At 39.7% G+C, this 144179-nt stretch overlaps 1 protein-coding gene and 1 long non-coding RNA gene across 2 annotated transcripts in view; one reads left to right on the top strand and one right to left on the bottom strand.

Moving 5' to 3' along the window:
- Nucleotides 1-5719: 5719 nt before the first annotated feature.
- On the top strand, nt 5720-74250 carry LOC124864724. The gene is made up of 4 exons (XR_007037350.1): nt 5720-6083; nt 56397-56672; nt 70021-70090; nt 73422-74250. It is a non-coding gene; the product is annotated as an uncharacterized LOC124864724 (long non-coding RNA).
- A 67798-nt stretch (nt 74251-142048) lies between these two features.
- Nucleotides 142049-144179, bottom strand: part of LOC124865005 (transcription factor Sox-9-like) — a 3656-nt gene continuing 1525 nt past the window's right edge. Inside the window, exon 3 of the mRNA XM_047359990.1 lies at nt 142049-144143. Within this exon, the coding sequence (XP_047215946.1) occupies nt 143386-144143 (758 nt within the window). The 3' untranslated portion in view covers nt 142049-143385. The remainder of the gene's footprint in view (nt 144144-144179) is intronic.

Below are 144179 nucleotides of genomic sequence, written 5' to 3' on the forward strand. Positions count from 1 at the left end.
GGTTAAATAACTTGTTGCTAGCTGAAACATAACCATCCATGCAATAATTATCCAATGGGAGGCTCTTAGCATTTGCTTTGTTCAATCCAGGTAGCAGCTTTTGTTTTGAACAGGCTGGAGGATAGAATAATAGTGAAGACATTTTGCAATCCATTGGCGTCCTTAGTCAACTTTTATCTGGTATTTTATGTTTTACAAGATGTGATTGTAGTGTATTATAAATCAACAAAAATGGACAATATATAATTGGGTAATTTTTTAACTCTATTAGATTTTTGTTATTGGACTAGTTTGAATAAACTTTATGTATCACAGGCATGGCACTGGTGCAGTGGTAGAGTGCGTGGCCCACATATAGAGAGGCTTCGGCTCTCGATGCAGCTGAACCAGTGCCTTCTAGTCCAGACAATGGCAACCTGTGCTGTATGTCTTCGCCTGTCTTTAACCCATTCCTTTCTGCATTCTTTCAAGAAAAATCACAAAATAAAGGCTACAAGTGCCACAAAACAAATTTCTTATGTAAGCAGACCTGTTCACCTGATCTTGTTTTGTAAAATGTGCTGAGATGACCTTTGCTGTGTTTCAAAGTAAAAAAAAAGTGAGTCATATATTAATGTCAAACATAAAATCTATTTATATAGTACATTTTAAAAATAAACAATGTTTGCCAAAAGCTTTGAAGCTTTTCAGTAAAGCTAAAACAAATTATTAATACAAAGACAAATATAAAGAGGCTGCACGGTGGTAGCACTGTTGCCTTGCAGCAAGAAGGTCCTTGGTTCTATTCCCAGCCGGGGGTCTTTCTGCATGGAGTTTGCATGTTCTCCCTGTGCATGCGTGGGTTCTCACCAGGTACTCTGGCTTCCTCCCACAGTCCAAAAACATGCCTGTTAGGTTAATTGGTCACTCTAAATTGCCCTTAGGTGTATGAACGAGTGTGTGTATGGTTGTATTTGTGTTGCCCTGCGATGGACTGGTGACCTGTCCAGGGTGTACCCTGCCTCTCGCCCATAGACTGCTGGAGATAGGCACCAGCTACCCCATGACCCACAATGGAATAAGCAGTAGAAAATGACTGACTGACTGACAAATATAAAGACAAAGAAGTGCAGCAATTAAATTAATTTAAACCTAAAATAAACACATGTACAGAAAAATCAAAAACACACACAACAAAATTAAACTATCTGCTAAAATATCATGTTATGGTGGAATCACATAGGTATAAAGATAAGTATCTAGCAGAGATTTAAATGTCTCTGTAGTTTAAGCAGCACATTCATAAATTGGTCCTATGATTTTTGTGCAGCTACTTCAAAGAGACAATTGCCTTTTTATTTTGGTCTGGGTCTTGGAACATCAAAGAGAAACTGTCTGATTGATCATAGTAATTACAGGGGAGTGAATGTGAGGAGATTCATGTTCAGAAAGTTGTCAAGTAATACACCCAGATTTCTATCAACAGAACAGCCGCAGGGATCAAGACACACAGAAGACACAGAAGAATTTGGGGTTTCCAAACCAAATGACTTCCTTTATTTTCTCTGAAACACAGAAAGTCAACTTCTTCTAAAGTTTTATGTAACCATCAAAGTTCAATTATGGTTCTAGCAAAGTTTTTGAAGCAAAGATTTAATGGCAGATAGACTAGGACGTTATCTGCAAAACAATTAAAGGGGCAGCGTGTACAAAAATGAATAGCAACAGCTTCAAAATAGACACCTGAGTAATCCCACACACGAGAAATGCTTTAGTTGAGAGATTGTCTCTAAACTCTACTGAAAACTCAAATTTAAGCTTAAAGTTTAAAACAGCGACTTCAATGCCAACATCATTTTTAAGTCACAGCAGCATTATATTATTTTCAATTCTAAATATTGTTTAATGGTAATTGAAAAATGTTTGGAACAAAGAATCTCATTGTACCAAAATCTTTTTGGTTGATGTGGATCTAAAAGTAGTTGGAAGGACCTTATATTGTTAATTACATGATTTGATTCAAAGGTTTGCTCTTCTCCAGTTCTGACTCTGTGAGTTGCTGAAAGGAATCCAGCCTGATTAGTGTCATAGCACAGGAGGATTAGCTATTTATCCTATGCGCTTATGAAGAAAAGAAGTGCATAGGACATTTGTTATGCAAAACAGTCTCAGGAGTCATTTTGACCCATTTTCACATTAGAAATCCTTAACCACGTTACCTGGAGACCCTGCCTTGACCCATGTTTAGCTTCATTTAACATGTTTCCAAATTGTGGTTTGCAAGTTGGTTTAACAATGAAAAGTGTTATAGGATGGTGCAAAAAATATGAGTAAATATGTTTGGAAAAATAAAACTTTTTTTTGTTGTTCCATACGTGCTTTCTGTGCAACCATATCCTTCCAGTCCATAATACAACTCATCTCACACTAAAAGACGGCCCAAGTCCTTGTAGAACCCACATTAATACATCCTTCAGTGCCTTCTGGTCTCATAGACCTTTGTTGTCTATCTTGCCACTGAAGCTTGGCCACTCAGAGCCACATAAGGAAACATTTGTTCTCACTTTGTTTGAATGGAGCCTTGTGTTGGAGTTAGTCAAAGAGATACAAGGGAATAGGACATCCAAACAGTCCAACACAAGAGCTCAGCTCTGAAGCCCCTCTCTGTCTAGTAATGAATGTGCTTCAGTCTTAACTGCTCTCAAAGCTCACACTGAAGATATGAATGACTTGATTGTCCTCTGTGTTTTGTATATGTAAACCCAAGGCGTTCATAGAGGCTGTGTCTTCCAATTATTTTATCAGGCTACACAAGATTTTAATGTGTAGAGAATTTTACACTTGCATCTCTGTGGAAAAAACAAAATAAACATTAATGCTTCTTAAAATTATCCTGAGGCACCCGATGCTCTTTGTGCCTAATTTTCCCAGGATTTTCACGTGCATTCCTCCCATCTGTCGGAGCAGATGGGTGGAAACTTCAGAATGGTTTTTTACTCTCTGGAGATGATTAGCCCTGTCACACCAATCTGGAAAACATTTGAGTGCTGATTACTACATACCTACAACTGGACACACACACACATTTGCTGGCTCTTATGTCCATGCATTGGTATGATTACAGACATATGCATCATGTGTACAACAGCGAAGTTTCATTCTTTATTTAATCTGGCTGTTTTGTGAAGCTGAGCATAAAGGTAAAGAAAGCTTCTGGCTGTGTTATTTGCATTCACTGCATAGTTTTGGTTTAAAGACTGCTACCAGTTAATTACCCTCATAACACATCTGCCTCTGCTAATCCGTAATTCAGTCTTAATTCATCAATAATGGACATGGTGAAAACTTGTGTGAGAGAGACAAGGTCAACACAGTGAACCAGACAAAAATGCATAATTCTCTTTTTCTTTTCCGTCTTTTCTTTCTTTAAAGGAAAAGAAAACCTTTCACATGGCAGCGGTGGCTCAGGAATGTGACACAGGAATGCTGTTGAGTTACTATAAAGGGGGTTTGATCACTGAAAACAATGTCTTTGTGTTTTCATCTCCAGCGCTGGTCACGCAATGCCGTGTATGCAAACCTCAGCAATTTTTCAACTCTGCACACAAAAAGGCAATCAAGTACCTCCAATTGACAGAATCGCGTGCAATTCAGGTACTCCTGAACACAGCTGGAGCGCATCCAAAGGAGCTTGGGAAAAGCTGGAATGGAGCTTCATCTGGTGCTGCACAGATGGAATGTATGAGCATGTGAAATTATGTGTATTATAACTTTAGTTATGTCAAGGGAAGAAAAGGGTTCTAAAAATTTTGTTTTTGTCTACTGACTGTGATTAGCTCAGTTGCTTTTGTTTTCATTACAGTGCATTGCAAAAGTGTAAATATGTACCTGTTGTACTTGTTGACATTTTCTCACATTATAACTGCAGACTTCAGTGTTTTTCATGGGAGTTTGCATGATAAACCATCGCAGTAGTGCATATTTTTCAATATAAGGAAAACAACTAAACCTCGAAATGGGAACCAATTGCTTTTAAAAAGTTACCTAATTAGTGAATTAAGTCTACATGTTTGTGATTTAAGATGGGTACAATTATATCATAGAAGTGTTAGGTTATAAAAATTATTTCAAGCAATATTTAAACACCTTATAGAGCACTGTTTAAATAATTAGAACAAGTATAGTAACACTACAAACCCACCAACACATCTGCCTAAACTGAGAGGTAGAACAAGGAGAAGCAGCCAGGAGGCACATGGTTTCTCTGGAAGAGCTGCAGAAATCCACAGCTAAGTTAGGAGAATCTGTCAACAGATTATCCATTAGTTCTGCAGTTTAAATGTCCAGACTGCATTGAAAAGGTGGGGGGAGTAAAAAGCTTCTGTTGTAAGAAAGAAGTCCTTTTTGCCGGGGACACAGCAAATTGTTATTTGTAAAACAACTTGAAGACCATCAATAATTTTTATTCCCCATGAAATCCATGGCTTTTTATAGTGCTATATTTGATAGACCTTGTAAAATAAACACATACATCAAAATAATTGGTGGTAAAAGGGAAAATGTGTAATAATTCTAGAATGAATAGTTACTTTTGCTAATTTTAGCATTTCATAACCAACCTGCATGGTTTAATCTTATGAATAACATGTAACAAATGTACTCTTTTCTGTCCAGAACATTATTGTTACACCATTTAATGTATGACAAATGCAAACAATTGCAAATAAAAGTTTTTTTTTTTTTTTTTTACTTCAGAGCACAGAAAGCAGATATAAAGCTCTATTTCACTGCCCCAAGCTGTATTGCAGGCAGTCAGTTAATATGTTATAACTATTCTTTCATTCTGTGCTCCACTCCTTAAAATCTAGGTGTCTTTTTTTTGTTTTCTCTCCTTTTCAAGTTTAAAGGAAGTTATGATCCCAGATATACGAGCAAGCCTGGAGGTGGTTAGGACATGAAAGTGAGGTAAGAGAGACAAGAGATTCATTCATGGGAAGGTGATTCAAGGCATCTCTGTATCTCTGTGCAGCGACAGATGATCATTATTACTCACAAACACTGCTCACACGCAACCTGGAATCAGTCCAAAAGATGATAAGTGAATACAGTCACAATTTAATAGTTTGGATTTCTGACCTAATACATTTCTGTCTGTTACAGGACAGCAACATAAACCTTTAAATTAGTCTTAGTAAAAATTTAACAGGATACATATTTTTTTGAATAAAACTTACATTTTTAAGCTTGCAAGTCACTGTTTTTATTACCAGAACAGGTTTTTTATCTCAAGAAGAAATAGATTTTCATAATTTTTATAATTTAAACAAAAATGGAACCATTTTGCCAATGCAATATAGACTTCAAATGTTATATTTTTTGTCCTCTAATTTGCAGATGTTTTTGATTTGACGTTATTCCTTCGTGTTAGAAACCGCTTAGTTAACTCCATTTACCATAATGCCATTCGTGCCTACGTCAGCTGACAGAAGCATGAGTCGCACTGCTCTCTTCAAACTATGGCTCATTGAGGCTGCGGCTCTTCACGGGGGAGTATCGTAACAGCGGAGCAGCAGCGGAGATCATCACTGCACTGAACCTTAAGGAGGATCCAGCATCTTTGAATTCAGATCGGAAATAACCTCCTGGATCTATTTTGGTTATGGATTCATATGACGGATTTAAGGGGTTAACAACTAAGTTGCGTTTCAGCGCTGACATGAGTGGAAAAAGTTATAATTTCTGCCTTCATCGGTTCGCAACAGCTGATGGATTAAAACAAAGTAAAACTATGGATCGTTTTGACTGGAATAGAGGAATTATTCTCCTCAGGATGAGTTGGATCTCTTCCTGTCTTGATCTTGGTGTTGAACAAGTCGGATCACGGACACTCGATTGTCTTGGGAGACACGGATGGTCCAGAGTGGTCAATAAGAAGATGTTTAAGTCTATCTTACTTTTTTGGATACCTGTAACTTATCCACTTGTGGATTTGGACGTGTCACAAGGAAATATACATTTAAAAATACCCTGGAATATAACTGAAAGCTGTGCTTAGTGGATATCCGGTGATTATTATGGTCAGTCAGATTCTCCTGAACAAGCAGGTATGTGGGGAAAAGTAGACTTCTTGCTTTAGCATAATAATTGTTTTATATGAAAGTGTTCTTTTTTTTTTTTTTTAAGCTTATTTAGTGGATAATGCTTCAGCTTCTCCCCTGGATCTCTATTTGGAATAATCTATTATTTCCAGAGTCTGTTTTGGTTAAAGGTTCCATCGTTATCTCCCTAACACACCCTTTTGGCCAATTGTGTCTCTGCCAAATTGCAGCTTAAAGATAAATTCTAATATGGGACTCTGAGGGTTTGTTTCTGCTGCATAAAAATGTCAAATCTTGACATAAAAACTTGTCATAGCTACAAATCAAACCTTGATAAAACAAACTGTTTGAATTCAACCAATACAATTGGCATAGAAACTGCATACACCTTATTTGGGTAGAGTGTAAATAATGCAGTCATACAGCTGAGAGGCATGTTAAAAAATGTGTTAAAATCCAACCAATTATTAATTTTAATGATAATATTGGTCATTGGTTTTCCCTCCTATGAAAAAAAAAAAAATTGGGTTTATGATTAAGACACAAGATGTTTTTGAAATAGTTCTATCAAGGTTTGTGTAAACCCTTTCCTTGACAACCACAGATGAGATTTGTTGACTTTACTTTAGCATTAGCACTTTCACTAAGCCTGTTACAGCTGGATACAAACTTTTTAAATTGATCAATGTGATACGTAAAACATTTCTGTGACAACCACAGTTAAGATGTGCTGTTTATTAGCAATGACTGCCTTGCTAGCAAGTTTAATAAACTAGCTAATGCAGGATGCAAACTTAAACTCCTGCTCCAACATAGAAAGTCTCCCAACCACAAGTCTAATCACTGTTCTTAGCAGTTAATACGTTATTCATTCATCATTTAAACAATATTATCACATCAGCCATACTGTACTCTGCTGGACATGTGAAAATAACTAAAGGCTAACATTTTTCTAAAATCCTAATCAAAATGTTTTGGTATGATTTGTTAACCAAAACAAACCAAGTAATTTTGTTAGAATTTTAAGTATTATTCAATATCTCTCTTACTTACTAATATGCATGGTTGAATAACATTTTAGATGGCTAATATTTAACAACTTACAAAATTCATTTTTAAAGTGTATGTATTGTTCAGGTTCACCTGAAAGTAGAGCATCGTGGCTTATAGGTGCAGATATCTAATCAAAACCTTCTCCAGTTAATTTATATAACAGCTTGGCTCGTTCAGTGTCACTGCAAACCCATTATTTAAAAGTCAGACCTTTACATAGTGTAGCCATGCACCTGTTTAACATCTCAGCACTGACTTGTTAGGTTGTTAAAGATCACTTACAACAAAAAATAAATGTATGCACAGTTTGGGTCCTTGTAAGCCTTCACCTCTTCCACAGTGACTCCATTCAGGTGACAGTAACCTGGTTGTGTCTGAATTGTCCTGTCCTGTGACGTGCCTCTCATTATCGCTGGCTCTGATTGCCTGACGATGCGTGTGCTTTCACTTCTCACACACTTCATCTGCAATAAAAAAAATCCCCCTATTAGCAAAACTTTAAATATCTAGCCCTACTGTACGTATGCATAGAGAGTGAAGGAACTTATCATCCCCCCTTTCACCCCCTGTATTAAAAATCTTTTTCAAACAAGACCCCCTTTCTCCGCTGAAGAGGGATCCTCTGTCTAATGCCAAGTGACTCTCATGGCCAGCATTGACGGTGGGACACTCGCTGCACAAAGGAGGCTGAAGTGTCAAATAAACTCGGCCAGAGCCCCCCGACACACAATAATTCCTTTATCTGGCACCCAGGGAGGCAGACAAAAACGGACTTTGTGTCAGTGAGCAGGCCTTGACTAAACACGTGAGTTTTTTTTGTTTTTTGTTTTTACTCCTCACAACTCTAGTCCCCTCTTCCTCCTCCTCCTTTTGTCATTTAAACAGCAGAGCGGGAGCATGTCTGTTGGTGTGACCCCAACTTGCTCATCATCTGTACATGTAAGGCTCATACCCTGAAAAATGGACATCAGTTGTTTGGAAAAAACATAATTTGTAGACTTATCTTTATGTTTTATTTTATACTTGTGTTTTCTCTTTGCTCTGTGAGTGCTGGCTGGACTGTCATATGATACACTTGCGGTGAACCGCAGCAGAGAAATATACACACCAGAGTTGGACCTAACAGCCCTGGTTCTATTTTGCTAACCAGTTTAGTGGAAATATCTCATTAACTGCACTTCTTGATGAATTAAGGCTAAACTGCTGTCTCATATTTCAATAGAATGGGCTAATTTTGCAGTTTTGCAAGTTTTCCTATGATCTTCCTTTCCTGATTTGAACCATTTCACTTTACTGAAAAATGGTCCCTAACTGATCACCCTACCCCCAAATGTTTATAGAGGCTTGTTCAGGTATTTGAAGTTGAAACTTTGTAGTAAACTTGGTCAATTTAGAGTGGGCCCAGTGATGCACGTGTGTGTTAGCATACCCCCCCTCCCTCCCCGGGGCTGCTAATAGAGGCTTAAAGAGAGAAAAACAGCCCCCCTTGCATAGTACTTTAGGCAAATCGATAGAGTTGGTTTGGTAGTGTGTTAATGGTGTGTTTATGAGCTTAAGTTGAGTAGTGATTGATCATGTCTGGTTTCCTGACTTTGATCGAGCCCGTTGGTGCAACAACCGTACCTGGGCTTTGATTTAATGAATATTGTTTAACCCTTATTAAGCAAGATTGGCTCATTTTTGCATAAAGATTTTGTAAGTATTACGTCATGTCATGTAGAAAATCCGTATTGCAGGAAAAATCACTAGTGTCGGATAGAAGGTTATAAACCTTGTAAATTACATGTTGTGTATCTTTTCCTATAGAGTGCTATTTAAACTCAGCTCAAGTGTGTTTAGAATAGGCTCTAAAGTTCGTCTAAACAGGAGAACTGTCATTTATTAGTCGTGCTGGAACAATGGGGAGCTTGTCTCAGGGGTGGTGGTGGTGGGGGCTTAGGTTGGGGGTCGGTGGAGCCAGGGAAGGGTGGCCTGAGATTGGGCAGCAGGCTCTGACCAAGAACAAGCCCCTGTCTGATGGAGAGAACTGCTGACCCTTCCTGAGTAAAATGGCACCTTTGTTTGGAGGTGTATGTGTTTGTGCCTATTTGTTTATGTGCGTGTGAAAGGAGAAGTTGAAGGGGTTTTCAAAAAGCTTGGAGTGAGTTTTATTCCCTTTGTGCTCCATTTAGGATTTCTCCTTCCCTTTACTTTTGAGATGGGTTCTTACATTGTTTGCATATCTTAAAAGCAGGCATTCTCTTCCTTATGCATGGACTATGTTTAGACAGATAATGCACCATGTTCTGAAGCTCAGCTTTCAGCTGTTTTATTTTGCATCACATACCTCAGTTGGGATGTCAAGATTCCTCTCATAAAGCGCTTCATCACAGAGATGCCACACACAGCTTCATCCTCCTCTGATGCAATGACATCAGACCAGACTTTAGACTAATTAGTTATTTTTAGTTTTTCTCTGGATCTTTACCACAGTTGTGCCAACATGGTTCTTTGTGTCTCTTTCTACAGGCCCACAACAATTTTCCCCTCTGTAATGATACTCATTAGTGAGGGATGCTTTTATTCCTTCACTGAATGAGGGTAGAGAAAGGGGAGGAGAGTGGATGCTGATGAGTAACAGCTGCAGATTTAAGATTTTGTGCTGGAAAATTGCAATCAGATAGGTTAAGTTTGTGTATATTCGGATTGGGGGGATTTATACTGGTTTGGGAACCATCCGGAATGCTTGTAGCTTCACTAAGAGTGGTTTAGAGGGCCTTCTAAGACTAATGAGCCAAAGTAACATTCACATTTTTTTTCTAAAGTGTCCCTATTCACTTCTGTCATTTATGTTCTGGAGGCATACATGAGTGCAGAACAGCCTTATGCATCCCTCATACCTTGCCCTTGACCCCGCCAAGCACAAGTGTACAAACTGTAGAGCAAACAAGCAAAGACACACAGCTCAGCACAGGGGCATCTCTGTCTGCACAGATGGGTAAAAAGCACTCCATTCAGTCAGGCTCAGATTAGCGGCACTCTACTCACCACACCACCTCACTATAAGGACGCTATGGGTGTCCAAATAGGAGGGATGCATTCAGGCATTGGAAATGTTCTTGACTAACCTTGCACGAGAGAGAAAAAAAGACCAGGTGGAATTATCTAGATATTCAAAAAGCTTTAAATTCCAGACTTTTTTCAAATCATGTTTTTGCCTTGTATTTTTGTTTTGGAGGGAAAATTTATCCTTTTGTGTTCCTCACTCTAACTGTCATATTACAGCGAACCTTCGACCACAAATGACCTTTTCTCCACTGGGTGTGTCTCACAATGGCAACCTCACTGCATTTCACTGACCCATTCCTTCATAAGTTACCCATCCTCATCTGGTCCACACTGTCAGATATCTTCTCAAGTTTAGTGCGGGAGGATAAAATAAACATCTTTGTCTTATAAAAAGGCCAGGACATGACCTTTGTGACCTCCTTGGGAAACAGCAGACTGTGGACCTTCTGTAAAGTATTACCTTATATTCAAAATTTCCAGTCATATTATGATATGGAAGCAATCTACAGCTTTTTTCAATTTAAATACTGTGGAAATAAGACTAGTTTCTGAGATTATTTAGTCAGCTTTTAGATTATAAGACATATCTAAATTAAAGGCTTTAATTAGTGTATTTTTGGGAACTGACTTTTGTAGACGTATTTCTTAAGCTCTGCTGCCCCCTTGTGGACATTGCAGCAGCTTACACTAAAGAGAAAGAGGCCACTTCTCTGCAGTGCTCAATTTGGCCACTTCAATACCTAAGGCGGTAGTAAGTGTGGAAGAACACAATGTAAAAAATATTTTTTAACAATGGAAATGTGATGGTTAAAAGTTCTTGATTTTTATGTTATTAGTCATCAAAACTGTACTTTTAATAAGAAAAAATAGAACAAATAAAGTCAAGCACATTAACGTTTTTAATGACATACAGTCACATTTAATAAATTAGAACATTGAAACGTTCATTGAAAAGTTCATTTATTTCTGTAACTCAAGTGAAACACATAATATATACATAATTATTTCCACACAGACTGACGTTTTCAAGGCTTAATGTCTGTTAATTATGATGATTTTCTGCTTACCGCGAATGAAAACATAACATTTAAGTTTAGAATATTACATGAGACCAATAAAAAACATTTTATGTACAGATATGTGGGCTTAATGAAAAGTATGTTTAATACCTGCTTAAAGTTTATTTTCAAAAGGTACTTTTAATCTCACATACGACCTTCATCAGAATGGATATTACAATTTATTGAATATGACTGTACTTTAAATCCATACTTCAACATTTACACTAGTATTATTAATAATCACAATTTATTTGTAAACATAAAGATGACTATTAACATTATTTTTCACATGTCAAATTAAACAGATTCATTTTACGTGTTTAAATATGAACCTCCTTACTCCAAAACATGTTCCTGAAAGAGCATTTATCAGATCACCTAAATCTTAACAGTGGAACAAAGTTTCAAGTAATTAGGAGTAAAGTTAACATGCAAATACTTAGGTAAAGTTTCCAAATTCAATCTTAAGAGTCCATCATTTTGCTTCTCAGCAAACGTGACACAACAGAAAACTAAATGTTATCAATTGGCAAACATGATTAGTGGACTCCCAATTAAATAGGAAATATAAAATACTTAACTTACACTAACCTCCAAGAAAGTGTTTTTGAGAGTGAACTTAAGTCGACACATCTTTTAGACCAGAGATCCCTTTATGCACTGTTGTATGTAGTTGCAGGGATTATTCTTTGTTGAATATCATTTTATTTAGAGGTCCACTAGAGGTCAGAATTTGGTCATTTTTCTAAGAACATTTTTTTCAAGTACAACTGAGGAAAACATTGTTTTACTAAAAGAGAATACTGCATAAACCGTGAAAGGCACAATTGCATTTAAACTGCTGTTATTTATGATTTTGGTTTGCATTTTGAAGCAGAAGTTCATTCAGTTTAGTTGCTTGGCAATGTTTTAATCATTAATAGATATAAAAGGGAAAATGCTCATAATAATAAACAAGTGTGCTTCATTTCATCTTGTAAATGTGGCTGATTTAGCCTCATTTACCCCAAGTATCCCTTGTGTCTAAAATCCAGCAACTGAAATTATTCAATAAAAATACTTTTTCAACCTGTGTTTTAAAAGTAGTGTTTATTATTGCACCTAATTTCTAAATACGCCAGTACAGCTCATATCAGGTTATATAAAATTGGGCTTTGAATCTCTATGTAAAGGCCTTTACAAGAACGCGTATACAGTCTTACTTATTTTAAGATCTAAACAGAGTTATAATAACCAATTTGAGTTGCTGATCTTCAAACCTTATAGTTGTTTAGCAATTAGCTGCTTGCTTGTTGCATCTAGATACAAATTTCTCATTAGATGTAATTATTAGTTTTACTTTCATGATGCATTAATTTGTATTTGTTCACGCATTTAAACTTCTATTCTATTAGTATCAAAAAAACAGCTGATTAATTGCGTCGTATCAATGTCTTTTCCTCCATGTTTGACCGCATGTGAAACAGTTTAATCAATGTTTAAAAGTTTACTTTCACTACATTTAGGAAATGTCTGAACTGAATTGTGCATGATCAAAACTTAGCATTTGTTACCAATAGATGGCAATGTGGTTACATCTAAAAGGGCTTCCCTGTTTGAGGATAAACCTGCTTTACTTGCTACAGTAACCCTGTGATCTATGGAGTAATGGATGTAGATTGGCATTATTATCTTCTTATTGCCCCTCATTCCGGCTCATCTCCCTTTGAAGATCAAAGTGTTAAAGTGCCTCTGTGTGCACCGACACTGATAAAACCAGAGAACCTTCAATAAAGCCAACTGTTCACTCTGTACATCTCGCTGTCTTGACCCCTTTTCTGGCCTTGCAAGTGGTAACGTTGCTAAAACAACAGTCCAGACTTTAACTTTTTATGATAGCTGGACAATGTAAGTGAGAGTAAACTAAGCAAAACTTTAAAAAAATGTTCATAACCAACAGCACCACAAAAACAGTTTACAACAACCATCAACCAGTCTTGGGTGTTGAAATATTGCGGTGTTGTTAAACTAGCTTTGGTCCACCTCTGGGAAATTCAGTATGAATGAAGGTAACAGAGATACAGGTGACTTGGTTAAAGAGCAGGTGTGGCAGCCTGTGATTGGGTGGCTGCACAAAGCCAGATCAGGTGATATGTCTCAGTTCCCACACTGGCAGTCTATAAATGTGTTAGTCCTGTTTTGGATACAAGCAAAGGTCAACAGAGTTCTTTCTTATTTGTAATTAGTATCAACTCATTTTAAACCAAAAAAGTGTTGTTTTTTTTTGTATCAGATCTCTTGAACCCCTGTTGAAATATAATAAAGTCATGTTCCATAAATCAGAATATCTGTTCCGATGAGGCTTGTTTGTCGGATTACTTTTAAAAAAAATAGAAACCTTTAAGCAGGTATTAAACATATTTTTCCATTAATCTCACTTTTTTATTGGTCCAATGTACTTTTGTAATCTTAAATGTTGTGTTTTATTTTTTTATGTTTTTACAGATGAAAATTGTCATAATTAACAGAAAAAAGGCTGGACAGCATCATTCTGTGTGCAATTAATCAATATAATATATTTCACTTAGTGATTCAAATGACTAAAACAAATGAGCTTTTAAAAATATTCAAATTTATTGAATGTGACTGTTTCTTCTTGATCGAGCCCTTGTAAATGTTGATCCCTTCCTTTTAGGAGTTGTGCTGTTTATTTAACTGGGCCCAGTTCTTGTTTTCCTCTACTCCCTGTACAATGTTGATTTGTTACCTTTAAACAAATCAAAATTGAGAATATTTTATTCTTCATGTTTCTGCCAGTGGGAGGTTAAGAGGGAATAGGCTCTGATTTGGGGCAAGTTATTTTGTAACCAGTGTTTTAACTAATGCTGAGTTCATGTATGTACTTTGCATTTCCAAGAAACTAGGTGTGCTATCACCTTGTGTAGCATAGGTGGGTTCTGGTTTATGTTTTTTTTTTTCAAGAAAAAAGAAATAAAAAAGTCCTCTCTACAGTTTACCTGAAAACCCACTAAACCAACGTCTTGGGTTAAGGTGTTTCTTTGTATACTAAGTGGAGTAACATATAAGCACACTGGAAAAGTGCTGAAAACATAATTTGACATTTATGAAACCTTTCTTTTTTTGTGAAAACTCTGTTTTTTGTTTTTTCTTTTTGGTATAAAGAGAACCTTAAATGAGACAACCATGTAAGCAATAATCTGTTACGGGTCAAACCCAAACTACATTATTTTACAGTGATAACAGATTTTTTTAAAGCATATATTTGATTTATGAACCCAATTTCGCATATTATGCATTGAGAACAGAAGGAGGAATTTGCCCAGGCATTCATGTAAGAATTGCCACTATTTTCTTCAAACCCATGCTGTCCATGGCTATCCATGGCCTGTTTTGCTAAAGCGAAGGTGGAATTCCAACACGTTTCTTATCAGAGCCACTGTTATCTGCCTCTGGTCTAATTATTCATTTATTTCCTATTTAGCAATAGTGAAACTTAAGAATTTGCACAGTTTACTTATATGTTAATATGTTTGCTGTCTCCACAATTCCTCTTCTCTTAATTAACCATCACTAAAATCCTTCATCAGCTTTTGATAACAGCTACTGCAGATTAGGGGAGCTGACAACCTGACCAGGCCTGTCCTTAGCAGACAGGTGGGTACTGTCACAGCTCCAAGAGGAGCTCTATGTATTTTCCCCCCGGAGCTGTTTGCTGTAGACAGTCTGTGGAGGCAGCTTTTAAGATGTAGCTGTATTAGAGATACAGAGGAGGAAGTCTGCAATGTATTTTTACTTTCATGTCTGTCTAGTCATTGGCTCGGTTAGACCTCGCTTTGCGTTAATCATTGATGCTGGACTTTGCTGTAACTCTCAACTTTGTAGGTGGGCAAAGCTTCAGGAAAACATTTGTTCATTAGCTGTATGTTTTATAATTTGTACCTCAGAATGGTGGCTCTTGCATTATCCACATTTTGCGGCTGTGCAATAAAGCGTCACACGGTGAGCCTTTCTCCCCGAGCATTTATTATCGCTCTGTGTCTTTTCTCCCTGCAGTTGATGTTAACGGGGTGTTGTTAGCTGCAGCCACTCTTTTACAGGCTTTTCCTACAGAATGTAGTGCACTTTTTCATCTTTCCACCGGGGTCGCCTTCACTTTAAAAGAGGCAATTAGAAACTAGGAGCCACCTCTGCACAATGAAAATCTATGTCTTTTCCATCTGCTGCTTTCCTCAAGCCTTAATGGCTCTCAGTCAGCAGCAGGGCTAAACGCGGTTTACGTGTGTAGGTGCATTAGCAGCTGTAGAAAGGGAGTCTGGGGCTGATCTGTCGTGTTGTTTTAGTGGACACATGTTTAGTCATAAAAGAGCAAGTTTAACAATAGTGCATGCATGGAGAGTCAGGCGGGCATGTGTTGTGTGTGTGTTCTTCCAGTGGTTTAGAAAGGCAGCTTTCCTTCAATGTAAACTATGCAGGCTTAGCCTCTTGCAGACATCTGTCTCACTTTTTCTCTCACACAAGCAAGTGTATACCGGCTGCAAATTCAAATCTAAACCCAGCATCGACAATGTGTACATTAAAGCAGGATTGATGCCACTTTGCATTTTCATGAATATTGAATGGAGAAATAAGATTTTTAAATCAGTCTACTACTGAAAAGTTGGACTCTAATCAAGGTGGCTTTGACCAGGCTGAAGTCACTCAGGTGAGACTTGACTTTTCCAGCCCTCCCAGAACTATGGCGCCATGCAGCTGACTAACCAGGCCCTGAGCTCTGGAAGGCCGGGTCTGGTTGAAACCAGGGAGGAGAGCCAGAAGGTGGATTGTACTGAAAATATTTTTGGAAAATGTGAGTTAGGTGGTCGGGGACCTGGTGGCCACAGATGGCAAGTTTTCCTCAAGCCAGCTGCCAGCTTATCAACTTTAATGATGTGAGAGCGATGGCCAGTCCTTCTGCCCCCTGAGTTTCTGTGTCCTTTATGTCCGCCAAGGCAATAGGAATGGTAGCGGTGCACCAATAAAGCTTCACATGGTACTGATTGAAAGGTATTAAATGTCTTCTCTTGTCTTTTTCACAGCAAATGAGATTGTTTTTTTTTTAAGACCTTTCTTTAGACAAACTTCTTTTCTGATCAGCATTTTGAAAAAAATTAAACCATTATAATTAATAAAATCTGTGGTTTATGGCAAAATTGAGTGCCGCTCATGCATCGAGCCAATCGAGAATATGTGGAAAGACAAATAAATGGCTGTTCACATATGCTCTCCATCCAGTCTGACCCAGTTTTATGCTATTTTGAAAGCATATGTGCAAAGGTCATAGGGACCATACCACAAAAGACCTGCAGGTGTAATTGCAGCATAATGTCGTTCCACAAAGTATTGACTCAGGGGGGTTGAATGCAAATGCACACCACATCTTTTTATTTATATTTTGTCAATTATGTTTTCATCTTTCATTAGTTATTCATTGCTCTGTGACTGTCCCAACACCCAGAGGCACACACATGTTAGTCCCAGTCAGGTGGGAATAGGCAACTACAGTTTTCCCATTGGTCACAAGAGAACCAACTCTGGCAGTTTAGAAATATCTCCATTTGCAACAAAACATGGGAAATCATGATGTGGAAACTAAAGGATTCTTAATGAGGTACCACTGCTTCAAAACTGCGCTTGGCAAACTGAAGGAAAACATGATATTTCTGCTCAGAACCGTGAGAATGACATACCAACCTACGTCTGTTTCCAAACCAGTTTTCATTTCCACATATTCCTCCTTTACTGAGATCCTTTAGCAGGGTCAGCACTCTGGTATCAACAGACATTAAAAAAGCAGCATGGTCCTAATTAGCCGAAGCTAGTTGGAGATTTGCCGCAACTGTGTAATGTTTCTATTTCAGTGAGCGCATGCTGTGTCAGGCCACCGTGCTAATCACCTAACCCTACTTTTATTGCCCTGTGCAATGTTGCAATGATGCTGAGGGGAGGCAAACACAGAGATTTCATTCTGAGGTCGAAGAATAATGGTCACACTGCCATTTAGAGGCTACTTACTATTTTCTCTCTACGTCCAATAGAGTAGTCCATCATTGGGCTCATATTTATTTCTCTAATCAGGTTTATTTTAGTAACTTTGGTTTTACTGTTGAACTGCCAGTGATTACAATAATGAAAAGGGTTTGCTCATTTTGCAAAGAACTGCCTACACCTATGCTGTACAGTGAGGCAATCATGTTATGACCCAGGTCATAAAGAATCAACAAGAACCATAAAAAACACCTTATGATGTCTGGTTTTCTGTAGCCAGGCTATTAAGCTGTAAAGCCATATTGTAAAAGCCTTCAGTGGACTGATACAGTTAAGGAGAGTGCAGCAAAGATGAAAAGAAAAATTGCTTTGCCATACTTTCATAATCCTCATCTGGGCTTGGTTTTTTACCAGTAAGTACACAGGAAGATTCTTTGAATTCCCCGGGCTCACACCCTCTCTCTACTTTTTCCGCCAGTGCTTCTGGCTGCATGGACGCTTATTTGTAGCACATTTAACGTCACCGAGACTTAAATTAGTTTTTCAAATATATGGCTCGTTAGTTTTGCCATTGCAGTTTGAAAACACTTTATAGTTTGTACGTTAGACTAAATCTGTTGATAAGGAAGAACAGTATGCAGGAATGTGTACTTTTAACCTCACATAGAGTCTGACTAGTTTTTAGCTCCTGTGTAGGTGGGCTACATCGCATGGTATGACAACACCAGTGGTTTGGACGAACTGTTCCTCTGTCCTTTTCCTTTTGTATTTCATCTCTTCTATCTATCTTTCTATAATTGTGACCCAGACCCAGACATGTTCATAAATGAACAGGGTTTTCCCTCCTCAACCAGACCCATGCCATGTTTATGTTTAGGCCTGTGCTAGGAAAGGGGGCCATCTGGACCACTGAGTCTGCCGCACCACCTTCTGCTTGAGTTCAGGTGGAATCAAGATGTGCAGTTAGGGTTTGCTTAATAAACTGACATGGGCTCAAGAAACACAATGTTAGATCTGGGAGATGTTTTTTCAAACCTTTTATTAGGGGTTAAATAATCCTTGACCTATGATCCACATATTTTATTGTTTTATGGCATCAACATGTATTGAAAAAGAGAAGAAAAGGCCCAGATGATTTTGTGCTTTTAAAGCAAGAGAAGATACAGGACTAAAAGTATTTACAACTATTAAACATCTTCACAGTTTGTCACATTATGAGCACAAACTTCACTGTATTTTGTTGAGATTTTAAGTGGTAAAATAACAGAAAGGAGTGACCGTTCAGAAGTAGGGGGAAAATAATATAACGGTTTTAATATTTGTTTATATCTTGCATTCATATTCAGCCCTTATGTGCCAGTAGAACTTCTTGAAGCTGCACGTTTTTCAGGGTATGTCTCCACAGCCTTGCCCATTTGTCTTTGCAAATGGGCAAGGCTGTCAGATAGAATCAAGGAGCTTTGTGAACATTAATTTTCAAGTTCTGCCACAGATTAGGATTTAGTTCTAGACTTTGACTGGGCCATTCTAACATATTATGCTTTGGTCTAAACTGTTACATTGTAGCACTGGCTGTATGCTTAAGGTTGTTGTCCTGCCGGAAGATAAACTTCCACTTTAGTCTCAGGTTTTTGTCTTCTGTTTTCTTCTTCCAGAATTGACCTTTATTTAGGTACAGCCATCTTCTTATCAACTTTGACTGTCCATCCATCTATTTTCTATACTCGCTTTGTCCGTACAGGGTCGTTGGGGAACTGGTGCCTGTCTCCAGCAGGCTATGGGTGAGAGGCTGGGTACACCCTGGACAGGTTGCTAGTCCATTGCAAGGCAACACAGAGACACACAGGCCAAACAACCACGCATACACCCATTCACACCTAAAGGCAATTGAGAGAGACCAATTAACCTAACAGTCATGTTTTTGGACATGACTGTTAGGTTTCCCCCACGCATACACAGGGAGAACATGCAACTCCATGCAGGAAGACCCAGGAGTCGAACCCAGGACCTTCTTGCTGCACGGCAATAGTTCTACCAACTGCTCCACCGTGTAGCCCCTAGGTTCCCTATCCCCTCTGATGAAAAACATTTTGATTGCATGGTGCTGCAACCACCATGTCAGATTTTAATTGATAAAGCCATTGCAAACAATATATTATTTTTCTTCGAGTACATAATTATGTGCTACTTGGTCTATCACATATAAGCACAGTAAAATAAAAATTTTCTGGTTGCAAAGTAACAAAACATGAAAAACTTCAAAATGTATGAATACTTTTGGAAGCCACAGCATATACAGGGGTTGGACAATGAAACTGAAACACCTGTCATTTTAGTGTGGGAGGTTTCATGGCTAAATTGGACCAGCCTGGTAGCCAGTCTTCATTGATTGCACATTGCACCAGTAAGAACAGAGTGTGAAGGTTCAATTAGCAGGGTAAGAGCACAGTTTTGCTCCAAATATTGAAATGCACACAACATTATGGGTGACATACCAGAGTTCAAAAGAGGACAAATTGTTGCTGCACGTCTTGCTGGCGCATCTGTGACCAAGACAGCAAGTCTTTGTGATGTATCAAGAGCCACGGTATCCAGGGTAATGTCAGCATACCACCAAGAAGGATGAACCACATCCAACAGGATTAACTGTGGACGCAAGAGGAAGCTGTCTGAAAGGGATGTTCGGGTGCTAACCCGGATTGTATCCAAAAAACATAAAACCACAGCTGCCCAAATCACGGCAGAATTAAATGTCCACCTCAACTCTCCTGTTTCCACCAGAACTGTCCATCGGGAGCTCCACAGGGTCAATATACACGGCCGAGCTGCTATAGCCAAACCCTTGGTCACTCATGCCAATGTCAAACGTCGGTTTCAATGGTGCAAGGAGCGCAAATCTTGGGCTGTGGACAATGTGAAACATGTATTGTTCTCTGATGAGTCCACCTTTACTGTTTTCCCCACATCCGGGAGAGTTACGGTGTGGAGAAGCCCCAAAGAAGCGTACCACCCAGACTGTTGCATACCCAGAGTGAAGCATGGCGGTGGATCAGTGATGGTTTGGGCTGCCATATCATGGCATTCCCTTGGCCCAATACTTGTGCTAGATGGGCGTGTCACTGCCAAGGACTACCGAACCATTCTTGAGGACCATGTGCATCCAATGGTTCAAACATTGTATCCTGAAGGCGGTGCTGTGTATCAAGATGACAATGCACCAATACACACAGCAAGACTGGTGAAAGATTGGTTTGATGAACATGAAAGTGAAGTTGAACATCTCCCATGGCCTGCACAGTCACCAGATCTAAATATTATTGAGCCACTTTGGGGTGTTTTGGAGGAGCGAGTCAGAAAACGTTTTCCTCCACCAGTATCACATAGTGACCTGGCCACTATCCTGCAAGAAGAATGGCTTAAAATCCCTCTGACCACTGAGCAGGACTTGTATATGTCATTCCCAAGATGAATTGATGCTGTATTGGCTGCAAAAGGAGGCCCTACACCATACTAATACATTATTGTGGTCTAAAACCAGGTGTTTCAGTTTCATTGTCCAACCCCTGTACATATCTGTATAGTATAGTTAAATATTTAAATGCATGTCACATTATCCTCCATTTTATTGAGATGCACAATGTGCCCAAACATGTTTTGTTTCCATAATTACACCAGAGCACAAATTGTTCTTTCAGTGGCAGCTTAATTGTCTAGTTCCTGCAAGCTGTTAGAGAAAGTGAGTGAGATTTGTCAAGACAGACAGTAGAGCAGATTTCTGGTTTATTTACATTAGTTGTATGTGGTCTCCTGGTCTTCGTTTCATTGGCTCCAGGAGCTGGGCTATTAAAACTAATGAACACTTATTACCCTGAGCTGGATCCTGGGCTCTTACTAAACATCCCTTCTCTAGCTGTTTGTTTTACTTGTACCTGATTATTCAAACGGAGCGGTAAAACATGTGGCCGAGCCTTTAGCCCCTGGTCTTAACAAGTAGTCCCGTATATAGTCTGATCTATGATATGTGATTGGACTGTCGGGGATTTTTATGTGCGCAAACACAGGTGGGCTTCTCTTTCTCTCTCATGACCATCTAAGTGTGCAAGTTTGTGCTTTGCCATTGTTTGAAAACAGAATGGTGTGTCTAAAATGTTATGACCTTTGTCTTGTGAGGAATGACAGGCTTTGCTGGTGCCCTCTGATCCAAACATCTGCTTCCCAAATGTGTGCTGCGCATAGAACCTATAATTTATCAAGTATCTTGGTTTAAATTTGCATTTAAATTAGATACCAATTTAAGACCATTTTAAGTTTGCTTTCGGAGGTATAACTAACAGATTTCTGCTATTAGCATTCATTACTTTTATTAGGGGGTGATTCTTTTATAATTACACAAATTAATATTAACGTTTTCGGATTATCTTTAGTATCTTAAATTAGCAATTAGCATGATTGGCTGGCACAGTTACTAGTAATATGTGGTTATTCTCTAAAAAATGCAAACTTTCCTTAATTAAGAAGTTTCCAAAAGGCCTAACACCCCCCCCCCCCCCCCCCCCCCCGCCCCCACCCCCCAACTTTGGCAATTTATATCAGCAATAAGCATTACCTTGTGTAATCTAGATAATGTCAATTGTTCCCTTAACTTTAAGATTTCCAAAAGGCTATAAACATGTACAAATCCAGCATGTCCCATAACAAAGGTTTAAACCTCAAATGATAAAATTGAGTAGAGCTGCATAATTCAGTAATTATTACAGTAAAAATGTCTGCAAAATCTTAATTGCAAGAGACTGCTCAGATGCAGTATTTAGTAAGACAATACATTTCAAGTGTCAAGCCTGCATGCTCTGCTCATCGTTCATATTATCGGAAAGTTTAATGGACTCTAACTGCCCTTAATCCTTACACCCGATGTATATTTTTGGTAGCTGGGATACTAAAACACAAGGAGAGTTGTAAGGACATCCTGTAATGGTACAGAAAGAAAGGTTTCTTGATAACATGGGGTAGTTGTAAACAATACAGTTTTTACCATTTTCATCCAAGTATTGCAGTAAAATCCTTTTTTTTAAACTGTGCAGCCTTGAAAAATAAATTTAGCTGTTAAAGTTTTAGTCTTTCCGCTGCTTATCCAAATAGGCTTTAAGTCAATTTGTTACAAGGACAAATTTGAGAATGCTATTTTTGTGAGTGACGTTAAATCTGCACCTCTGAGCATAAAACATACCAGCCTTTTTTTAAAGAAACCTTATAAGGTAGAATTAAAAGGTAAGACATCCTGTGCTGATCCGTCTGGGTTAGAGCAACAGTTCCAACTCTCTTGTATTACATTTCACTTTACATGATATCATTGTAAAAATCTGTAATTAAATCCAAAGCACGAGGCACCACGCCTATAAATCTAGCACCATTATAATGGTCTGTGCTGGCTTGATATCTGGACTCCACCTATGTCAGTGCTGCAGCTGGCACCCACTGACTGTGTCCGTGTATGTACCCAGGCTTTAGACTATATCTGTCCCTGTTGTGATGAGTCACCTCTACAGCTTTGGCTCCAAAGAGTTTAGGGGATCTCATAACAGTATGAAACCTTTTATAACCTTGTTTTTTTGGTTGTTTTTTTTACAGAAAATCACAGGCCTTGACAGCAGTTTAGCAAATAATGAAAGGAAAAGATTAGGAACACTGTGATGTCGGGAAAACATATTTAACCATTAAAACAGACTCTGGATAGCTGTGTAACTTAAAGAAACATAGCAAGAAAATGTAGGCTATGCATTGGGAGAATTAAAGACAGACGGGTCTAAAGAAAGAGTTTTAGGTCTCTAGAATGTGTTAATGTAGCTACTGGTGGAGGAAATCCTGAATCCTCACTGTAGGGGCCTTCCGCTGTTCTCTTTAGCAGTGAGAGTGCCTCTGAAGTACCTGATAGCGCACCTTTTTCTTGGATCCCTCACAAAGTCTTCCCTCCTCTTTCCGAGAACATCTACAGATGTATTTTTTTTTTAACCAGAGGATAAATGACAGGGGTAATCCTTTGGTGTCCTGCAACCCCCAGCTAACCATTTACTTCCTCTTTATGTTTTGCTATCCTCCTCTTCCTATACCTCCTCCTCTCATCAGATAATCCATTCTCACATAGAGCAGTCAATTAAGGGAGCTTAGCTGATAGAAAACGAGACCATTTCAGATGCGAAGAATGTGTGAAAGGGTCGTGAAAAAAGGAGTGGGTTGTGACTGGCCCTCCAAGTGCAGAAAGGAGGGAAATGGAGCTTTTTTATGGGATTCGTTTCCTAAAGGACATTCTTTGTCACTGCTGAGGGTCAGACACCGTCCTTCAAACAGTGAATTAAAAATCTCACATCCCTAGCTCCTTTTTTGTTACACAAGTGGCTTAGATGAGGGATTGTAGACAAAACTATTAGATAATTCTGTTACTGTAACTTTGCCATGCACTGACCTTAACATTCCTGAGCTTTATTGTGGATGTAGAAAAAAGGCAACATGCTGCACAGCACTTGCAAAAGTACATGCAAAGTTCCTGATCTGCTTACAAAGATCAGACATAAATAACCAGAATAACGACTCTGAAAAACGATCTGGTACAAAAACCTTTAGAATTACAGTTTTAAAGCTTAAGCCAATACCGGTACTTTTTTATTTATTTCAGGCACATGAGTTTCACATGACTCATGTTTAGAGTAATCGAGGACCTTTACTTTATTATTTGGTAACTTTGAGGAATACTTTCACAGTGGCTTGAGAGAGTAGGTACTCCAAGCTTTGGTCATTTCAGTAAGCGCTGGTCAATCCATCATCTGAAAAAACAGAAAGAGTAAGGCAAAGCAAACCTAAAAGACATTTTAGGTTTGCAAACTGACCGGCCATGGAAGGATAGCATTTACCAGAGAAGCAGCCTAATAACCTATGGTAAATCTGGATAAGCTACAGAGACGCATAGCTAAGTTGGGAGAATCAGGACATCTATAAGCTGTGCTTACGTTAGCCTGGACGAAGAAGCTGGTCAGAGCTTATGGGAGGACAGACAAATTTTAAATATTGAGAAACTCTAAAAGAAAACCTATTAGAAGTTGCAAAACATTTGAGATAGAGCTGGATGCTACTACATACACTGCCAGAGTAGACTGACATAAAGTGATCAATTGCTATTGCCTAGCAAATCTTGCAGCAATCACCCAACAGGTAAAATTGATGTTTAGACTTGTTCCATCTAATCTGACTAAGCTAGAGGTATTTTGCAAAGAAGAGTGGGGAAATATCTCTTTTATGAACCATGTATAGTTTTCTTTCCAGTTCAAAATTCTGCACTACTTGTACAGCATTAAATGCCAGTGTATTGTATTAAAGTCTGTAATTGTAACGTGACAAAATGTCAACAAGTGTAGGGATACTTTTATAAAATACTGCACTTGTGTAGATTTTTCTGAATTCTATAGTTTTCCGTGCTTTGGATTGTACTAAAATAGCCCTAACATTTGTCTTTTCTTTCTTGCTCTTAGTAATTTATACTTTGCAAAACCATTTTCAGCTGTCCACATATGTCTAATCTATTTTAAGCTGAATTTGTAGCAGGCCATTTCTGTTGCAGACTTTGAAAACCAGCTGGGGTGAAAGATGTGCATTATGTGTACAAAACATAAAGGAGATGTGATTTGGGACAGACTCCACACTGTGCCACTAGGATAGGAGAGACGAGGTGAAGGAGAGGGAAGGGTGGGGGGTAATTGCCACATTAAGGAGAAGGAATTCAAAATAAATTTAATCTCCCAATCCCTTTTGCCCTCCCCCTAAGAGTTTTACAGTGTGCATGCTCTGTCTTGCTATGGGACACAAGCAGAGAACAGAGAGGGAGAAACCAAGATGTTGAAGGAGTTGAGGTCCTGGCAGCCAACTGGCTCCACTAGGATGAACTTTTGTAGGAAGGTTCATGCTGACAGGAGCAACTTAATGTGCAAAATCTTAGAAGGTTTTAGAATGGTGTTTGTTCTGTGTATATATGTTCACACCCATCCAAAAGGAGATTTAACTGTGCTCTTCTCACCCAGTACCTTTACCTTAATGCAACTCGTTTGGCCAAATACAATCATTGGTATCTGACAAATTAGGGGGTTGGAGGTAAAATGTGTTGATTTTGACATTACATACAATGACTCAATGGCTTCTGAGGCACAAATTCTTCTTGGCCATTTTTCTACCCACAATAGTCTGTGGCAATTGCCCGAAATGAGAGATTGTCTAGCTTGCGAAAAGCAGAGGCCATGTCCAACCTCTGTCCCTGTGCTTTTTCAGGCAGCCAGTCAGGAGAACATATGGTATGCTCTACTTTTATATTAAATCATTCCTTCTTCTTTGACTGCACTGTTAACTTATTTCATGCTGAGGCAAAAATTCAGTTCAGGCCCCTCCTGGCTCAGACACAGCAAGCATAAACATTGGAACTAAGGCTTTCATAACACACGCAGCTCTGCATCTATTGTCAGTGTTAAACAGGAATTTATTTCCTGCAGACTGTGAAGATTTTCCCTGTAGTTGTTTATTTTATTACTCTGGTTTTAACATTAATGTGCATAGGGTTGTGTGCATTATTCCATAGTGGGTCGCAGGGGAGCTGGTGCCTATCTCCAGCAGTCTATGGGCGAGAGGCAGGGTACACCCTGGACAGGTCGCCAGTCCATTGCAGGGCAACACACAAACAACCATGCACACACTCATTCATACACCTAAGGGCAATTTAGAGTTACCAATTAACCTAACAGGCATGTCTTTGGACTGTGGGAGGAAGCCGGAGTACCTGGTGAGAACCCACGCATGCACAGGGAGAACATGCAAACTCCATGCAGAAAGACCCCCGGCCGGGAATCAAGCCCAGGACCTAGTGCAAAGAAAAGATCTTGAGATTTTCTAACCTTAGAGCAAGACAATAATAACTAAGCAAACTGTTTGTCTTTCTTCTCACTCCTTCACCATCATGTTTTAACAATGGCTAGAACTGTTCATACCTCTGCACATGATCATTTGGTTGCAATGGTCCTCGCAAGCTGAAATTGTTAATAATTAGTTCAAATTAGGATCACAGATGTATCCAGTTATGCTCTTCCCTGTGATTTTAATTGCATTGGGTACAAAATTTCCAGTATGAAGGTATATCAAGATTCAGAGATGCTCACAAGTATTTTTTCCAAGTACAAGTCAAGTCTCAAGTCTTTAAGGGGCAAGTCCAAGACAAATATGCTGCCTCTAGTGATGTATAGAATTACAGTAGGTCATCAGTTCCTATCACCACAATTAAAACTAATTTGACACATAAGTATTTAACATAGTCTATTTATTTATGGAATTAATTTCAACATGTAAAAACTGTTAACAGCTGTAATTTGTATTGAATATTACTAAGATGTAAAATGTACCCAGTAAAAATACAAATATCCATTTATGTTAAAAGGGAAATAATAGAAATTTAAATCTTGAAGAACCATAACAAAGTCTCTTTGTAATGACAATAACTTAACAGCAAGAGAATAAGATGGTGGAATTAATTTTGTTTTGAAAAGACTTGAAGCCTCTTATTCAAGAGTTCAGTTTAAGAGACATCAGTGTGGTCATTATTATAAAGGTACCTTTCCTGTCAATTAAATTAATTTGAGATGACAGAGGAAGTTTATGTGAAACAGAGAAACCCGGGAATACCCCCTTCCCCATCTGTTGCTTTCCACTGCCAAACTCCCTTCTATGAAGTGTCTACTTTGTAGAAGTGCATGAAGGGGTTCGAGTGCGCAAGATACAGGCGTGCAAAATTGGAGAATTTAGACAGTAGGGGTTAAGTCATCGACTTGCACCTCTGCGTCATCACTGCAACATCAAAAAAGGCGGGACCCATTGCTGTTTTTGCAGTCTTACTGCTAAAAAATATTTTAAAACTGCAACAAGCTATTTTTTGAGGAGAAGAAAGTGCAGGAGCTGAAGGAGGCTGATACACCAGACTCTTGCCGCAACGCCAGTGTTTGTTCGAAAAGTAATTTCAATGTTATGGGCTACTGACTGCAGGGACACCCGGAATCATCCTGAAGCCGGGTGGCTTCTTTCAATGTTGAGACTGGAAAACCAGCAAAAAAAATTCTACATTGTCGGCTTGATGTATAAATGTAGGCAATTCTTATTCTGATTTGATGGTTGATTACATTTATGGTTATGATTGGGTTTTGCTCAAAACGTCACATGCAGCATTGAATTGTGGGTAATATACTTCGGTGAAGTGCACTTAGCCGAAGTGTGGATCGAGGGTGCAAAGGGGGCAGGTCAAAAGACCACTAGAAAATTAGGACACACTACGCAGTCGAACCCATCAATAGAAACGCACAATTGAGGGACACAGGGTGGAAGGGAAGTACAAGTACGGGGACTGGGCTCTATAATAAGTAAATTTTTCCAATTCCTTAATTAATTTGCATCTATAAGTAAGTTTTTCCATTACAAATATCTCTCCCACAACACTTGTGATGGCTTTTTTTACGCGCTGATAATACCTAAATAAGGTATTCATTCTCTTTTTGTATTTTGTCGTATGGAAGATTTTCCAAATAAATTATTTTTCTCAAACTAATCCACATTTTATCCCAATATCCTTTTATTTTTTTGATACGTCTCTTCTTCAGGTTTTTGTTCCTTCAGTTCTTATTGCAATTTTTTTGTTGTGTATAGAAAGGCTTTTTTTTTCCTGCCATCAGACCTTTGTATAGAGTTCTGCATTTTTTCCCCTTGTAAAGTAGCTCAATATTTTTACTTGCTGTGTCAGTTTTTAGTTCCCTTTCATAATAATCCCTCACTTGTAAATTATGATACTGCTCATGACTTTCCAATCCAAATTTTCCCCCAGGTTTTTGAAACTCTACAGCTTACCCTTCTTGACCATCTTACACATTGCTTTGATATTGTAGTTTTGGTTATTAAATCCAATTGATTTCAGAATTTAGCCAATATTGTTGTGTGTGCTATTAAGTTCCTTAATTCTATGTCCTCCATATCTATTTCTAGACTTTTTAATTTTGAAACATGTTCATCTTTACAGCGGTATATCAGAGGTCAGCTTTGTGCAGCAGAGAAATGTCCCCCCACCCTGCTGCCACAATACGATTGACAGCCTGATTGCACAGGATTGTCTCTGCCGCTTCCTCACCATCTCATTAGAAAAACACCCGCCTGGATTTTAGGGCGCTGACAGGCTGATTCTGTGTGATGTGTTTTGCCTCGCTTACTGACATGCTGTTCCACCGGCTGCCAGGGCAAACACTGCGCCCTGTGTTGATGGGGACGGCAGGCGAAAGGATCACATTTCCAGCAGAAGCAGGAAGTGAGAATTGGAGGGTTCCTGCTACCAGGCCCCCTTCTTTCCTTCAAGTCCTACATGGAGCCAAACTGAAACCATGTGTGCTCTTACCCCATGGATCTGTGAGCACAGCCGGCCTGGCTGCCTGGTTGACTGGTTGGCAAGGGTTGTGGACTTCCTAACAACATGTGATTTCAGGAAATACCCCCCTCTGGCCATTGTTAGTTGAATCCCCCATTCTTGTGTAACTCTTCTGGGGTCTCTTTGGGTAAGTGGAAAGTGATTCCTCTCTGTGTCAGGACTCTTGAGATGCATGCTTCCTCCCTTCTTGAGCTTTCAGTCAGGGTTAGGCACACGATGGATGTGATTGAGGAAGTACAGTAGTGTGTCCCTAAGGTCACAGGTCATTTCCCGCTGCCATGGGTTAACTAGGAGCAGATTAAGAGAAATGTCTTATACTCACAATGACAAGAAAGGAGCTTGTTTATGTATAGCTAAATACATCATTGAAGAAGATCACTTTCATTGTAAAATGCAATCATTTAATACTGGACTTTTGTATTGCTGAAAAGATGTTTTATCTTTTCAGTCATCATCTAATGCACGTTTCTGCTGATTTGCATTCTTTTTTGCTTGACTGAACCTTTCTCTAATTAAAACTGTGCATAATGCCATCCGTGACAATACCTTAGTCAGTTGAGACATGCTCAGGCTTGGGAATATCCCTGGGATAAGGTATTTATGTTGATGAAAAGTGAGGGTGTATGAGGTTTATGATTCTGTAAAGTACCCGTCTTTTATTTCAATCCTTCTAATGCAAAATGGCTGTTTACAGAAAACACTCACTGATGAAGGGATAATCTTTGAAAATATGTCTTTCTTTGGCTCAGCCATTGTGCCTTAAAGAGTTTTGATTTTCAGAAAAAATGCCTATTAACTCTTTTATATTAACTTCAGAGAGTTTCAAAAGTTAAACAAAATGCTGGGATGGCAAGCTGGTTCTTCAGCTTTGGGCCTTGCTCTTTCGTTTTTTCCCCCTTTCTATCTCATGTGAAAGTCAGTTCTGAATACCCCCCATCCCCAGTCCAGCAACACATTTTATCCCAATGAGACATCCTTTGTGGGGACACCTGTGGGCTGCTATTTCTTTTGACGGGGGTGCTTGAGGGATGGGGACATGGCAGCAGTACAGACTTTTAATCAAGACGCGTTGACTAATCACCCAAGGATTAGCTTCTTAGACAAGGCCTCTTTCATTCTGATACTTCGTACAGTGTAAAACCTCATGAGGCCGGGGGGTGGAAGGATGAGGGAGTGCAGATGGCATACTGTATCAGGGTGTGCTTTGCTTGATCATGCCTGAACCCTCTACATGTACACACATCACCCATATACATCCTGAGACTGGGTCCACTTCTCGAACTAGAAGATAGCTCTGCATATTTATCGCAGTAGTCACATATTGTGATTGTGCAATCACTGATGTTTATGACTCCAGCTATAGCCATAAGAAATCTAGAACAGGATTTTGCTTTTGAGCAACCAAATCTTCATGCCATCTCTTGTACTTTTGTGCATCTGTGTGCTGGCACCCTCTGACAAAGATTGAGTTTAGCATCCCATGAATTGTTTGTTTAAGTGTTTTTGTGAGCAGGCTGTGGACCTGTATATTGTTGCATGTAAATGAAGCAAGGAGACACTGTTAGGGCTCTGTGGCAAAATTCAGACCTGATGTTTCCCAGGCCCCACTTGTGTGTATTTTAGTGTCTGATGAGGTAATTCATAACATGCAGTACACACACTTGGCCATGAGCAGCACAGGGCAGGCCCAAAGGTAATGGTGAAAGAGAAAAGTAAACCTTGTGTTGCTCAAGACCAGGTGTAGGGTGATTGCTGCAACATTTGCAAAGCAAAGTAGTAATTGATCACTTTTTATCAGCATAATCAGAAGCAGAGCTTTTAGTTGCCAAATTGGGGGAGAAACATGCAAATAAGATGTTTAATTAATATGTCCATTTTCTCTTGAGCAGTGTTTGACGAACCAATCTATGGCACAGCCTAGAGGCAAATATGGTTAGTTCAGAGGTTTAAGACTTTTGAGCCCCAAAAACAAGCATAAATATACAGGGGTTGGACAATGAAACTGAAACACCTGTCATTTTAGTGTGGGAGGTTTCATGGCTAAATTGGACCAGCCTGGTAGCCAGTCTTCATTGATTGCACATTGCACCAGTAAGAGCAGAGTGTGAAGGTTCAATTAGCAGGGTAAGAGCACAGTTTTGCTCCAAATATTGAAATGCACACAACATTATGGGTGACATACCAGAGTTCAAAAGAGGACAAATTGTTGGTGCACGTCTTGCTGGCGCATCTGTGACCAAGACAGCAAGTCTTTGTGATGTATCAAGAGCCACAGTATCTAGGATAATGTCAGCATACCACCAAGAAGGATGAACCACAGCCAACAGGATTAACTGTGGACGCAAGAGGAAGCTGTCTGAAAGGGATGTTCGGATGCTAACCCGGATTGTATCCAAAAAACATAAAACCACGGCTGCCCAAATCATGGCAGAATAAAATGTGCACCTCAACTCTCCTGTTTCCACCAGAACTGTCCGTCAGGAGCTCCACAGGGTCAATATACACGGCCGGGCTGCTATAGCCAAACCTTTGGTCACTCATGCCAATGCCAAACGTCGGTTTCAATAGTGCAAGGAGCACAAATCTTGGGCTGTGGACAATGGGAAACATGAATTGTTCTCTGATGAGTCCACCTGTACTGTTTTCCCCACATCCGGGAGAGTTACGGTGTGGAGAAGCCCCAAAGAAGCGTACCACCCAGACTGTTGCATGCCCAGAGTGAAGCATACCGAACCATTCTTGAGGACCATGTGCATCCAATGGTTCAAACATTGTGTCCTGAAGGCGGTGCCATGTATCAGGATGACAATGCACCGATACACACAGCAAGACTGATGAAAGATTGGTTTAATGAACATGAAAGTGAAGTTGAACATCTCCCATGGCCTGCACAGTCACAAGATCTAAATATTATTGAGCCACTTTGGAGTGTTTTGGAGGAGCGAGTCAGGAAACGTTTTTCTCCACCAGTATCACGTAGTGACCTGGTCACTATCCTGCAAGAACAATGGCTTAAAATCCATCTGACCACTGTGCAGGACTTGTATATGTCATTCCCAAGACGAATTGATGCTGTATTGGCCGCAAAAGGAGGCCCTACACCATACTAATAAATTATTGTGGTCTAAAACCAGGTGTTTCAGTTTCATTGTCCAACCCCTGTAGGTCTTAACTAAAATAATGTCTGCTCTCCAAAAGCTTTCAGCTCTGAACACTTAAGCATTTGACATTGGTTAACTTCTGTGATGACATTTTATTACATCAAGCTTGTGCCTAAACAGATGAAGTTCAAGGTCTTTTGATACACTTGGATTGTGCTAACCAACATTCTTTGCAGGTTTTTTAGCTTTAAATCATTTTGCAAACGTATGTAGTGATATACACCTCTTAACTTTGACCTTTCATCTCAGACTGTTTGCTTTTCTACTCATTTTAATTGGCCAGTTGGATTTCAACTTGAATTGATTTGGCCAAAATGACCCACTTGGTTTTGACAGTTACTTAAAGTAATAAGCTAGTCTCTCAAACTAATGGATATTAATCCACCCTTCCAAACTATTCTTGTACTCTTCTGCTTATATAAAAACCATCATAAATGAAGCTATTAATTCATTGGTAAATTAAGACTTTACCTTGTCAACTCATGGTAGTTGCACCAAAATAAATTTTTGGTGCAGTTGTCTATTTTTGAAAAAAGATCTGCAAGACTCTTTTGTTCTTGTTTCTCACATAATGGACCAGTGTTCAAGCCTTAATAACTTATTTCAAGCATCACCTTATTACGTTAACAATCCGACTTTTATATGAGCTTAAGTTTGGACTCTGCAGGACTTATGAACTCCTGCACCAAAAGAGAAACCCCTACTGCTGATACTTCATAATGGGGACCTCCTGTCTAGTAAGGCAGTGGTTTGTCATAAAATACAGAATCCCTACCCCTTCTTTTAAGCTTAACTGTTAACTCATTAGTTATCCCATGTAATCTACTTTTAGCGTCATCTAAGATTTTTTTTCACTCAAATGGTAAGCCTCTAAGCTTGTCAGTTTCTGGTTTCAAACTCCTATCAGAATTACCTGCTACACACTTTATCTCTGAATAAAGCTCGCCAAAAGAGCAAGCAGAGGTCTAAGACAACTCTTGTAACATGACAAAAGGACGAATTAAGGCAAACACTGCCAGGATTTGTGTCATTTTCAAAACGTCTGTAGTGGCAGCACGTCTTCGAGGTCTTCTTTTGTGTTTATTTGATTAACCATGACTGAAGGTTATGTTTGATCTGGGTTTCTTTTAACCAGTGGGCTGTCAGGAGATTTCTAATGGTGTCTGATTTGTCACAGTGGAACCTCTTTGTAAATGTGTGTCAGGTGAGTGGGAGTAGAGTGTGTATTGTCAGTAATGTTTAGTTAGTAGTTTTAACAATGTACACTGTCAAGTATCCCTGGTTCGAACAAATATGGATGTAGAAACATACAAAAGGAATTACACTTTTGTCCAACTTCTATAATCGTAATCTGCTACTTGAGACTTCATTGGAAAGCTTCTTTGCCTTTCTGAAATATTCCACTCATTTGAGAATAGATTGCATTTTTCTGTGTTCTCGATCGTAATAATGATGCTGCTGTTTGTCTCTCCATGGGAGCAGCTTGGAAGTAACTGCCAACCTTGCTTTGGAGGTGGTGTTTTGCTTCATTCATCCTGTGTGGAAATGATAATAAAGAAAATAAAGTAAACATCTCTAAAGCAATTGCTTGAAATTGTTTGAGTGACAGAATGGTGAGACATAATTTACAGGGAATGGGAGGTGCAAGAAAGAAGCTTGGCTACAGATCTTTAACAGTGTGTGTGTCTGTTTATATACATGTGTGTTTTAAGAGGCTGTAGTTATAAAGCACAGTGCTGGGAACTAAGTGTTTAGCCCTCCAGGTGTGTGTGCTGGTGGTTGTCGGGGCTTGTGAGGCCTGTTGCGGAGGCGGCTACGTGACAGCCGTAATGATAGGTTGTGGCAGGTGAAGGCATGAGTGTGTTGCTGAGGGCAAGTGTATACTTGGCTTTAGCTGACATAGACATTCACACACATATACACACTACAGAATGAAAACGGTCAACAATGTGCTGTGTATCGGTCTCATATCCCACACAGTACAAGCAATTAGATGCCCGACATCAAGACAAGTGAGCACTTGCCAAGTTCTACAAGTCAGGGTCACATAATCACAAAATAAATATGCTGAGATAAGTTGACAGAAGGGTCAAATGGAGGTTGAACTGTAATTTGGTAGAAAGAACATCAGGTGCCTCTTCTCTACCACAGCCTGATCATTGAACTAGATAGTTCGCATCTTCAAGCTCTTCTGGGAGCATGTGAACCAAACTAAAATATAATTCAGTCAGAGGGTTATTATTCTACTTTTGAATGAGAATGGTTCAATCATAGTGATGTGCAACAAGTTGGAAGAAGGGCCTCCTATCTCAAAAGCCTGGTGATGAAGACAATTTTTGTTTCCTTTCATTTTGGTTGTCATCTTTGAGATCATCAGGAATTAAAGTTGCTGAAAGGCCATAAAAAGTTATGCCTAGAAGTAACTTTGGTATCTTTTTTAAACTTACTTTGATTTTCATCTTCTCTAGTATGAATCTGAAAAAAATCAGTTGATTATTTCAGGTATTGTATTGTAACACTAATTTATTTTCTCTTATTCACAGTACTGTAAACAAGCTGCAAGAATGATAGAAATAATGCAAATTGTAAAATGTGTCTTGCTACCTGATTACCAAAGTATAATACCTTACAATAATTTTATTTACCTACAAAGAGGTAAATATAAAGAGGTCAGTTTAAAGGGTCTGGATCAATTGATGTATTTACCAATGGTAATTGCAATGGTTTCATATTTTACTTTTGAATGTCACTATAATTAGGTGTTTTTGATAAGTTATTGAGTCATGGTCATAAAAATTCTCTTCTCTTGTATATCTTACATCTTGCAATTATTTTCTTATATACCACTAAATAAAAACAATTACTGTGAATTGTCAAAGAAATGTGAAATATCCCTCTGGAAGATAAGACCCATTGTTGGCATGAATGATAAAGCCTATATAGGTTGCCTATGTGTTGTACCTGAACAGTTTCTGCTTTGTCATCAGCATCTCAAACAGTAACACAAACTCAGATCTGTTTATTTCTAAATGAGCTCTTTGGGTTTTTTGGACAAGAGCTATAGCTGGAGGTCATTAAAGTGAATATTTACTTTTTTTCTGGTAGTTATCTATGATAGTAATATTCCCTCCTGACAAAGATGTTCATTGTTGTGGCTTGCAACAAGGCCTTGCGTCTCAGGGAAGCAGATGCGGCTGTGGCTCTTCGCCCCCGAAACAAAAAAGCTTTAAGGAGGACCTTTTTTGTTACCGGCAAATTCCGCCATTGTCTTACCACTTTTGCCGCATCCGTTTGCCCTGTTCTGCATTTGTCTGTTCTGTGATACCACAAAATGTGAAAAGAAGTATGGAAGGAAAGAAGAGCAAGAGGAAGAGAGACAACAGGCAAGTTATTGTCTTGCCTCACACATAACGGCCTTAGAACTGCTTATGTCTGCACGTCTGATCCGAAAATTTGATTTGCGGTTTTTAAGGCATTTGAACTGGAAGTGCTTAATGTCAAGATGACTCTTAAACATGTCAGCTACCTTCTAAAAGCGAGACGCATTAAGATAATGACACATACAACAGATGATTTTCAGATAGTCCTCTTGAAAATCTTTGCAACAATCCACATACTGCACCCAAGGGAAAATTAATAAAAATCATACCCGTTGACAGATCAACAGTGGGAAACCAGTCATTCAGTTTAGAAGCTTTTGTCCACAAAGATCAGGAACTATTATCAGGTTCTTGGGGGATTATTTGCATAATAGACTTTCTATTTGAATATGACTCAAATGGTCTGAGATCAAAGGCATCAAGAGCATATTTCCTGCTGTCTTAGTGATTATGGCTCGTTCAAAGAAATCCAACTGTTGACAGCAGCTGTTCTTCTCAGAAGCTTTGACTTTGTCTAATGGAAGCTGCTGCTTAGTCCGTTCCATAGCAGTGCTTTGGCTTACACCCCACCCCCTATGAACAGTGGTAAAAAGTGCTTTATGCTTAAGACAACACTGTTAAGGCCTGGAGAGATCCCAAAGATACTTTATTTCATTTTTGACGTGTTTCTCCTCAATGCATATCTTTTCCCATGCCACACACAACAGTGATGAGAGGCAGTATCAGTAGATATATTTGAGCTTTTCTTTCTTTTTCTTTTTTTTCTCTCTCTCTTTTTCTTTTTGGCAGAAGAACAATGCTTTAGTTTAGACAGTGCATTCCTGATTGTTGACACACTGTGGCATGGAGAGGGATTAGTGAGAGCTTTGGCTTTCTGATTCTTATGCCTTGGCTCATGAGCAACACCTGGACGTATCTATGACGACGGACATCACAATGAACTGAATCTTCACCACCAACCGGTTTGACAGAGAGTCTCTTGCCCAGCATGTGCAAGGAGGGTCACTTAAGAGAGTCGAATTGGAAAATATTTGCTTGACAGTTGATGCAAAGGCAATTTTATTTGTTTTTCCCAACATAAATAGTTTTATGGGCTGTAGATGTTGATTTAAAGTTTTTGTAGTAGGAGCCATTCGTGTTGTGTCAAAACTGATTATCTGTGTTTGTTGAGTCCATATGTGGTCTGAGTGTGATGGTTTGATAGCTAAAACTGAGGCATTGTTGTTCAATAACATTTAGACTGCTGAGGGTCTTGCTGTGAGCTGCTCTTCAGTCTTATCAGGGGAAGCCCATAAGGCCCATATCCAGAATCCAGGAGGACACTTTCTTTGACATCACAGCCTTTAAAGTCTGCGCTGGTGCTGGTTCTCAGGGATCTGCAGCCTGTTTATGCAAACATTCATCGCCTGTAATATTTTAGGTTTAAAGTAGTCTCCTCCTTGAACCGCCACCTTAACGTGGTGGAGGGGTTTGAGTGCTCAAATGATCCTAGAGGCTATGTTGTCTGGGGCCTAAATGCCCCTGGTAGGGTCTCCCATGGCAAACAGGCTCTAGGTGATGGGTCAGACAAAGAGCGGTTCAAGAATCCCTCATGAGGACGAAAATATTGAGGCACGTGACGTCGCCCGGTACGGCGGAGCTGGGGTCCCACCCTGGAGCCAGGCCTGGGGTCGGGACTTGCCGGACAGCGCCTAGTGGCCGGGCTGCTCCTCGCGGGACCCGGCCGGGCCAAGACCAAACAAGAGACGCGAGGCCATCCTCCAGTGGGCCCACCACCTGCAGGGGGAACCGTGAGGGACCGGTGCAAAGAGGATTGGGTGGCGGACGAAGGTGGAGACCTCAGCAGCCCAATCCCCGGATGCTTAGGCTGGCTCTAGGGACGTGGAATGTCACCTCGCTGGGGGGGAAGGGGCCTGAGCTTGTGCGGGGGTCGAGAGATATTGACTAGAAATAGTTGGGCTCGCCTCCACGCACAGCGTGGGCTCTGGAACCCATCTCCTTGAGAGGGGTTGGACTCTCTTCTACTCTGGAGTGGCCCACGGGGAGAGGCGGCGGGCTGGTGTGGGTTTGCTTGTTGCCCCCCAGCTCAGCCGTCTTGTGTTGGGGTTTACCCCAGTGGATGAGAGGGTTGTATCCCTGCGCCTTCGGGTTGGGGATAGGTCTCTGACTGTCGTTTCGGCATATGGGCCGAGCGGTAGTGCGGAGTACCCGGCCTTCTTGGTGTCCCTGTCGGGGGTGCTGGATAGTGCCGCTCCCGGGGACTCCATTATTCTGCTGGGGGACTTCAACGCCCACGTGGGAAATGACAGTGACACCTGGAGAGGCATGATCGGGAGGAATGGCCTCCCCGATCTGAATCCGAGTGGTGTTTTGTTATTGGACTTCTGTGCTAGTCACGGATTGTCCATAATGAACACCATGTTCAAACATAAGGGTGTCCATCATTGCACTTGGCACCAGGACACCCTAGGCAGGAGGTCGATGATCGACTTTGTTGTCGTATCATCAGACCTTCGGCTGCATGTTTTGGACACTCGGGTGAAGAGAGGGGCTGAGCTGTCCACTGATCACCACCTGGTGGTGAGTTGGATCCGCTGGAGGAGGAGAAAGCCGGACAGACTTGGCAGGTCCAAGCGCATAGTGAGGGTCTGCTGGGAACGCCTGGCGGAGCCCTCGGCCAGGGATGTATTCAACTCCCACCTCCGGGAGAGCTTTGACCAGATCCCGGGGGATGTTGGAGAGTCCGAGTGGACCATGTTCTCTGCATCTATTGTCGATGCTGCTGCCCGTAGCTGCGGCTGTAAGGTCTGCGGTGCCTGTCGCAGCGGCAATCCCAGAACCCGGTGGTGGACACTGGCAGTAAGGGATGCTGTCAAGCTGAAGAAGGAGTCCTGTTGGCTGTGGTTGGCTTGTGGGACTCCTGAGGCGGCTGACGGGTACCATGAGACCAAGCGTGCTGCGGCCCGGGCTGTGGCAGAGGCAAAAACTCGGGCCTGGGAGGAGTTCGGTGAGGCCATGGAGAAGGACTACCGGTTGGCCTCGAAGCGATTCTGGCAAACCGTCCGGCACCTCAGGAGGGGGAAGCAGTGCTTCGCCAACACTGTTTATAGTGGGGGTGGGAGGCTGCTGACCTCGACTGAGGACATTATCGGGCGGTGGAAGGAGTACTTCGAGGATCTCCTCAATCCTGCCATCACGCATTCCGTGGTGGAAACAGAGGCTGAGGACTCGGGGTTGGACTCTTTCATCATCCAGGCTGAAGTCACCGAGTTGGTTAAAAAGCTCCACGGTGGCAAGGCTTCGGGGGTGGATGAGATCCGCCCTGAGTACCTCAAATCTCTGGATGTTGTTGGGCTGTCATGGTTGAAACGCCTCTTCAACATTGCGTGGCGGTCGGGGACAGTGCCTCTGGACTGGCAGACTGGGGTGGTGGTCCCCCTTCATAAGTCCGACCGATAGTCGAACCTCGGCTTCAGGAGGAGCAGTGTGGTTTTCGTCCCGGCCGTGGAACACTAGACCAGCTCCATACCCTCTACAGGGTGCTCAAGGGTTCATGGGAGTTTGCCCAACTGGTTCACATGTGTTTTGTGGACCTGGAGAAGGCATTCGACTGTGTCCTTCGTGATGCCCTGTGGGGGGTGCTCCAGGAGTATGGAATCGGGGACCTTTTATTAGGGGCCATCCGGTCCCTGTACGAGCGGAGCAGGAGTTTGGTCTGCATTGCCGGCACTAAGTCGGACCTGTTCCCGGTGCATGTTGGACTCCGGCAGGGCTGCCCTTTGTCACCGGTCCTGTTCATAACTTTTATGGACAGGATTTCTAGACGCAGCCAAGGGCCGTAGGGGTCTGGTTTGGGGACCAGTGGATTTCGTCTCTTCTTTTTGCAGGTGACGTGGTCCTGCTGGCCCCCTCTAGCCAAGACCTATAGCATGCGCTGTGGCGGTTCACAGCCGAGTGTGAAGCGGCTGGGATGAAGATCACATCGAGAGGAGCCAGTTGAGGTGGCTCGGGCATCTATACCGGATGCCTCCTTCCTCGGGAGGTGTTCCAGGCACGTCCCACCGGGAGGAGGCCCAGGGGACGGCCCAGGACACGCTGGAGGGACTATGTCTCTCGGCTGGCCTGGGAACGCCTTGGGCTCCCCCCGGAGGAGCTGGAGGAGGTGTCTGGGGAGAGGGACGTCTGGGCGTCTCTGCTGAGTCTGCTGCCACCGCAACCCGGTCCCGGATAAGCGGAAGACGACGAATACGAGTACGAGTCGTCTTTTCATTTTCAGTTCCTTCTGACTAGAAGTAAAGTTAAAGTTTTTGGAGATGCCCAGCCTAATTCCACACTTGAATCTGATACAGCATTTTGGGAGAAAGCTATAGATTAGGGCGACAGCAAGGAGGCTTGCCAGTCACAAAGACTAAGAGCTCATCACCAAAGATAAGTTGTCAAAGTATCAGTGGAGACAATCATATTAGCAGTACCATTAGGTGTGGGAACAATAACAGAAGAATTGGATAAACTGCAGTTTGCTCTTGCCTCCACGGAGTGGGGGTGGGGGTGGGGGGGGGTGTTATTTGTTGGGGGGAAACCGTTTTAATTTGGTAAGTTGGATGTAGAACCATCAACATACCTTATGCTGTTGAACAAAGCTGACCTAAAGCTTCCATTCAATTCACCCTTCTTCCTCCACCTTCACTGTAGTTGACTGAGAAACCATGATCATCCCAAACAGCACACGTTAATGATATTTGGGGTTCCATAGGCTCTTTTTGGTTTTGTTATCAATTACTTTTGGTTGTGGTACCTTCTAAACAATATGTACTGAAATAAAGAGTTTTGCACTTTAGTTTTCCGCAGAAATGTTCTGCCACGGCACAAGTTTAAAACAAAGCTGCATTTCTTTGTTACATATGTATGCAAAACCAATGGCCTATACTAAACATTTTTGGCATGTCTACATGTACCTTCATGCTTCTTTTGTTTACTAATTCCATATTTCACTTAAGCTGTAATTTAAAATATCTGGTGTCCTAAAGAATTAGATATGACAGTTCATTATTGTACTTTGACATAATATCACAGTTTACACAGAAGAGGACAGCATATGAATATAAGCCTACCTGTTTATACCTAGTTTTCTTTCAGTTTGCTTTGAATTCTGTACTATGTGTTCTTAATGTGCATGGTGAGGGATGTGTTTTGCCCATTTGACTACCATTTTGTTCATAGAGAGGGGATGTTTCATGGCAAGCCAGACAGAGGACAAGTATGCGAAATGGGGAAAACCCATCAATTTAAAACCTGTCTGAGTCACTCAATGTTTCCCTCTTGCTCGCTGTTCACTCACAAGGTATTTATTGTGAAATAATGATTTCTACTGATGTTTGTATTGAAAATGTTCTCAGGTGTTGCAACCTCATTTGTTCTCATGAGTAGAGGCATTCCAGTGAAAATTGTTTCTTCGGAGTTTCTCACTTGTTAATAAAAATAATTATTTGAAAGCAAGTCTAATCCAGTGAAACCTCTAGATACAAAATTAACTAATTTCAATGGGCATTTTGTATCTGGAAAATTTGTATTTGGAAACATGTTTCCTCCCTGAAAATAATACAAATTTAATAATTCAATCCAACCCACATCCCTGGCAGAACATGCACAGAAGTCAAAATTTCACTCATGTTGAGCATAATAGAAAAATTAATCCTACAAGCGTTGTACAGTGAAAGAATAATGAATCAATAAAAAGGCAATGAACCGAGTCACCTTCTGATAGATTGGCAACCTGCCTAGTGTGGACACTGCCTCACATCCAGTGTTGAAAACAACACAGGAGAGGGAGAGCACCTGAAGCAACAACATATGGAGCATAAGGGCTACTGGCAAAATACCTTCAGGATGCGAGAGACATAAAGTGGTCTGGCTTGATCTGCTAAAGATATCCTACACATTCACGTTTGAAAGAAAATTTGTAATTGAGGTAGTCATGTGCTATTGTTTTCGGAAAAATTCTGATTTTGATGAGTTAGAGGTCCTACTGTATAGAAAGGCCACTGTTGGATAAAATAATTTACAGGTCCTTCTCAAAATATTAGCATATTGGGATAAAGTTCATTATTTTCCATAATGTCATGATGAAAATTTAATATTCATATATTTTAGATTCATTGCACACTAACTGAAATATTTCAGGTCTTTTATTGTCTTAATACGGATGATTGTGGCATACAGCTCATGAAAACCCAAAATTCCTATCTCACAAAATTAGCATATCATTAAAAGGGTCTCTAAACGAGCTATGAACCTAATCATCTGAATCAACGAGTTAACTCTAAACACCTGCAAAAGATTCCTGAGGCCTTTAAAACTCCCAGCCTGGTTCATCACTCAAAACCCAATCATGGGTAAGACTGCCGACCTGACTGCTGTCCAGAAGGCAGCTATTGACACCCTCAAGCAAGAGGGTAAGACACAGAAAGAAATTTCTGAACGAATAGGCTGTTCCCAGAGTGCTGTATCAAGGCACCTCAGTGGGAAGTCTGTGGGAAGGACAAAGTGTGGCAGAAAACGCTGCACAACAAGAAGAGGTGACCGGACCCTGAGGAAGATTGTGAAGAAGGGCCGATTCCAGACCTTGGGGGACATGCGGAAGCAGTGGACTGAGTCTGGAGTAGAAACATCCAGAGCCACCGTGCACAGGCGTGTGCAGGAAATGGGCTACAGGTGCCGCATTCCCCAGGTCAAGCCACCTTTGAACCAGAAACAGCGGCAGAAGCGCCTGACCTGGGCTACAGAGAAGCAGCAGACTGTTGCTCAGTGGTCCAAAGTATTTTTTTCGGATGAAAGCAAATTCTGCATGTCATTCGGAAATCAAGGTGCCTGAGTCTGGAGGAAGACTGGGGAGAAGGAAATGCCAAAATGCCAGAAGTCCAGTGTCAAGTACCCACAGTCAGTGATGGTCTGGGGTGCCGTGTCAGCTGCTGGTGTTGGTCCACTGTGTTTTATCAAGGGCAGGGTCAATGCAGCTAGCTATCAGGAGATTTTGGATCACTTCATGCTTCCATCTGCTGAAAAGCTTTATGGAGATGAAGATTTCATTTTTCAGCACGACCTGGCACCTGCTCACAGTGCCAAAACCACTGGTAAATGGTTTACTGACCATGGTATCACTGTGCTCAATTGGCCTGCCAACTCTCCTGACCTGAACCCCACAGAGAATCTGTGGGATATTGTGAAGAGAACGTTGAGAGACTCAAGACCCAACACTCTGGATGAGCTAAAGGCCGCTATCGAAGCATCCTGGGCCTCCATAAGACCTCAGCAGTGCCACAGGCTGATTGCCTCCATGCCACGCCGCATTGAAGCAGTCATTTCTGCAAAAGGATTCCCGGCCAAGTATTGAGTGCATAACTGTACATGATTATTTGAAGGTTGACGTTTTTTGTATTATAAACACTTTTCTTTTATTGGTCGGATGAAATATGCTAATTTTGTGAGATAGGAATTTTGGGTTTTCATGAGCTGTATGCCAAAATCATCCGTATTAAGACAATAAAAGACCTGAAATATTTCAGTTAGTGTGCAATGAATCTAAAATATATGAATATTACATTTTCATCATGACATTATGGAAAATAATGAACTTTATCACAATATGCTAATATTTTGAGAAGGACCTGTATTTGTTACTCTATGGAAATAAATTTAAGCTCAATTCAAATCAGGACGCTTAGGGCACAACTATTTTGATGTTCTCTCCAAACCTTTTAAATATAGCTTTAATATCAATGAATTAAAATTGTTAAACAGGGTTAGACTAAGAGGAGTGAAACTTATCTGTGTTAAATACAACAGTTTCTGATCTATTCACAGCGAACGTGCAGAATGCAAACCCAGAAATGTCAGTGGGAGCACAAGTGACAGCAGGTAGGTGTGGGCAGCTGCCAAATTTGGCTCATCATTTGCGAAAAACCAAACTTAAATGAACTGTTCTTCCTGATAGCAGACATATCAGACAGACATGTTTACAATTGGAAGTGCAGGAGGAATGGAATTTAGTGAAACCGGACCTTTAACCAGACCAAGAGTGCACTGCAGTTGGCTTGTTTGGCATGGACTCTTTGTTTACACAGTCAGGCACTCACACCTGTTCGATTACTATTGATGAACAGGAACCACAGGGCTTGTACTGGTTTTACTCTCAAATTAGATAATGCTTGGAATTTTGTAGCACTAGCAAAAAGTTTGTTGTTTGCCTTTAGTTTATTTAATTATTTGCAGAACTACATGACATACTTTCATTGTTTATTTTATCAGGCAGACATCCTGAATATTTGACAGTTGAGGATCAACAAGAAAATCATTTGTGTTCGGCAAGTCATTCCAAAGACCTATTTTTCAGTCTAATTAATGTTTTTGCCTTCTCATGCTGATGAGGAAGTATTTTTGGGACAGCTCATCCCAATGTAGGTGCTGAGGTGTTTGCTTTGGAAACAAACAAAATTCCCCTGTCCATAATGAAGTGTAGCAGGCATTAACTGTGGCCCTATGGAGGGTGTCGTGCAGCGTGGGAAGTTTGATGAACTTCCTCACCCCACGCACCACCACGGGGCATTGCCCATTGTTACGTGATAAAGGAATGCTCCTCATCTTTTGTTTCAACATCCACTGCACTCTTTTAGTTGAGAGTAGTTTTGCATACTATAGAGTGATCACTAGCTTGGCATCTTGCCTCCCCATTCTCCTCTTGAGTTATTCTCAAACAGGATTTGTGGGAAGCTCTCTCCTGCATCTTTTAAATCACTTCAAGCGTCACTGAAGGCTTTTTTTTTCACTCAAAGCAGGCTCTAATCTAATGGCATCATTTGGACCGTCTCACATCCAGAGAATCAACCCTTCTTTTTTCTGTGCTTTAGGTTTTTTTGAGCAGGGGAAAACAAAAGGCTGGCACAGTGAAGCGCATCTCGGCTTGCGAGCTGAATAGAGGGGCCCCTTTCATGGCTGTTTATGAGCTTCCTTCTTCAAAAACACACATACAAATCACATCCAGTTCTCCCAGTAGCTCCATCTGAAACGAGGATGATTGCACCAAGGGAAGGGGAACAGGCCTAAATTTGATGGTGCCACTCTTCATTTCTTTGTCCCAGTTGGCGTTTGTTTCCATCAACCAAACTGTATTGACATGTCAGCCTGTTTTCATATTCTAACTAACTTACATGACAACAAGCTTGGCCTTATGCCAGGCCTGGTGTAAGATGTTTACTTTTACTGACTGTCTGCCTAGGAGCTGTAGTAACGAAAGACACAATTTGCAGGGCGATGAGTCAGTCTGCTGACAACATGTCAGATGATGAGTCCCTAAATCTGCAACTAATGACTACTAACAATATAGCAATTTATATTTGTTTCTTGATTAATCCAAATCACCATTTTTCAAAGAAATCGGCACCTCTAATTAACACTCATATGTGTTAATGAGCCTCCCTCCTTCAGTTTATCTGCAACCTCCCTTCCAACAGCTGCTCCACATCTCATTTCGTTAGCTCTTCTTGTTCATTGGTCATTTCTCCACCCTGCCTCTGTATTGATACTGTGTTTTTCACTGCTCGCCACTGGATCCTCCTGTTTACTACCTGCTCTACGTCCGTTACCTCAACGACACTGTTTACCTGCCTACTCCATGCCAGTTGTTCCATGTACTGCATCTACTTGTAAGTTCCCAGTTCATTATTAAACGTTTCTACTCACCATGTGGCTCCTACGCCCTTGTCTGCAGATTGGTCCAGCAAAGAAATAGCATTACATGACAAAACCACAAAAACTATTTATGTGAGAATTGTGGAAACAGTCTTGGAGCAATTCAGTCATTTGCCAATTATTTTCCTCCACTTCCTAGCCACACATTGCCTTTGTTTCCCTTTCTAAGTCCATTCTCTGTCTGTAAGCAAACCATTTACTACCTGTTACTTGAACAGTGGCATGTAACATAATTTTTCTTCACAGATAAGTATTTTGAAGAATTATGAGATTGTGAAAGTTCTTAAATCCAACCTATAATTTAATGCAGTTGTATATTATTTTCTCAAGACTATTTCCATTAAATTTGATCCTTGTTGGCTTTTAGGAAATGTAAGAAATTATGACCTTTGATTCTCCTATCCTGTAAATATTCTTTATTGCGGTCATGTAATCATATTTCCCTTCCGTACACCATGAGTAGGTTACAGAAAATTACTTGCTTATCAAACAGGGATGAAAACATGCCTTGGTGGGTACCAATTGATATATAATCTGCATTAAATGTTATCCGTGTAAAAGTCTGGTACCAAAACCACAGGTACAAAACAATTAGGTGCCAAAATGAGAGCAAATATTAAGTAAAACTAGGAACTCCATAGTTTTCAGAAATAAAAATCCTGCTGATTTGGATTTCAAGGTAACAGGTTGCTATCATGCTAAATAAGGGGCACATATACAATTGCGCTGCACCAATTTAACAAGCTTAACAAGTTTTAATTTTTATCTTGAAAGTTCTGGGTTGTTCTAAAGCGTATCCTGCAACATATGATAACCCTTCGAACGTAAAGTTTTAGGGTTTCACATGTTGTCTTTTTTCTTTTTTTTTTGACTTTTTCTTTTATTTGCATTTTACAAGCATTATGTTTTTTGAAAAAAATCGAGAACCCATTTTTAACGGCTTAAAATTATTGGCATTTGCATTGCAATTAGATTTTACTAAGATACTCTTCTATACTGCTACTCTATATCATCATTATTTTAGCTCCAGTAACATCAAAGAGAATCTGTATAATTAAAGTTCCTAATTTGACTGTAAAAAGAACAATATTGGATGTGAACTTCTCTCTGTTGATTGTTAGATACAGACAGAGAACTGACCTTCTCTTGACAAATGACAAGTCACCTAAACTTGAAGGAGCTCTTCCCCTCAACCATTTTTTCCCCATTCTTTGTCACATCTTGTTGAACAGGTACAAGGTTTGACAGACAGGAGGAATGTGAACTGAGAGATTTGTTTTGTAATACTGGACCATTCTTTGTGTGTTCTTGAGCAAACAAAACAGCGCTGCGTCCTGTTTTTTATGGGTTTAACACGTCACTGTTCAAACTCAAATAGGCCAGTCCCCAAGTGTACATTTAGGTGAGCAAACATTCCTCTAATACTTTACCAATCTAACCTTCTACTAACTTAAAATACATAAATAGACAAACATGCACACACCTTTATACAGCTCTATCTGAAAGGGTGGGAGAAATCTTAATTCAGAATTGGCTTTGCTTTGCACTGTTAATGTTAATGGAATTTCTGCTTTATACCAACACACGTTCTGAACCAGTTTTAACAGCCCCATAGCATTCAGCATGGTCTTTTTAAATCATTGTAATGAATGTGTTTTTATTGTCTTCATGTGCCGCAAAAGCAATGTATTCTTAGTGCACCACAGCTCTTATAAACATTAGGGGTTGGTGCTGCATGTCATGTTTGAGTAACACATGAGTGCTGTGTTTTGGCTCCATACTTCATTAAAAGTGCAGCCTTTGTATGTATGGCTCAAATGCTCAGAAAAGCTGGTGGGAAATCGTTGGGAAAACTTGAAACCCAAATAAAATGATGGATTATCAAGTGCTCCTCTAATTCCTCCAAAATGCAATGAAATTGTGCAATGCCTATTTTTTTATTTAAATGGCACATAAAATATAGAGGAAACATATAGCCTCCCCACTTACATGCCAAATTCGGCACATCTCGGGCTGATTTATTTTATGTGAAGAAGTTAGATGTGCATGTCTCTGGGCTTGAACAATGCTGTCGAACTCCCTGCCATGTTATTTTATTCAAACATAAAATATAAAAAAAAAACACCTACTGCTTATATACATCCTGCTGTAATCCTGTCTTCACTGTCCATTTTTTCCATCTTATGCCTCTAATATACAAGGCATTCCTTTGTGGTTGTGTTATGTGATTTGGGGCACACAGCTAAAGAAACCGAGTTGGGAGAGAAAGCAAAGAAATTTAGGGGTAAACACCTTGTCATGCTGGGCTTGGTGCACGGCGCGCGCTCGTATTTTTGAGCCCAGTTTCAGCAGCAGCGGGTAGCTGGCTTATCATCAGCCTCTTCAGCTGCTTTTCTTTTTTCTATCACGCGTGGCCTGCCTTAATCTCTCCCGTGTACTGTAAACCGCACCTAATAACCCTGTGCGCGATTAAAGCAAACATCTTAATAACAGCCTGCCTCATTATCAGCTTGCATTGGGAAAACGAGTGGCTAAGCCTGAGCTTTGCAATGTGGGCTCCCGGAGAGGCCAGAGAACAAGATAACTTGCTTATTTGCTTACCTTTCATTGAGAAAATCCAGAAATATAACCTTGTTTGATTGATGTTTTGTTTTTCAGAATGCAGAAAATTATTTGCAATGCATCTTCTCATGGGACCTAACTGTTTTCAGGGTATAAAGAGACAGAACACAAAAGCAACGGTGAGCTACAGAACTGAAAGTGGCATGTCACTCTAGAGGGTGCTGTTTACTGAAAAAACGTCTTCTTATCACTGCAGCAGCACTCCACAGTATAAATGTATTCATATCTATTTTAAAGTCTTAAATAAGTCAGTTCCAGAAAGACTTATCAAAGAAAAAATATGCTCCACTTTGCTCATGAATTGTGTTGTGCAAAACATTTTTGACACGCTATTAGCTGTTGTAATCCTACTGTTTTCTGCTTGTGTGTGTGTCCACAGTCACACATGGGCACAAAGATGTTTACACAGGTTTTACACAGTTAACAAGAGCAGATGATGAGCTGTCATTCAGACCTCCGCTGGCACAATGTTCACAGAGAAGAATGCATCCGCGGAGATGGTTACACCTGTGCCGTCTGTGATCTCCTGCGCCGGATTGCAGGGTGTAATCCCTAACATCACTTGTGTTTATGCTTGTGTTTTAGTTACAGGCCTGACTCTTGCGTGCTTTTGTGCTTATCTGGGACCTTTGTTACAATTAGTCCTTGCTTTGACTTCAGGGGCAACCTCCTATTCCTGCTGCACAAGGGCTTACAGACGTCATATCTCTAGATCTTTTACACATTTTGTTTTTTAAATTGCAACCACAATTTGTTCTGAGGGAGATGCGTGATAGACCAACCCAAAATGGTACATAATTGTAAAGAAGAAAAGGATAAATGGCTGGTTATCCTTTTTTTATAAAAAATCTGAAAAGTGTGGGCCATGCTAAAATAAATATACTTTTAGCTAAACCATTCTGTTGTATTTGTGGCTGTATGTTTTGGGTCTTCTATCTTCCCATCAACTCTAACCAGCTTCCCTGTCCCTTGCCGAAAAAAGGCCTCACGTCAGCATAATGCTGCCACCACCTTGTTTCAGCATGTGGAAGGTCTGTCTAGGGCAATGTATGGTAATAGTTTTCCTCCTCACTTAATATTTTGCATGTAGGTCAGTTTTAGTCTCATCTCACAAGGCCATCTTCGGCATATGTTTGCTGTTACATGGCCTGTTTAAATCTGATGATTTTCTTTCAAGTTTTGCTTTCATCATGCACCCCTTTTATAAAGGATTTTTGAAGATCCTAATTACTGCCACATTGACAGATTCTCTTTCCTGAACTGCAGCGTCACCACTGTTAACATGGCACCCCTTTTATAAAGGATTTTTGAAGATCCTAATTACTGCCACATTGACAGATTCTCTTTCCTGAACTGCAGCGTCACCACTGTTAACATGGCCTATTGGCTACAACTCTGATCAATGCTCCAATGAGCAGTGACATGTGCAATGTTCAGAACTTTAGTTAATGTTTTAGAAACTAACCCTGATTTCAACTTCTTCACAACTTTATCCATGACCTGTCTTGTGGTCATGGATAACAATAAAGACTTGTGGTCTGGGTCTGAGGCCTTTACACAATAATACTAAGATTCAGTTGCACACAGCTAGAGTATCCTTAATGATTGAATGATGTTTTGAAGGGAGTTCATTACAGTGGATTGTATGCAGGAGTATCAGAGTAAATGGGGGAAGAATACAAGTGCACACAACACTTCAAGTTTTTATTTGTAAATGAAATTAAAAACCATGTATCACTTTCCTTCCATTTCACATTTATACACTACTTTGTATTGGCCTATCACAAAAAAAAAACAAATGCATAAAAGTTTGTAACTTGACAAAATGTGAAAAGGTTAAAAAAGTATGAATGGTAAGGTTCTGTAACATGGATGAATAAACATGACTCCCATGGTCAAACAGCTTATCCTCTAACTAATTCCATGTTTTTGTTACGTAAATAAAAAATTCACTTCTAAATTTAGAAAACAAGAAAAACAACTTTTTAAATGCACTGGACTTCCACAACAGGATCATTTACAGGAACCCTTATTTTAGAACTGTTTCCTTATGTACTGACTATTTGAGGAGGTCTTTCTTTGTTGTTTTTTTATATGGTTAGAATTTCGTCATGAGTGACGATAGCTCCACTGTTGAGCTCATTAATAGGGAGGAGAAACTTTCGAAGCCAGATTGAGCTCATTTTTTGTTTAGTAAATATGCTAAATTTAGAGTTTAACTACTGCCAAAAGTTTTTCCAAACTTACTGAACGACACACCTTTCAATAAATGACTCTTCACATTTGCTATTTTTATCATAATCCCGCTTTCCCTAATTTTTTTCCGTTCTTCTCTCTCGTCTTCTGACAGACCCACAGTACTTGTTTTTTTTTTTTTTTCTCAAAATGCATTGGGTGGATTATAACTGAGTGTAGCCTCATTTAAACTAAAGGAAGGGCATGCTTCAGCTCTCAACTCTGACGTGAGTGGAATTGAAAAACCAGTAAAAGGGCCTCACTGCTTACACACCCTTGGAATGGCACTGTACTGTTGTAATGGTGGCATTTTAACCCTTCAGGCTTAGCCAGGCAATTAGATAACAGGATTTAAGTTGCCACTCTTATGAGTAAACCCAGCTGTGACGGTGCATAAAGCTACAAAAAGAAAACCTCTGCTGACCGAGAACGATTACAACACTACGTAAAGCCTGGCCCAGTACGAGAAGAATATTTAAGCCTTATGTGTTGTTTTTTTTTGTTCAAGATGATGTGATCCATCCGTCTCTCATCTGGTTTTTCTCTCACCGATTTGTCAAGGACGGCACTACACACTGCTGTTCAGTGGTCAGTGTTTTGGAAATGGATCCCGCAGGCTTTGAATCCATTTTTTCATTTGTACCCGATATTATCCAATTTCACCCAGGGATCAATAAAGTCTTTCTAACTTTGACTGTTACAGGCCTTAACTCTTTTTCACCTAAAGTAACCTAGCTCAGTAAAGTGAAGATGTAAAAGGTATGGCAATGGAATATACCTGCAAAGTGGGAGAACAAAATACTAGTATTCTCTTACTTGTTTCTAAAAACACTGCTATCATAGCAGAGTATCATAAGGCTTTGACTATAATAGTTTCCTAAGCTATAGAAATGTGTCATATTGCAGTTAGTTTGTAGAAAGTGAAAAAATCTCAGATTGGTGGAACACTAATAACGAATATGAAAACTGAAAATGTTCATTCTTTAAGGTGTTACTAAGCCAAGTTACCATGGCAAAGTCTGCCAACATATTCAATTGTGAGTCTATCAGGATAATTGCCAAACAACTACAAGATCTAAAAGACTTTAGCACTCTGATGTACACACAGGTTTCGTTCTTACTCTTCTTAATGATCAGTGGGTGCTGCCTTCCAAAGCACTCACAAGAGGCCCAGTCCTTGTGCAGCAGTCTTTCCCAGCTGCAGTTAGAGCAATAGATGCTCACCCACTCCTCATCAAGACTCCAAAAGACTTGTGGCTGATCCCCTTGACTCAGCAGATGTAAATGTTACATTTTCCTCCTCTAAAAATAGTTCACTATCAATGCACTAAAATAAATCACAACATTTTTATTGTCTCTTTCAGGTCTATTTAGATTGATTATAAATACAGTTTATTTTTTCACATTTTACTATAACTTGTTGTAGGGAAGGTAAAGTAAAGAACCAAATCACACTCAAATAAACAAAAAGAAAACAATACTTTAGAAAAATAAAACAAAACAAATAACTTGTCTATTTTGAGTCACTTTTGCATGTCCTGGATCTGGATAAAAGTCCAGGGTTGGATTTGAATAAAACTGAATTTATGGACAGTATAGACCAAACGTTTGGACACACCTTCTCATTCAAAGAGTTGTCTTTATTTTCATGACTTATGAATATTGTAGCTTCACACTGAAGGCATCAAAACTATGAATTAACACATGTAGAATTATATACTGAACAAAAAAGTGTGAAACAACTGAAAATATGTTTTATATTCTAGGTTCTTCAAAGTAGCCACCTTTTGCTTTGATTACTGCTCTGAACACTCTTGGTATTCTGTTGATGAGCTTCAAGAGGTAGTCACCTGAAATGGTTTTCACTTCACAGGTGTTTAATCTCAGGTTTAATAAGTGGGATTTCAAGCCTTATAAATGGGGTTGGGACCATCAGTTGTGTTGTGCAGGAGGTGGATACAGTACACAGCTGATAGTCCTACTGAATAGACTGTTAGAATTTGTATTATGGCAAGACAAAAGCAGCTAAGTAAAGAAAAATGAGTGGCCATCATTACTTTAAGAAATGAAGGTCAGTCAGTCTGAACAATTGGGAAAACTTTGAAAGTGTCCCCAATTGCAGTCGCAAAAACCATCAAGCGCTACAAAGAAACTGGCTCACATGAGGACCACCCCAGGAAAGGAAGACCAAGAGTAACCTCTGCTGCGGACGATAAGTTAATCTGAGTCGCCAGCCTCAGAAATCGCAGGTTAACAGCAGCTCAGATTAGGGAACAGGTCAATGCCACACAGAGTTCTAGCAGCAGACACATCTCTAGAACAACTGTTAAGAGGAGACTGTGTGAATCAGGCCTTCATGGTAAAATAGCTGCTAGGAAACCACTGCTGAGCACAGACAAGCAGAATAGATTTGTTTGGGCTAAAGAACACAAGGAATGGACATTAGACCAGTGGAAATCTGTGCTTTGGTCTGATGAGTCCAAGTTTGAGATCTTTGGTTCCAACCATCGTGTCTTTCTGCGGCGCAGAAGAGGTGAACGGATGGACTCTACATGCCTGGTTCCCACCGTGAAGCATGGAGGAGGAGGTGTGATGGTGTGGGGGTGCTTTGCTGGTCACACTGTTGGGGATTTATTCAAAATTGAAGGCATACTGAACCAGCATGGCTACCACAGCATCTTGCAGCGGCATGATATTCCATCCGGTTTGCGTTTAGTTGGACCATCATTTATTTTTCAACAGGACAATGACCCCAAACACACTTCCAGGCTGTGTAAGGGCTATTTGACCAAGAAGGAGAGTGATGGGGTGCTGCGCCAGATGACCTGGCCTCCACAGTCACCGGACCTGAACCCAATCGAGATGGTTTGGGGTGAGCTGAACTGCAGAGTGAAGGCACAAGAGCCAACAAGTGGTAAGTATCTCTGGGAACTCCTTCAAGACTGTTGGAAAACCATTTCAGGTGACGACCTCTTGAAGCTCATCAACAGAATACCAAGAGTGTGTGGAGCAGTAATCAAAGCAAAAGGTGGATACTTTGAAGAACCTAGAATATAAGACATATTTTCAGTTGTTTCACACTTTTTTGTTCAGTATATAATTCCACATGTGTTAATTCATAGTTTTGATGCCTTCAGTGTGAAGCTACAATATTCATAGTTATGAAAATAAAGAAAACTTTGAATGAGAAGGTGTGTCCAAACTTGTGGTCTGTACTGTAAATTAGCTCATGATGTCATTCAGACAACCTACTACTATGTTCCTTGCTGAGAAGAATATCACACTGTCTTCAATGGTTCAAAAGTTTACTCGGAATTACGAGTCACATCTGATCTAGCAGATTGCCTTAGTTAACAGACATTTTTCAGCTGAAAAAACATGTAATAAATGTAGCAATGGTGTCTTTTTAAGGTATAGATGATTTTTTTCCAGTAGTGTAACATTGGATGCCACAGGTACAAGCAATATTTTGTTTGTGTTATTTTAAATAGCTAAAATAAGCTAAAACAGGGAGCCTGCGTATTACTAACTGTTCCTTTCACCACTCTGAGATTGATATCTTTATCTTTCTACTAGATATAAGGGAATAATTTCTCATAATAACTTAACAGAACTTCAGTTAAAAAAAATCTGAACAATCCCTTTATAGGCGATGTGTTCCCCTTAGTAGCTCATCCTGATGGCCAAAATGTTCCGTGCCAGAAATTTATACTGTTACTGTGAGTCGGGCCTGTTAAACTTTTACTTCCCCATTGGCACAACTGGTAGCCAAATGTTCTTACCTATTTAACTCAACAAGAGGACCTGGAACAGGATTTATTGGTTGATGTTTGCTGCGGTACACTTTAAAGATTGTCGTTATCCTCAAAATGGGATCTTTACACAAACCCTGCCATTACTCTACTTTCCAAGGCTTTAGCCATCCGAACTGTTTGGTTACTGTACTCCAGCCTGCTTCTGATTATTCTGTTTGCTTAGCTACTCTCCCACCACCTATAATGCCCCCTCTCCCTCTGTCCGTCCCTCCCTGGTGTCCCTTTCCCCTGCTTACACCAAACAGTGGGAGCCTGTCACTGTGTCACCCACAGGACGATGCCCGTCTCTCAGCCCCTTGGGGCCCATTTGCCTCTGTAGCACTCCGTGTTTGCCCAATCATTCGAGATCCGGATTCAGGGATGAATTGTTAACTACTGCAGGTCAGTCATTGCCTCCCTCCCTCCCGTCCACATCCCACTCCCCATTTTTTTTTTTTTTTTTTGCTTTCTCAAACTGCTGTTTACTCATCTAGAAACCAAGCAGGTTTTTTTTTCCTTGATGCCAAAAATGCCAAACACTGATGATGCAACCCCCTCTTAATACAGGGGGATATCAGCTTTTAATGTCTTCAAAGTTTTGAGAAGGCTAAATTTTTTTCAATGTCAGATTTGCACATAGTTTTCATTGTTTACTGTAAATAAAAATAAAATTTTTCTACTATAAAATACTCCAATTGAAATGTATGTAATCATAGTTACATAAACCTATTGACTAGCCTAAAAGTATGCATGTGTTAGTGTGTGTGTCTTATTTGCTCAGGGCAGGTGAGTGTTTGTCTACCTGTCTCCATTTATGAGATTAGTGTTTGCTCAAGGAATGCACCACGTCCGATTTGTCATTGACTGTTATTGTTCGGCTCATCCGACTGGTGCCTCGAGGTTCAGTTGCGTTGTGCCCCGGCAAGTAGGAAATATTTGCTTTTCTTAGTTTTTCCTCTTTGGCTTAGCATATTTGCACATGGTCTTTACAGGAAATGTGACTTATGGAGAAGTATGTCTTTCAAACTGGCTGTAAACTAGAACATCTGTATTAAGACAAAAATGTTTGGTCAACTTGATCAAGTTGAGTGTCAGTAACTGTAAGAAAAATGTTTCCCTTCACTTTCTATCTGCATGAAAAATTTGTGTTCAGACCTTTGTTAGCTAAGACAGAAAAGTTTAGAAAGTAATAACTCTTGAATAGAGATTAACAAATAATGTTTTTGCAGACTTCTGATCTCCATTTTTTTTAATTATTTGACCCACAGATACAAATTATAACTGATTTCAACTTCTCTTTAAGAACATACTTTTAGCGCTAGATTATTGATTTTTATTGCATTAAGTTTAAGATTATTCATATGCCAGACATTTTACAGGTAAAGTAATTGTTTATTTTACCAACATATTTCTGCTAACTGGAAGTAATCTTTAACATTTGGATCTGAGCGAATCTGTGGACTGAGTTAAAGATTAGGTTGATGGTAAAGAGCCCTTCCAATCTTAAAAAAATGGAGCTTGCCAACAAAGATAAATCGTTAAAATACCAATAAATGCTGTAATGCAAATAAATATTTTTCCACTGATTTCTGAGAAGGGTATACCTAGTTTTGATCATTACATCTTTTAATCAAATAGAAAAGAAAACATAAAAAATATTCAAAATTGATACTGCTTCTATGTGTTACTTTAGGTATTTATGTATTATCTTTTGATAGATACCTTTCTCATTTCGTATCTGGAACAAACGTCTTTGTTGAATGAAAAAAAACATTTAACATTTAAATGAAAATCTCCCAATAGTATGAAAAACCTTGGGCTGTAGAAGCAGCAAAGGTGACATTGTACCACTTTTAGAGTGCAGTATCTGTAAAACAGGATTTTACAGAAAACTGATGCAAACTGTAAACACTACTTTTGCAGAAATAACGTTCTAGAAAAGTTAATTTTGTAGAAACAGGTAAAACCAGATGAGTAAACTTCACATGTAAGGTATGAGGAAGCTTCAGCAGATGTATTGCTCCTACTCTGAGCAGCTCAGATCGATTATGCACAGCATTTAAAGCTTTTTAGACTCAATCTACAAGTTTTTTTTGCATCTTAAACATTGCATTGATGTTGTTTTTCTATGTTAGTGGTGTTTAGCATTTTTATGACTATTAAAGTGAAGAAAAACGTGTGGGTTATGTGTGTCTCCCTGTTTATCGGTGTGTGTTTGTCGTCTTGTACCACCATCTGGGTGGTCCTCACGGCTGGTTTGATCATAATAACCCAGTCCCATAAATTAGTGTCCGGACTCTAGCCAGGAGCTGATTCTATGTGCCTCACTGGAGCGAGGGACTCAAGGCTTTAAGCTAAGACCCCCGGCTGCTGCCCTGCCCCGGCATGGCCACACGTCAGCTCTCCACACCACCTTTAAAATAACTTGTCATGCATGATAGCCTTTGGGAAAAGACCTCATTCATGTTTTTACCAGCTACAACATAAATGTATGAGTACTTTTTAAAACATAATTTATAGTTTTAATTTATATTTTTGTTTACAATTTTAAAAGGTTTTTTTTATTTCACAGAAATGTTTGCTTATGATAAAATGTGTTTCCCCTGACCGTTGGCTAACCTAAAATGGCTTTGATAGCCTTCTATAACACTACTCTCAGAACAAATGTTTCCACCTGATCTAAAGATTAAAGTCATATTTTTGTCTTTGTAGGTCCTCTGCCTCTCACTGAGCTTGAAGAGCAAGGATGAAGGCCTGTCGGAGCTGTCTGGCTTGCATACATCACTCTCCGCTGTGCTTTTATCTAGCCAGACTGGCCCGTGCTCCATCCAGACCCGGCTCCCGGCAAGTGCACTGTCCTGAGACCTGTGGCATTAATAAAGATAATGCTGTTTGGAATAATAACCACCAATTTGGCTCAATAGAGGAAATAGAGAGCACATACAAGTGTCATGGAATACAAAAGAAACCAAGATGAAAGGCTGAAAGGTGAGTTTGTGCACCTCTTCTGCTCTTAGGTGGGAACCTATATCAACATGTACACATGCGAGCAGTACTGAGTGGGTTCGTATGCCAATTTTTAGCCTTAGAATCATGACACAGACATGCAATTTGTTCTTTTGTCTGCAGAGATCACAGAGGGAGGCAAGTAACTCGTCATTCTTTTTATTTTTTCTCATTTCCCCCCTTCTTTGCTTTCTCTTTATTTGCAATTGTGAATGTAATTTAGTTTGTTGAGCAGGTGGTCTTTTTATATATATCTGACTGTGCTTTTGGTTCCCACCTCTGGCGTGTGGGGCTTTCAGTTGGAGTCAGTCATGTAGGCCAGGATTATAGGGGTGAAAGAGGAGGAGGAAGTACAGTCAGAGTCTAGGTAGTGGCAACCTCAGCGCCCTGCAGTCAGAACCATGCAGTTCTGCTTGAAAGAGTTATTTTTTTGCTTAAGCTCTCACACACACACCAGATGGCTTTTGTGCCAGTTGGGGAATTGCTTTGGGACAGAAGAGTCCTTCAGACTTTGTAAGTCGCTGGGCACAGCACGTAAAATGCTGGAGGCAGATAGACAAAGCAAGATGTTATATTTTCATCACCTTTTCCACACTGAATCTAAACATAAATCTGAAACAAAGTAACTGGATTAGATCAAAGGGCTGATTTTAATCGCCCCTACATTTACAAACTGTTGTTCAGATATTAGAGCTCCTGAACATTCAGCCTGTTTGAGTCAAAACACTTCCTGGGATGTAATATATAAGACAAAGCAAGTGTGTCTGCATTACCAGTGGAAGCTGTTTTTACAATAAAAAAACTACAACCTGCTTTCACTTCTTTGTCTTTGACCCATGGTTTTATAACACAGATCAGTTAACCAATCCTGTTACTCTTTGAGGAAATTATGGTTCCTTACATTATCAGTCTAGCATTCTTCTGCAGTAACACCATACTGACGCACAAACAAGCAATCAATACTTTGTCAATAAACAAAACAAGTTTACTGTTTCATGTTGTCTTAAATAAGAACTGTGGGTTCTTGTATTGGTTTGCATAGAAGGAAAATTTGCCTCACAGCAAGAGGGTCCTGGAGTCGAATCAAAGGGCTCTTATGTCAATCTTGCTTGCTCTCTCCATTAATTTGTAGGTTCTCTTAGGGTACTCCAGCATCCTTCTACTGTTCTAAAGCTACAATGTTAGAAAATTGGACACCAAATTGTCCTTAGGATTAGTGTGTGCATACATGATTGTTTGTCCAGTGTGATGGACTGGTAACTTGTCCTGGGTGTACCTTAAGTCTGACCGTTGGAGCCCTACAAACCTGCAAGGATTAGACAGGTGTACAAAACAGATGAATAGAATATTATGAACAATTAAAACTTCCTGTCAATTTGCCAACTGAAAAAACTTGACCTGTGTCTAAAATGTGTTATAACGATTCTGAGAATTCAAAGTTACAACAGTCTGACTTTTCCTGGTCAACACCGATCTTAGGCTTTCTTTGAGGTCTTACCCTCCCATTCCCATTTTCTTTTAAGGCACTATAACAAAGACAAGCCCTTTTTGGTATCTTATTTAATTGTTGAAACATAACAAACTTTAACAACTTTGTTTTTATTCAGCAAGACAAATGTAATATTAATTGACAATGAAAGGGAAAAGATGCTGCGGGTTTCTTGTTTGAGGGAGCAGTTTCGAATCCAACAGAAAATAAAATAATAAGTTTATTTATGTATCAAAGCATGTCCATACCCTGAAAAACAAATTGCATCACAGAATGCTCATAAAAGTGCAGAATTCAGATGTTATGCCTTTAGTAATCAAAAAATTAAATCTAATTGTTTAGTGTTTACCTTCCAGAAAATTGACTGAGTGATTGGTGCATTAGTATATAAATTGATCATGTATTTACAAAGAATTTAAAACCTATTGATAGTGTTAAAGTTCTTGTAATTTGGGTGCACTCCTTTTTTGGAACAAACAGATTTTCACTATTTCAACTTTCTTTGTTTGTTTACTTCCTTGGTTTTGCTTTCTGTAACGGTCAATTAGTTCAGCCCAAGTGTTGCCTGAAAAATTACAGTACTTTCCTCACTAAAACATGTTGAAGGCCAAATCAAATCATCAGCCCATAGAAAAAGACCTAATAGAAAGCTGTGTCACTGTGAAAAATAGAGTGGTATGAACATAGCCAGAATATCTGGCTGTGGTGTTTGAGGTCTGATCTGTAAACCCAACTAGGAGGAGTGATTTGGTTAGACTGCTCTGTTAGCTGTTTTCTGTTTGTCCCCCAAGCGTTTATCATGGAGGTTTCACAAGTGGCCACTTCTACGTGCATTGATAAACAGCAGGGATTGGATCCAGACTCTGCCGGGTTCTAGCTGGAGCCCTGGGGCTCGCAACCGCTCAGGCCGGGAATGTTAGTCATTTGTTTATTATTGCCGATATTCGCCTGGTCCTAATCCTTGCAGGATTAGCTGGATTACATGTTTTTCCTCATTAACCTTTTTCCAATAATGCAGACTTTTCATTTAACATGGTAATATTTGCAAGTCTTGTTAATTAATGCATGGACAACGTATGTGCAGAAGTATGCATTTAGGTTTGTGCTGTGATGCACGCGTTCCTGTGTGTTATGTCAAATGTTTTTCTGTTGGATGTTTGTTGTCAGGGTACTTTAACAAATACACCCAGAAATTATGTTCTATTTAAAGCTGTGACCGGGTTAAAGAAAACTCAGCTACAGTGACTTACACTTTTTATTTCATATTAGATCATCTTGCCTTGTGGTTTTCTTCAAAAGGAGTGTTTAGATGTAACAAATCAGGGCTGAAGAAATGTTTTTTTTCCTGGTTTTGGTCGGAAATACTCCAAGAGCCCTGTAGGAACCAATTAATCATAGAAGACCAAATGTCAGTGTGGCGTCACTGGATTCGGAAACTAATGATGTCATGAAGGAGGGATAAGTGGTTTGAGTGGTACCAGTTTGTAGAGAAGCTACTGGCTTTGAGTCACCTGGATTGAAGACCGAGCTGTATTCACTTAGTCGCGTGAACTTGTTCAGCATGACCTTTTCAGAGCTGATCTAGTCACTTCGTAAATTTCTTTCCAGTTTCACATCATGTCTCGAACACGCTTATTAACATGCCGTCCTTTTCCAGCTGCACAGTGTGTTTGTGGGTAAGAATGTCCAGCAAATCTACTCAGATGCCCTGCATGCAATCCCCACTGCCCAGTTCCTCTCACAAACACAGAGAGAAGGGGATACACTATTGCTGCTGGACTGACAGATGAAAAACATGCAATTATCTTAGTTTATGGGAGGACAAAAGGTTAAGAATGGAGATTCCTAATTTTCTGGGATGCTCAGGTACAGCCTGTCTGGTTGGGAATCCATTTAAGTAAGGTCTTCTACTAGATTGCATATGTTACAAAACCAATTCAAATGGTTGACCTAAAATCTGCATAAGCAATTTACTCACCAAAATCCAAATATTTCTGTGTATTTAGAAATGTAACGAAATGTAAAAAATTTTTTTAATTCAATTTTTCACTTTTTATATGCTTATATGAAGTCTGGCAAGCCCTATCCCTCAAACCACTCAGCAGTGGATACAATTGCGGGGTGGAACTGACAAAATGAATGTTCAGCCCTACTCCTACATCCTTCCTCGCCCTGCATACAAAGTTGTTTTACTTGCTGCTCGCTTAAAAGCTCTGTAGCCGACGCAGTCACAGCTGAACTTCATGTGGTGTTGGTTAATTGGCATTTTTTTGGTAAGCGCAGATATGCTCCACTATGCATATCTTCCCTAATGTCTCTTGCGCTGTTTGCCTTTATAAAGTGTCTGTTAATTGGCCACATGGTCACAGTCTCCTGCATTAACTATCCCCTGTGGTACCTGAATGTGGCCCATTTGACCTGGAGGCACTGAGGTGAAAGTGAAGCATTCAAGAGCCTCAACCTTTGGCCATTTGCCAATTTTTTTTCTTGTCTAACCACCGTCTGTGTTTCTCCTCTGCCTCTTTTTGGTGTTTAATGTGAGCTTTGAAGGTGATCTCTCTTTTACCGGGACAGTTTTGGGGTTATATAAGCAATATCCAGTTCATTTCAACACCTTTCCATAAGCTTTATAGTCTGTTTTTGTGTGACTGTCTGTCAGCTTCTGTCAGGCACTTCTACCAACTTCCTTACTTTCGTGCCTCCTCAAAACCAAAGAATGGCCTTTCCTTTTGGCCTTATACCACCACCCTATCCAGTTGATTTCACCGTGCCTTCTGCCTGTAGTCAGCCAAGCCTCCAACTGAGCTGCATCAGCACTGCTCAAAGACCAAGGAGGACTATGATCCCACCATGGGGTGTATAGCTGTGGCTCCAGCTGTGCTAAACTTTAATCCCCATCTCTTTTAACCACAATGGAAAACATGTGGTTTCTCTGGATAGGGTGCAGGCCCACCATAGATGATGTCGTTTACCTATGCTCTAAACTAACATCTCACAGCTTTTGTGACCACTACTTGTGACATGTTTTGTTATTGTTTAAAAAAAAACGATAGACAATTATTTTGTAACATTTTTATTTAAAATAAGATAATTCTTTATAGTTTGAGATGTACCCATCCAAAATTTAGGGCTGATTTCAATCTCCGTTTTTTGTAAAGCTTTGGAATACCGGTATCAGTTTTGGCCACTTCTGATTTTGCTTTCAGAACTATATCACAGAAAGATACAAAAATACAATTCAAAATATCTTTTTTAGCCTTTTTGCCATGAGTTGTCATTAATCATTTCCAGAGGTATTGTTGCAATCAGTGTGTGCGTTAGGTGTTGCTGTAAAACAGTTGTTTTTTTTTTTATAAATAAGGAGATGACATTTTAAATTTTCTTTATTTCTGTTTAATTCTGTCATACTAGCGATTTCATTGGTTAATGAAACAAGGAATATTACATTAAGAAAAGGTAGATCCTTATATTAACTCAAAGGCTTCCAAAAGCCTGTGTATTTCTAAATCCAGCGTGTTCCGTTTCAGAGGTGAAATAATCTAAAAGCAAAAACAAAGCAACTCTGCTGTACTCAGTTCAGCGTCCCTATTATGTGCCAAAGGTTTCCCTCTTTCCTGCTCCCTTGCATCTGAAGGGAGCAATAGATATGTCCCGACATATTGTTGAAATGAAAGTTTCTTTTAGGAATACCATCTTTCATCTCTGTGTTTCTGACATTTTTAAAACCCTCACTGATACTGAAAATAGCTAACTTCCAGTCCGATCAAAAAACCATCAGATTTTATGTTTCCTACTGGTCAGTCCCTGCAGATCCCAATCACCAGTCGATTACTCTGAGTTGCCCTACATAATTAGCTCACCCCTTTTAATTTTTTCTCATTTTGTCCATAGCAAAAGTGTGAACCACTCTTGTGTTTTTGTACGAAAAACTGCTTCTTGGTATAGTTTATTTATGATCCTACAATTCCAAAAAGGGGACAGCATAAGGCTTTGGGAAATTACCTTGTTGCTTTATGGTGAAAGAATAACTACTTCTAAACATAGTCCATTATTTTTCCAGATAAGTGGGTAATGGCAGAAATGTAGTGGTGTAAAAAATCTCTTTTTTTTTTTTTTTTGAACCTCTTCTGTTGATGAAATGTGCTTCACATTGCAGGTTAATCATTTGATCGGTTTGGCCAGTTCATCTGTGCTAAACAGGCATCGCTAAACATCACTATTTTGTTGGCTGATTTCTGTCGATCTTGTTTTAAACATCAGAATTCAATATTTTGGTTACTGTCTAATGGTTTTTATAAAACAGAGCATTGGCGAGGAATTTATGTTATTCCAAGGGACTTCTTGCTGTTAACTCTTTGGACAGCCGTCCTTGTAGTCCACCATGTCACCCTGCTATGTCAGTTGTAGTTGTTGATAAATTTTACATCCTATTCCCTGCCGTTGTACTTTGTGACCAAATCACATCCTGGCCTCCACAGGTAGGAAAGGTGATCTGACGGTTGAATGATCTCTTCCAAGTGTAACAGTAACCACGGTCAGCTTCCCATGTTGTCCTGCCCCGTTTTGCCCTTTCCTGTCACCTTATCTGAACATCCAGTGCAGTCTAAGCTCCTCTGTTCTCTACACTGCCCATCTCAACTGGTGCTCTTCTCAGATGTCTCTGTGAGGACAGAATAAGCTCACTTGAGCTGAACTTGAGTAAAACTGACTGACAGAGTCCTGACACCCCATTGTGGGCTCAACCATCTCAGCTCCCAGCCACCCACAACTCTATGACCTCTATAGCAACAAGGGCATAGATGGCACAGAAAATGAGCTTCACATCTTTGAAGAACTAATTTATTTAAACAAAAATCAGTAATGAGAATGAGATTTTATTATCAGTTGGGTCTGAGGGAATTCCTGTGCATTGTATTTGTTGTGTTTTCTATTTGCTTGAGTAAGACTTAATGTATATTACTCATGGCAGAGTGTACTTCCTCTTGCTGTCTGGATTTGATTAAGAGAACCAGTCCCCCAACAGGCAGCCAACCAACTTTTTTCACCCTTTCTCAGAGCCAAAAACTTCACAGTACACTCACAGAGCGTCAAAAACTTTCATCACCTGATAGGCAGTGTAGACATGAGTAGCCCAGAAATATTTGCACACTCACTCTGCTATCCAGGGTAGCGGGATTCAGCTATCCCTGCTTTTATTTATCGGCTAACTCAGTCTCGCGCTGGAATGTTTAATGTTGTTTAACTTGAAATCACTGATTGAGGCCAATTTGACACTAATTGAAGCAGAATAAATCACTGCGATTTTTGTGTTTTCAGTACGTGGTAACCTGAAGAGAACTTGAATCATTCACAAATCATCTATCATTTGCATTCAGACCAAACCCACTATAAACATGTTTCCACATGTGCTCATTCCACAGCGTCGCTGCCAAACAGCAGTCGAAACACTGCTGAAAGGGAGCTTATCAAAGCCCTCTATGGTTTTCATGGCACTCTGTGGAAAGAGAATGCAGTCCCTAAATCTTTCATGTTTGTTTGAGTTGTATGTTTAGTTTTTCGTAGCTGAACCCTGGCAGTGTTTTTTTTTTTACTCTCGCAAAGTCAGAAGGGTTTGTGGGGCAAAATCTGATTAGGTTGAGTGTTGTGTGCGCTTGTGCGTTCGCATGCGTCTGTTTCATGGACATGAGCCCCTTAGCTTTTAATGTGGGTGTGTACTTGCAGACCTCAGCTCAGCTTGGAAATGTAATCTGATTTGCAGAAGGGAATGGGTCATTTCACATGACTGGTTTAAAAGACCGCTGGTGCAAGGTTGTGCCAGTGTCCCTGATTGGTCTGTGTGTATGTTCTTTTGTTCACATGCTTGTGCACATACACACACACACACACACACATCGTTTATTTGTTTTCAAAACATACTCTGTGGAAATATGAGTGTTTGTTGGTACAGTCTGCCACACAGTAGAAATTGAAATGTGTTGAAGTTTGTGGCATAGCTCAGCGAAACCAGGTTGCTGCATTTATCCTGTTGGCCTTAGTTTTTAATAGCATTTGTTTGGGGAAGTCTATGCAAAGTAAGGCCACCACTAATTAACAGCCAATTACACATTTGAAAATATATGTAAAACTCTGCTTAGCTGTCTGATGCAAGTTTTTGTTTGCAGCTTTCTGTTTACACATATCTGATAATGAACTGTTTATTTTGAACTAATGGACTATCAGAACTATTGGCAACAAACTGAAATCATCTTCTACAGGTAGTTGCAAATCAAAACCCTCAGTGTATTTTATCTGGATGTGATACACCAACACAAGGTAGCACATCTTAATTTTGATTAGGTCTTTTTACCCTGTGATATTTTTTGATCCTGCACTGTAATTCTGGCTGTATGCGTAGTGTTGTTTTGGTGAAGGGTTAAGCTCCACCACAGCCTTAAGTATGTTGCCATGTTTAGCTGCATCTATCTTTTCAAGAACTCTGACCAGCTTGCCACTGCTGAAGAAAACTATGTCCACAGCATGATGCTCCCACCACTATGTTTTACCCTGGGGGTGGTTTGTTCAGGCTAAAGTGCAGTGTTAGATTTCGGCCACACTTTGCATGTTGCATGTATACCAAAATGTTCATTTTGCATGTATCCAACAGAGCAGCTTCTTCCATATATTTGCCATAAGGGCCTGTGGCAAAAAACAATAATTGTGGCTTTTCATTTCTATTTTCAATAGGGTTTTTTTTTCTTCCCTTTTTTACATAAAGGCCAGATTTGCACATGACTGTTTACGCTGAATCTGTGGCACACAAGGCAGATGTCAATGGATTCTTCAACCTGAGCTGTGAATCTCTGCAGCTCCTTCAGATTTTCCATGGGCCTCTTGGCTGCTTCTCTGATTAATGATATTGTTGCACGGCATGTCAGTTTAGGTGGATATCCATGTCATTGTACGTATCCAATTAAGCTGTATGCTTTCGATCATTCTTCAGACAACAATAGAAGTAGTTTATTGTGTTATTTTCATTAGAAAAGGCTGTAGGCTGTAGGCTGTAACTATAGCATGCACAGGTTTTTCTGAGTTATTTGGCCTGTTAATAAATTGAAATATTTTCAATCTTGAGATCATTAGTTATGGTCATGACAAACAAGTAGAAGACATGAGAAGCAGTAGGTGATGTTTGTAGGTGCATTATTGTCAGTGTATTGGACTGTTTAGAAAATGTAAAACAGATCTTGCATGATAGTCATGATCTCGTATTTTTCACGCTTGTCTGGTCCGAACACTTTTGAATGTGTGTTGTTGGTGTTTGTGTGTTTTCTCTTCTGTCTGTGGCAAGCTCATAAGCAGCAAGCAGGAGCCTCTGATCCCATCAGGCGTGCCAGCGGGGGCAGTTTTTCATAAGGTTGTAATCTCGCCACACAAAGGGGTTTCCAATATTGGAGGGAGCCCCCGACCCCCGAGCTAATCAAGACCTGACCAAGCCTTCTCCTGGCTCACCAACCTCTCTAAACATTACCTCATCTGGAGGCTCAGCTCAGCATTATGCACCTCCAGTCATCTGGTGTACATGATAACTCGCTTAGCACAGTGTGATAGGTTGGAAACAAAAACTGAAACACAAGAAAGGGCATAAAAGAAGCAAAAGCAGCACACAACTACCTGTGGCGTCTGGTGCCAGGGAAAGGTATTTTTAAAAGGAAAGAATCATTTTACCATGTCCTCCAGAAACTCTGTGAAGCAATTTCCCAGTATTCAGTTTCTCTCCCCACTGTCTTATTATTGCTGTTTTCCCCTTCAACTGTTGGAGCCTTCAACCTGAAAGGAGGTTTTTGAGTTTGGGCTTTGTGTCACTCGGAAACAGTGTATTTGTTGCCCAGGTAACCTGTCTGGAACAGAGTAACTTAGACGCAAGCGCCTTTGACTTTGGCTTGGAAGAAGAGGAACCAGGGCTGTGATTAGTTTAGCGAGTGCAACTTCAGGCTGAAACGTGTTTGCATATAAAAACCAGTTTACTGTGCCAGTACCAACCTGAACCTGCTAACCTTGTAGTACCTGTAGTACAGCTCAGATTAATATTTTGTAATTAAAAGGCAGAGTGTTGTTGTAGGCAATCCATAAAACTTTAAATTTAACAGAGTTTGCTGAGCTACCTTTCTAATAAAGGTTTTACTTTTAAATGCCCCTTATAGGGGAACTGCAAAAGGCCTTTACTCTGCTGTGACCTCAAGTTACCTCTGGTTGAGAAAGACCCAGAAGATTAAGATGATGGTGACTGTTTTGTTTGCAGCAAACATGGGATCTCAAATGGCTACAAAAATTAAGGGAATCACAGTGCATGCTGAACATAAGAAGGCTGTCAAATAATCTGCCTAAGCAGGTTGTGGTAACTTCCGTATACAAAGAAATGAAAACCGTCAAGAAGCTAAGTAAGTAATGATGGCAGATATAGTTTTTTCTACCAGATACAAGCATTTGATTCTCAGAATAAAATAACAAAATGCTAACCAATAGGGCTGTATAAAAACATCACAAAATGTCTCGTCAAAATGAAGCACCCAGGTACCCAGGTAGTGTCAGTCTGTGACATCTAGTGAAGTAAGTTCAAGCTAATATTACGAGCACCTGATATGATGGTATAAAGCCTGACAGCATGCATGTTTTTGAGCTCTTATTTTAAAGTAAGAAAAGGAAGTAGATCTGGAGTTGCCCTGTTTTGTTGAAAAAGTTGAAGAGTTGGCATTGAAGAAGTTCCCAACACTTTTAAATTGCCACCAGGGAAATTTTCAAGCACCCGCTACTGCTTAAAATGTTTCCAGGTTCATTAAAAAGTGAACGGGGAAGAATATGAGTGGTTTGTAAGCACTGTGAAAATATTGCCACTGGCAAACCGCTAGGTGCTAACAATGGTAAGGTTGGTAACTGCCTCTTGTTGATGCTCAACTAACACAGTTTTTAATGAGTCTTTGATCCCCTGTCATTCAAAATCTAAAACACCTTTATGCATGAAACCCAACTGGATAACCTCACAAAACAGACATTCTTCAAATGCAGTTATTCATTTATTAGTGAATTTATGAAATCTTTCATTCCTTGAAAACCCTAAAACAGGGCATTTTCAATGTTTTTCTTAACATTTGGCTCTTCTTAAAACTAAACAAGCACAAAATCCTTATTTTGGGGACTACTCAAACCTGGGTTAGAATATTCTTCATTAATTAAGCACATCATCAGTTCTTTAAAAAAGAGTTTGTGGTTTGTGAAACCTTTCTTTTTATTATTTTCCCATAAGTATTGCAAAAATGCCATCTTGTTCTTGTGAACCCATTCTTGTGAGTTGTCTGATTTCATCAGCTAGCTGTAGTCTTGATGCCCTAATTAATTATAGGCTTGTATGTAGGGGTATGAAAGGTTTGATCACAAAACCTTTCACAAGTCTCACAACTTACTACTCTACTCTTTTAGAGGCACCTGGTCAGGATGACAGCATTAAAATGCAAGATAAAGAAGGAACTAGGCTTGCAGAGCCTGTTGCTTTTTTTTTGTTCAGCACTGAGCAACACGTTCTTCATTTTCCTGAGAAGTATGTCAAGTGGGAGGAGCAGAAGGCCTGAAATCCTTCTCTGACATGTCTGTGATCAGACTAGGGACAAATAGCAGACATCTGTCTTGTGATCTGAGATAAAAAGTGAAAGAAAAGCTGAATTGGAATACTTTAAGATATGAGAGTTGTTACTTCATAATAGCGTTTGTCATTTATATTTATCTTAATGTTACGGGACTCTAAGCCATCGTCATATAAAAACAGTTTGGTAAGTTATTGAGACAAACTTTAAACAAGGTAGTCAGCGTCAATAGACACAATATACATCATCAATATTTGTTAATACAAATGTGTAGTTTTCATTTAATTACTAGAACCTCTGTAAATGAGGTAATATAAGTTTGAAAACCTCTCATTAATAAATATATAAGTTTTGTTGTTCCTGTCTAATATAAGACAGCAGAGGTTAACATCACATGTCTGACTTTACCAGCACATCCTTCTGCACAAATTTGAATTTTTCATCTAAAACCGCTTTATCTAAAGGCCAAAGTAATATCCAATCCATACATAATTTGCATCATGTAACCCCTTTAAGTTAAGTTACTTATTAAATGTATTTTTCAGATTTTACTCTTTCATCGTGTCTTGAACGATGGCAGCATGTTGTGAGCTTTTATCTTAGAACTGAGACTTTTTGGTTTCTCACCAATTTTATGTACATCCATTACATACACCCACAAGATGAACTTGGGTCCATGTCTTGCCTTGTGTGTCATAGTTTCATTAAACTTTCTAGTTATTGCTCTGACTGTATAAGTGGACATGTTAAGGTCGGCAGCTGTTTCATGATAACAATTTTCTACTTATCTAGATCAAAACAGGTTTGCTTATTTAATCTGCATGTTCTTTTGTCTTTCCCATTTCGAACAGTTAAGAGAAATGGGCCTCTGTGACAAGTCATATTTATACCCCAGGCAATCAGGAAGCTTTGGATTTCTGAGTAAAGGTCTCGAGATGCTCCAATCAACTTGAAACAGTCAAGTATAAATTGAGAAAATGCTTCATGTACATTTATTCTAGAGGAATTGCTAGTGATTTTTCTTTTCTACTCGATAGATGTACTCAGCTAAATTTTCCGAAACCTTTGGAGACTATGTTGGCTATCAAAGATGAGGTTCATTTCAAGCTTTTTGTAGGGGAGTTGATGATTGAGAAGGGCACTGGAGATAACAACTTATTACAAAACTCACTGTGACCCGAGTTGCCCAGAACCCACCAATAGTCTTCAAAATAAACATGCTTTGTAATTTCAGATCAGACTGTAAGGCATATTTGAAAAACTGCCATTGAGATCTACACTTCGTTAGGTACTCCTTACTAGCACAAGGTGGGACCTTTCGCCTTCAGAAAGGTCCAACACATAATTTTTATGGACAGAGATTCAACAAGTTGTATGAAAAATGTATCTGAGATTTAGCTCCGTATTGTCATGATAGCATCACACAGATGCAGCAAATTTGTCCTCTGCATATCTATGATGTGAATCTCTTATTTTATTACATTATAAATGTATCGAACTGAAATATGGAACTAATTTTTATGTTGAAGAACCACTTTGAGACATGACACATTTCCCTTATTAAAGTAGCCATCGGAAGACAGGTACACAGTGGTCATAAAATGATTAGGCTGGTTTGGCAGCAATTCTCAGGTAGACTTTGGCCTTTTAAACAGTGGTGGTTTAAACAGGTGGTACTACATGGCCCAAGGTGTGCCAAGAAAACATTAAATTCTTTCATAAATTGTCTGTAAATGCTCACACCAGTTCTTGTTTCACCAATAGCCATTATATTTTCAAAGTTATATGAATCAAACTTTCTTCCTTCTTTAGATGCTTGGTTGGAACAAATCATTTTCACCAGGGCTAGATGCCTAAATGCATTAAGCTGCTGCCATGTCATTGGCTGATTTACTATTTGTTAACAAGCTATCGAATGGGTATATCTAATAAATTTAGTGTCCATGAAGCATAGACATCTCTATTAAGTGTTAGTGCCACAACAATCCAGACTAGGCAGCATTTCTATGTTGCCCAAATATTTTAAATGTATTTTTGTCTTATCTTTAGTTATTGTTCTTCAAAATGAGTCCCAAGCTCTCCATACATGGAACTGTGTAAATGCAAGTCTGGGCAGTGCTGACCCAAGCTGAATTTGACCTCTCGCTTTTCTTTTGAATCTTTAATGGTCTGCCATCAAGAAATGCTTTCTGAATCATCTTATTCCTGCATCTTTGATCTTTTTCAGATGATCCCAGGTGAGAGAAGAGGCTGAGTAATGGAAACATTATACCAACAGTCCCCAACATTATCCCAAGGTAGGGGTGTCTCTGATTTCTCTTTTATCATTGCTGAGTGGACTGTTTGTTCACACACATTGCAGCCCTATTACTAATTCTGACAGTTTCCACACACAACTCCAGTGTGGTACAGTTACTGATAAAACAGAGATTGTGAGACGCATCTGGTAATCACATATCATCGGGTTAACGACGCAGGATTAATGCCCTCAATTTTCTATTTTTTTTATTGTGCAATCTAAGTCATGACAGTGAAGTAAAGAATGCAGTGGCACTCAGATATCACTTCAAACACAAATTCTGTCAGGAGCATCAGATCCTTTCAGTAGAACTGAAAAGATATGCTTTGATGGCCCACCACAGAGTCGGTGGCCTTCAAAGGAACCCGTTGATGGGCTTCTGCAGGGTGGCCAACAGGCTAAATGATAGGTACTGTATAAGTGTGCCTCTCAGGGTGGTCGTTGGTGTTCTCAGTGGAGGTCATACATGCTTGACCTTGAGGTGAATAGTTATTTTCTATATGTTTTTTAGGCTCATAATATCTTCTACTACCGTCTAGTTGGTTCTCTCAGTAAGTGAAGGGGAACTGTGTATGGGTGGCAGGGCGCCAGCAGACGGGTACAGTAGTTCAGCTTATGGGGGAGGGCGATAGGGGCTGGCAGCCCTAGTTGCAGCCGCAGGCACAAAAAGACATACATGGGCAGGCAAAGACTCAAAGGCAGGTTGGGACCTGGATTCTGTGCGGTGATGGTGCTCTCGTTGGTTGCACTCCAAGATGAGACACAGGAAAGAAACATGGGAAGGGAAAAACCAGAATGGAAGCCAAAAAAAAAGACAGAACCAGAAAATAAGCTAAAGTAGCACAGAATTTGACCAGAGAACAAGTAAAGGTAATAGATTTAGGACTTGAAGCTTTGAGTTGCAGAAGAATGGAATTGAGGAAAAACTGCAAGACTGAAGTCACATCCTTTGTGTTGGTGGAACGTGACTTCTTGGAGGTAAACCAGCTCATCGGTGCAGACAAGCACAAAGACGATGAGAAATAGCGATGGATGACTACTGATCCTCTGACACATTGTTCCTTCCCTTCTTTCGGCAAAGACCGGGCGGGACGGGCTGGTCACACCACTTTGCTGCCATAACAACTGCAGGGTTGAGTGGCTGCTGTGCGGGGGTGGACGGAATTATGTCATTTTTCTGGAGAGATTACAAGAACAAGTGCAGATACAGCAAAGTCTGGGTAGTCGAGAGGCCACCTACCTGCATTACCTAATCTGAAGCTGCACACCAACCTCATCTTTATCTTTAACTGTTTTTTTTTCTCTCTTTTAAGTAAAATAGCATTTTTCTTTTATTTTGAAGCTTTGGTATGACACATGAGGATCTTTCAAATCACATCTTCAAGCCTCCACTTGTTGAGGCTAATTTCAGACATTTTTATACCGATTTCAAAGCTCCTTTATGCAAAAAGGAATCTGTGCCCTCCATTAAAAAAAACACAACTTTTAGAGGGATAGTTGTCTTGAGATTTTATACACTGTCAGTTTGTCAGCTCAGTTTAGTAAAACAGAAACAAACTCTGACCAGATGTCTGTTACCTAAAAAAATTCATTCAGGTTATTGTATGTTTTATAAATATTTACATTGCTGTCACGTTTGCATTACATGTTTATTTGCATAGAGATATGTTGAGAGATAATTGATCTTGTTGGTCTGTAGACTGTTGCTAAATGTGATTTATCAGACACACATTTTGCATGTCAAACACTTTTAATATATCAAGGTGGACAAGGAAACTGTGTTAGAATCAATAAAACATTAACTCAGGTAGAACACTTTGGTGAAAGTGTTTTTTTTAACAGAACCACTTTGCAACATGTTTTTCACATGGAGTAATATAAAAACAGTGAACAACTTGGTCTTCAGTATGCAGGGGCATCTCAGTAAAATAGGATATCATCAAAAGCTAAATTAAATATGGCTTACTGCTTATGAAAATCTAAAATTCAGCTTATCTGAAAGTTAGAATAGTAAGTTCAAGACCAATAAAGAAAAAAGTTATTATAAATACTACTACAAAGTATGTCCACCTAATGTACAATATGCACTCAGTACTTTGTTTGGCCTCTTTTTGCATAAATTACTGCATCTATGTAGCTTTAAATGGACGTGATCATCCTGTGGCTCGGTTGAGGTGTACATGAAGTACAGTTAATAGTGGCCTTCACTTAATCTCTATTGTTGGTTCTGGAGTCTCTCATTTTTATTGTGACAATACCCCAATAATTCTGTTTTGGTGGTTTGCTGGCCAATCAAGCAACAATACCATGGTCATTAAATTAGGTACTGGAACTGTCTACAGTGTGAGCAGGTACCAAGTCCTGCTGGAGAATAAAGTCAGTATCTCCATAAAGTGTGTCATCAGATGTAGGTATGAAGTCCTCTAACCTCCTGGTAGATGGCTTCACTGATTTTAGAGGTAATAAAACACAGTACATTAACAATACCAAATAACCCTCCTCTCTACTTCAAGACTCTGGGACCTTAATTTCAAAATTTCCAAAAGAGGACTTTGGATCACTGAGGAATAGTTCAGTCCCTTTCCTCCTTAGTCCAGGTAAGAGGCCTCTGATGTTGTCTCTGGCCCAGGACTGGCTTAAAACAAGAAATGCAACAGTTGTAGCTCAGGTCCTGAATATGTCTGTGTGTGGTGGCTCTTTAAGGTCTAACTCCAGCTGTAGTCCACACCTTGAAAATATCCCCCAAACTCTTGAATAGGCTTTGCTCCTCGATCCTCTCAAGGCAGTGGTTTTTCCTGTTTGTGCACCATTTTTCCAAATCCCTTTGTACTTCCACTCATCTTTCCATCAATATGCAATAATTCACTCTGTGAACAGCTAGCTCTTTTAGCAGTGATCTTCTGTGGCTTAGTCAGTGTGTCAAATGGACAACACATAACATTGCCGCTTTAAACACTTTTGTTGTTTGTTTTGGTCTTATATAGGATTAAAATTTCTGGTAAACTGAATTTTTTGTTTTCATTTGCCAAAAGATATCTTAAAAAATAACATAAATAAATGCTTGAAATATACCACTCTGTATATAATGACTTTAATAAAAACAAAAAAGTATTTTCTGTGATATTTTAATTTATTGAGATGCACCTGTAATCAACCAAATTAGTAGATATCAAATCATATACTACACCAAAAAAAAAAGAGAAAAAAACAGCCTATAGAGAGCAAACACTTTTGATTTTCTGCAAATTGACCCCACAAATTTGTGGATGTTTAAGTTTGTGTTCTTTTGTGGCCCCAGTCAATCATAACTTTCTGTATCATGTTTCTAGCATCGCACCTAATCATGACTTGGACGGTGGACCTGCATCCTCCTGCAGCAGATGTTTGCTCCTGGCACAACAGATGACAGTGAGCTACTTCCTTGACAATCTAGCTCTCAGGATGGAGCCAGGAGTAAGAACTTGGAAAAAAGCTGTGACATAAACTCGGAGGCAGAGTGGAGAGGATTCAGCAGCTCAGACACTGTGGAACACATCTGTCAACACATCTGGATACACGCTCAGTAGAAAAATCGATGTAATATATGTACTAATGCCACAGTTACATCAACCATCTACACATTGTTTGACTTTCTCATTTTTTCCTGAATTGAACTTGAATAAATATTGTTTCTGCATGTGCATCTGCTCTTGATTTTCTGTGTTTCTTCATGCTGTGACATTTGTTCTTGACATGGTATCACAAACTGCTGGAAAACTTAAAGGATACAAATCAGAGAGATTTTTCATTTTGTGCTCTAATTCTTCTACGTGTAAAGTAAAGAACATTGCTTGCAAAAGTATTTGTACCTACTGAACCTTTACAGCCACAAACTGCAATATATTGTAATGGGATTTTATATCAGACAAAAACAAAGTAGAGCATAATAGAAATAAAGAAGGAATGGAAGACGTGGTTTTTAAACATTTTACAGATAAATATCTGAAATGTGTGGCCTGCATCTGTTTTGCTGCAATTACAGCTTCGAGTTTTTTGCATATGTCTCTACCAACTTTCCTCCAGGATAGACTGTTATGATTGTGGATGTTTTTGGGTTTTGTTGGTCTGTTTCACAGTTAATGTTTTGAATCATGTTTCTGTTTATTATTTTCCTAGTCATGCTTTAGTTTTTGTCTTCTAGTTCATTCTAGTTCATGTGTTGTCAAGTTAAGTTTGAATTCCTGTTTTGCTCCAGTCACGTTTGTTCTCTCCTGTCAATTAGGTTTATCAAGTTCACCTACACCTAGTTAATCTATCTTGCTTCACCTGGTTCACATTCCATATATACACACGTGTTCTGTTTATTCCTTGCGGAAACATTTTTTGGATCATGCCAAGCCTGTCTTGCCTGCCCGTTTATTGTTTTGTTCCTGCCTCTTTTTATGAGTGAGTTTTTTATTTATTAAAGCCTTTTTCACTTACCGTCATGCTGCCTGCTAGTCTGCATTCCGGGGTCCTCCATTTCGCAAGTCCTAAAAGACAGATATTTTTTCAATTCGTCTTTGCAAAATAGTTTGAACATAGTTACATTGAAGAAGAACACAAACGTTCAAGTCTTGCTAAAGATTTTCAATTAGATTTAGGTCTGGGCTTTGACTGGGCCATTCCTACACATGGATATGCTTTGATCTAAATTATTCCATTATTGCTCTTATTGCATGTTGAGGTTTTTTGTCCCTCTGAAAGGTGAACCTCTGGTTTATTCTTAAATATTCTGCAGCTTCTAACAGGTTTTCTTCCAGGATGTACTGTATGTATCTCCATCCATTATCCCATTGCCTATGTCCCTGCTGAAATACATCTCCCCACAGCATGATGCCACCATTACTATATTTTACCATAGGGATGGTGGTCTTATTGAAAGAAATCAGACTAAAGGGGACCTAAAGATGTATGCATGCAACACATCATATTTATATTACCTTAAACTTCACAACATGCACTACTTTGTGTTCCCATTAAAATGCATTGAAGTTTGTGGTTGTAATGTGGAAAGGTAAGGGAAGTTTATTTATATAGCGCTTTTCAGCAACGAGTCACTCAAAGCGCTGTACATACAATTACAATACAATCACAAAGCAAATAAACACAGATACACACACAGAAAAACAAATCAAATGATAAAATCAAACAACAGAGGTAATAAAAAAAAAATAAAATAAAGAGAATAGAATGATGGACAAGAAAATGAAAGGAAAATTGGACTGAAAACGCAACTAATCATGCCTAAATGGCACAGTCAAAGGTCACTCTAAACAAATAAGTTTTTAATCTTGATTTAAAGCAACTTAGGGTTTCGGCGCTTTTACAGTTTTCTGGGAGTTTATTCCACATTTGTGGAGCATAAGAACTAAAAGCTGCTTCTCCATGTTTGGTTCTGGTTCTGGTTCTGCAGAGTAGATTTGAACGAGATGACCTGAGAGGTCTGGCTGGTTGATACACTGACAAGTCTGTAATGTATTTTGGTGCTAAGCCATTCAGTGATTTCTAGACTAACAGAAGTATTTTAAACTCTATTCTCTGAGCTACAGGGAACCAGTGTAGGGACTTTAGAACCGGGGTGATGTGCTCCACTTTCTTAGTTCTAGTGAGGACGCGGGCAGCAGCGTTCTGGATCAACTGCAGCTGTCTGATCGACTTTTTAGGCAGGCCTGTGAAGACACCGTTGCAGTAATCAATTCTACTAAAGATGACCGCATGAATTAGTTTTTCAAGGTCCTGCTGAGACATTAGTCCTTTGATCCTGGAGATGTTCTTTAAGTGATAGAAGGCCGACCTAGTTACTACCTTTATGTCCCTCTGAAGGTTCAGGTCTGAGTCCATCACTACACCCAGGTTTCGAGCCTGACTGGTGGTTTCTAGTTGTATTAACTGAAGCTGTGTGCTAACTTTTAAACGCTCTTTCTTTGGTCCAAAGATTATTACTTCAATTTTGTTTTGATTCAGCTGAAGAAAATTTGTAAAGAATTTCAAAGGCTGTCAATACATTTTCAATGCACTACAAAATGAACTCGTTTGTGATCAAGGTGCTGCACAGGGCTTGTTTATTTAGTGGAAGTACAGCTTCTGTCTTCCAGTTACCTTCACCAAAAAGCCATTGTTTCAAGTTTTTGATAAATGGAAACTGAAAACACTCCCAATCCCATTTCTTTGTAACACATTGGCAGACTTTTAATGTAGGCTGAACATCCTGACAAACTGTTCACTCTGAACATGAGTTATAGCTCTGCCACTTTTGCTATGTTTGCAGAAACCTGTTGGCAGAAATAAAAGAAGTGTATTTAAGCTACTGTCTGTTTGTTCTGTCACTGCACCTGGGTATTTATTTGACAAAAAACACTGTAAGATGGGTTTTTTATGATCGCTACACATCACTTTTGTTGTTGTTATGATGTTGGCTTTATTACTGGTTTTGTGAAGGTGTCATAAAGCTCTTTTTTTTTTTTTATTGAGATTTAGCCTCATCCAACTTTTCTACTTCCCTGAAATAATTAGGTTTAGCAATCCTAAAGATCAGCTGGGGGTTTGGTTTCAAATGATAAAGGAATGATTATGCAGAATACAACTGCAACACTTTTAAAAACGAAAACTAGGGCTGTGAGTTTGAAATGATTGTGGATTTTCCATAATTTACACAAGGTCAAATTATAGATGCATACAAAATTTGTATACATATACCCACACAGAAACTTGGATATATGTCAATTAGTGAATTAGAGACAGAACACATGAAGTTATGACGAAAATTCAATCTGGAATCCTCGTCCTCTGCTCCTTCAAATGACTCCAAAGCAGATTAACTCTGAGCCAGTTTTAAATTCTAGACTATGGATGTGTAATTTGCAACTGAACACACTGACAAGCCATATTCCTTCTGGAGAAAGATTTTATGGTCATATGAAACAAAGATGGTCACAGAGACAAGTCGTATGTTTAGAGGAATTTCAACCTAAGAACACTGCACAAACTGTCAAGCATGGTTGTCGCAGCTTTATGATGAGGGTCTGTTTGCCAGTGTTGCTGGCCAAATTCTTTAACCTCACCTCAGTTATAAATGGCTAAAGGGTTGAAACTACTATGTATAAGAGGAAGCCAAACATTTCAAATCCTCCCTATCAAAAATTCAAAGAAATGTAGCTAAATTTGTAGCCAGAAATATGCCAGTATCTTGTTGATGGCTACAAAAAAAGTATTTTTTTCTACATGTTGCCACAAGACATTTAGTAAAATATCAGGGGTGTATATATAAATCTGAGTCTGCATCCATAATTTTTACCCTGTGTGACCTACAGAAAATCCACCTAATCCACTATATCAGTAAATCTTATTTATATGTTTCTCAAATGTATGTTTATGATGAAACTGAAAATATATCTGTGTAATAATATGAAATTTTAATGGTTACTGAATACATTAGATAGAGAATGGTGGAGATGGAGCTGCTGGGCAGAAGGAGAAAAGGAAGACCCAAGAAAAGAGTCATGGATATAATAATGGAGGACATGTAGGTGGTCGGTGTAACAGCTGAAAAGGCAAAGTGCGAAGAAAGCTGGTGTGTCAAGAGCAGCCGTAAGAACAAGAAGAATACGTTTTGGAGAGAAATAAAAATGTATCAAAAGGTAAATTCTTAGGGCTTTTAGGAGAAGATAAGATAAGCCTATGGTAAATTGTTTTTTTTTCCGCTAAGGTATTTCATATCACTTTCGTATGTATGTTGTTGACAGAGAGGTATCTAATGCCATAGGCTAATTCAGCATGACTGAAACTGCTGGGAGTTTTTCAGCAATTACAGGACAAAATCCCCACAGGGCCTTTTTTACATGTAGAAATCCCTTCCAGTTTAAATGGTAAATACAATTATTGTTTACAATTAGTCTGAATTTGTCCAGCAATGTCATTTCTTATTCTACTGTCAGTGTCTACTGAGAATAGGGGGAGCTTCATCCCTTCGAAGAAAGGAGCATGGGTAGAGGTGCTAAGGGTGAACTGTACTGAACTTCATGCTTTTGTTCTATAGCTTTTTGTAGTTTTGACAATTTTTTTCAGGCATCATATAAATCAGTTAATAATTGAGAATAACATCTGATGGAGACATAAATGGAATAGGAAAAGAGAATGGAGGGCCCTCTCGCTGATGTTTTGTAACTTGAGCTTCATGACATCTTTATGGCTCTGCTTTTAGTCAACAACATTAGCATGTCCACAATGCATTTCTCTGCTTGTCTGCCTTCCCCGCTTCGTTTTTCTTCTGGGTTTTTTTTTTCACACACGTACACATAAACACATCTCTTGGATTGAGGGGGGAGTGACCTCTATGTAGCTCTCAATTCACTGCACTTCTATAGCTTTGAATGGAGCAGCTCAACAAAAGGTGACATAATTTTCTCAGGGTTTGATAGGCCCCCTCCGTGCCACAAGATGACATCATATAGCCCCTGCAGCAACACATTAACACTACTACCAGCACCCTCACCCCTCTGTTCTTGGATGCTGGGCTGTACAGGCAAGAGTGCTAGGCCTGGCCGGTGGGGCAGGACTTGGCAGTACGTTGCATTGCAGCGTGGCTGTCCATAATGAGCCCAGGCAGCGCCGCTCTTGTGTTTGTGGTAAACAGTTTTGGGAAATTATACAGAGAGATGGGAAGAAAGGGAGGGGATGTGAAACACATTCTTGGATATAATGACTTACTATTGTTCTCTTGACGCCTTTAAGTTGAGGTAACCTTATGCAGCCAGAAAACGTAACCCAAGCCAGATTGTTTGAAAGATGGCAGCATGGAGAACATGGAATATCAAGACAGTACCTCTGGGTTCAGTTTTCTTTTATTACTTGTATAGCAAATACAATAGTGGTTTGGTCTGTCAAAGATTGCTTTGACATTGCAAACGGTACTGGTCTCTCCTTGCGCTGACTTTTTGCAAAGCTGGAAGTACCTCATAGTCAGTGCAAGATCATTACAGGAACGTCACAGAAAAGCTATATGAATGTAGCAAAGCTTATGATGCTAATGAAAACAGTGCCCATTTCAAACAAGTTAGAAGTGGAAATCAGTCCTCTTTTTTGCTGGTTCTGGATTCTTTCCAAGCCTAAGAACTCTATCTCAGAATCAGAACTCTATCTCAGAACAAGGCAAACTCCGGTGTAGCAGACATCATGAGAACTGATCAAAGCATATCAGACGTAAACTTCAGGAATCGTGAAAGCCATGTTGAACTAGACAGTCAAAAAATGTGTTTTAGCTTTAGAAAGACCAAAAATGACAACCATGTATTCTTGGAGATTAAATCCTATATGTCTGAAACTGTTTTCACATTCAATGTTCAAAACCTGTAATCCTTCTATGAAAAAAAAGAAACTGATTCATATTAAAGATTTAACAATTAATATTTAAAAGTCTTGAGTTTTGCCGTTGTGGTGAAGAGAGAGGTTAGCCGAAAAGCGAAGCTCTCGATTTACCGGTCGGTCTACGTTCCTACCCTCACCTATGGCCATGAACTTTGGGTCATGACCGAAAGAACGAGATCCCGGACACAAGCGGCTGATATGAGCTTCCTCCGTAGGGTGGCCGGGCACTCCCTTAGAGATAGGGTGAGGAGCTCAGCCATCCGGGAGGGGCTCGGAGTAGAGCCGCTGCTCCTCCACATTGAGATGAGCCAGTTGAGGTGGCTCGGGCATCTATACCGGATGCCTCCTGGACGCCTTCCTCGGGAGGTGTTCCAGGCACGTCCCACCAGGAGGAGGCCCAGGGGATGGCCCTGGACACGCTGGAGGGACTATGTCTCTCGGCTGGCCTGGGAACGGCTTGGCTCCCCCTGGAGGAGCTGGAGGAGGTGTTTGGGGAGAGTAATGTCTGGGCGTCTCTGCTGAGTCTGCTGTCCCTGCGACCCGGTCCCGGATAAGCGGAAGACGACAAGTACGAGTCTTCAACTATAAGTTATTTTTCAAAATTTTATGAGCTTCAAGATTTGCAACACTTATAATATTCATATGTGAAGGACTTAAAATGCATTTATTGCAGGCATTCAGAAATAATTATGACTAGACTTATGACCCAACAAGGATCCTTTTAAGGTAAAGAAAAGCAGTTTTGCTGAATGTAAGGTCGAAGATCTTTATTCTGTGCACTAAGCTTATACATTTTTTTTGTATTTTTATTTCAGGTAAAATGAATATGTTATCCTAATTTCCAAAATACAAATCAATCACAGCATGTTTAAGTCAAGTATCTGATCATGTGTCTTTGGTGGCTCCCTTATCAGTACATCTATCTGAATATTCCCAATCCTCTGACCGTTACTGGTCCTTTCATGATCACAACTGTGCTGACGACTTAAACATTGTATTTCTTCCATTATCTTTCAAAGCTTCTTTATATGAAACGCAGGAACTCCGACTTTGCCCTTGTTATTTTGGTCAAAAACTACATGATTTTAGATATAAAGGCCATTAGACAGTTCTATCACTTCTATTTGTTTTCATCCAACAAGTTCCAGAACAGACTTTCTTGTCAGTCGCTTGAAAACTATGTGCTTTCTTTTTCTTTTTTGTCATTTTACATAAATATATTAACATCTTGAAGATTTTGTTATAAAACAAAAGAATATGAATTAATATTAATTTGAGAAGAAAACTAATATCATTTTTCTAGCTTTTAAAAACCTTAAAATAATCTTTTTTGTTATTTTACTGTTTTTTAAGGATCATGTAGGTTTTGTGACACTACACAACTTTTATTTACTAGTGAAAGCAGAAAATGGGTCCTCAGATTGTAAAGCCTGGTATAGAATGACCTCTTCATGAGATTTACTGGATAATAAATATAGAAAGCGGGGAAGCTAACTGTAGTTTTTAACTAGTTTGAACAGTCAACACAAGATTTCTTGTTTTTCTTCCTGAACTAATTTCTTATCTCCGTCTTTTTCATTATGCCCAATTGTTCTTTCAATAATTTTATTAGGTAAGAGTTGTTTTTACAGTCGTCCATATTTAATCAATTAATAGAATAACATAGGGAGCCATTATCTTTCTAAAGTCTCAGAACCAAGAGAACTTCTACTGCCTGCTTAGTTTACTAAGGCAAAACCTGTGATACTGACTAAAATTTTCAATTTTCATCTTGGCTTTCATCCAGTACCCTTACAGACTGTATTAGCGTCACACACACACATACAAATGGCCACCTCCCCTTGGAAATGTCATTAATGAGGATAATTTGAAGTGAGGTTGATATGCTGCCCAGAGCCAACCCGTGTTGGTTCCCAACACTCCTGCAACATGGACGCCTTTAAACACACTCCAAACCATTTCCTCAAATTGGTGCGGTATTCAAAGGGAAAGAAAAATTACAAAATTACCGCTTGGTTTTGGAACAGGTCCACTCTTCATGTAGATTGCTACTTTTTGCATTAAAGACTCTTGTGAAATGCATGATATTGCTTTTGTTGGTGTACATTCAGCCTGTTTAAATACTTTATTTTGTTTCTTCTTCCAAACTGCTTTCTGTTCTTTATGACAAATATATTTCCCATAAATAAAAGTTCATCTAAACAGTTTGTTTTTCTCTGTTCTTACTGTTTCCTCTAGGGTGATGTGATTAACTCTTGGTAGTCCTCTACTTGGATTTTCTTGGAGGGCAGAAATGCTGCAGTGTTATTTTTTAAACTTGGATGAGCACCGACTGGGTATTGGTTACTTTTGGCATGTAGAGAATGCGTGGGCCCCCGGTGTCCATGACGTCGAACCACTCAGCTCTTTTTCCTCAAGAGAAATGGTGGGAATCTACAACTAGTCATCTCTGTATAGTTTTCCCACAATTCTTAATAACGTTTTTTCCAAGAAGTTTTTACTTTCTCTAATGTTTATTTACCTTGACTTTGTTATGAATGTATTAATGCTTGCACTGCAAATAAGATTGTGACATGAAAGGTATTTACAGTGCCTTCACACCCTTTAGACTTTTAAAAATATTTGTCATGTTACAACTACAAACTTCAATGTAATTCTTAGGATGTTATGTGATTGACATTAACAAACCAATGCTTCAATTGTAAAGGAAGGAAAATGACATGGTTTTCAAACTTTTTTCCAAATATAATTCTGAGATTTATTTTGTATATTGGTATTTACCCCCATGCCCCCAGAGTAAATATTCCTTTTAGAACCATGAATTGGTGCAATTAAAGTTGCATGTGTTATTGGGTATGTTTTACCAGTTTTGCACATCTAAAGAATAATATTTTCCCCTATTGTTTCCTGCAAAAAGCTAAGCATAAAGAGATTAGACGAAGAGCCATTATAGGGGCATTTTTTTTATTTTATTTCACCTTTATTTATACATCTAAATCTCATTGAGATGCAAGGTCTCTTTTTTAAGAGGAACCAGCATAGGGTGCAGCGGTAACCAATACAAAACCCTTTTTTTTTTTTTTTATCCTCCAATACATGTATCACTTTTCTTCCCCTTTACAATTATGCACCAATTCATGTTGGTGTTTCTTGCAAAATAACCTAAAAATACATTGTGTTTGGGTTGTGTGAAAAACTGTACTTCTCTCTTAGTCATAAAAAACCCAGTGTCATCTCATGTGTATAAATGGCGAAGGCCTTGATTGGCAAACTAACATGGCAATGAATTCTTCTGTCTCAACCACTTCATCAAATCGCCTCCGTCACTCTCCTCTAATCCTCATTGAGACGGGAAAGGGGGAGACTCGGAAAGCATGAGAGGTCGAGGAGGAGGGGAGTGACAAAGCAGGCCAAAGGCTCCGCTGACATCCATGGGAATCTGCAGATCCATTCATTGGCAATTATCGACATCAATGCGGAGAGCCAGTGGCAAGGCGAGTGGCAAGGGCAAGGGGGTGTGGGAGAGTTTTAGAGGGTGGAGTTAGGCATTATAAAGGCGGATGGGGGGGAGGGTACGTCCAAGAGGGAAATAATGGTTGACTGGGAGAACCAATGGGATGCAGTGAGAGTGAACGTGAAAGAGGTGATGGTAGTAATGTAGGTTTTATTTGAGGGAAAAGATGATGTGGACTTGACCTTCTGAGCAAACACATGTTGATTCACTGAAGTATTTCCCCTTTTCTCTGTGTCTGGTCTCTGGACAAGTAATTACAAGAAAATAATCATTTATATACATTAACTATACAGTGCATCATCATATGTTCTAGACTAAGTGTTCCTCCTTAAAACAAATCATCAAACAACATCTAGGTGCCATTTTCATAGATAAAAGAAATCACATGCATTTATATTTCTGTCTTGTTTAAACATACACACAGACACTCACACATGTATCATACATCACTCTGACAGGCAGTTTCACTTCTGGACTCAGAATTCAGGCTGAAAGATCACCTCAAACAATCAGCGCTGTCCCCGCCTGGTGTAAAAGTCACTCGCATCCTGCTGCACACCACATCTAAACTTTTGCCAATCAAGAGAGTACCAAATCCTGTCCAACAGCAAGAATTATGACAAATAATTCATATTCTTTCCAGACATGTTTCAGCAGAGGGAGATTTTACCACTTCATCTATGAGTGGCCTGACCTTTACTGGCTGTAAAAGAGGAACCACTGCATATAGGTGAAAGACTCTTAAACTTTCAGAGGTTGAATTTCTCTATCAGTGTTGCTCATTTCTTCTCCCGGTGAAAAAGAAGTTAAGTCAAAGGTCAAGTCAGCCTTCACCCTCTTCATTAGAATGTCCGACGACATTTTGGAGTTTACCTCGGAAAACACTGTCAGTTCAGAGTGTCTCATTATGTCTGTGATGAATTTAGACAGATGGTGTCAACTTGTCAGCTGCAGAGATATATGGTGTTTTAACATGAAGCTGTCAAGATGAAGTATTGTAGAGTTTAAATAAAAGTTGAGGGCATGAATAGTAAATCTTACATTCAGGTGTTGTAGATTAAAAAAATTAAATATCTTGAAAAGGAGGATCATTTATCAATGGATCCTTCAAGTCATGCAACGATTAAAAAAGAAATATAATCGCAGAATACAAAAATACTTGGCAAATGGCTGGGGAAGTGTTACTTCCCTTGAAACTACAGTTACAGCTAAACACTTTCAACCTAGAAACCTTGCTTTCTTAAGCATTACTGATAGTAATAAAACTATTAAACTATTATGCTTTGGTCCGTCTCAATATTGCATTGTTTGTCATGAGTTAAAGAAGTGACACTAAATTGCCAAAAGTGTTCACTCACCCTCCAAATCATTAAATTCAGGTGTTCCAATCACTTTCATGAACACAAGTAAGGCTGCACGATATCAGGAAAACGTGTATTGCAATAAAGATATCAGTTAACCAAAAGTTGTTTTTTTTCCTTCTGTTTCTCCATCACAATCCAAGAGTACCTTTGGGCAGTCACAGGGCTCTGCCATATATCCAATCAATGCTGGAAGTCTCAATCGCAAGTTAAAGAAATTGTCTGATTTCTTTAAAAACGTTTTCATTTGTACTCTAATTTCAACGTTTTTATTTGATGTGAATGACTTCTGTCTGCTGTTTGTAGAGATACTTTGTATACTGTTCTTTGTTTACTTGTTTTGTGTATATTTGTCCCAATAAAGTTCAGAAACACAAACAGAAAAACTATATACTTAGCGTATGTACATACTGACGATGTCCTAATGCTAAGCTAAAGCTAAGCTAACGTTAGCCCAGACCATTGAGTCGTTTAGTATCTCAGCCACTAAAAACATACATAAAGTGTGGTTACTGAGTGCAAGAAAAGTCCAACAAATATATTACTTTCATTCAGAATTTTCATGCATGGCATTTGAAATATGATATCATATCAAAATGGCATTCAATTAGTTCTTTGGATTTGCCATTTTGGCTTCATGGATTTTGCAGTGGTGATTGCGATTCAATGTGTTGTGCAGCTTTGACCACAGGTGTATAATATTGATGCCAACTGCTTCCAGAAAACTATAAAGTGAAGTTGATTGGGAATGACAGCAACCCAGCCATGAAGTGGCATTACACAGAGGTCAACAACTTTGTGCAGCACCAACAGCGACAGTCCACCAAAATTCACGTGGCCTTCAGATTATCTAGAGAAAAGTTTGTAGAGAGCTTCGTGGAATGTGTTTCCATGGCCAAGCAGCTGTATCCAAGCCTTACATTACCAACCGCAATGTAAAGCACTGTATTCTATTGTCCAGCCACCACTAGAGTCTGAGTATAACAGTTGCCAGGAGAAGAGCTTCCCTGACTGCACTGTGTCAAGTGTAAAGTTTGGTGCAGAGGGGATTATGGTTTGGGGCTGTTTTTTCTATAGTTGGACTATGTAACTTAGGTCCAGTGAAACGAACGCTGAATGCTGCAGCATACCTAGACATGTTGGATAATTCCATGCTCCCAACTTTGTGGATATAGTTTGGAGATGGCAGTTTCCTATTCCAAGAAAACCGCACACCAGTGCACAAAGCAAGATCCATGAAGACATGGATGAGCAAGTTTCGCGTTAAAGAACTCGACTGGCCTGACCTAAACCAGACAGAACACATTTGGGATGAAGTAGAGCAGAGACTCAAGCCAGGTCATCTCATACTTTTAAAGTAAAATAAAAGTGGCAAAATATACAAATAAAGTCAAGATCAAATCAAATCATCAGGGCCTTTGATCTTAAAAAGGCCCTGCTGAAATAATAGTAAATATGAGTTGTGCAGGTTACATGCATAATGCTTTATTTTCAGCATCATTCCCTTTTTTTTCTATACATATTCAAAGGTCAAAAACACAAAAAATAACTTGTTTTCATATAAAACCATTTTAATGATTCATCTTTGTCATCTCAGTTTCGAATACTATTGATTTAAGTTACAAACACTAAAATATTCACAGCTGGTAAAAATCTAAAAGCAAGGCCATATAAGCTAATTTCTCTCATTTAGGATCAAACCCAAAAAAAAAACATTCTAGTAAAGCAGATAGTTTCAAGGTGAAGACACTGCAAAACAGAATTATCAGTCCAAATTTCTACTTTTAAAGTACACTAAAAGTGGCAAAATATGCAAATACAGTCAGGATCAAATTAAATTTCTGCTCCTAAAGGGAGACGTGACATAATTTGCCATTGCAGTATACGTATTGGTCAGAATATGATTTTTCATATGTAATTCATCAGACCACCAAACCTATGTTGAAGCTGTGATATTTGTTCAGGATTTTTAAGATAAGAATTAATTGTAAAAATAGTTAAAATTATACATTCATCTTTTACTAATGTTTTCAGTTACAAAAAAGGGAACAAGTACAGAAATTAACACAAAAATTGTCAAAAGAGATATGATTTGGTTTTTAGTATTTGGTAGCTTGTCCTACAATGTATTGCTGAATGTGTACAAGCATACTGAGGTATATGGGAGTAGGTAATAAACTGGTGTAGACCTTAAATTTTCCATGTGGTTACATTCTATGACTGTCATAAAATTCATCACGCTCTAAATATCAGTTTTCCACAAAATAAACTCACACATTTCTTCAAATCTATAACAGTCAGGTTTTTGTTGCAATGCACAGCAAACTCTAAATGTGAGACTCTTCACATGAAAACACATATATTCATATTCATACAATCAAATCAATTCTGATAGATATTGTAGAAAAGAAGCATTAGTGTAATAACATATTTAATGTGAGGTAAAAAGTAAAGTCAACAGTTGTTGCTGTCAGTGGGCATTTATGGTCAGTAATAACATTTACAGTCAGATGTGCATACCTCTAGCCCTTATTTTACATTTTAGGTCTAAATTCCTTAATGATCTAGATTAATCCCATTTTCAGCACACACCCATTCACACCTAAGGGCATTTTAGAGAGACCGGTTAACCTAACAGTCATGTTTTTGGTCTGTGGGAGGAAGCTGGAGTACCCAGAGAGAACTCACACATGCACACTCCATGAGAAAGACCCCTGACTGGGAGTTGAACCCAGGACCTTCCTGCTGCAAGGCAGCAGTGCTAACCACTGCGCCCACCATGCAGTCTAAAAATACTGACAATGTAGGTACATACTTTTTTTGCACTGATCAGTGTGCTGCATCCTGACCTGCAGGAATCCTTTGGTCAGGGAAAACACTGACCTTTTGACACACACATACTCAAAGTTCCTTTTTACATGCAGCACTTGAGTTTAGGTGGCTGTTAGGTAAATTTGGCAGAGAGTTGAGGAACACCAAGAACTCTCATGGTCACCTATCACACTGGTTCCACAAAGTTATCATGCAGCAGTCTGCATTCAGTGGCATAGTTTGGTTTTTCATTGTTCTACATTAAATCTAAATGTTTAGCTCATCAGAACACAGAGTTCCTGTTCACTGTGCACATACATGCTCTCATAAATTGACGTAGATCTCAGAAAGTCAATCGTTGAGCCAGATAAGACCTGTCATATCTACCCTGTCGCTGGTCAATAGCCATCAGCTCAGAGGATAGCAAGCCTTTGTTTACACAGCCAGTCGGGCCCAAGGCTGCTACACTTGAATCCAGCAGCTCACCTCACTGCTTTACCTCACTTACTACAAAGAATACCACAAAAAGAGGAAAGAGACAACAATTCATAATTTGTTTTATCTATTCTTAAAATGGATTTGTAAATCCTAAATTTAAGTTGTGTGGTAATGGGGAATAATATTTCAAAATACAGTGAATAAATGATATTCAACTTTCATCCTGTGTGCACAGAAATTCAGGCCTGCTTTTATCTTGAAACAGAAGATGGTCAAAATCCTGTAGACTCAGGCTTTTTGTTCCCTCGTGTTTGTATTTCAAAGGCTGCTTTGTCTACCCATTTATCCTGCTTGAAATGTAGCCCGGAAAGTTGATGTTTCACGATCTAATCAGAGAGCCTCAGAATGTCCCCATTCCTGCCAGAAATTCATACGCTTTGTATTTTTTGAAAGCTCCGGGTTCAGCACCTTTCTCAGTTCTTTGCAGAATGTCATGTTGACAAGCAACATATTTTAGAATTAATTTTTGAGAAATTCAAAAATGTTTGATTCAGTTTTTGTAAAAGATTAGCAGTCCGGACACTCACTGGTCTCTACTCAGAAATGAAATACTACACCAGGGAACAACTAAATTCATCTTACATTGCAGTAGCATAATAAATAAAAAAAAGTAGAGCAATCAAGTCTTTAGTTTGAGCAAAGTCATAAATGCTTTGAACAACCACCCCAGTCCCTAAAACAAAACCTCTTAGCCTTCTATAACATTTCACAAGGTAGGAGTATAAAGAGAGAGGGATCTTTAACCAGTGATGACAAGATTCATTGGGTTGTACCTAAAATGTTTGTTGCAGAAATGCAACATTTTTGTGCCATTTGACCAAAATCCTAGTTGTGTTTTCAACCAAACCCAAAACATTTCCATTTGTGGTGATAGGACAGAAACGACATTTTCCTGGCATGTCTCAAAAACAACCTGTTAGCATGTAGATCGTGTCTAATGGTTGTTATGGAAACTTGGTTACCCCAAGATTTTTGCTCTTTGCTGCCTTTCTGTAAGCTGTGAAGACATTTTTACATTCCCTTACCATTCTGTTGACTGTGCACTGGGAAAACAGTATTTATGCACCATGGAAAAAAGAAGTTATCATTATTTTAAAGCGCCAACACTCTTTGATTATTATCAAAAACATCTCAGTCAGACTAAAAAAAACCTTCACTTCCATGTCTTTATAGTGAATATTTTCACATGGAATTTTCTTTCCATGGACTTCATATACATTTAAACATAAGATTTTAGTGTGAGATAGGTCCCCTGCAATAAAAGATAAAACTAAAGAAAGGTTTATTGTCATTACAATACACACAGCTGTAGCAGTAGAGTACAATGTAATTAGATTTGCAAGAGATGCATGTATTACAATAAATAAAGCAGGGTAATAACAAGTGTAGTGAAAAAAAGTAGTATGAAAAATCAACATTGTTGAAAATCTTATGTGACCGTGTAGATGCATGTGTGGACTGAGCAAGGAGAATAAATACCGTACATGTATCATGTCTATAAATATGTCCTGTACAAATATAGTATGCACAGTATGAGAACTTAAGCAATGAAACAAGGCCTTCAAAATTTATCAGTGGGTTTTTATCTATTTCAAGCTTGCTTTTTAACTAGAAAGCCTTTATACAAAAGGCAAAAGGTTCTGTATGTATCATAAAGCATTAAGGTTTTATGTCTCAGACTTGCAGCAGCAGAAAAGCTCTTAAGAGTTTTTGTCACTTTTTTTCATTGCTCAGTTTGAGAAAATGCATGGACCTATAAATGTGCCGTGAACGCATTGTTTCTGTTGTTATGTCAAGTGTGTGGTACAAGACATGCTATGATTCAGTTCTTTCTGGGAAGTCTCATTGTTCCTACTTCTGGATAAAAAGCAGTCCCACATCAAATCTTCCTGAGAACAACAACCAGCCAATATCCCATCTCCACCTGAACCAGCTTGAATGACAATCTCAGTTTTTGGAAGTTAGTGTAATCTGGGACCTGTCAAGATCAGGGCCTAGTTTTCCATGCACTATATAGAAACCTACTTATTGTATGATTATAAATAACTCTGAAATCATGAAAATTACACTTATCTTCTTTCTTTGTTATGTGAGAAAGCTAAACCCGTAAATCCTCTTGTTAAGCAACCTTTATTGACCTCTTGTATAAAAAAAGTCTTTCCAGTTACAGTACAATCTTCTCACATTTCACCCTCAGTACCCATTAAGTCACCTGGGAACTCCCCTTGCTAATGGGAGAGCAACAGCTTGCTCAGTATAAGAGAAAGAGGGAAGTGATAGTGACATTGTGGTCTAGACTGTGGAAACAGTCATCTTAGCCATCTGAAAAATTCCTTCAGCATAACATGTGCTACACTCTGCTTTATGTGTTTACACCCAAGGCGGGTTAACATCCCTCTAAACAGCGCGAAGCTGTGGTTTTACTGCAAGAGCCAAGATTCATATATCACCTGATTAGTATGATATGTGACCATAATGATAACGCCAGTGGTGGGGTTATCAGGAGGTCAAAATTGACTAAACTATTGACCAGGAAGGCTTCGATGAAGAGCTTATTCCTAAATTGGTGTGAATTTCAACCATTTGAAAATATTTATAACTATTTAATGCTTCTACATGGAAATACTTAGTGTGACTGATTACAAACAGATAGAGTAGGAGGGATGAAAGGGAAGAAGTATCTTGGGAATGGTGGACATCCTGTCTCTACCTCTTCTTCCCACTGTTGGTCCATATAACAGCTGGTCATCTAAGCTCCAGGCAGCTCAGGCTTATGTGTGGGCTGGAGTAGTCTCCCTTAAGAGTCTCCAGCTGAACTGCAGCCTAGCCTGGAGTGGTGCTCTGGGGTTATCTGACCTTTTGCCCACCCCAGGTTAACCTTCAGTTTCATCTCTCCCCTGGGTCAAACCCATTGCCATACTGATGACATTAACCCACTGACCCCTTGTGTCCTGCCCACTGATACATGGGACACTTCATTTTTACTCAGTGGCAACAATAGCTTTTATTTCAGGCATCAGGTAATCAAGTATAAAACATTTAAATCAATTCGATTGAAGGACATATTATTGAAAAACTAATTGTTTACACCAGAAGAAGATATTGCTTTTAGATAAGACATGAACATGCAATACCCAAAAACTGGTTAAACAAGGAAACTGCAGAACCTTGCAAAAGTATTTATAGTTGTTGCACTTAATTAAAATTTCATAAGTTTTATGTATTAGGCTTACATAAAACTGTGTTTAACTGTGAGATGGAGGGAAAAGGAAAAATGGTTGGGGTGGGTCTGTACAATCTTTGTACATCTAAAGACTGAGATGTTCTGCCCGTTCTGCTCAGCAAAACAACGAAAACTCAGTCATATTGGATGAATAGCATCTTTAGACATCAATTTTAATGTATTGCCTCCAATTGCAACAGATTCTATGATTGGTTTAGGTTTGACCTTTGACTGGGCCATTTTAACAAATTAATATGCATTAATCTGAGCCATTTTATTTTAGTTTCTGCTTTATGTTTAGGGTCATTGCCTTGCTTCATCCCAGTTCCAAATTGCACCTTCTAACAAGTATTCCTCCAGGAATGAATTTGAATTTCTTTGTCCCTGTTAAAGTAGGACAAGTAGGAAGGCAGTAGCATCTTCTTCCAGTTGTGTCTTCCGTATGGCTTGTGGAAACATAAAATATCGAGTTACAAATGGCCATCGTGAGTGTGAGCTAAAATATCATAGTGTGGTTACACATTGTGGACCAGGGAAGTTTAATTCAGTGTGTAGAGACAGTGGACAGTCCCTGGCGTTGACTTTGCAGCAATCCCTCATACTGAGCATGCATGTAGCGACAATGGAGAGAAAATATCTCCCTTTTAACAGGAAGAAACCTCCAGCAGAACCAGGCTCAGTGTGAGCGGCCATCTGCCACGACCGACTGGGGGTTTGAGAGAACAGAGCAGAGACACAAAAAAGACAGAAGCACTGATCCAGGAGTACTTTCTATGGGAAGGAAAAGTACATGTTAGTGGATGTAGCTCCTTTAGTAGTTTAATCTAGAAAGAATGAACAGATAAACTTTGAGCCAGTTTTCAAGGATTGAGTCTGAAAGAGAGGACATATAATTAGTTACAGTAAAAGCTCAGTCAATTACTATATCTAGGAGAGAGAAAGGGTTAAACACTGAAAGACAGGGCCAAGTGGATCATCTGTAGAAGGTGAGCATTAAGTTGTTGCCAGCAGAAGCTTGGACGATTCCCCTCTCCAGTCAGGCCAGGTGTAGCTACTAGGAGGAGAAAAGAGAGAGAACATAAAGTTAAAAACTGAAATAACAGCAAATAATGCAAAATTGGAGAGTAGTGTGAGAATGTAGCGAAGAGGGTGAAAGTGGTCATTATGTCCTCCAGCAGCCTAAGCCTATAGCAGCTGAACTACAGAGATAGTTTCAGTTTCAGTTTATTTATTTATATAGCGCTTATTTACAACAATGTTGTCTCAAGGCACCCCACAAAGGGTCCGGAATGGCGCGGGGCTGCCAGGGAGGCCAGACCAAACCACCGAGTGCCAGAGCCTGGCCACCCCAGAAAGGACCACGTGTAGGGGAACTAAGTAAAATAATAAACTGATGAAGTTTGTCCATCTAGAGCCCACTGATGGCCATTGTTATACCAAAAACCACAAGGATCGGGATACCTCTCTCTGTCTGACTGATTATAACCATTGGAAAAGAAGAGGGGTCATACAGGTAGCAGAATTGAAGGGTGTGTTTGCACCTCAACCATAACAGAGCTGGTTTAGGCTAAACCTGACTCCCCCTTACTCCAACCAACAGGGAGGGAGAAAGGTGGAGGTAGAAATAAGGAAAATAGCCTAAGCCACTCTAACTATAAGTTGTATTAAAAAGGAAAGTTTTAAGCCTAGCCCTAAAAGTAGACAGGGCGTCTGCCTCACGGACCAAAACCGGGAGCTGATTCCACAGGAGAGGAGCTTGGTAAGTAAACGATCTGCCTTTAAATGACATGTCCTGGTCAAAAATAGACCACAACTTATGCATTGTCTGAATTTAGAAGCAAAAAATTGAAAGTCATCCAGGTTTTTATGTCTTCAAGACATGCTTGTAGTCTAACTGGTTGGGCTCATCAGGATTTATGGATAAGTAAAGCTGAGTATCATCAGCATAACAGTGAAAATTTATCCTATGCTGCCTGATAATTTGACCTATTGGAAGCATATATATAATAAAGACAATTGACCCAAGTACTGAACCTTGTGGGACTCCACAATTAACCCTGGAGTTTAAAGATGATTTATCATTTACATGAACAAACTGGAATCTGTCAGACAAATAAGATTTAAACCAGCCTAGCACTGTTCCCCTGATCCCTACAGCATATTCCAGCCTTTCTAAGACAGTATTATGATCAACTGTATCAAATGCAGCACTGAGATCTAAGAGGACAAGTACAGACACAAGTTCATTATCTGAGGCCATAAGAATATCATTAGTGACTTTCAGCAGAGCTGTTTCAGTGCTATGATGAGCTCTGAAGCCTGACTGAAACTCTTCAAACAGGTCATTGCTGTGTAAATGCTCACATTTGATTAGCAACTATTTTCTCAAGAATTTTAGATAAGAATGGAAGATTGGATATAGGTCTGTAATTTTTCAGGTCATCTCAATCAAGCGAAGGTTTCTTAAGTAAAGGTTTAATTACAGCGACCTTAAAAGCTTGTGGTACATATCCATTTACCAAGGATAGGTTAATCATACCTAAAATGGGGCTGGTAATCAGAGGGAACACTTCCTTAAATAATTTGGTTGGGATTAAGTCTAACATACAAGTTGAAGGTTTAGATGAAGCTAACTCAGGAAGCTCCACAGGATCAAAACAGTCCAAACACAAATCAGGTTCTACAGTTACTTCCAATGTTGTCTCACTTGCTGAGGATGAAGTAATCATCTTCGGGAGTAGGTCAAAGATTTTCTTTTTAATAGAATCAATTTTTTTTAAGAAGAATCCCATAAAGGCATGACTGCTGAGAGCTAATGGAATTGATGGCTCAACAGAGCTATAACTCGGTGTAAGTTTAGCAACTGTACTAAAGACAAACCTAGGATTATTCTTGTTCTCTTCTATTAATGAGAAATAAGCTGTTCTGGCTTGGTGAAGTGTCTTTTTATACAACAGTAGACTATTTTTCCAGATTAAGTAGGAGTCCTCAAGGTGTGTAGAGCGCCATTTCCGCCATTTAACATTGTGCTTTAAAGTTTAGGACATAGTCACACCAAAAGCTGGCTCAAAGTTCATTCAGTCAGAATTAGCAGGGTGTGCTGTGCATCTGCTGATTAAAGCTGAAGGCTGAATGTTTGAGGCGGTATGCTGCAGGGCTGCCGGGATGGTCAGGTGGATAGCTAAAGGCAGGAAGACAGCCACGGGGTAGTACCACTCCTCCCTCAGCCCCTGATCTGGCCTTCGTGCACAGGACTTAGGGCAAAAGCTGAGGATTATCTCCACTGCACTTCCACCTCTACCACCCACCGTCTTTTTGTAATGCAACACAGGGTCTTACTTCCTTCTCCTTCTCTTCTAACGTGCAAGTGGAGACAGGGCATTGAAATGCACGCATCAATTTCTTGTCAGTCCTAGACATATTGACTCAATTTTAGCTTCCGAAGCAGTTTAAACACAAAATCAGCTTTTAGCCAAACTCTGTGTGTGTTTAGGAGTACTGTTTGATTTCCAGTGCAGCTTTATTTCCCTTTATTAAATAAGGCTCCAAGAAGCTGACAGGAAACAGTACTTGTTTTACGTGTTCTTTCTAATTCCACCTTGGCTACTCACCCACACCATCAGTCATCACTTACTGATCAGCTTAGACACCTTTTGGAAACAGAAAAACTGTAAAACTTAGATGTTAAGATAAAAAAGTCTCATCTTGGTTGCTTTTACTGAAGAGTAAATATAACACACAATGATTAAAATTATTTTCTGAAACCTGCGTTTGACTTATTCTTTTTCTTTAAAAGGTCATGCATCAGTCTTTTAATGTGACTAGCTTAACTGGATGACCTCCCAACTGTTAGACTCTGAATTCAAACGATGACCACAGGACCTGAAGGCCTTTCAACTCATCCAATGGTGGGCTCCTCTCCACGGGACAATGCTTTAAAAGAGAGCTTGAGTTTCATTCCCTCATAACTCATGGCCTACTGGGACAAATCCACATTTCTGAAAATTTTCCTCATCTGTGTTTGTTGTGCAGGAAGAATATGCTCGTAGTGCTTTCTGATGAGTAGGTTTTCTGTCATGATGTAATTTATAAGTTCTGACAAGCATCTTGCCATGTGGGTAAATAAACATTAGGTAAATGAGACTGCTGCTGAAGTAAACACTACAACAAATCAGACTTCATGATCAGATGACATCAGTTGTAGCCCCCGATTGACCCTTTAATGTGTAAACTGAAGGCTTGAGATATTTAAAACCATAGAGAAAAAAACAAAACAGAAAAGACAGAGGATTTATTGAAGGTAGTAGGATTAAGTAAATTACCTCGTTATAATAAGAATAAAGTTGCATTGCTTTATGTTGAGATTCAGTGTTGGTGATTGCAGTTTATATCTCTCTCTTCCTGAAGGTTCTTGCTTGTGATTTCCATCTAATCTAAATGTTGTAGCTGTGATGAGAGGAGTTGCAGAGAAATGTGTCATTCCCTGGTGCATTTCTTTGCCTGGGTTTTGCCGATGTAAACTGATATCAAAAAGATTAGAGTCATATTTATTTTAGACAAGCTCAGCAAGCAAAAAAGGCCTGTACGAAAGTGAATGTGTGGTGGCATGTTCTGATGGCGCTGCCTTCTACACACCCTGGCTCAGTCTCTGGGGCAGAGGTTGCAGTTATTGTGTCTGTATGTAGGTACATGCTTACCTTATATATCATATTGGATGAACAGCCATTTCAACCCATCCTTGCGATGAAGCTAGATGAGAAAAGACTTTTAAGTGACGTGATGATAGCAGCATTGGAAATAATGATGAACAATATATATGTCCATTGATCTATTTTCTATATACGCTTCTTCTATACAGGGTCGCGGGGGAGCTGGTGCCTATCTCTAGCAGTCTACAGGCGAGAGGCGGGGTACACCCTGAACAGGTTGCCAATCCATCGGAGGGTAACACAGAGACACCCAAATATGCACACAGCCATTCACACCTAATGGTAATTAAGAAAGACCAATTAACCTAAGAGTCATGTTTTTGGACTGTGGGAGGAAGCCAGAGTACCGGAGGGAACCCACGCGTGCCTGGAAGGAACATCCAAACTCCGTGCAGAAAGACCTCTGGCAGGAAATTAAACCAAGGATCTTCTTGCTGCAAGGCAACAGTGCTACCAACTGCTCCACTGTGCAGCCCCAACAAGAACAAGAAACACTAATAAGAGAAAGGGAGAAAAAATGTGAGTTTACGAACCATCTGGACCTATCAGCTTTCAACACCAGAACCACGACAACAGAACAGGAAAACCTTCCTTACTTGGTCCGAAATCAAACTCTTTTGGCAAAATCAGCTCATAAAATTGACTGGAAGATCTCTATAAGGCAGGCACACTGCTCTGGTCCATGTCATTGGATGACAAGGTGGATCATCTGATTAGATTCAAAGCAAGGGTAGATGCTAGATATGAAGAAAAGCATACTTTAAGAAATTGATGTGATGCAGAGCACACATCCAAAGTGTTCCAGAATCAGGATTAGATTTCCCGCCAAGTTTGTACAGATAGACAAGGAATTTCACTCATATATATATATATATATATATATATATATTATATTATTATTGTTCGGTAAAGTGTTTCTTTACAACTGGGTGAATAATGCAGGAAACTGGAACCAGGAACTGTAGAAATAAACAAGAAGGTAAGCAGGGATAACTCTGGGGCTGAACTCATGAAAATAATAAATCTGTCTTACAAAGAATGGTAGAGGGATCCGTCAGAGGGGGAGTGGAGAAACCAAGTGGTTGTTTGCCGGTGAGACTGAAGTTGGTGGATATGGTAAGCCAGGAGAGTTTGTAATCCACAAGGTGCGATGGAGGAGGGTGGACAGGGTTCGCAGATGGAGGTCCGAGGTACGCAGGAATCAGGAGGCTGCCAGCCGGCGTGATCCATCGAAGTCATGAGAGACTTGAGGCTTTGTTCATGGAACTGGATTGCTTCCTTCCAGAAGACGGTTTATTCAGGCAGGATTCAATGCAAGGCAAAATAAGGTTCAGGAAACCTGCAGGATACAAAGACAAAGTTACTTGGTGTACAAGGCAAGGTCAAAGGCAAAGGCAAAGTAACGTGGCTGAGTAGTACCACGAAGGGCAACACTCTGGCAGTGAGTTGCTGGCAGCCTCCTCCTTAAATAGTCCTCTGCAGAATAATCAGGGGAATAGCGAACACCTGTCACCTCTCCTCCAGATTCCACGCCATCTAGGGGCTGAGCACAGTAAAAGCACCAACAGACACACAAAGCACAGATCCTGACAGAAACAGCCTGGGGTATAAAACTGTCTCTGTAGTGCCGACCTGAACGTAACAGTCTAAACAGTTTGTGTGCAGGGTTTGTGGGGTCTGCAGACATTTTAGCTGCCCTTTTTCTGACCCTAGACCTGTATAAGTCCTGGATAGAGGGGAGGTCAGCCCTGATGATTCTTTCTGCAGACCTAATTGTTCATTGCAGTATGAACCTGTCCTGTTTTGTAGTTGAGACAAACCACACTGAGATGGACAAAGACAGGACAGACTGAATGATGGCAGTGTAGAAGATGACCAGCAGCTCCCGTGGAAGGTTGTGCTTCTTGAGTTGCCTCAGGAAGTACAGTCTCTGCTGGGCCTTCTTCTGAAAATTGTCTATGTGTGAAGACCATCTCATGTTTCGAGAAATGGTGGTTCCTAGGAACTGGACGTGGTCCACAGTAGATACAGTGTTGTTGAGGATGGTGAAGGGGTGTGTGGGGGTGCTGTTGTCCAAAAGCCCACCATTATCTCCACAGTCTTGAGTGGGTTAAGTTCCAGGTGGTTCTGACCACACCAGTGTACCAGCCGATCCACCTCCTGTCTGTATGCAGACTCATCACTGTCCTGGATCAGTCCAGTAACAGTGGTGTCATTTGCAAACGTCAGGAGTTTAACAGACCGCTGAGGTGCAGTCATTTGTGTACAGGGAGTAGAGGAGCGGGGGAAGAACACACCCCTGGGGGTGCCAGTGCAGATGGTTCTTGTGCGTGAGAAGACGCTCCTTGGCCTCACCTGTTGCTGACAGTCCTTCAGAAGGCTGGTGATCCAATGACAGGTAGAGGCCGGGATTTTGAGCTGGTTGATCTTCTGGTGAAGGATGTCTGGGTTGATGATGTTGAAGGCTGAGCTGAAGTCTACAAACAGGATCCTTGTGTACATCCCTGGGTACTCAAACATTGCAGGATGAAGTGTAGTCCCAAGTTGACTGTATCATCTACTGACCTGTTTGCCCGGTAGGCAAACTGTAAGGGGTCCAGCATGGAGCCTGTGATGTCCTTCAGGTGCTACAACACCAGTCGCTCAAAGGACTTTATGACCACAGACATCAGGGCGACAGGCCTGTAGTCATTTAATCCTGTGATGGTGGGTTTATTGGGTACTGGGATGATGGTTGTTATGATTTGGGGTTGTTTGTTTTTGGTTTTGGGTTTTTTCCTTATGTTTTTCACTGCTCAAGTCTTGAATCATGCTTCTGTTTATTATTTTCCTGTTTATGCTTTTGTTTCATGTTTTTCTAGTTATAGTTCTATTAGTTTGTTTCCTTGGATTTGCGTTCTGTCCAAGCCATGTTTTGCTCCTGTCACGTTGTGTTCTCTGTTAATGAACTTTATTCGGTTCACCTGCACCTAGTTAATCTGCCTTGCTTCACCTGGTTTACACTCCATATATTCACACCTGTTCAGTTAGTCGTCGCGGAAACATTTCTCATGCTCATGTCTTGTTCTCAGATCATGTCTTATTTTTTGCTCATGCCTTCCCGTTTGTTGTTTTGTTCCTGCCTCCTGTAGTGAGTGAGTTTTTTTTGTCATTAAATCTGTTTCACTTACCATCACGATGCCTTCTGGTCTGCGTTCTGGGGTCCTATATCTGGCAAACCCTAACAGAATATTTCCGCCAACAATGGACCTCGCGGATGAGCGTCAGGCTAGCTCCATGGACCTCTTTACATACCTGTCTCGGGAGGCGGAGAAGACACTACGCCGTTCTGCAGGGCTGTCAGTGACAGTGACAGTTGGCTTATGATGGATCTAGGTTGGCGATTCCATGTCCGTCACCGTTCTCCGCATGCTCCCCTGGCTGCGCATTTTGGCCTGGCAGTGAAGCCCTCACCCTCCTCCCGCCGCAAAAAACGCTGGCATGGAGCACCTTCCTGTGGTTCGGCTGGTGAGGAGGTGGTTTCCCAGCCAGCCTAAGTGAGCGCTGCAGCAAGTAAGCCCGCATCTTCGTCTGCCACAGCACTGTCTGCCGGGCTCGCTGCACCTCCGCCCATGCCGTCTGCGCTCGCTCCAGCCCGGTGTTCTAAGGCAACACCTGTCGAGCTGGAGCAGCGCTTGAAGTTCTATGCACGCCAAATAAAGATCCTCAGAACGACTGGTCTCCTGTATTCCTCTCCTGAGCTGATGGAGAGGATAAGGCAGATAGAGATGGATTATGAAACGGCAGTAAGGTTGTTTTACTGCCGTCCTCCTTCACCCACACCAAGCCACATGAGTGCTGCTGCAGAGCAGCCCAAGCCAGGACTCCAGGGAGCTGCTGCTGCTGCAGAGCAACCCACGTTAGGTCTCCAGAGCGCTGCTGCAGAGCAACCCACGTTAGGTCTTCAGAGCGCTGCTGCAGAACAGCCCACGTCAGGTGCCCACAGCGCTGCTGCAGAGCAACCCACGTTAGGTCTCCAGAGCGCTGCTGCAGAGCAACCCACGTCAGGTGCCCAGAGCGCTGCTGCAGAGCAGCCCACGTCAAGTCTCCAGAGCGCTGCTGTAGAGCAGCCTGACTTCAGGCCAGACACACCACAGCCTGACCCTAAGTCAGCCTCTGCTCAAGTCACTGAGGGTCTCGGCGACGCCTCAGCTCCTGCTCACGTCACTGAGGGTCCGGCCGACGCCTCAGCTCCTGCTCACGTCACTGATTGTCCGGCCGACGCCTCAGCTCCTGCTCACGTCACTGAGGGTCCGGCCGACGCCTCAGCTCCTGCTCACGTCACTGAGGGTCTCGGCGACGCCTCAGCTCCTGCTCACGTCACTGAGGGTCTCGGCGACGCCTCAGCTCCTGCTCACGTCACTGAGGGTCTCGGCGACGCCTCAGCTCCTGCTCACGTCACTGAGGATCCCGTTGACGCCTCAGCCTCTGCTCACACCACTGAGGGTCCGGCTGACGCCTCAGCTCCTGCTCACGTCACTGAAGATCCCGTCGACGCCTCAGCCTCTGCTCACGTCACTGAGGGTCTCGGCGACGCCTCAGCTCCTGCTCACGTCACTGAGGGTCCGGCCAACGCCTCAGCTCCTGCTCACGTCACTGAGGATCCCGTCGACGCCTCACCCTCTGCTCACGCCACTGAGGGTCCGGCTGACGCCTCAGCCTCAGCCTCTGCTCACGCCACTGAGGGTCTCGACGACGCCTCAGCTTCAGCCTCTGATGGTTCGTCAGGCTCTGCTTCTGCCTCTGAGGGTTCGCCAGGCTCCACGCCTCTGGGGTTCCACAGAGTTTTTGGGGGGGCATCTACTCTCCTCCGTCGGCCTCCTGACCTACCTGCAGGTTCGCGTCGCAGGCCGCCACGACTTCGCCGCCGACCGCCCGAAACTCTGTGGTGCAGGTCTGGTCGCCCGCCGGAACTCTGTGCCTGCTGGGGACGACCTCCTGGTCGCCCGCCGGAACTTTGTGCCTGCTGGGGACGACCCCCTGGTCGCCCGCCGGAACTCTGTGCCTGCAGGGGACGACCCCCTGGTCGTCTGCCTGAACTCTGTTCTTGTTTCTGGCCCTCCTGCCAAGGCCCCCTCCACCCACCCTGTGTGGGTTGTTTGTTGTTTCTGGCTCTCCTGCCGAGGCCCCCATCGCCCGCCCTGGTCGGGTTGTCTTTTGTTTGGACTTTTTTGGGCGTCTGGTATCCGCCCTTAAGGGGGGGGTTCTGTTATGATTTGGGGTTGTTTGTTTTTGGTTTTGGGTTTTTTCCTTATGTTTTTCACTGCTCAAGTCTTGAATCATGCTTCTGTTTATTATTTTCCTGTCTTTGCTTTTGTTTCATGTTTTTCTAGTTATAGTTCTATTAGTTTGTTTCCTTGGATTTGCGTTCTGTCCAAGCCATGTTTTGCTCCTGTCACATTGTGTTCTCTGTTAATGAACTTTATTCGGTTCACCTGCACCTAGTTAATCTGTCTTGCTTTACCTGGTTTACACTCCATATATTCACACCTGTTCAGTTAGTCGTCACGGAAACATTTCTCATGCTCATGTCTTGTTCTCAGATCATGTCTTGTTTTTTGCTCATGCCTGCCCGTTTGTTTTGTTCCTGCCTCCTGTAGTGAGTGAGTTTTTTTTTTGTTATTAAATCTGTTTCACTTACCATCACGATGCCTTCTGGTCTGCGTTCTGGGGTTCTATATCTGGCAAACCCTAACAATGGTGGAACGTTTGAAGCAAAAGGGAACCTCATACAGCTCCAGTGACTCATTGATCTCAGTCAGGCATGATGGGGAGACATTATCAGGTCCTGAGTTCATCCTTGTTTTCAGGTGCCAAAAGAGCCTATTTACATCTTCTATGAAAGACAAATTGAAATTTTGTACAACTTTACACAAAAAAAGACAAATGTAGAGTAGTGGATATGACAAACAAAACATTTATTGCAGTTGAATCTCCTGAAAGGGTGATGACTCCTCCCTCTAAAATCTTCTTGATAGATTATTAGGTTCTCTCTTTCTGAATCTCAAAACTCAGGCCCTCAGCATCATGCACTTCTGGGGGAGGAGGCACCACGAGGGAGTGATCAGTCAGTCAGAGGCAAACTCTGGATAAAATCGGCCTCTGAGCTCATAAACGTAACGTTACCCAACGTCACCCAACACACACACAATTCAGTGTGTTGTGTGAATGTTACAGAAGTAAGAGAAAACACTAACTAATGAGTTTTTGTGTTTTTCTCTGCTTCATTAAAATATCTTCTATGTGTTCACTAGTACTCTGTACAACTGCGGGTAAAATGTTGAGCTGTATGTGAGACTGACAACTATCTTTCTGTAAAGGTTGGCAGCAGAAAATGCATGTAGCGCTTTACAGAGAAGAGAAGAAAGCTTATTGTATATTATCTTTAATTTGTATTTCCTTTGTACAACTGCCGTACTAGCATGTCACATAACTAATGGAGGCAACACCAGCAGAACATGGCATTTACAAGTGGCAAATATATATGGAAATCTAACAAATTAAAAACCGTAAGAAGGAATGTAAATAAAATCTTAGCGTTTTAAATTCTGGACATAATCCCGAACTTTATTACCATTTGCTTCAGCCTCAGCATCCAGGAAAGCATCCATCATGGCTTGTAGATCATCACAGTGATATTCTGGCTTAAATAGTTAGAGTTTAACCCCTTGTAGCTTGAATGTTCCCTCTGGTTGACTTGACTCCTCAGGGAAAAAATGTCCTCTAGAATTGAGGGCAGAGCTCCAGAATCCTAATTGCTGGTCAATCATGATATTTACTAAAGCCTATGGCCCACATTGAAACTCACTTATTTGCATCAATCTTTGTTGCTTACTTCAATTCTCAACATCTAATGTCAACCCTTACAGCCTGGTGCTTGTTAAGTGGAAATGACGAGGTGCTTTTCTAGCGTACTATTTTTTTTTTTTTCATATTGTATTTTTACTTAAATTGTGCAACGGAAATTCATTTTAAATTTATCCTTCTATGTTTTATTGTAATTGTGCAGTTGTTGACAAGAAAATTCATCCATGGTTGTTTAAGTGAGTCAAAAAAGGGTAGACAAAGGAGAGACAATGGTTAAAAGGTTCTTAAAGACATTGCACCTCAAATGAAGGGAAAGTTGATATGAGTGTATGCAACCGTAAGTACTGTGTGGAACTTGAGTTATTTGCCTACTTCTTAGTATGCTGTTGTACATAGTGTGTATGACACTTTTACATTAAGGTAGGACCTGGTGCACTTTATAGAAGATTTATCTAAAGACTTTATCCTATCCTCCTTTCCCTCCTCTTGTTTACCATGCTCCTGGTCCTGGCCTCAGTAAACCATTGAGCAGGCACGTAGCCACTTCAATCCTGCCTCCACTTGCCTATGTCTGAATGCAGATTGCCTTCACACACTGCTGGCAAGTGGCCACGTTAGTGTGTGCAGACCACATTTGCCTGGATGACTGAAAACCCTCACCTGACAGACAGTTAAGCCACAATGCTGGTGGGAAATGTATTGCATCAAAGTAGATGCATATCATTCAGTCTTTTAAATGCAACAGATTTGAGGACCATCAGGGCCTGCAACTCAGATTAAATACAGAGCTAATTCCTCCTTGCTAATTTTAGCAAAGTGCAGCAGTTCTCATCAGGAAGTTCTGGGAGTAATGTAGGAAGTCCAAAGAAAGAAACTGAATTTACAAGTTCAACAAGTCAGGGTTTACAGAAGACAACCAATTTGTCTTGCTTTTGTCAGGTTTTGTAATAGTATTGCACACACTGCACTAGTAGCTGTCAGTAAGCAATGAGCAGGCCTCATTTTAGAAAGCTTACATAGTATTACCAAGACAAAAGACCTCAGTGCATGACTGACATGTACATTTTGTGCATCAACGTACATGCTTGCACAAAGGTTAGCTCACTTACTTTTATGGTAAAGTTTGGATCTTTGAGTGAAGGCTACCAGCAACTTGAGGTAAGACTGACAAATGTGTTAGCCTAGATTTAACAACACCTGGGGCTGTTTAGCATCTTGGCTAGAGCTACAGTAAGCTTCTGGAGAAGGTTCAGCTCAGTGGGAGAAATAAAATCTACAAAGAGAGAAATGACTTTCTAATGTAAGCTTGGAGGCAATGCTGCCACATGTCCCCCATGTCAAAGCCATAAACCTATTCACACTATATGTCTCACTTTGTCTACAGTGCATCTGGTACAATGTCACTGCCTTGGTTCACAACTAAAATTAGATCGAAATAAAGTTCGGATGAAACAAACTGAGGATTAATAAAACAAATCTTTAAATGGATAATTTTACAAATTAAATGTTCTGTTATCATTTTGACTAACCAAAATAAAACAGTAAGAACCAGCATACTAATATTTGAACACAAGTTTCACAATTTAGAAGTTTGTGAATACAACTTCAAAATGGCAAAAGAAAAACCTATATCATATTTAATTGCTTTGGATGATGTAATGTATATAAATGCATTAATGATGCATAACATTACGATCAATGTTCTAAGACTGTGTTGGTACCCCTTTTACTGCAAAACAGCTTTGCTCTGACCACTCATAGACTCCATTGTGATATCTGACGTCAATATATTGGCAATAAAGTTTTTCAGGTCCTGCAAGTTGCAAGGTTGGGCCTCAATTGATTAGACTTGTTTTTTCAGCATATCACACAGATGCTTGATTGGATTGAGTTCTAGAGAATCTGGAGGCCAAGGATTTGTTTTGTGGCAAAGCATTTTTTCCTACTGAAAGAGGCTTATAGCCGTCAGATAATACTATTTCCATGGAAGGATATAATTGGTAGATATTATGTGTCAAAGTAACAACCATATGGATGGCAGGAGCCAGGTTTCCCAGCAGAACATTGCCCAAAGCATCACACCGTTGTTGGCATTTTCAGTGGTGGAGTGCATCTGCTCCAGTTCTGCTGTGTTCCTTCCTTGGATAGTGCACACCACTGCAGGACCATCCACAGCTGAGGGTGTTTAGCTGCTCTGTTATGGCTAAATATCTTACAACAAAATGTCTTCCATCAGCACAACTGCCAGGTGTACTGCATTTTAAAGCAATAAAGAATCGTTCATTTGCTTTTCTATTTAGCTCTTCCTGTGCTTGTCATGTAATGTAGGGTTAGAGCTTTGGTCCCAGTTGGCAGTGATCCTTCTTTTGGCTCCACCTTCCGCAACAGTGCAGCACGACTGCAGCTCAACCCTGTTACAGGCTGTAAGGGTCTGGGTCAGAAACAGTTTTCTGACACGGTCATGTGAGACCTCAGGGTAAGCCCTGTGTGATGGGTGTGTAAACATTCCACTCCTTGTCCAGAACTGACCAGACGAGACAACCACAAGCACTTGGTTGGCTCAGACTTATTTTTTTTGGGGCCGCTATCCCACCTCCATTTTCTGTGCTTCATTTCTGTTTTCTTGATTTGTCCCGAACAAAACTACAAAAAGAAGGGCTGTCGAACATCTCCACTCTCTGCAGAGCAGTGAGGTCATAAACTGTAAGCCCAAGCCTCAAACTTGGCATGCTGCATGTGAACTGATTTTGAATCTCCTTCAACACTTTGAGCCTTCTATTCCATCTTCTTCTCATGCTGTTTGCATTTGTCCTTTTCTCTCGGAAATCTGACATCTTAGCACCTCATCATCATGCAATCTTCTGGTCTGGAAAAGAGGCGGTGGAACATATGGGATCCATAAGACACATATAGATTACTCATCTTTAAATCTCTTAAGATCTTATCCATACATAGTGGACTAGCTTTCTCACACAGCAAAAATCACTGGTGGCTTCTCTTCTTGGCACTCAAATATAGTGCCATTATGTGATGTGTTACATATTTACTATCAAATGGGGTACATGATTATGACTGGTTGTATTTCAAAGCATATACAGTGCCTTGCAAAAATATTGAAGTATGAGTTTTAATTCAAGGGGTGTGAAGACATTACTACCACAAACATTAAGGTATTTTATTAGGATTTCATATGACAGACCAACACAAAGTAGTACAATATAGTGAAGTGTTTAGTTTCATTATTCTGCTGGAAGTTGAACCTTCATGATTCAAACGCAAGCCTGGTGTCTCTCTGCATGGAGTTTCCATGTTCTCCCTGTCCATGCATGGTTTTTCTTTGTGCACCTTTTCCAACTGTCCAAAAATGTGATTGTGGTTATTCAAAATTATCCTATGGTTTGAGTGTGTCCATCCACGGCTGTTTTTCCCAATGGCCACTGGAGATATGAACCAACTCCCCACGAACCTACACAGTTAGGAGACTTTAAACAATAGATGAAATAATGACCTCATTTGTATCTCCTTCTATGCTTACATTTTACTTGGAAATTATTAAAATATATTTTTTCAAATTACAACATGTTTTTTTAGGTCCTAATATTGTATGTTCTTTAGTCTTGTGACAAAAGCTCCAGATACTGAGACTATGTATGCTAGTTTCTTCTTCATCATGTCTAAGTGGACATGCCCACCGCAGCCTTAAAGTTTTCCTTTGAACAAATTCTATCACCAGAACTATGAGTCTCAGCAGCTCCTCCAGACTTGCAGGCCTCCTGGGTGCTTCTCTGATTAATACTCTTTATCCAGTTTATGGATGATGGCTTGAACAGAGCTCCATGATATGTTCAAAGCTTGGGATGTTTTTTTTGTAATCTCCACTTGCTTTAAACTTCTCTACACCTGAACACCTGACTGGTCTGCTATGTTTCTTTGTTTCCATGAGGCTGTTTGTTCACTAATGTTCTCCAACAAACTTCTGAGGCCTTTGTATAACAAATGTATTTCAATAAGAGCCGCACATTGTCAGCATAATATTTAATTGAGATGTTATTGCTGAATATTCTGATAACAATATCAATTATCGATTGCATTCAACCAATGTTTTCTGGATGTTTTTCTTTGTTTGCTATTAAATAAAGGTCCAACTCCTTCCCATGAGCTTTATCATCACAGCTACAAAAAATATCCATCTGGTGTGGGCATTAAGGGCATTTAGAGTCCACCCAAGTATACAAAAAATATTATTAATATGTACAGCATGAACGAACACTTAAAATATAATATCCTAAGAAGTATTGCATCCCAACAATCATTTGCTATAATTCACATTGAAATTAAATTGCTCACAGTTGGATCTTTTTACTATGGAGAAGACCTCTGAAGGTAATTGGTTGCATGCGATTTTAAATAGGGCCTTCAGAGAGCCACAAATAGACAGGTGTTTATTGATGCAGGTGTTGGCTTTCATATTAACAAGTTTCAGAAAAGGTTGTTTGTAATGAAGAAAGATGAAGTGACAGCAGAGAAAAATCTTTAAAAAAACTGAATGCTTTTGGTTTGAGTCGGGTCTTTAATAGCAGTTTGAAAGTGTTACCCTGTGAAATGTGTGCCAAGCAATTGTAAAAAAAAAAAGAAGAGAACTTTGGCTTAATTTCCATGTGTGCAGCTCCAAGGGCCATTTTTTTCCTCCATGCAGTATCCTTCTCTTGTTCAAACCGTGCTGAAATATTATACATGATGGGACATGAAAATAAGTCTTGGGAACATATTGCTTGTCAGTTACACATCACCTTGTTTTTTAGGAACAACACCTTCACAGACACAAAGGTGCCAGCATTTTTTCTGTAATGCCCATTCTGCTGGGTTTATTTCTTTACTTCACAGTAAGAAATTACAGAATCCGAAGAAAAATGGCATACTTCCTGCATTAGGACGTGTCATGTTTCTGTCTGACACAAATAGCACCTTGTCTCCCAGTGCAATTTACCTGTCCCGTAGCCATAAGGGCTGTTGTTCCCCTTCGCTTCGTCAGGGTGCAGAGCACAGTTCACTGGAAGGACATGCTGATGTAGATGTTGTCTTGGTGATGCAAAACTGCTTGACAATGAATCTGGCTTAATCAGCAAGAGGGAATAACCTTAACTCTTTTTTTGTTTCTCCACTGGCACAAGCGAGTAAAGGTTTTCCAGAATTTTCAAGAAAGAGTTGCCCTGTGATGGACTGGCAACCTGTCCACGGTGTACCCCGCCTCTCACCCATAGACTGCTGGAGATAGGCACCAGCTTCCCTGCGACCCACTATGGAATAAGCGGCAGAAAATGACTGACTGACTGAGAAATAAAACTAGAAATAAATAAAACTGTTTGGAACACTTAACAAATTGCAAGAGATACTTAAGTTCATCTAAAGTTGTGAAGTAAATCTAAAAGACTATTGTGCTGCCTTGGCAGGTCTGGTACCACATTTATAAGTAAGCTGTGCCCCACCCTGCAGTTACAGCCTACTGTGCTGAAGGCCACAGGCCAAGCTCAATGAAAAAGTATATGAATACACTGGTGCACTGCTCAGACTTGTTTTGCCTGTCACTGTAGCTGGAGAATATCACTCAAAGGGGACTGTCAACAGCTCTACATCTGATTGCCCAGTGTACACTCTGTGTTTGGTTTTTTGCACACTTGTTTTTTCTGGTGCACATGCATGTATAGGACCTGCAAACTAAAACGAGTGATTAAGAGACATAAAGTGTGATAATGCATTGTTCTGTTTTTAAATGTTGACAAAACACAAAAGCTGTGTTTTGCTCTTTATCCACGAGTATTTTGACAATTGAGGCCCATGAACAGATTGGATCAAGCAAGCTTTACAAATTTCCATTTATGTCCTGAAACATAACAGATTTTATTGTGCATCATTTAAAAAAACCTCTTTCTGACGTTACAATAAGACTGGAGTCATATCTTTAAGAATTAAGGTGGAAATTTAAAAGGGGAATGAGAGGGAAATCAACATACTTGGGTGGGGGTGCAAAGATTTTATGGTATATCCTGCTTGTAAAAGAACTCTGCTAATGGCGTTCCATTGGTGGAACATTAGCATAGTGGTTTTCTATAATATACATATGAGGCCCAATTAAAATAACAAAATGAATAACGCTAAATTGCAAAGATGTATTTAAAAGGTTTGAAGAAAATACTTGTTCAAGATTTTACTTGCTCTCTAAACGTGAGCTATGCAGATTTTTATTTTTTGTCTCACCTTCCAATCTGCCTTTTATTGCATGGTGGCATCATAAGCTTGGGTTCTCCTCCAGCCATTTTTGTCACAGTTTTAACTGTTTTAAATATTTTTATTATTGCTTCAACTGTATCTATGGTTAATTATAGGTGTGTAGCTATTTTTGCTTCAGCTATTTCCTGACTTATAGAATTAAACAAACATCTGGGTTACTTAAACAGCATGTTCTCTTGTCTGTCCTATTTTGAAGGGAGACTAAGAGAGTTGAGTCCCTCTGTTGCATCAGTCACACCTTTGTGTCACTGGAAGTATGTGATTATTAATTAAAAGTTCCTTCACACTTAATTAAGGACATTTTAAATGGAAAAAGCTTTAGTTCCATGTATTCTCAATTACGTTTTTGAGATTTCCAAAATTGTGGCACCTATAATTTTTTCAAAATTAAATATTTGTTTATTTGTGATTTCTTATTTATGTGCCTCTTGGCAAGGCACTTAGCCCCAAATTGCCTACCAATCTGCTTATTGGTGTATGAAAATGTTGGACTTTTACACATCAATAACAGGCGTGCCAAAACTTTTAAGGAAGCAGTATGGTGCGGTTTGAACACATACAGACTTTGAGGACCAAATACATTGTACAGGTTACCGTTGCATTTTAATGGTTAATGTACATGTTTTGCCTAAATATGTAGTGTTATTTTTGATTAAGACTAAATCTTATTTAACAGCAATGGAAATGCTTATGTCCTTCTCCAGTGTTTACAGAATTTCCTGATAATACAACATAAATGGACTGTGGGATGCAAAATTAAGATGAATGTGACATGAAATCAGGACTTATGGTGTGTGCTGAATACTTTTGAAAGTGGTGTATCTGGAAAAAAATTGCATTATGGCAGAATTATTATTTTATGAATGTCAGGTTTCATCTGTAGAAAACTAATATGTATGTTTTTCCACATCCCCAAGAAGCCTTGTTGCCCCAGCCTATGTTCAGAATTTGTAAGATGGCAACATATCCTTTCTGTTCTTCTTAGTGTGGAACAGAGTACATGTAATATATGACATTCTAGGTATAGACATGTCTCCTTTATCAGCAAGTTTCTGGTCATAGGCAGGGAGGGTGTCTTTCCATCAATCCATTCATCCCTTAGCAACACTGTCCAGCTCATTTTGGAGGATCTTCAAAGACTTCATATGCCGGTTATGGTCTCACTAGTACAGGTTTTTCCCTGTGGTCTCCTTCCCGGGAAAAAATGCCTGGAAAAACAGGCCCCCATCAGCCAAGGATCTTGAAGTACCAAGACCGCAGAATTTGAAAAGACTGAGTGAAATGTGAGCTGGGTGGCAGGCAAGGGCTGGGGCCTGGTCATGTCAATTCCTGGCATCATTATCTGGCAAAATAAAAATTCAGGCCATTGATCATCTTGCTTTGACATGACACCAAACCACCATGCTGGCCAACACTTAACCATCTGCAACCTCTGAAAATGTAAAATGTTTAAACCATGATTTGTTTTAAAACTATCACAATGTATGTTTGTCCAAACTAAATGAATAGTAAGACATTAGTAAAAAGTGAAAGAACTGAAAAAAGTCTATAGAAAGCATCAAAGCACCTTTCAGTATTCTTTTTTTTTCCTTCTTTTGAGGTTATGCATGCAAATCAACATTTATGAATATCTAGATTGTCTTGTAAAGAGACAACAAAGGTCTGAAATTGTTATTTAGTGATACGCTACATTACGTCACTTACCTTCACAAACACATATGAGCCTCATTGATTTCAATTCTTCACCCATCGGGTTTAATGTGAGGTTACAACAGCTTCAACTCCTCTAGGACAACTTTCTGCAAGGTTTAGGGGCATGTTTATGGGAGTCTTATGAAGTTTTTCAGAAGGGAATTGGTGAGGTCAGACACTGATGTTGGATTATATGGCCTGGTTTGCAGTCTCCGCTCAAATTCAGGTCAGGTCAGGACCTGCTTCAGGCCAGTGACGTTCTTCCACAGCAAACTCGCTTCGCTCTTCCATGTCTTTAGGTACCTTGCTTTGTGCACTGGTACACAGACATGTAGAAACAGAAAGGAGCCATTCAAAACTGTTCCCACAAAGTTGGTAGCATTAAATTGCCAAAATATGTTGGTAAGAGATTGTAGGATCTCAGCTTCTCTCCTCCTGGTTGGTTCTGGCAGCTCGTTATCAGCAGCTGCAGCTCATCTCCTGATGAGCTCACTGGGCTTCTTAAGGCAGCTGCTGGAACAGGTCTTTGCTGGAACATAACCTCAGTTATGTGGACTGCCTGTCTGCCTACCTGCCCGGCTACCTACCTACCTACCTACCTGCCTGTCTACCTGTCGACCTGCCTATCTGCCTGCCTGCACCTGGTAAATACTCACCTAAGGACTGCACTGTAAATATACTCACCATCAGCACTCTCACCTTGGATTCCTGGATTCCGTCCTCCTCCCCTGGTTCCTGGACAACACCAATTTATTATCCTAGGCAAGCCTACACTAGGAATAAAACTTCACTTACCATCTACATCCTGTGTTTTGAGTCTGTTTTCATTCTCTGGTTTGTTCTACTTCGACTACCTTAGTGATTCATGATAGAGATGGGCAACAACTACAGAAAATCAGACCTACATCATATTCCCCTCCGTACCAAACTTTACACCAGGAAATGCAATAATGGGAATAGTGCAATCAGTATGAATGTGTGTTTTGATTTTATGGTTTCAGCAAATTATTTTTTTCCTATGCACTGAGCAGATAGCTTTTCTTTCAATTTCATTGTATTTCTAACAATGACAATAAAGTATATCCTGTTCTTCATTCTAATTTCACTGTGCTCCTGACTGCAACCCTGCAAATGATTTGAAAAGCTTAAGTGGATGGAAAACCCAATACTTTTGGCAATGAAGTGCTAATAAAGTTTCTGGGTATTTACGAAGTGAAACACAACAGGAAAATATAGTCACTGCTGTTTATGAGCCTTCGTTGTTAAACTCCAATGTATCCATAGCTCACGAATGATTTTGCATGTTTATTATTGCACATTTGGTATACAGCTGGTTTGTATTTGAGTTGTTCCTTCTTGATAATAATTTTGCAAGTATCTTATTCAAAGCTCAAAGTACAAAAAGGAAAATTATTTTTCTCTTTATCTCATTGATCAGATTTACTTGTTTTTAATGCAAAATGCAAACTAGGAAAATGTCTGAATTTTATTATTTATTGTTTAGAAAAACTGACTCAGATTGGATGCCAGGAATGAGAGATAACTGTCACCGACTGCACCTAAATCTGTACCTTCCACTGAGAACTTTCCCTCAGTCATATTTGTTTCTTTTTGCACAGTATCTATGAAAACAGGCAACCAGTCAGAAAATATGAGTCATGCAGAGCCCATCAGCTAAAAGCTTTAGTTCAGTAAACTGTGCTGGTAGGTGACACATGGTAACTGGTATGTGCTACTTTATGTCATTCTTTTTATCTTGATCAAACAGTATTTGCCTTGTGCATTATATTGAGTTACAATGATAACTGCATACCTGCCAGCTTTGCTAGGAGCAATTCAGCTTGTATAGCTCCTGCTGCTTGGAAGCTCTTTCATTTAAATGTCTTCTATATGTTGTGCATAGGTTGCTTTGGAGTGATAATTTCTACTTTATTACAATGCCAAAGGTAAAAATATATATATATAGTAAGATAACTGTTGTTGAATTGTTGCTTGTTTTACCATGTTTCCTCTAGTTGGGATGCCTTATCAATGGAGATCAGGGTTGCCACTAATAAGCTAAAAGAAGCAAAAACCTGAAAACGCTTGGTCATAAAATCCTGTGGTCGTTTAACATTAGAGATAAGGACTGTGTGGATGGGTGAAGTGATGCAAAAATGCATGGTGGATGACAAAAGCCTGTCAGCACTTCTAGCCATGAAGGAGCCCTGCCATCTCTATGGTGATAAATGAGTATTTTCTTTAATGATAGTCAAACTTGTGTACATCTAAACTTACTGAAACATTAACAGCATCTGTCAAAGAGGCCAATTTACCTCACACATGATAAGCTCATCAACTACTGTGTGTACCTGGAAAGGCTTATGTTTGATACACCCACACAGATCAACATGGAAATTCAGCTTTATTAAACAAATAAGCAAAAACCCAGGTACTGATGTTATAGCTTCTGCTTGACAAAACAAAATGTTACGTACACTCGGAGGAAATCAGGAGGAAGAGAATGAGAAGAAAAAATTAGCAATATTGCTCATTGAGGGATGTTTGGTAGCCTGCATGTGATGTTATCGCTGCCATCTGATTGTATCTATCCTTGAAGTTGGCCTGCAAGATACAGAGCGGGGATGGAGGAAGCCTATGTCACGTCTCATTGCCGTAACCAGGATAACAATGCAGATGTTTACAGCTGGAGGCAGCCTGAAATCTCAGCCTGAAGTTCGTTCGCTTCTGAAAGACATTAACTCACAATCGCCCTGTGCTGTGATGAGATGAATATGATAGCTAAACAACGTGATTTACTGACATCCAGATAAACTGATCTGTCATTTTCAAAGTATAAATCTGCTAACTGCAACCTGCCTTGGAATGGGGGCCACAAAATGTGTTTTTTCGTGTTTCTTCACACACAGATAAGAACTGGTGACTCTGCTTATTAAGCTTGAGTACAGAAGGTGCTCATTAAAAATAAAATTGATATGGGCCTGTATGTCCAGTTGCTTAATGCCTTTGTTCAGTATGGGAAAGCCTCTGTAACCCAGAGTGCTTGGCAGTGAAGCACCGGCTCTTTTTGGCTCTGTGGCCTGTTGTGTCTTATCAATCACCCAGCCCGGGGAGGAAATGGCTGTGTGGGACAGCAACAGCCTAGCAAGCACCTTGGACAGCTGATACCATGGGAATGTACATTAAATACAAACTCAGGTCATTTATATCATTGCACACTGTCATTGTATTTGGAGTACATACTGTAGTCTGAAGACATTTTCTTTGGTTAGGAGATCCTGTGAAAACTTAACCCTTTGAACATGGTAATCAAGACAACTTTAAGCCACAATGATCAATAGTTTCATGATCAGAGATTGTTATTATTCTTTTTTTATTTAAATAATTTTCTTCATATTTTACAGATCAGCAACTTTTCTGCCCAACAGAACTGCTGATGGTAAGTCTATTTAAGGTGAGAAAAAAAATAAAGGAATTAAGGGAGGAAGGGGAAAAAGCAAACAGAAAAAACCCAACGAACCACTAATATGAGATACAATGCTGTGCAAAAGTCCTGAGTCATCAGTCACTTCTTTATATTTTGCATTAAAGAGGCCAGACATTCTTGACATCGATTATTAAGTACAATATTTTCTCCAGGCACTCATGAGAGCTCTTAGAAACGTCTTTGGACTTTGGCTGCTTTGTAAGAAATTTCTGGATCAGTTCATTATCATTTTATTATCTTTTTCTTGGTATTTGCTTTGTTCTTGAACAGCAATTTAACTTCGACCTATTAATCACTGAGTCATAAAAGAATACCAACCTATTAAGATAACCCAATTTCATGTCTACACATAACAGACTGCTTCACAAACAACCAGTTTTAAATTTTAATCTTTGGATAAAATTTATTAAAATTTCCTTGTTTGAATCTATGGAAAATACTCAAGGGAACACAGTTTAAAACACTTTAAAACGGTATTTTGGTATCAGCCTTGCTGCTACTGTCAGAATCCGTGGTGTGATTTTCCTGCAGCTAACCAATTTTATCACCAGGTGTGGTTTTCGGGAGGTGCTGGAGCTGGACAGGTGCAGCTCATCAGGCTCATCAGCTGGGCAGTATATGAAGAGGCTGCACCTGCACTTCGTTGCCTGAGCGTTTTGCCTTTGCAGTACAGCTGCTGGCCATCCTAGAAATCTGATTTTGTTGTTGAAAGCTAAGTTTGATGTGCTTCACTTCTGTACTGATTTTACCCTGTCCTGACACTTCCAGGTGCATTACTTCTGGATCCGACGGAGTTGACCAGAGACTTGGAGTGAATCAGTTTGAACTGATTCCCGGATTGAACCTTTGGGCTGACTCTTCTGTGAGCCTCCAGCTGAGCGAATCCTGTCCACCCTCCCAGCACCTCCTGTTCGGCCCGTCCCGACCACCATAACGGGTGAGGCTGACCACTCTCTTTCACACCCCAGGATTTCTGACAGTCCTCCCTGGCGGATTTACACGTGCTTACCTGTAAGCTGCACAATCATTTTAGTGCATTTTCTGGGGTCCGGTTTACAACTCTGTTCTTCTCCCGCAGCCAGAGGATTGCACTCCCGTTTCCCGATTCCCAGGATTATTTGCTAAAAATAAATATTTGTCTAAACTTATTTGTCTCTGGTTGTTCTCTGCATGTGGGTCAGGTCGGCAGTCAACATAATGACAGCTACTAAATGCATAGATCATCTCCCAGGTCTTTCTAAGAAACTCTAAGAATAGTTTTATTTAATTGAGATCAAATATTCTGGCACCTTGGAAGGAAAACATAAATTACTTGGATCCACAACTTTTTCATTGTACTGTCTATACATTTAAAAGATGATTGCTTTCATTTACACAACAGTGTTCAGGTTTGTCTGTGGCCTGATTTTATATATATATATATATATATATATATATATAACTGTAATATATATATATATATATATATATAACTGTAATATATATAACTGTATGTATACAGTTATATATATATGTTATATAACTGTAAGATACATAGAACAGAGTGTATTTACTCCACCCAGGAGTTGGGATTTGCTAATATTCACGCTATTTTCTAAAAAAAAATATTGTTCTTTGATAGAAAATATCTGAAATTGTTTATTGGACAGGTGAAGTAGAAGCCATCATAATCAGACCCGTCTTCTCCCTGCAGATTTTTCCTAACTTTGTAAGAACACACACAAAATGCAAAATATATTGGTTATTAGCACATGCATGAATCACCCTCTGAATAGTATCAGAACTATGGTGTGTGTCCGTTCAAATGGAGGGTTATATGAAACATTTATTCATTTATTTTACAGAATTTATACTGACCTAATTTGTAATATTAGCAAGTGGCCAGTTAATAACTTTGCAGCTTTGCTTGCTCCAAATTATTTCACAACTAAAATGTTCTTGTTGTGCAGCCTTTACCAATATTAGTTCATGCTATATTCATTTTGTTAATCTTCTGAAAAAACTGAGCCTCACATAAAAGTCATGGATATAGTAACATTGCGTTGGCTACAGAAGACCTTTATATGTAACTATATGACTTAAAGTGTCATGACTCTCTAATCCCTTTGAAAGATGTTACAAAGAGCAAAGCCAGAGTTTAAATCTGATTCAAACCAATTTGTTCCGTACAGAGCTGGAAAGTGGAAATGGATACCCAGTGTGGGACTTAAGTTCCACTGTGTTCAAGAAAATGACTTCATAGGACCAAAAGCCTTTAACTGTGGCTCGTGTATTTCCCCCATACCATGTGCACCGTTCACCACAGACTTTCAAAACATGTCATGCTATTTATTTACATGAAGATGGTGATATTGGTCAAATTTGACTGGAGTCAGGTACAACAAAAGTTATTGTTTAGGTATTTGTAGAGTTACTGCTTACCTCTTAATGCTAAATATTCTCAGTACTGAATCAACCAGCTCATGTTTGTTAATATTAGTTCTGTGAAAGGATATTTCCCCTTTATTATTTCTCCTTTTTGTGAGACAAAAGTTACTAGAGTAATTACAAAATGCAGTTTTTAAATGATTATTAGGACAAAAAGCCTACAAACCAACCTGGCCCAATGTGAGAAAGTAATCCCCACATTGTTAAGTCAGAAAGTAGCCATAATTAGCCATTTTTGTTTGGAAAACTGACTTTTAATGAGCCACACCTACCCTGATTTATACCAGACTTGTAGAATCAAGGAATCACTGAACTACAACCTGTCTGACAACATGAAAGTCTCCCAAAAGAAGACATCATGCCCCATTTTAAAGAAATTCAAGAACAAATGACAAAGTCAATGATATCTGTCAGTTTGGAAAAGGATGCAAAGCCATTTCTAGGTTTTTGAGACTGCAGTGACAACATTGTGAGCCATCATCTACAAATGAAAACAACATGGTATTTACCAGGAATGTCTGCCTTATCAAAGAGGGGTGTGGGGGTACTCCTTATATCTGGTGTAAGACTAGCTTATCATTTCAAACAAGAAAAAACATCACACTTACAGTCGAACATGGTGGTGGTGAGGTGGTCTGGGAATGCTTTGCTAATTCAGGACTTAACTGATGAAACCATGAATTCTGCCTTCTACTACAAAACCCTGGAAGTCCTAAAAATGTGTGTTTGTGACTGTACACTCAAACAGACTTGGGTTATGCAACAATGATCCTAGGCTTGGCATGGCTTAGTCAAAGTCTGGACTTAAACCCAACTGAGATGCTGTGACATATTTTTGAACAGGTCCTTTATGCTCAATAAACCACCATAGGGGCTGAATTAAAATAAATTAGCAATGAAACATGGACCACAGTTCCTTCACTGCAATGCCAAAGACTCATTTCCAGTAATCACTGATGGTGATTAAGGTAGTTGTTGCCACCAACGGGCCAAAACCAGTTATTAGGTTTTCAGGGGCAACTGTTTCACGAAGGTCCAGAGTGGTTTGGATAGCTTTTTTTCTATCTGCTCAGGTTATATTGTCTAATAGTAATTTTATCTTTGGTGATCTGAAAAGTGTACAACAAAAGAAGCTGAAATAAAAGAAATATGTAAGTGGCAAAATGCATTTTCTTAGCACTGTTTTCTATTTTAACCTCTCTCCTGGGTTCAATTCAATAAGCAACTAGTTCCCATTATAGGTGGAAGCTACACATATTTAAGGTCGTGTCCTTAAGGGGCATTGCCAAGATCAGAAGTCTAATTTTTTCAATGCGTTGACATCATGATTATGTACTGATTACAGACATGCACTTGCACTTCTCCCTATGTTCTCATGTCTGTCTGAACTGAGATAAATCTTTTAACACATTTTTTTTATATTTTACCGGCTAAAACAGGAAGCCTGTCGATGTCTCTAAACCCACCTTCTTTTGTTTCATTTCCACTAGGTCATGACGTCAGGAACGTGACAGTTTTCTTCAGAGTGGTGTATGCTATAACTTCTGTGGCTTGAGTTTCTGCTTTCTCCAGAGCTGGCTGGGAGTGTCCTGCGGCTTCCAGAGGTGCACTTCCTTTGCCACGGACAGTACGGATTACATAAATTGCCAAAGCAACGTCTTGGTATGGGGATTCACAGCTTCTGTTTCAGCACATTTATTTCCTTGTCCCCATATGCAGCATGGTATGGTATCATGTTTTTCAAAACAACAGCATGGATAAAAAAAAAAAATCCCACTTTGTTATAAAGGTTGCCTCAAATATATGTCTCTTCATTTTAAATGGTAAGGAATCTGACCATAAGAGAACTGAAAAGCAATTGCAAAAAACTTCCCTGCAAACTAAAAAAAAAGAAGAAGATAGAAATTCAAAAAAACAAAAAGTATTCAAACCTTTGTAAGTCACCACTCTGGGAGCCAAATTTATGGTGAGAACCCAGCAAATGCAGAACAAGCAGAAGGGGAGGAGGCGCTATGAATACCAATTTTGGTGCTACACAAACCAAAAAGTCCCAACATCAGGCGTGGGGAAACAGACAATTCACCAAACATGATATCATTTACAGTGCACTGAAAAGCATTCATATCTGATGAACTTTTTTGTTTTTTCTACATTTTGTCAGATTACAACCACAAACTTCAATGTGTGTTATTGGGAATTTATGTGATGTAACAACACAAAAAATGCATTGCTGTAAAGTGGAAGGAGGATACATTTTGGGGTGTGCCACAACCAGCTTTACAGATCTAGAGACTGAAATTTCCCCATTCTCTCTTTGACAAGAGACTGGATGGAGAATGCCACAGCTTCCTTATTGGCTTAAGGTCAGGAACACATTAATATTCTTTGATTTGAGCAATTTTATGAGAATCTAAAGTCTTCTGCAGTCTCTAACAGGTGTTTTCCTCCAGGACTGTTGTATATGTAGCTTTATCTATCATACTATCAACTCTGACCAGCTTCCCTGTGCCCGCTGATGTAATTCATCCCCACTGCATGATGCTGCCAACACTATGTTAAATGATAAAATTTTTACACCACACATTTCACTTTTCACCTACGCCAAAAATCTTAATTTTGGTCTCTTCCGATATGAGCACCTTCTTCCACATGGTTGCTCTCACCCCTATGTGACTTATGTCCCCTACATACAAACTCCAAATCAAGACCCTAGAATGCAGACAGGCAGGATAAAGTGCTGCGTGGTGAGTTGAAAGGTTTTAATTACAGAAAGAAAAACTCACAACAGGCAGGTGGAAGTGGATGCTGGCATAAACATGGGCAGGCTTGGCGTAGCAAACCGGAATGGACAGACTTGCCACATAAACAGGTGCGGCAATGCAAACAGCCTTGGACATACGTGACATGATAAACAGGCATGGACAGTCAAGGGCATGAACAGTATGTATCCACAAAGAATAAACAGAACAGGGGATTATATGCTAATTACGATCAGAGGCAAGACCCAAAACAAAACTCAAACACCTTTAAATCATGACACCAACTGTTGTATATATCATTGACCTGTTTGGCATGTCATTGGGTCTTCATGGTGCTCTTTGCTCACTAATGTTCTCTAACAAACCCTCAAGGCATCCACAATACTGAGATTAAATTGCACACAGGTGGACACTGGTTTTGAATGCAGTGGGCTATTCAGGGGTTCAAAACAAAGGGTGGGGGGAGTGATTACAAATCCACAACAGGTCTTTTAGAGAAGAATAGTGTATCATTTTCCTTTTCCTTCACAATTGTGCATTACTTTGCGTTGGTCTATTACATAAAATAGAAATACAATTTGTGGGTGTAACATAACAAAGTATCTAAAATAGCTTATTGATATTGTTATTTCTAGCAACATTCATTGTGAAACAGTTGTGTTAAAATAAATAGAGACCCTACTGCCAAACGTCTGCTGCTGTGAGTGGAAAGTGGGAAAGAGGGAAGGCATTGGAAGCAGTAATACTAATCTAAAACAGTGCAGCCAGGAACCTAACATCTCAGGTGCCCAAGCCACCTCATTTAGCATTTTTTCACTTTTTTTCCAAAATGTGCATGCATTTTTGACAATAAGTCATGTATTCTCTCTCTAAAAGTAGATTTACTTGTTTTTTTTTCTGTATTCACATAATCCCATAACTCTGTAGATGATGAATTAGGATTCATCTATGATGGGCACGCTGGATATACCCAAGGCCTCCATGTTGTAAAGCCAGCCAATAAGAACTGGGTCAACTGCCAACAGGAGGAGTAGAATTTGTCTGTTGACAGGAACCAAAATCCTGATGAGGAGGAGGGGGGGTAAACTTAACTCTGGCGCCTTATTTTTCATGCCACTTAAAGACTAAAGTATACAGCCAAATACACATTAAGAGACATACAATGCTCACCAGTAAAGTTTTATTAAAAGATATCACTATACCATAAATTAATCAGTTTAAATTTCTTGACAACATTTGACATAGACAAGACCAACCCTCAGATCCGATCCTCAAAGGTGGAGTTGCTTGAAGATTAGAGATACTGTGTGGATGGTGTGATGTAACTACCCCAGTCGCACTTCCCCTTCTAGGTTAGGTTAAATTACCTCATTGGTGGCTTGTTCGTTAGGATTTCACTGTCTCCAATGTGCAAAGGCATGACATCATGAGTTCAGTTAAAGCCAACAGGCTCACTGATGCAACAGGCTTGTCCACTCTTGGCTGGAACTTTAGTTGGGTGCAGTCAGGCTGATAAGATAAACTTTATCAAAAATTAGAACCATTTTATTACAGATCAGGATTTGTGTTTATGGTTGTTTTTCACTTGGGTCTCAAGTCTTTTGAAGCCTCTAACAGGTTTTCTTCCAATAATTGTCTTTAGCTCAATCCATCTTCCCACCAGCCCTGATCAGACTCCCTGTCGCTGCTGAAGATAAGATTTCCTACAGCATGATGCTGCCACCACATTTCAATATTAAGATAGCTGTGTTCCGAGTGATGTGCACATTTACAGCGTTTTGCATTTAGGCAAACATTTTTAAGTTTGCTCTCATTTGACCAAAACACCTTCATTCACATATTTGCTGCTTTTTTTTTTACATGGCTGCAACTTGAACTTCTTATGGCTTTCTTTCAACAATGGCTTACTTATTGGCACTCTTCCATAAAGTCCATATTGGTGGTGTGCACGGCTCATAGTTGTCAAGTAAACAGATTCTCCCACACGAGCTTCCGATCTCTGCAGCTCCTCCAGGGTTACCATGGGTCTCGTGGCTGCTTCTGTGATCAATGTCCTTACCTGGCCTGTCATTTTAGTAGGACAGCCATGTCACTGTGAGCTACATGTTTTGTTACACCAAATTCAATTTCAAGTGATTGATTTATTACTGCTCCATGGCATTCCTTATTCTTTTTGTTCCTTAATGTTCTCTTAAACTACCTCTGAGGCCTTCACAGAACAGCTGGATTTATACTGGGATTAAGCACACACAGGCAGACTTTATTTACTAACTGTGTCGTCTAAAGGCAATTGGTTGCACTGGATTTTATTAAGAGTCATCAGAGTAAATTAGAATTGTATTGTTTAAAACATCTGAAAGCCATGCTACATGATTATGCATTGGTCTATTACATAAAATCCCAATAAAATGTTGAATTTTTTGTTTATAATTTGACTAAATGTAAATATGTTCAAGAGGCATAAGTTTGGCAATGAACCGGTACAATTTGAGCATTAGCAGGAAATTGTATTAACATCCTAAATAGTGCAGGCTCTGAATACCCTTCCTTGTGGTCCCCACTTGGCTCAGATTTTATGATTTTCTTCACCTACAATATAAAGTTAAGTGAAGGATATGACTTCAGAGCAAATATATCATATTTGCGTAATGGCCAAGGTTTAATATTACTTTTGCTGTTGGTCTAATGCAAAACAGGTGAGACAAGCAGTGCCACTGAGGTGCCACCTGAGTGGCTCACCAGTCTGGTATGGGCAGCTCCCACCAATACATTCTTCTCTATTCTATTATGCCTCTCCCTGCCTCAAATGTCCCTATGTTCACCTCTTTGCTCCCAGGACTGGTCCATTAATGACAACCATTTTGGGAAGTTGTCAAAGAGATCCTTTTATGTGGTGGCGATAAAATAGCTTTTTGCCTGTGCTTAGCTGTGATGCTGCTCTTATTTTCTCTCCAGCTGCAAGTCTCCAGCTGCATTTTCATAGGCCTTTCCCAGCTCTGGTGGGCTAATCCAAATTGTAAAACAGATTCACCTTAAACGATAAACCTCAAAATCAAAACCATTTGATTCTGTTCACATAACAGTGTAAAGTGTCTTCTTTCAGAACATTAACTCCAATCTGATGTTAAATGGCTTAAAGACAATTTGCTGGGGAAAGTTTCTGGTAAATACTAATATCATATTCCCATTTAGGCATCAATGCATATGCAAATAAGCCAGTGGGGGATGCATAACAGAGGCAAATGGTGTAAGTCTGACATACTCCAAACATGAACCATATGCGTTTTCCTCTTTGTCTACAGAAGTAATAGGATGTCTTTGTTCGAACACCATCCCTCAGGAGAGAGTTCTCTTCAGTCTGCATCCCATAGGGCTGCCTATGGAACTTGTAATAGGCTTTTTTTCCTGGAAGATCCTCCATCTCTACTGCACTCTGCCAGATAAGGAATGTGTGTGTGGCAGTGTGGCAAGAACCAATCAGCAGAATATCTGTGACAGAGAACAGAATAAGTAAATTATGGAAGGAGGGAGGTAGACCGGAGGAGCTAGAAGGCAAATGAAGCCACAGTTGCTGAATAGAATAGATCTGTTGCAGCAAGAAACAAGAACCACGGCACAGGACTATTTTGGGAAATGGTGCTCATTGCTAGGCAGCTTTATGGGAATGTGAAAATAAAGAAAGAGGATTAGCTATGATTTCTAATGACACTTAACTATAAATGCTTTACACTCTGTCTAGACATTAAATGGTTAAATTGGGTGTGTTAGGGTGTTAGAGAGTCAGAGTCTGGGGCTGGGCAGTGGGTGGATAGTGGGAGAGGGGGGTGTCACTGCTGGAACGGGTGAGTAAAGTGAGCATTCTATTGAGGTCTTAGTTTGGCTAATCTCCCCCATGTGACAGCGCAGCCAGATTTGCTACCATGGAATGCCACAGACTGTTGTGCTGAGGACAAAAAGAGACAGGGGCTTAAGCTACAGGGGGGCAACACTGCGTGGTCCGGGAGAGGAGCACAGCTATGCCTAAAGGAGGAAAAAAGAAGTTCTCAGGGTTTTTTTGCATCGACCCCTTGCTCTCCGAGTTGCAATATCCCTTTAACTCCAGCAGTCACCCACAACACAAATGCACACACATATGGAAGTCACCAAAATGATGGAACTAGATGTTTTGAGAGGTGTCATACACACATTTGAGCCCTCCCCCTTCAGTCTCCTGTGCCTGCAGTGGTTCCTGTCTTGCACCACAGTCAGATTAGGACCACATCTGGTCCACAGGCATTGAATCTTCCCATGAAAACCAGAACTCTGGCAGTGACTAACAGCAAATATCCTGAGGGTGGACCATTGATACAACCCAACAGATTTTTTTGGCTTCCTCTATTGTGGTTTATATTATCTTAAAGGAGTAAAACCTGTAGTCATTGGAAGATTCGATTGCTATGCTAGTTTGAAGGAACAAAAGCAAGTCAGCTACACTGCAATATTCTCTAAATGTTGTCTGTGTCTGACATTAACCTATTCAGATCCAACACAATGATATGTGCTAAATGATAAGGGTTGTATTGTACATGGCAGATAGTATGCCTTCATTTTAAGAAATGACTCATCTTTTTAGATGCACCAGTTTAAACCAGACAGAGAGATACCTTGTCAATCAAATGTCTTTTTCAGTAACAATTGGAAAAAAGCTCTTAAAACATGTTTAGGCACTTCCAAAAAAGGGAAAGACAAGAGAACATGGCATTAAATGTCCTATTAAGTCAGTAAATGGTCACAACAGCAGTCAGGACAAATATTAAAATGTTAAGGCTAAACAAGGACCCATGTTTATCCAAATCCGAGCTTAGATTAGATGTTCTGGCTAATCTACATGTATGTTTTTCCTAATCTCCTATAATATATTATTTTACCCCTTTCTTTAAATTCTTTAAATTGTATTCATAGTACAGTATTATTATTTTTTGTTTGTCTGTCTGTTTACTCAGTTTCATAATTTCTAATGTGTGTGACTCAAGTGGTCTGTCTTTCTGTTTTGAACCTCTGTAAAGAATTTGATGTTACAATTTGTTGAATGAAAAGTTTATTTCATTGATTAACTTTCCACCACAGAGTGAGCAAGGTGGTACAAATATCTAGCTCACTAAGGAGACGGCTTGATGTAAGCAAGCCCTCATAACAATCACTATCTACATGGGAACAGATGAAAAAATCATGCGTTTTCTGTTATCATCAGAAATCTAAACATGTGGAGATTTCTTTAACTTGAACTGTGTGCTTTGGTCAGATGAAACTAAGCTGGCTTTTCAGTAACTCCCACAGGACCTGTCAATCTGTGGGTTTGTTTTCATTCCATAGGACTAGAGTGCATGGCATCATCTTCTACAAAATACCAGAACATTTCAAATGGTGCCAATGGTTGTGGTATATTTAAGTTCAGATACAAACTCTTCTTAATAAGTATGAAAATGAAAAGAAAATACATTTTTTTCTAAGGCTTTTCACATACTGTTACCAGAGGGGTAGCAATAACTCCGGGTGCTGTATAAATGAGCTGTGTCACAGACACAAGTAATCAACCCCAATCCCTAAACCCAAACTACTCTTGGTAAACCGCTCAAATCCCCCAGAGTCCTAGATCTGCAGTTTGGGCCGGACATGAGAATTGTTGTCTTGTAGGTGTAATGACATGCAGTTATGTCAGTGTCAACTTCACCCATTCTCCCAGTTTTCCCCCTCCAGTGCTTTAATTAAAGACATAATCAGGATTTGCATAAGAATAACACCCCTGGTTCTTACCGTTGGTGCCCCATTTGCCATCAGAAACCTAATGAAAATAAAACATCACCTACGAGCCCTCCTCCAGAAATTCACAGCTTATCTGTACTGATCTACAAGAGAAAGTTTTGACATATAGTTGGTTTAATTCTTTTGTATGATAAGCATCGACCCCCCTGAATCCAGCCTAGCCAAATCCTCTTGAGAGAGCCTAAGTGGTAGAGCCAAGTGAAGAGAGAGCAGTAAAGAGAAGAGAGAGATGGGAAAGGATAGGAGAGAAGAGGAGTGGAGTGGAAAGGAGCTAAGGCAGCTAAACCAGAATCAGGTCAGGCTAGACCTCTCCTCCCTCGCCTGCCTCCACCCCAATTGCCCCTCCCCAGCCATCCCCAGGCCACAATAGGTTGAGCATCTTTTGTGGCATTAACGGTTTGTAGGAGCTAGAGAACAATGTATGAGAAGTGAGGAGCACAGGGTTCCCACACACAGGGCCGACATATCCTAACCCCCCGCCACCAATCGCTGGTAAAAGACGGCAACCTGCACACAGCTGATCTCCACCTCCTGCTGAGGCTGCTCCCCCTTCAACATAAAACACGTTCTCCAACACATGTATGTACAAACACACTTTCCTACAAAGCAAACACGCTTACGCACACATAAATACACATTACTGGTTTGACACAGATATTTGCTCATGTTTAATGCATGAATAATAATTTATGACACCGGATAAAGTTGTTGACATAGCTGTGCATTCACATGCACATGGATTTGCACACATAGCTGTTTGCCTGTTGAGGCCATAGAGAGGCCTACTGGGGAAACCCTTTTGTTTCAGGATGGGTGAAAGTTTGTCTGGGATCTTGATTAATTTGTACTGTCATATGTGGGGCCTTTCTCCAGTGGGACAGTGGGAGGGAATGTCATCAAAATGTAGATTTCTTCCTCTCAAATTGATCAACACTGAAATTCATATCCATCATGCAATGTAGGTCGCTGATCAATAAAATATTATGTTGAGTTCTCAGTTTGAACAGAAATTGCTCAAATATGCAGAAATCAGTAACTTTCAACTTAAAAATACAAAATATCAAAACATAGACATTAATTGTACTTCTTTATTTTCCTGAATGTTGTAATTTTCACTACCGTGCCCTTAAAAATATTCATATCCCTTAAGCTTTTTAACATTTTGTCACATGAAAAACAACAAACTTTAATGTTATATCTTAGGTTTGAATATCATAGACCAGCAAAAACTTCTGCATATATTGTTAACCAGAAGGAAAATTAAATACTCGTGTTTTTGTTTAGCAAATCTAAACCTGAAAGGTGTGAACGTGCATTTGTACTTTACTCTGATACATATAAAAACAATCCAGTACAAGCTAATGCCTCTAGAGGTTACCTAAATAATAGAATCCAACTATGTGTAATCTCAGTCTAACTACAGTTCTTCTGTAAAAAACTCAGAAACTTGTTAGAGAACATAAGTGACCAAACATCATAAAGACCAAGGAACACACCAGACAGGTTAGAATCGAGAAGAAGTTTAAATCAGATTAAAGTTATAACATATTACAGTATTTCAGGTTTTGACCATGACACAGAGCACTGTTCAATCCAATCATCTGAAAATGAAGCGTGTTTTAAAGAACTGCAAGCCTTCTAATACATGGCTATCTGTCCACTGTCTGACAAGGAGAGCATTTACCAGAGAAACAGCCAAGAAACCCTAGGTCACTCTGGAGGATCTGCAGTAATCTACAGCTCAAGTGGGCCAATCTTTTAATGCAACTATTTGTCATGTCCTCTGCAAATCTTGCTTGTATCACGGATTGTCGAAATAAAGAGCTATTATTGAAAGATGGTCCGAAAAAGTGCCTTTGGCACTTTACCACAAGCTATGTAGGTAACACAGCAAACAAGTGAAAGAAGGTGCTCTGGTCAGATAAGATCAAAATTGAAAAACATTTTAAGCTTACAAACAAAAGACAACAAGTGGCAGAAAACTTCACATTACACCGAACACTCCGCTTCCCATCGTGAAACATGGTGGGTGGAGATAAAATAGGGCGCAATCGGGAGGAAAACCTGTTAGAAGCTGCAAAAGAATAATGTGAATAATTCACAACTTAGATTTATGGAAGTCATGACAAATAACAATCCTGATGCAAAGTTTTTCTATCAACTGGATAATTACCATAAACATAAAGACAGAGCTACAATGGTTTAGATCAAAGAATAGTCATATGTTAAAATGGTTTAGTCAATACCAAGACCAAACTCTCAGTAAGACTTTGCAGCAAAACTTAATTATTGATGTTCAAAGGAGCTTCACAATGATGTGCTACTTTGTGTTGGCCTGTCACATAAGATTCAAAAGACAGCATTGAAGTTTATGGTTTAGACATGAAAAGGTATTTAAAAAATCAAGGGTTATTAGGACTTTTGCAATGCACTTTACATTGTAATTTAATGCCATGTGTCAGAGCAATTTGGAAAACCTAAACTTTTTACATGCCATCTCTTTATGAGCACCTCTTTGTTATATGTGAAGGCTTAATGAGTGTACCCTTGTTTTTCTAGTAAAATTTGCCATCATGCCATATTGTGGAATAATACCTATTCTGCCCTCCTCTCTCCTCTCTTCTTCTCTTCTACCCAGCATTATCTTATTTTGCAGTGGGTGGCATAGTATTCCCACACTTCACTGCTCTAGTGCTGTCAGGCCCAATAAGAAGCCGGATCTGTGTTGATTTTCAGTCACCTGTGCCAGGTGCCCTGTGGCTGTCAGTTGTCCCTGCTCCCTTCCTCTTTTTGCTCTCCTTCTCACTACCCAGAGCCTGCCACTGTCTCCTGGGGTAGCTGATGCACAGCAAGCAGTGCAGTCCATTTGTCAGCAATTGTCAGCATTTAGGGAGGCAATGATGTGTGACAAGATGGGGATGGGAGGGAGGGCAGGAAGTGAAAACAATCTGGGATGCAGTGGGTAGGTGGAAGGGGTGAAAGAGCTCCCTCCAATGGAATGAAAAACACATCCCACCATGCAGCCCCAGTAATGTAAAGCAACCACAGAGTGCAAATGTTTGCGTGCACATACTGCTGGTTTATTTTCCTTAAAAATAAGAGACTTTTTAAGAATTTCAATAGCTGAGTGTTATTAGCAGGGTGCTGCTGACCCCCACTGAGCTGATGCCTGAGTTCATCTTATCAATTTCCATCTCTGAGTGAAAACAGAAGAGGCTTTTTTTTTTCTACCATCACTTGTTATTGTTTATCATAAATTCAGTTGGGAAAGACTGAGAGAAGTGCTCCAGTAGCAGTGAAGATACCAATGTCCTATAATGGATCTGATTTCCATTGCTAAGATTTTGCTAATTGTCTTTTTTTTTACTATTAATTGTCTTTGAATGTAATGTAATATAATTGGGGCTGCATTGAACCACATGCAATGAATCTGAATATAACAATATTATTGGATTGAATTTGAAATATAGATTTGGATCCTATTTGCAATAAATGAAAAAGGACTGATATGTTTGTCTGACAAAGTGTCATCCAATGAAATGTGTTGTAAGTCAGGCAAAGTAAATAATCTCAGTGGAAATTGAATTGAATTGACTTAAATTTTTGTCTCATTGCCCTCCTAACACATACCCAACATTAAATGTTTTATGGAAATGTTGGAGTGCAGATTATTTTGGCAAAGAGAAATCTCTCATAAAAGTTTCCAAATAGTTAACTGCATCCTTCTAGGTATGTTTTCGGTCTGAAAATATCCTAAAAACGATTTCTGCAACATTTCACACATCTTTCAGAGCAGGAACTTGCAAACACCCTACTGATTGGTACCACTTTTTAGTCCTAAAGCCTGGATTTAGTTTGGCAGGGAAACCTAGGAGGCTTTGTACCTCCACCTAATTAAAACTATTTGACACCTATTCCACTCCAAAGTTGACAAAGAAGCTCAGATTCTCAAAAGATGCCCTCTGAAAATGACACCTCAATATTTTCTTCAATTTTGTGCGGCAAAACACAGATGAAAGGCTTCTGATATACATTTCACACAAACAGGCCTCTTCATGTGTTGCCAGGCAAAATTTGTTGACTTGGCCTTGACTCCTGGAGCCTTCAACAATTATGAAAATATGATAGGTGCAGTGCTTTGTGGATGTTTAAGCTCAGGTTTTTGGAAGGTTGCTGCTCTGCTTGGTGTTACTGTGTAGCCTGTCTTAATGGATCCTCAGCAGGGGGTGTCCTGATTGGCTAAATGCCTTTTGTTTGCTCTGCTCTTGGGCTGCAGTGCCAGAGAACAAATCTGGGGACACATTTCGGGGATCAGCTCATGTAAACTGGGCTTTCCCAAGTCCATGTGGAAGACATCGTCACACAGCGAGCAGTGTGAAGTCTGTCATAGAGGGGCTATTGGACCGCATAAGTCCCCACCTATCAACACATTCCTCTTCACTTGAGAAGCCTGTTAGAGAAAGTCTATTCAAATCAGTCAACATAATGTGCAGCCTGGCAAACCATTGTTGATCTTATTTACTGAATCTGTTGGGCTCTTTGGATTGGTCTTTGGATAATACAAGAATTGTTGCTAAATCATCAAGACTTCCACTAAAAATGTTTAATCTTCTCTCACACTAGCTTGCATGCATAAATACAACATAATTAAGATGCAGTCCAGACCATTTTTAACAGTAACACTTTTTTTTTGTAGTGTGAGCTGGAACAATACATTAAAGTAAAGTACATCCAAGTATGTGTCCATCAATGCATGTTGCATGTAGTAAGTCAGCCTTTACTGAACACTAATGGTACTCATCATGTTTCACTTATCTGGGATTGGGTTGTGGAGGCAGCAGTCTCAGCAGTGATACCGGAAATTCCCTCTCGCCAGACACATCCTACTACCTACTTATGGTATTGTATATTAAATAGATAGTTTAGTGAAGTAAGGTTTTGTCAAAAGGCTAAACACAGTTTATATCTTACCCACAGTACATTGCATTGCATCTTCATTTAGCATAAATATACATCACTTGGCTAGTCCAAAAGAGGCTAAGATCCTTGTAGAGCTCTGCTGTATTGAAACAAACCAAATCTTAAAAATGTTACAGGGTTGTAAAACATCCTTCCTATGCATTTAACACTGTAGCATACATCAGCTAAGCTAGCCCACCATGGTTCTTTTGGACATTTTGAAAAATTCCAAAACATAAGTCTGCAATCCGGTACACTGGCTGTGTGCAACTGCATTTACATTACACAGTATTTACAAATTGCTACTCAAATGTTGGGCCAATAATCCAATAATAACATAATACAGTGTCGAGTAACACAATTAAAACACACTCTCTGTGGTAATAAAGATTCACTCACCCAGGGGATGCCAGATGCTTTAAAACTGAATGTGAAACTAACAGCACATTCTGCTTTCTGACTGTTTTGATGAATCTTTAGCCCTTAAAGAGTACTGTAAATTTGAATTTTACACTATAAATTCCACACCCTTAATCCCGATACACAATTTTCAAGCCAGGACTGCATCCAAAATGACAAATATACTTCAAGGACATGATCCTTGACAAAATCTATGTAATTTCTCATGCTTAGACCTAGCTATTGTGCACTGTTCAATCCACTAACATAGCAACACGGGAAACAGTGCAATAAGAGTTTTGGTACATGTTTCCCTCAGGAAGATTAGTGGTTACACAGCACCAAAGTTCCATGTACTGTGTAAATATTCATCTGTTTCTGAGTTCATAAAATAGCACTGATGTTAAATACTATACTTTTGTTGAGATTAGAGTTGTTTTAAATCTGCAGATGTCTGCTTTGGACTTGGCCACTCTCAGACATTTACTTTTAGCATTTGGGACAAAGTAAAAGGCATTTATACTAAATGAAACACAAAGAAAGTTATCTACTGTAATTAAACTTTTAACAGAACCACTGAAAACACTTTTCCATTGGTTTCATCTCTAAAATCTGGTGATTCAGTCCCTTGCTTTTCAAAACAGTGAGCAGTAAAAGACGTATTTCAGTACTATAACTTTTTTAGAGTTTCTGCATTCCCCAAAATTCGTCTTGTGTGCTAGTAACACATCTGTCAGAGTAGAACTGTTTGTTGGTATATATAGTAACAGTTTGCAGCCCTGGCCACCATAGCCGTCTTTGGCTGAAGTTTGAACAATATTGGTGTCCATTCACAGTTTCACCTGTTATAACAGATTTTATGCTCAAAGGCAGTAGCTAGATATTTGGAAAACATTCAACAATGGAAGTTTGGCTTGTCCCAATATCTGTCAAACTTCAGATTAATCAATTGATCACCAAAATCTAAAACATTTTCCTCTCCTTTGTTTCAAAGCCTAGAGGTTAATGAGAAGCCCTGTTATTACTTTGCTGAGGAGCTGCTTTTCTCATCATGGATCACTAGCCTAGAATTAACTTATTACGCCCTGTCCTGACCATGCAATTAGGCCTTGCAACACAATTAAGTCTCTATATTACGCCTCACTAGACACTAGACAACAATGACCACTGCCAGCATGCCATCACTGCTACCTCTTATCTTGTTGATTGCTGAGTTATGGCTTATAATCAAACAGATGGATATTGTTTCTGTAAATCCTTACTGGTTTATGGTATCAATTAAATATGATGTGTTCAGAAGCTTCTGAAGTATGTTAACAGAGACGCACAACTGCTGAGATTGTGAGTCATCCGTGGCTGGCTGTCAGTAACATTTTGGGTCTGGTGGGGTCCTACAGATGTCTGCAAGGTTGGCCCATGGACAATGCTGCCCATCTGGAAGCAGCTCATTTTGGCTCTGGACGATCTGATGGATGGGCAGATCTCTTCAGGATGTCCAGCTGAGCTTGCCAACAGAGACCCAATCAATCACCGCTCTCCTGTCCCCACTGAAGGGCACCCATCCAAACAAAAACCTAAAGGTCAAGGGTTCTGTCAAAGCATATTGAGCTCTATACAGTTATTTCTTGACCACAGACAAATTAATTTGACTATTTTAAGAGTGCCGTTTTGCTATAGAAACCTCCATTATTCATATGCTTGTTCCATGTGAAAAAGTTCTGGAGAGACAAAAAGCTTGTACTGGCACAATAAAACCTATCTTAATGTCAACTGCAGTGATACCAATATATAAAGGAACTGCAGTCTCAAAAGTTGGATTTATAATCAATACATCTCTTCAGTGAAGTGTCATGACAGTTTTGCAATCTATTATCTTGTCAAGATCTTGGAGCAGCCTGTTGGTGAAAAATGCTTCTCCTGTGCTGTGATTGATGGGTTTTCAGACTGATTTTCTATTACTCCGGAGACTCCTCTTCAAGTCAAGAGATCTCTCAAGTTTCAGCCAATAGAACTGGGTTTCTTAAATTATTTTCCTAGACATTTACAGAACCAACTAAAATAAATACTGACTGTCACGTCCATTTTTTGGGGTATTGATACAGGCCAATGTGAAATAGGGAGCACCTATCATTGTGTTTCTAAATGCACTTAAAAATTATTGATAATATAAATGAGACAGTTTTGATAATGGCTAAAAATAATTGCAGAGCAACTTGGCCAATGTGAGATTTATTTTCCTGTAAGTTGGCCCGGCTCAGCACTTGTCAGTCATAATGACAAATAGCAGCGTTTGATGAAGCAGAGGGGTTACATCATCACTTCCCTAATGAGGCAGCTCACAGCAGGAGGGGAATCAAAGGAGCAAAGCCAGCAGCATTAATGAAAAGATGGGTAATACCGAAGAATGAGATGACTGCTTTATAGTTGCCAAACACCCCTTACTGCCTGGCTGTTTGTCAGTACATTTTGAGATTGCTGTTTAAAATTCTCATCAGCTATACAAATGATGTATATTCCAAAGGGGTGGTTTTGGTTTTCTTTCCAACTTGGGATTACTTTAAAAAGGTCTTTGAACTCAGCTAATTTCCCAGTACTTTTGTTAAATACCAACTTTTTGAAAGACATACTGACAATAACACTTAATTAATGAGGCTAAAAATAATGTTTGTGGAAATATTTTATTTATAGCCAATAGAGTTAGTCCCTAAGAATACATAGTTCTAACATTATGACCAGGATAAAGGACGTTTCCCATTTACCCGTTTCTCTCTGTCTATTTATGGCTGGCTCTAGGCTTGGCATTTGAGTCCAAGGGGGAGATTATCTTGCCTGTCTGCCTTCAGGAGCTCTCAGGGTCCGTGTCTTTGTGCAGCATTGAAGCTGGCTGGGAGTGTGCCCACCGAGAGAGGGGAAATGTGTTTGACATACGCTCAGAGCACACGGTCGGGGAGGCTGGAACAGCAGGATACGATTAATGACCACAGAATCAGATTGTTACAATATGGCTTCCCTTCACCCCCACCTTCTTCACTGAGGGACTGTCATATTTCACAGACTTGCTTGGACTGTGTGTGTGTGTGTGTTTGTAGTGTTTGCGTTGTGTTCCTTTAGTTGGGCAGAGGCCCTTTTATCCTCTCTTTTTGTTGTCTTTCTCTCTGTGTCTCTGTTAATGGGGGTCATTGATATGCAACATTGCATGCTTGGATCTTACAGGAGAGTTTGTTCTCATGGTTATTGTGTGGTACTTTGGCTGATTAGACACAAGGACATACCTCTTCGGAACCACATTAGCCGGGGGCACAATGGAAAACATACCTTAATTTCATACATTTTGCTTGGTTAGAAGGACACTAAAGGACTTTTAAAGTTAAGTTTATTAAAAAGATTATAACCAAAAGATATCCCACCTGCAGTAGATATCTATTTTCACATCTTCACTTAGCATAATTCCACATCAGTTGACTGCAAAAGCAGCTAATCCGAGAAGAGCCAAGACTAAAGTAGACTTTAGACACAGTCTTAAAACAAATCCAATCTCAAAACCGTCTGAACTTTATGCAAATGCTTTTTTAGCTTTTGGAGAACAACCTTATACCTCATTTTTCACAGATCCAATCAGATTCTTTTTTTAATAGTCATTGACCAATTGTAATTCTAGTCCAATACTTTAAATTACAGTTAATAAAATGAATCAGGAAAACTGTACACTTTCCATAAAACAATACATGTCATCAGTAATTCAAGTTGCTCACTACTGACATTCCTGATGTTGCAGTCTCTCCTACTGTTCTTCCCATTCTCCCTTTTCCTGACAGCCACATATATTTTGTCCCAACCAGAGTTTCTAAAAGAAACTCTCGTAATATGCAGATCCAACATATGTTGTATTTGGTTTTAAAAGCTACTATAACGTTCTGACAATTTATTACCGGATACGCACATAGCTTTTCACTTCTTTCTCAAGATATATCTGAATGGACACATACAGCTACAGTTGTAAATCAACTTATGACTCCTGTGTCAATGTTTACACTTAGAGCACTTTGCTTAAGTAGTAATGACTCGTTGATATTTGGGCTAGTAACATATTTTAAAGTGGTTCCAGTTTACAAATTAATATTGGTTTTTACTAAATGGGGATGCCAGGACAGACATCTACTGCAGGTAAGATAATAAAGGCTTATAACCTTTTAATAGAACCTTACCTTCGAAATCTTGAAACATCCCATTACAATCTTTTATGTTTTTATGTTATAAAGAAAAATCTTTTTCAGTGTTTCATCTTGTGACTAGTCTTTGCAGCATCCTGTAATTAATATTAATAGTTAATGATGTTGCTAAAGACTGTTCAGCTAGTTTAAAGTAGTTAAAGTAGCAGAAATTTTCAGGTTAAGCTTCATGGGATCAGCCTTTGAGAAAAGAATTTGTAGACCAAATGTTACCAGATTGCTGGGGTGGTTAGGGGGCTCTTTCAAGTGATCTTTGGGGTATTAGGGTCAGCGCCTAAAGTGCAAAAGGCCACATGGGGAAGAGATGAGTAGGGCCCGAGAGCACACAAGGAACAAGAGGAAAACCTTAACAAAGTGTCAAACACCACTCATTGGAACTGTGCTCATGAGCACACGCATAACTTTACCTTTGCTGTGATGTTTGTTGACACGTCTGAGTGAGAATTTTGAAGATTTCAAGCTATCATAAATCAGGAGAGAGCCTGCTTTTTCCCAGGGTTAGGAAGCAAATCTTGCATATTTTCCAATGCCAACAGGCATCCAAGGAATTTCACCGCGAGTTATAGAAATCAATCAGAAAAAGTTATTTCCCACAGTGAGATCTTAATTTAAAGATAGAGACTCAAGTTTCTCCTTCATCTAGCCCACCTTATCGAGACACTTAACTGGCAGAGATTTTTACACTTTCCCCACTGTCTCTTTTCCCAGATGCTCTTTTTCTGACAGAGGCACAACCAAGGAGTTTAGCATTTGTTTTCTTCTTTTTGTGCACTAGTTAAGTAGTTAAGTTATTATGCATGTTTAACGTGTTGCAGATCTCACATATCCCAGTGTAAGCTCACACACACTTACCAAATCCATGAGCAATTATTTTTAAGAATTGAAAAGAATAAGGCCAACAAACAATATTAAAAGCTACTCAGGAACATATGGGGAAGCAGTACTTCTGATATTACTCAACTAAACTAAAACTGAAAGCTCCCTTGCACCTTTTTTAAGTGTTGCCTTCTGACCACAATGAGGTCCAAACAGCTTATTGTTCGGTGTTAGTTGGAATATACTAAACTTTACACATAGAACAGCAAGCTAATACCCCAACAAAGATTGTCAGCCTAGTAATAAATGCAGTAAAGAAGTACCACACAATTGTAAAAACTGAACATCAAAGCTTTACTAGATAATATTTAGCATATATATTAAGGAATGTTATCGTAGAATTTATAGAAATACAGAAATTGTTAATAAAAATTTTTATTTTGCATGTGTGTTGACATTGTCTAGTTCTCTGTGAAAAACAGTCACACTGTGTGATTGTTATTTATCAGCTTTCTGCTAAGTTTGGCACTGCCCATTTCTCAGGAATCTGAATGTGGCCCTGAACTTTACTTTTACATGTTGGTTCAGGTATTAACTTATTTAGACAAGGGATCAAGCCTTATTGGTTGTCCCCTCAATGGAATGGACAAACACAGGGGAGGGATGTTTGAGAAACTGGGCCCTTTAAGCAAAGAAGTGGCCACTGAGCTGCTATTGATAATCAATCATCGCAAGGACTGGCAACTCAAGGATATATGGTCCAAAAAAGGCAAACTATAAAACATTCACATCTTGTGTGTAACATGCCTTATTTTTGTTTTGACATTCAAGCTATCCCATGTACAGCTTTACAGACAATTAATCAAACATTAAGTCTGTCTTGAAGCGAACAAGAATGGAAAGAAATGAGGCCAATACTGATGTTACACATTCAGGCATTTTTGCTTTTATCATTACTAAGTTATCACCAAAGATTTTCAAAAAGATATTTGTTATGAGATTTGTATTCAGGGTAATTTCTTAAGTTTTTTAATCTTAAAAAATTAAACTCTGTTTGGTTTACATTTAAGGTAAGAAAGTTTAAGTTCAACTATGTTTTCATGTCATATAAACAGTTTAATAAAGGTTGCAGTGATTCTTTAGGTGCTATTTTCAAGGGCAGATGCATATGTTTATAATCTGAATGGCAATAAAATAGATCTTCAGCTAGCACATACCATGATAACTGGATGAGGACCAGGGCAGATCATTTAGCAACTCCATCTGTAAGTCTTGTTGCACTCAAACAATTTCCATTTGATTTGTACAGAGAAGCTTCTGTCTATCAACTATGAAAAGAATGAATGAATAAAAGAGCTTCTTAAAGAGAAGGTGATTATCCACTGTGTCAAAGGCACCACAAAGCCTTAAAAGCACAAATCTACTGAAAAAAGGATATGTTCTGTGGAGATTTACCAGGTACAGTGAGGGGAATTAGCAAAGACAAACCATTACATCTGTGGTGGGTTTGACAGCCAAAACGTTTCTCTTCAGATGGAAAATCTAATTATTATTGGAGATTGCTTTTCTCTCTGAGCACAAGGAATAAAACAAGATAAGGATGAGAAACCATGATTAAAAACAGGTTACAGAAAAGGACACATAATTCATCATCTTGCTTTTTCTTCTGGGTTTAGTTATGGTCAGTGGAACATTTGTATATATTTTTCTTTAAAATGATGAAGTTTCAGTTGTAGTTTAGTTAGTGGTGTTACCTAATACAAAATAATTTGGAAAAATATATCCAGTGCTAAAGTATTAATACTTTTATTATAACTATTCTATGTAATTCAGTGACTGCGTGTTTCAGTGCAAATCTTGCACTGCCAGCCCACACCTACCTTTATCCCAGACTGAACTGGAACTCATGAGGCCTCAGACACGCTTAATGGGATTATGGTAATATAATTTTGTGACGCTGACCTCGGATCAGTGCCAGGTTTCTTCCACTTTCTTAGACAAAAGGCACAGAGCTCACCAAGGTTTCCAGCGGGCTGGCCCAGCTTGGCCTCTTGGCACAGGACAGTGTCCCTATCAGGGCTGGTGCAAGATGGATGCTATGTGGCAAAGTTTTGCCTGCTAAATATGCTCGATCTGTGAGCAAAATCCAAAAAAGCGGCAAGACGGGAATACATAAGCGTGAAACAAAAGTAAGCTGGGTGTCTATTGTTATGTTTGCCAGTGCATATAATGGTTAATACAACTCAAGATGTATAAAATGTGTCCACCATTTACAGCCCATTTCTTCACACTGTAGTTCTTGAGCTGAGGGTAAAGATTCCATGGAGACAGGCTTGTAGTAAGCTTGCCTTTCCGAATGATTTAGCACGAGTTTCCTCTGGTTGTGTCTTGTTGGTTTAAGAAAGAACTTTATGGACTGGATGAGTTGAAAGCAAGTGAGTGTGTTGGTCAGTTCTGAATGTTATTGTATGCAAGAAAGCAGTGTTTACAAATTCAGTAAGAATTGATGGTTAAATAAAATTATATCTGAAAACTTTTGTTTAAGATACAAATTTATGTTCGTACAATTGGTTTTGCCGTTATAATATTGTTTACGTCATTTACTGTGCTGATGTTTATTTGGTTTAGTTCTTGATGTTCTTGTGTACTTTGTAGTTGTCCAGTCACCATGGATGTATCACCAGATTTGTTTTTTAGCTTTTTCTTTTCTATTCCTCTCCTTTTTGCCCTCAAAAGACCACCCATAGGGTTTGGAGGGGGCAGATGTCTCTGCAGAATAATAATGGGGTCGACCTGGGAAAATTGCCCATGGAATGGCTTGCTTAAAAAAAAGGAGAAAAAGAAAGAAAGAAAAAATTGGTCCTGTTTCCGATCCTTCTCGGAAACATTCATCAGGGCAGTCCTGCTGTTTGGTGAGGAGAAAACCCCATCACAGCCCCATTCAATCTGTACAGAGCCTCGGTCAGTCTCTGCCAAGACTTTCTGAGCTAGAGGCTAGAGGGCTGGGACATTTTCTTTAGCAAAATACATTGCTTTTGTTTTGCTTTGAAAATTTACATAGATTAAATAGACCTGTGTTTTATGTGTTTAACCTAATGCGTTTCAAAATCAGAAAAGTCAATAGATCCAATTTCCTAAAGTAATCTGGTATAGGGGTAAAACAAATACAACACAATTTTGGTGACAGATTCTCATGATGTGTTTGATGTGACTGATTCTGATTTCTGTGTCTGCAGAAAAGCAGTGAATCACTATAACCTCATGCAGAGAAAGCCTAAATAATGATGTCATGTTCTACCGTTTGACCAGTGTTGTTTTTGGCAGCCATCTTAGTTTTAGGCTTAGTCTTTTGGACCAAAACGCTTATTAGTTTTAGGCACATTTAGTCATTTTTATGTTATAGTTTTAGTTCAGTTTCAGTCGACAAAAACTCAAAAAGGTTGTAGTCTAGCTTTGGTCAGTTTTAGTAAACAAAATTTACAGGTGAATACAAAACAATCAAATATAGGCGTCATATCTTCAAAAACATATATATATACAAATTCAAACACATAATAACCACATGACAGGTACCCATCCTTGCTGAAGCCCTCTGATCATCTTTTAATAAGCAATGGCAACAAGTGTAATGTATCTGTATTGCTGAGTTTGTTTGTTTTTTGTGTGTGCCCTCCCCCCAACAACTGTATTGTAAGCGCACCACAAAGGAGACTTTGCTTCAGCAGGTGCTGATTAGCTCGATATAGTAGTGGACCAGTAATTATACAGTATATCAGAGGGACCTTGAGGAAAATCTGAACTAATCTGTAAAGAAAAGTCCACCAAGGAATAGCTAATAATTCAGAAATGGATTTCACTAAAAACCTGTGGTTTTGACTTGAAATAGCCTGCGAATGCAGTAAGCCCCTCAAACATCTCAGACCTGCAGATGAAGGTTGGGAATGAGCAACCAAACTTAACTTTAAACTAATTTTTGTTGTTATCTTTTGATATTAAAAAGTAAAACAATGTTAAATCGATTTTTCACTGAAATTGAGTAACTAAACAAAAGATTTGTTTGGACAGCAACATGTGAACATTTACAATTAAAGAACTAGATATTTAAAGGGGTGTCATAATTTTCTACATAACTGTAAGTATATATAAACAACTCTTAATGACTTTTTATTCTTCATTTTGAAAAGAATTGTTTGCCACATATTAACTTCCATTTAAGATCTTTTGTCAGGGGCCAGTTATTGCTGCCTCACCCTAAACACCTCATGGAGACAGCATAATTGTCTGTCACATAACGATGTAGTCCAGTAAGAACTCATCAAACTCAAATGCCATTGTTTAGGTTCAAGGTGGCCTCCTAACTCCTCCACATGGTGTCACTCAGAGTGTTTCAGGTTTGAAGAGTAAATCCTACTCTGAATTCTTCAGCGTCACATCAGTCATGAGTAAAATTCCTGCCTTTGCAGGTCTTAAAAAAGATTATTGGGGCTTCTTTCAGTGTTCCCCTTCTCTCCTTTGCCCTAGACAGACACTAGCTGCATTTTTCTGCCCTGCTAGAGCCTGAGGCCCCTGCTGCGAGGCTCCAGGTTTGAGCCACAGGAGATTCAGTGATGGATGTGCCCCTGGGGGTCTCTGTGGGAGGTGGGCTGTACACACCATGTCTGCTCCTCACTGTCAGAAGAGGAAGTTGTCCTCCTTTGTAACCAGAGACAGCAGAGTGAGGCCAGATGACACTGAAAACAGGCAGGGAAATTTCTCATACCACCAGCAGTGTTTCCTGAAAGTATTGCACAAGTATGGCTTGGGTCATCACACTTCTACAGTATTTGGTGGCTGAAGAATAATTAAAATAAATTCAATTCATTAATTTATGTAGTACTGAATTATAACTAATAGACAAACAGACAGAATATTTTTAAGCTATAAAGACTTCAACTCAGCCCAAATTTTGTTCAAATCAATCCAGTTCATTCCAATTTAATTCAAATATATAATCACATAAAGATCTAGAAGGAGTTGCTCATAAAATCATGTGATTTCTATTTTTATGAACACAGGACAGGGCACTAACATCTGTCCTGACATCTATTCTAAGATTAAATTTAAAAGGGAAGTTATTTTTCTCTAATAATTCTTAATAATTAAATATTGAATATTAATGTGAACCATTGCTGTCATTTAGCAAAATAAAAACAGATGTTTTCATTATAATGTCAGCTTATCCTGATATGTTGATATTCTGATATCTGGGAATCTTGTCAAGTCATCCTGGTGACATTAGGAGAAGCCAGAATAAAAGAAGAGATTAAACATCAGGAAATAGACATCATCTCCAAATGTACCTCGAATTTCAACACAAGCCTACAGTACCTGATTGTGTTTACATTGTGGCTGATTTATTAAGTTCAGCTCTGTTGCTATATTGCTTAGCCAATGAGAAATAAACCTAACACAGCGTCTAGTTTGTTTCTTTAAGTCGTTGTGTATACAGGCAAAGGGAGGGGTGTGGACATATGTCTTGTCGATGGGCCTGGGTACCAAACGGACCTGTGACCTCATGGTCTGCGAAGCCAGAAGCCTAAACTAAAATGTCTGCAGCTACCTATTAATAAGTCAGAAAAAATATATAATTATCCAATTCTTTATTTTGCTGCTATTGCAAGATTTTCATTAAAAGCATTTTTGTTTATTCAAATTCTAATGCAATGGTGTATCTTTATAGCATTGCTAAGCAAACATTAGAAGATGAAAAAAACTTTGTTTTGATTTTACAGGTGTATCTCAAAACATTCAACTATCATATATTTTATTTTTGTAACTCAGTTAAAAAAGGAAATTTGTGTACAGATTTATAACATGCAATGTGTTTTATTTTAAGTGCTTAATATTGTTAATTTTGAGTATTATGAAGTACAGCTAATGAAAGCCCAAAATTGAGTTACTTAGAAAATAGGAAGATTGGATAGGAACAATAAGAATGATATTATATTCTAGTCTACACATTAAAATGGAAAACAGGTGACCTGACATTATTACAGTTGACAATCATTTGTACATGAAGGATAAGCTCCAGACGATTATTGCTTGACAATCTGGCTGTTCATATAGTGCTGTATGTATTCTAATGGGAAGTTGCTTGGGAGAAAGAAGTGTGATAGAAAAGGTTTATATACAACAGAGATGACCACAGTGTAGCATGAATACTCTCATGCTTCCATCTGCTGACAAGCTATATGAAAACGTTTAATTTGCCATCATTACCTGGCACGTGCACATATAGCCAATACTATCAATGTATGGTTATATAATCATGAAATCCTTTTGATAGGTCAGAAAACATAACTGACACAAACCCCATGGAGAACTTGTTTGGTATTGTGAAGAGAATGATGCGAGACACCAAATCAAACAATGCAGACGATGTGAAGACCGCTATTAAAGCCACCTGAACTTCCTTATCACCTTAGCAGAGCCAAAGGCTGATCATCTCTATGCCAGGCATTGATGCAGTAATTCATGCAAAAGGAGCCCCGAACAAGTATGAATCCATATACTGTATTGCTCACATTTCTGTGTTAAAAATATTTTCCTTATTTGTTTTATGTAATATTCAAATTTTCAAAAACTGAATTTTATGTTTAATTAGCTGTTGGCCATTGAATTTAATTACAGAGAAACATTTGTTCATTTTATTTATGAGAATCCACCTGCAACAAATAATGTCAAAAGAAACAAAGACAGCTCAAGATGGGAAATGTTTTTTCTGACAATTGCTTTTATTGCAAACAAAAATAATAATAATAATACAAAAGATAAGCTTTTAAGACAATGCCATATTTACCTAGGGAAACTGCATTAAGAAGATGACAGAAATGAGAACTAATTATACAGAATATAAAACAGGAAAAAACTTTCTTTTTTAGAAAAAAAACCCAACAAACTAAAAGTATTTTGTTGAATCAAGCAAAATTCTTTACAGCTGCTTTTCTCATCCAGTCATTATGTTAGAAAAGAAGTAAGAAGAAAACATTAAGTTTTGCTTACAGAGAAGGACCCATCATGTGATTTTTTGAGCATTCTGTACACAAGTAGATCAAGAATTATATGAAAACATTAACAAAATGATAAATAAGCATTTTGTACCACATATGACAGCAACCTAAATTCACCTGTTAGCTGCTGCTGAGTTTAAAAGATAATTCTCCAATAAAATTAATGCTAAAGAATAAATTAAGAAAAAAAAGAAGGGGAAAATTGTGTGGTAGTAGCACACCATGCTCAGACCTGATTTACGCTGGCAAGCGCCAGGTCAAAGGTCACTTCCTGAATCTCAACAAGCAGGGGATTTGACCTGTGCCATTGTCTATTTGGACCGCAAAGCCTCCCTTGTGTGGCTTCAGAGGCACTAATGGTATTGAAGGCAGTACTCAGACAAGAAGCAAGCATCACTTTCACATCTAGCAACATAGTAAGGTCCCCAAAAGAGTTACATGGCCCCTGCTTTTAGCGTTTCAAATACAATAAGTTTAAGTAGAACATTAGACTCTTCGCTGATGACACGGTTGTATCAAGGCCAACAATTCTAATCAATTCCAAACCTGCATTGATTAACACCTGGATCTCACTGAAGTTAGCATACGTACAGTAGAAAATTTCGAAGCATAATGAAGGCTACGGTGAGATGGCAGTGTCAGTAAACTTCCAGTAAAAAAATACGTTAGAGAGAATAAAAAGGCCACTGAGGGTGGGTGTTTTAACCCGGCATCCCTGTTCATTTAAGCAAGCAATGATGATCATGACACTGATTATGCTGAGAATAACAAGAGCAGAACACATACACAGTACATACTATTATATTCATAACCAGTATGTCCTCACAGAGGATTTAACTTTTTAAACATTATATCTAAAAAAATATAATCACAATTCCAACCAATACAAAAGGCACTGCTGTGAGCCAATTTAAAGATGTATTTTCAGAACTATAAAAAAGTCCATATTGTGTTTTTCTATTGGTATTGTGGCAAGGACAATGAAATTAAGGCCATTGGGGTTGGGGGAGAGAAGTCATGGGTGGATGTGTTGCGGCTCCTTAGGGCCTGGACAGTTGTGTGTAAATCGGCTGCTGCTCCCAGTGCTGTGGACTGTGGATCTGCGGCACAGAGGGCACCCCAGCGCTGTCGGCTATTGGGGTGTACATCGGCCTCTGGCTGGGGCTCATGTAGCTGAAAGTGGAGTACAGGCTAGAGCCTTGGCCAGTTGCATGGCTATAGTAAGAGTTGGCACTGCTTTGGTGCTCTGAATAGTCATACTGTGCTCTTGTGATGGAGGGGTATGAGGAGGGACTGTAGTGCTGTAGGTTGAATGAGCCATAGGTGATGTGCTGCGGGGATCCCTGTTGGTCGCTGTAGTGGCTCGGGCTAAGCTGCTCTGTCTTGATCTGGGTGGTTCTCTGCTGACCCTGTTGCCCTTGCTCTCCTGCTCCACCCAGGGTGGTCAAAGTATGCTGCTGCTGCTTGGACATCCAGGCATGGGCTCCGACACTGGCTCCCTGACCGTCTGAGGAGCTACTGATACCGTAGCTACCTGTGTAGCCAGCTTGCGCTGCACCAGCAACCCCAGCATGGCTGTGAGGTGGCAGGTATTGGTCGAACTCATCAACATCAAAGCTGCCAATGTTGGAAATGACATCGCTGCTAAGCTCGCCAATGTCCACAGCTCCAAAGTCAATGTTGAGCTGCCGACTGCTGCTCTCCTGAATGGGGCGGCCCTCACGCTTCAGGTCAGCTTTGCTGGAGGGGAGATCAGTCTTTGGGGTAGTTGGAGGTGTTGGTGGCCCCTGTGACTGACCTAGTTGAGAGAGGCAAAGTTAGTTGCATGGCTCTG

The sequence above is a fragment of the Girardinichthys multiradiatus genome, chromosome Y (genome assembly GCF_021462225.1).
Source record: "Girardinichthys multiradiatus isolate DD_20200921_A chromosome Y, DD_fGirMul_XY1, whole genome shotgun sequence".
In the NCBI taxonomy this organism is placed as follows: domain Eukaryota; kingdom Metazoa; phylum Chordata; class Actinopteri; order Cyprinodontiformes; family Goodeidae; genus Girardinichthys; species Girardinichthys multiradiatus.